This window comes from Myotis daubentonii, chromosome 14 (genome assembly GCF_963259705.1).
Source record: "Myotis daubentonii chromosome 14, mMyoDau2.1, whole genome shotgun sequence".
NCBI lineage: Eukaryota > Metazoa > Chordata > Mammalia > Chiroptera > Vespertilionidae > Myotis > Myotis daubentonii.
Genome location: NC_081853.1, coordinates 35,385,505 through 35,528,818, shown reverse-complemented (window position 1 = coordinate 35,528,818; position 143,314 = coordinate 35,385,505). Strand labels below are relative to the sequence as shown.

Here is a 143,314-nt window from a genome sequence, read left to right as displayed (position 1 = left end):
GGCAGTGGTTCTCAACCTTCTGGCCCTTTAAATACAGCTCCTCATGTTGTGACCCAACCATAAAATTATTTTCATTGCTACTCCATAACTGTAATGTTGCCACTGTTATGAATCGTAATGTAAATATCTGATATGCAGGATGGTCTTAGGCGACCCCTGTGAAAGGGTCGTTCGACCGCCAAAGGGGTTGCGACCCACAGGTTGAGAACCGCTGTCCTAGGGTATCTAGAGCTGCAAGAAAAACATCACAACTAGCAAATGAGAATTCACAGGTAAATACAATCGCTAACAAAATGGTCAGCTCTAACTAGAAACAATTATGAATTAAATGAAGACTCCCTTTTTGGCTTGTCAAATAAGGCTTGAAATGGTAATATTTAAAGCTGATAAAGGAATAGAGAGACTGATATGGAGGAACAAAAAGTATGGTTTCTCTAAAACAGTGCTGTCCTCTAGAACTTTCTGAAATGATGGAGATATTCTGTCTGCATTGTCCAATATGTAGCCACTGGCCCCACATGGCTATTGTGGACTAAGTCTAGTGGTCAGTGCAACAAAAGAGCTGGTTTTTAAATTGCACTTAAATTCAACTATAGATACATGTGGCTAAGTGGCTACTATATTAAATAGCACAGGACCAGAATTCAAGTAGGCATTGTGAAGCAAATTCCATAAATCCATGCATAATCTTTAATCAGTAATCCCATGTTTAGGAATCCAATTTAAGGAAATAACCAGAGGTATTTATACAAAGATTTTATCACAGTGCTATTTAGAACAATGAAAAGGTGGATAAAGCCCTAGCTGGTTTTTCTGAGTGGTTAGAGCATTGGCCCACAGACTGAAGGGTCCTGGGTTTGATTCTGATCAAGGGCACATACCTCGGTTGCAGCCTCAATCCCTGACCCTGGTTGGGACTCCTGCAGGAGGCAGCCAATCACCGTGTCTCTCTCGATGTTTCTCTGTCTCTCCCTATCCCTTCCATTCTAAAAACCAATGGAGCCCTAGCCAGTTTGGCTCAGTGGATAGAGTGTCTGCACTGCAGACTGAAGGGTTCCATTCTGGTCAAGGGCACGTGCCCGGGTTGCGGGCTCGATCCCCAGTGGAGGCAGCTGACCAATGGTTATCACTGATATTTCTATCTCTCCCTCTTCCTTTCCTCTCTGAAGTCAATAAAAAATATATTTTAATAAATAAATAAATTAATTAATTAAATAAAAATCAATGGAAAAATATCCTTGGGTGAGGATTAACTACAACAACAAAAATGCAGAAAAGGTGGCTACAACTCAGATGTCTAAAAACAGGTTGATTATATAAATTATAGTATAAATTAGGATATTTGCACAGTCATTGAAACTTTTGAAAACTTTTAATAAAAAATGCTCTATAAAAGTAAGCAGGAATTTAAAACTATACATAGGAATGGTTTCAATTATGTTTAATAATAAATATTATAAAAGGATAGATAGGCTGATATATTCTTAAAAGTACCCACACAGGAAGGAACCAATCCAGTATTTAGTTCAGGGTTGTTCAATTACAGCTGAGACTTTCTTCTTTAAACTTTTCTGAAAATTCTATTTTCTAAAATGAGCATATATTACTTTTACAAAAAAAATTAAAAGGTATGCTAGTATCTTCAGAACTTCTTTCCAAAAATCCTTGTGACAAATCTACTAAAAATGTCATTTCAACTTTTGAGATTCTAGCACCAGGAGCTAGATGACACCTCCCAGGAGTAAGAGGGTGGTTGTCTTAGATGATTCTTCCGGTTCCAGTGCTCTGGCACTGTGGTGAGGTGCCTTAGATGGGGTACTGTCATCTGAGCTGGGCCCTCCATGGCTGCAATGAGTTTGAAAATGCATATCCTTCAGTTGGAGAAATTGGCTCAAATTATTTAATGATTCCCCACCACAACCATCACACGTATATTTTCTCTCTTTCTGGAACTCTTTTTTTTTTTTTTTTTTTAAGAAAGGAAAGAAGAGAAACATCGATTTGTTCCACTTATTCCTGCATTCTTCGGTTGCTTCTTGTTTGTGCCCTGACTGAGGATCGAATTGCAACCTTGGGGTACAGGATGACAGTCTAACCAACTGAGGTACCCAGCCAGACCCTGGGACTCTTATTATTAAAATGTTGAACTTCCTGAGCTGATGCTCTAATTCTACAATCTGTTCTCTCCTTTTCTGCCATCTTTTCTTAGTATTTGGCTTTCTGGGAGATTTAACTCACAATCCTTTCACCGAGTTTTTAATTTCTGTTTTCAGATTTTTCAATTCCTAGAACTCTTATTTTTTCAGTGCTCATTTTATAAATTGCAATTTACTCTTGTTTTGTGGATGCAGTCGATTATCTCTCTAAAAGGCATGCATTCTCCATGGGAGCAATATTGTCTCCCGAAGGGGCAAAACTGGTTCTTTGGGGTTTAGCAAAAATTATTAAATATTACAGTGCTTTATGGCCCTCCAAAACTCAACCCTTTCTGACAAAAATAATATTCTTTAATATTTAATTTTCTCTCATTAGGTAAAAATAAGATTTAATTTTAATGTTTCTCTTTAGAGGTGTGATTTAGGCTTTCATCTCCCTGCATAGTATCTGTGTATTAGTTTGTGTTCTTCAGGGAAACAGAACTAATAGGAGACACACGCACACATGTGCACACACACATACACACACACACACAGATTTAGTGTAAGGACCTAGCTCACATAGTATGGAGTTAAGGGGATGGGGGTGTTGAAGACGGGGCCTTTAAGGAGGTAATTAAGTTTAAATGACATCATAAAGGTGGGCCTTAATCCAATAGGACCAGTGTCCTTACAGGAAGAAACAGCGGGGATGTGCACGCAGAGAAAAGCCCGTGTTGAGGACACAGCAAGAAGGTGGCTGTCTGCACATCAGGGAGAGAGGCCGCAGGAGAAACCAGACTGCTGGCACCTTGATCTTGGACATCAACTGTGAGAAAATAAAGGTCTGTTGTTTAAGCTGCCCAATCTGTGGTACTTTGTTATGGCAGCCTGAGCAGATGAACACAGCTCCTCACCTGGGAATGGAAGGGAACCACGTTTCTAGGCTGTCTCTGCTTTAACGGAAGACTCAGTGCTCAGAGATCTCCCTTTGGGGGGCTCAGTAACTTTGATCCCCTCCCCGCCCCAGGCCAGGAGGGGAGCATCACCTCTGATTCCTCAGGGCTGCTGATTGTCACTGGGTGAGATGTGTTTGAATTCCAAGACTTGACTTTCAGGTGCGGGTTCTGGCCTCACTGCTTCCTCTTGGCAGCTGTACCTGGATATTGTCTGTGGCTGCTCAGCCTCATTCCTGCCTTTCCCCATTCTCCTCTGCATCTCAGCGGCTGCTGCCTGGAAACGGCCTTTCCCAAACTCCCTTGCCGGTTAGGTTCAGGTAGTGCAAAGCACTGTGTGAGGTTCTTGGAAGGCAGAAGGAAGGAAGAGCTGCTTTTGTTTTTTCTGTTTGTGATACTAGCAGCAGCTGTGGTAGGTTGTGGGCTCTGCCTTGTGGGGTACTGAGGTGGGGGCAGCAGTGTGGCTAGGGTAACAGGGCTCCAGCAGCTCGGATGGCAGGTGTCATAGGATCAGGTGGGCTTTGGCTCTGTTCAGTGAGAGGCAGTGAATTTAATGGTGGTGGAAACAGCCGAAACCCTCCAGTGCATTGGTGGCAAAGAAGTGCATGCTCATGGGCCCTGGGTAAACTGCTCCCCCCATCCTGCCTCCATGTCGGAGTATGTCTGAATTCCCTTCCTTTTTAAGGCTGAATAATATTCCGTTGCATGTGTAGACCTTTTTTGCTCATCCATTCATCTGTTGAAGGACACTTGGGTTGCTTTCATGTGTTAGCTATTGTGAACAACGCTGCTATGAACAGAGGTCTCCAAATATCTCTTTGCAACAGCTTTTAATTTGGGGGTACATACCCAGAAGTGGAATTGCTGGATCATGTGGTAATTCTATTTTAAATTTTTTGAGGAACCATCATACTGTCTTCTATAAAGGCTGTACCAACAGTGTGGATGTAAACACCAAACAAACAAACACAAACACAAGGGTTCCAATCATTGGTTCCTTAATAGCATCACTTTCCTCTTGGGATCATGGGGAAAAGCTGTGAACATCACAAAAGTGGTCTGACTATAAAAGGCCTTGGGTGCCAGATGGAAACTGTGCCTTATGCATCATCCATACTGGGGACTGCTCTTGAACTGTTAAATTATGGGAACTATATTAGGGATATAGAGGTGACATATCTGTCCTGATTGGGTTCCTGGACGTCCCCGGTTCTAATCTTAACCTTTTTACTACCCGTGGGTAAGCCATCCGCCTCTCTGGCCCTCAGCTTACCCATCTGTAAAATAAAGTGATTGAATTACGTGATTGTTAAGCATAGTTCAGCTCTGAAACTGTTTCTGAGATGACCTCATCAGTAATACATCATCACAGAATTTTTTGGAGTCAGTGACAACTCAAAAGCCAGAGAAATTACTGGAGTAATTTGGGGGAGGGACGGGGTTGGGTTGCAAATTGGAAGCCAAGGATCAGTCTGAGCCCACAGATAATTGGTTGATCGGCTTACTATTTTTTACGTTTTTGGATCTGAATTGTTATAGATACAGGAGTGTTTAAAGTAATAGTATGAGACTACTAAATGTCAATAAATTTGAAAACTTAGGAAAAAAGCATAGATTTCTCTCAAAATGCAAAATACCAAAATTGGCATAGGAGAAAATGGAAACTTTAGATAAACCTATTGCTATAGATGAGATTGTTAGAAAGACAGAGATTTGATGTTGAAAAGGCATCAAAGTGAAATGGCTGCATAACTGAATTCTCTCTAACTTTTTAGAGACAGATAATTGCAATGTTATTCAAATCCTTCCTACTCAAAGTGTGATCCATGGACCGGCACAGCATCACTGGGAGTCTGCTGGAAATGCAGAAGCTCAGGTCCCCGCCCAGACCTACTAAATTAGACCCTGGATTTTCACTAGCTCCCTAAGTGATTTGTGTGTGCGTGAACGTTTAAGAAGCACTAGGCTAGGGCAGTGATTCTCAACCATGGCTGGACTTTGGAATTATCTACAGGGCTTAAAAAAATACTGGCATGAGAATCCCACCCTGAGACTCTGAGGATTGATCAGGTGCATGGCATGGGCACTTCAATGAAAAAGACTCTCCAGATGATTGAGAATCAAAGATTTAAACTAGGCATCAAAAAATATGGAAAGCTTTAAGAAATAGAGCTGGCAAAAAATGTACCCTTCAAGAGGATAATAAAAACACACTACAGACTAATCTCATTTATGATTAAAGATAAAATCCAGTGCCCTGGCTGGGTGGCTCAGTTAGTTGGAGCATCATCCCATATATCAAAACGGGTGTGTGTGTACAGGAGGCAACTGGTTAACATTTCTCTCCTACATCAATGTTTCTCCTATTTCTTTCTCTCTAAAAATAAATAAATAAATAAATAAATAAATAAATAAATAAATAAATAAATTCCAGTAATGATAAAAAAAAATAATTTAATAAGACCAAGCACAGTTAATTTCAGGACCACGCAGTAGTGTGCTGCTGGTTTAACAAAAAAGACCTGATCGGTCACATTTGTCAATTCCTGTGGTGTAAATACTCCCACCGTGACTAATTTTAAACATAGTTAATTTAAAGCTAATTTTTCTTCTAGCAAAGGATGGTGCTAATTGTAAGCTCACAACATGAATGATCTCAACCAGCTTGAACATTCTTGAATCCAACCAATTGGCTCTCAGAAGCTGGTAAGAGCTGGTTGCCTCATTCTACTAAAGGTTGATTAAAACTTAGGCATGGCACCAAGGAATCCATTCCCTCAATACATTAAAGAAGAGAAACCACATTATCCTTTTTAAAAATATATTTTATTGATTTCTTACAGAGAGGAAGGGAGAGGGACAGAGAGTTAGAAATATCAATGAGAGAGAAACATTGATCAACTGCCTCCTGAACACCCCCCACTGGGGATGTGCCTGCAACCAAGGTACATGCCCTTGACTGGAATCGAACCTGGGACCCTTCAGTCCGCAGGCTGACGCTCTATCCACTGAGCCAAACCAGTCAGGGCCACCTTATCATTTTTTAAAAAAAATTTGATTTTGAGAGAGAGAGAGAGAGAAGCATTGATTTGTTTTTCCACTTACTTATGCATTCATTGGTTACTTCTTATATGTGTGTGCCCTGACTGGGGATTGAACCCGCAACCTTGGTGTATCGGGATGATGCTCCAACAAACTGAGCTACCCAGCCAGAGCCAAGAAATCATATTATCATATCACAAATACATTAGGGTGGGGCACCTAAGATCTCCACTTTGGCACAGGAAGCTTCCCTCCAGGCCGTCCTGCACCAGCTGGCTTCACACATTTTCCTGCCCTGCTGGTCCCTGAAGGCATCTGTGACACCGGCCTTGCTGCCAGGCCAGCCGGCCCAGACTTGCTGGGGCCACGTTGCCCTTTGGCGTTGGCCTCGGTCTGATCAGGTCCTTTGCAGGCGGATGACAAAGACGTTACCGTCACCTCTTCATTTTTCAACAGGCAGAGCTGGCAGGGGTGCTGCTTCCTTAATCTGTGCATATCCGGCTTCAGACAAGTTTGCCCTTTCTCAGTCCTGAAAGGAACGGAAGAGAGAAGGCAGGGGCCCACCTCAGGTGCCTGGAAACAGGCTGGGTTTCCTGCCCCCGTGACGTTCTTGGCTTGCCTCCGCGTCCCCATCGTTCACCTGCTCTGCCCTGCATTTCCTTACTTCCTTGGCTTAATCATGCCAGTCCCTCCTTCTCGGAACTGTGAGCTCTGATAGCTTTCCAGCCAATTCCCATTTTGTTGAGCCATCCAGAGTCCCTGTTCACTGCGACTGAACTGTTCCTGAACCCCACCATTACTCTTAACAAAGAGGACTGATGAGTACGGGAATCTGGATCGGTGTTCAGGTCAGCTATGATGACGAGTACCACACAAATTCATTTTCTGGGCCTTGGCCTAGGATTCTGGAGCCGTGGGTTCGTCAGCAGCTTCAGGGTTATCGGGTGGCTCCGGAATTCCCAAAGGACGGCTGGGCACAATTGCGTGTGTGAGGTGATGTTCCCGGGAGGACTGTGGCAGCCTGTGGGCGCCTCCTCCCGACACTCTCTCCACCTTGCAGGAACGATCCACCCCCGTCTCCTGGCAAAGGGTGCTGGGAAGCTGGCAGAGCTTCTGCTCCACGAGCTTGCTCGTTCGTAGTGCCACAGACTTGATATGCTTACTCACCTAACCCATAGTCACTGAGCGCCTGTTATGGCTACTTTGTGCTAAGGACAGAGTGGTGAACCATCTCAGAGGGATACAAACCCTTGAGCCCTGTATTCCATCAGGGGAAGGAAAATTTGACAAACAGCCCTAAGTAAACGAATGAATAAGTGATTTTAGGGAGTCCTAAGTGACATGAAGCAGTAAGAGTGGAGAGAAGCAGAGAGGAAGGGAGAGAGCTAGTGCAGCTCAGAAAGTCAGGGAAGGACATTCTGGGGAATGAAAGGATCTGAGAGCTGAGTGAGGAGGAGGAGCCAGACTTGTGAAGGGGAAGCATTGCATTCTTAAAATATATATATTTAAATTTAAAAAGTATATGAGTATATATATATATTGATTTTTAGAGAGAGAGAGAGAGAGAAAGGAGAGAGAGAGAGAGAAACATCAATGTGAGAGCAAAATATCCATTGGCTGTCTCCTGCACACCCCTCACCAGGGATAGAGCCTGCAACCCAGGCATGTTCTGGGACCAGGAATTGAACTGGCAACCTTGTGGCTTAGGAAGTGCACAGTACCATGCCCAACCAACTGAGCCACACGGGCCAGGGTGAGGCATTGATTTTCTCTCCTAATGGAAATAGGAATGGAAAGTGTTAAGTAGCGAGGCTCATACGGTCTGAGTCATGGTTTGGAAAGGTCCCGGTGGCGGTGGCAGTGGCGGTGGTGTGGAGAAGGGACTGTGTTGGAGCAACCAGGGAAGCAGGAGCAGGCTGGGAGGCTGCTGCTGAGGCCAGAGACAGTGACAGGGCAGGCCATCTGGTGGTGCGAAGCCGAGCTTAGTCATCTGGAGTCATTCCTCCGAGACAGTGCCACAGACCTGCTGCTGCAACCCAGAAACAGCAATTACTTGCCAGAAACACACACACACATGTATTTATGCTGAAACAATAGTAATTACCAGGCAACTCCTCGTCACGCCTTCGCCGCTGTCGCCCCATTACCCTAACAACTCTCGCAAGTGAGTGATTTGCTGCGCCCATCTGCTCTTGCATTATGGGATGCCTAACTTCCTCAAGGCCTCGCCACCTTCGGCACGGCCTGCACCACAGGGTGCAGACTTCCATGACCAGCTTGCTACTCGACAGTGTCAGAGGTGTGGGGGTCAGAGATTTGTGAAGATGCTTCACGTATTACAAATTATCTGATTAATTTGACATTACTTATTCTTCTCAAATCCTTTATCATTCTGGAAGAATGTATTCACTTGTTCCTTTGGCTATTTATTCATTCTTTCATTCAACAGACATTTGTGGAATCCCTACTAGAAGCCACACCCCTTTCTGGGTAGGAGCTATTGAGACTGAGGCAAAAGGCCCAGGTCCTACCCCCTGGGGGGAGTGGTCATCTGCAAATTTCGTTGTGACTGGCTCTCCATTAGACACCAACAGCAACCCAGGTATTCAGGCCGCAGAACTAGGTACTCTCTCTCTCTAGTAGGAAGGAGGAAACGGAAATTCACAGAGATTGAGTATCCACCCCGAGCCAGATACTATGCAAAGTCCTTCCACAGACCTATCCTCATTAGTTCTCACAAAATCCTGGAAAATGGATATGTTTGTTCCCATTTTTACTGATGAGTACATTGAGGCTAGGAGAGGTCATACTATTTGCACACGATTGTATAGCATTGAGTAGCCGAGCAATCAGCTCTGCTGGACTCAGAGACCCACGCTCTTTCCACCCACCACAGTAAAAACTTTAAAAAAGGAGATCAGCCCTGGCCGGTGTGGCTCAGTTGGTTGGGTGTGGTCCCATGTACTGCAAGGGTGCCGGTTCAGTTCCCAGTCGGGGAACATGCCTGGGTTGCAGGCTCTATCCCTGGTAAGGGGCACGCAGGAGCCAGCTAATTGATGTTTCACTCTCACATCAATGTTTCTCTTTCTCTCTTCCTCTTCCTTCCTCTCTCTAAAAATCAATTAAAAATATTGTTTTAAAAAGTAGATCAAACTGAAATAGAAGAGAGGACTGGGGCCCAGGCTGAGGGCCCCCCGCCCCTTAGTCAAAGGAGACAAAAGACAAAAGACTGCTGGGACAAGAAGGAAGTCACATGTCAGGGATGATAAAGTGTCAGCAGCAACAAAAGAATCATGGAAACAATAACAAACACAAAAGGACATTATGGAAAAGCCCAACCAGCTGTTTCACTTCACAGAATGAATCATCCCTGAAAAAACTTTGGAGAAAGATTAGAAAATGGATAGGCTGTGGAATAATTACTTATCTGAACTGTTTACTGGGAGGCAGAGTCCTGCCCAGTGCCCTGTATTTAGCATCCAGCTGCCCGGGGGAGGTGGGAGGAGGGTTCTCCTGGGACTTGGAATCAAAGTCAACCAAATGGAGCCCTCAGTGCCTCAGCTGAGCACCTGCACCCACAGATTGTTGTCAGCTCACACAGGCCTTGAATGTCCTCCAGGGCATCCTGGACTTTACTCTGGGGACAACAGAGGGTGGGCACTGAAAGGTTTAGAACTGGTGAGAAATACAATCAAACCTGTGTTTGAGAAAGTTAATGCAGGAAAAGGGTGACTTGGAGGGGAGAGGGCTTGAGTTCAGTTTTCTGAAGCCAACCCCTGGTGTCCCTCCTGAAACCATCCAGCCACGTGGGCAGCTCAGCCCACGCCTGTCACAGTGAAATCGACGCATTAGGAGCCCATTCCAATGTGTAGCTGCCCCCGTAGATGAATGATAAATATATCACAGTTTTTGGGAGCACGTTTATAAATGCATCTCAGTGTGATTATTTCCCTTTGCCTTCCCATGTATTTTCTTTTATGCACTTAGAAACAATATTCTGGGCCTGGCTCCGTTGTTTGAACATCAACCCACGCACCAAGAGGTCACTGGTTCGATTCCTGGTCAGGGTGGGTGCATGCCTGGGTTGCAGGCTCAATCCCCCTAACAGTCGATTTTGATGTTTCTGTCTCTCTCTCCCCTCCCTTACTCTTTCTCTCTCTCTTCCTCTCTCTCTTTCTCTCTAAAAAGCCAATAAAAACATATACTTTTAAAAAACACATTATTCTGGGAAAGAATCCATGGACTTCAGCAGACCCCACAGAGGTTCATGGCTCAAAGTCTTCAAACATTATGCAGACCATCTTTCCTTTCTCTGCATGTAGTAACTGCCAAATCCAGCCAGCATTCATCACAGGCCCCTCACACGCTCAGGGCTGTCAGAGGCTCTGCTCTGAGAATCCAGAACCAGCTGCCTGGGCTGGAATCTGCCTTTTCCAGCTGTCTTGGGCCACATTGCTTTAACCTTCCCGTCTCCTCCTCTGTAAACCGAGGGCAATCAGACTATTCACCTCTTGGGGGTCTTGTGAGGATTGAATCAGTTCGTGTGTGTGAAGTGTTAGCAGAGTCCGGCTTCCTGGCCCACAGTCCAGCCACAGTGTGTTTGCAACATAATTCCTGAGCCACAATAACCCCGGTGAGACCACTTGAGTGCAGATCCACCAGTTGGTATAATTCTCATATTTTTTGTCTCTTTTCTCTAGGCTTTCTTAACAATGACCCAGATCATCTCCCATTTTGGGGGGCGGGGAGGCAACCAAAGTTTTGGTGGCCTTGTTTTGACAAGGCTAAAAAAAAAAAGAATGACCCCGAAATTTCTGCCAAAAAGTAGTAATAAAATCCCTTCAAAGTCTATACTTACCTAAAATTTTGGTAGATGTTGGAGTAAGGAGTATATATTTGGCAAGTGATCCCAGGAAGCAAAGTGGAGAAGTGAGATAGGGAAGAGAGAAAAGCCACCAGGGGTAAGTTAATGAGAGACTCCCTCTGAGGACAACTGGGCCTCAGGCCTGCTGGGGACCCCCCCCCCCCCCCCCCGCAGAGCCTGTGCGGACACACCTCCACTGCCCCTCCTTGGGTGAGGGGGCTGGTGAACTTGTAACCAGTCAATGAAGGGGTTCGGGCTGCCTGTCACTACTTGAGCCAATTCAGCAGAGACAGGGTTGAATCATACATGAGCGTTTATTCCAATACTGCCAGCAGCATGGGAGAGCAGCAGGTCATCCACAGAAATCTGCTCTGCACCCCACATAAGCCAGCTGCTTGTATTGGGTAGGAGGACAGAGATTACACGGGAAGCAGGCAAAAAGGGCAAATGGGCAGTTGGCAGGCATGCAAAGGGCTGGGGTCTTCAAAGGGCTTAGTGATATGCAAGGGCTGAGGTCTTCAAAGGGCTGGTGATTCTGGTTTCTGCAACAAGGTTGTTAATCTTCCCATGATAATAGTCAGCTCCCTGATGGGCAGGGTGGGCTGCATTACCAGGTGAGCTCCCAGGTCCCCTTTAGAATGCGCCTTCTTTAATCAGAATAAAACAATCATGGTTAACAGAGCATGATTAATATTTCCTGCAAGTCTAGCTGGTTCCCAATATTCTACTTCTGCCCCTATCAGACTGTTCCACCAGCTCTTGAGTGACACCCTGGTCTTGTTTGGGGGCTGGTCTTGTTTGTGGACTCAGCTTGCTGCTGTGACAGAAAAAACTCCCAGGCAGCGAGACACAGGTGCCTGAGGGAGAAGGTCAATCAATGTGCACAGGAATTGTCTTCTAAAGCCACAGGTGACCATAGGTGGGGCCCTGGCAGTGTCTGCTTCAGGGAGGATGGGCAAGAACAATACCCCTGTCCATAAAAAGCAAGAGGGACATTAGTTTTGACTTTATTTGATTAAAAATGTGACTAGAAGAGGTCTGACCAGCCTGAATCTTTCAACTTCCCCCTCCACACCCACCCCCTCTGCGATTTTCACGGGTGGTTCCTGTAGCAACTTGGGTGTGATTTAGTCTTTCCAAGTGTGTTTATCAGAAATGCTAACCACCCACTCCTCAAAGTCCACATGTTATTATGGGTAAGCTCAGTGATTTGGGGGAGGGGTGTGTCAGAAGATCTTCATTATTTCAGTATCTACTTATTAGCAAAAAAAAAAAAAAAAAAAAAATGTAGTTGCTGGAGTGTTTTTCTTTTGCTGTTGTCTGTTAATTAAACCAACACCATGACTTGCAATGCAAAATCTTAAGACCGTGGGATGTTAGATTCATCTGGTTAGATTTCAATGTAAGTAGAGCCGTAACAGCTTGCCCTTCGTTGGATAAATGAATGACTGTCAGTGTTAAATTCCATGAAAAGCAGTAATATCTGCTCAGTTTTCAGGTGAGAGAGTATGGATGTCAGAGAGAAATGTATCATCATTATTTTTAAAAGTACTAAATAGTAAAGAAAGGGATATATACATAGCCCATGGACACAGGCAATAGAGTAGTGAAGACCTGGGGGGGTGAGTAGGAGATGGGATGAGGAGGGAAAGAGGGGAGAAGGGGACAGAAGATATTTGTAATACTATCAACAATAAAAAATACATTAAAAATTAAAATAAAGGCCATTGACTACATGAAACAAAAAAAAATACTAAAGGAAGGGAAATATGGAATAGCACATTTTATTTATTAATTTTTAAACAGATTTTTATTGTTTTTAGAGAGGAAGAAACATCAATAATGAGAGAGAATTATCGGTTGGCTGCCTCCTGCACGCCCCATACTAGGGATCAAGCCGGCACTCCGGGGACTGCACCCTTGGCCAGAATTGAACCCGGGACCCGCAGGCTGACGCTTTATCCACTGAGCCAAACCAGCCAGGGCACGGAATAGCACATTTTAATCTACACTGTGAGGACAATAGTGTATCAAGTATGTAAGTTTGTAGACAAGAATAGGAAGGTAAAATGGGAAAATAATACTTTTTTGCCAACATGGTCCATTTTCTTTGTAAAACGGGAGGAAAGAGATCGGCAGCCTCCTAGAAGCATGGCCATGACCTGTCAGTGTGCGTTTAGTTGCCCTTGGCACCTTTTCTGAGCTCATACCGAGTTACTGAGGAATTTCCCAAATTTCCTTCCACCCAGTTTTGTTTCCTCTAAAAGTAGGCGAGCAATTGGGACCAGCAGGCGAAACGCAATGAACATGGATGAGTGCCAAGGGAAAGAAGCCAGGCACAAAGGCCACATGTATGAACCCATTGACATGAAATTCTTTAAAAAAGGGCAAAAACCATAGACCTAGAAAACAGATCAGAGGTTTCCTAGTGGCTGCTGGGAACAGAGAGTGAGTCTGAACAAGCATGAGGGAAATGTTGGGGATGATGACATTGTCCTGGCACTGAATTACGGTGATGGTTGCACAATTATGTAAATGTAGGAAAACTCATTGAACTATGAATCTCATGATATGTAAAGTACACAACAAGGCTGTTTGACGGGGCAACGGAGAGGCACTGGGAGCTGTACGCTCCATACCGTTTCTGAAATGCAAGGAAATGTCAGCCAACAATTTCCAGTTACTGTGGGACAGAAAAACTCACTGAGGCTGGAAGGGTTGTAGCACCTCCCTCCCAAGTTACCCCCAGCAGCCCCCACAAATGAACCTCCCCAAGCACATGCTCTGGCGGGGGGAGGGCGGGGGGGGGGGCGCGGGGAACTGCACTTGCTTTGCTGGAACTGCAAGACAGGCCTCCTGAGCCCCTTTCAACAGCTTGCCCAGACCTCTGCTGAGTGGACCAGCTACGGCCGTGCTGTTCAATAGCAATTCAGTGGGAGCCGCACATCTGTGCTTCGCAGTTTTCTAGCAGACATATTAAAGCATAAAGGAGCCCCGGCTGGTGTGGCTCAGTTGGTTGGAGCCTCGTCCTGTACCCCCAAGGGTGGCAGAATGAATACCCGGTTGGGGCATATATGGGAGGCAACCAACCAACCAATCTCTCTCTCTTTCTCTCTCTCTCTCAAAGAAAGAAAGAAAAGAAACAGGTGACAAAAAAGTTTAGTAATATATTTTTTTTAACCCAATATGTCCAAAGTATTATAATTTCAGCATGCAGTCAATCTAAAAAATTACTAATGAGATGTTTTACATCCTTTGTTTATGCTAAATCCTCAAAACCTGAAGTCGTATGCTTACGGCGCACCCCAAGTCAGACTGGCTACATTTTCAGACTGGCTCAGAAACCACAGGTGGCTATTGTATTGGATAACGCAGGCCTAGCGGTTTCCTGCTCAGTGGTGATAATCCAAAGAGAATGGTTTTCATGCAAACATCTACTGCTGATTGAACCAAACATGGAAAGGTATATGTTGAATTGTTCTATAAAAGCAGTCACCTCTGTGATCCTCACTTTTTTTAATGTTGTTAATCCTCACCTGAGGATATTTTTTCCCTTGATTTTTAGAGAGTGGAAAGGGGGGGGGGGTGGAGAGAGAAACATCGATGTGAGAGAGATATGTCAATTATCCCCCCTCCCCCTCCTCCCCCACGTGTGCCCCTATTGAACCTGCAACCCAGGTACATGCCCTTGACATCGAACCGGTGAGCATTGGGTTGCAGGGGCTGACACCCTAACCACCGAGAACACTGGTCAGGGCTGTGATCCTCACTTTCTAAAAAAATTAAATTTTCACATGGTGCTGAGGAGGTTTTCAATGTACTCGGTGAGTTTCATTCTTTGGTCTTGGCAGTTAAACCCCTAAGGTCAGCACATCTAGCTGTGATTGGAATTAACATTGCAAAGGAGCCACTCTGAGACTAGGAATTACAAGGCTAGGATTTTAGCCAAGATGAAAGGGTATGTCCTTATCAAGAAACTGCATCCTGTCCTGGCAAAAGAACAGCTGTGATGATCAACAGTAATAGGTCCATCTGATCATTACGATTATTGACCTAAAGCTACCAACAGTCATCTAGAAATGACAGTGTCACAGATTAAAACCTACAGTTTGAGAGGCCTCAGGTGGGCTTTCTGGTTTGGTTTCATGGGGAGTAGGATAGAATTTCTCCAGGTTTGGATAGTACAATCATTTGAAGTATTGTCAAGATTATTTTTTTAAGTTTATCTTTATTGTTGAAAGTATTACAGATGTCCCCTTTGTTTGTTCTTTCATTGTTTTTCCATTGACGCTCTCCAGCTTGCACCCACCCCTCCCAAACCCTCAACCGCACTATTGTCTGTGTCCATGGGCTATGCATATAAGTTCCCTGGTTAATCTCTACCCCTGCTCACCCCCACCCTACCCCCACCCTCATCTTCCCTCTGAAATGCATCAGTCTGTTCCGTGGTTCTGTGTCTCTGGATTTATTTTGTTCATCAGTTTATGTTGTTCATTATATTCCACGATGAGTGAGATCATGTGATATTTATCTTTCTCTGACTGGCTTATTTCACTTAGCATAATACTCTCCAGGTCTATCCATGCTGTTGCAAATGGTGAGAGTTCCTTCTTTTTCACTGCCATGTAGTATTCCATTGTGTAGATGTACCACAGCTTTTTTATCCACTCATCTGCTATGGGCACTTGGGCTGTTTCCAGATCTTAGCTATTGTAAATTGTGCTGCTATGAACATAGGGGTGAATATATTCTTTCTGATAGGTTTTTTGGGTTTCTTAGGATATAGTCTTATTTATCAATTCATTGGCGGGTTCTAATCTGCCCTCTCCATTGCAGGAGAATCTGATTTATTCTACAGTATTCACTGTGCAACTTTGGCAACGGTAGCTGGTCACCCGGGTTCCTTGTGGAATTACAATGGTTCTGCTGCTGCAGCACTTGGAGAAGTATTTCTTTCCCCAGAAATACTACACCCGCGTTTTGCCTGTACGCCCACACATCCCAATAAGAACACGCAGCCTCGGAAAATCGGCCGGAAGGAAGGAAGGTGATTGTTGATGTTGGAAATCCCCCTTGGCTGAGGGTGGCCTTTTGTTCTGCTCTTCCTTTCTAGAGGTTAAAACTGTGCCTTGGGATGCAGGTGTCCTTACTGGGCCCCATTGCTGTGTTCCCGTCTCCTTCTCTTCCTTTTCTTTTCCTCCCATCCAAGGAGACCCACAGCCAGGCCAGGTATCGTCAGACCTGCTGGGATGTGGGGCATTGTTCCACGGCAGGGGCAGGCCCCTCACACCAAGCCTGGAGAGCTGGAAGCTTTCGCCTTGGCCGTCACCCGGCTCCTGCAGCAAATGCAGTCCCCCTGTTCGCGTCTGCCTTGCCCACCTGGTTCTCGGGCTCTGTAAGCTCAGTCCGTGTCCCAGGCCGCCGCGATTTGCTTTGAACTTGTGCCTTTGTCTCAACACATCCTTTTCCCATTCACACGTGCCGCCTCCAGCTCACAGCACTGGGTCTGGGAATAAGAAATGCGTCCACACCCAGGGTCGCTCGGCCACTCGGACGCCAGCCGTCTCCACGGTCAGCTTCAGGGCTCAGGTGTGCAATGATCACCAGGACGGAGCTCCCACTGCTCAGCTTCGGGGGCAGCTCTCCTTCCCAACAGGGGCAGGTTCCCTATTTGTTCTTGTTCAGCAGAGGAGCAGCTTTATTTCTGAATGTCCACAACAAAGCAAAACAAAACAAAACACACGAAGCCTCCCATCATGCTCGCTGATGCATGTCTTAGTTTAGGTTTTCCCCAGAACAAAACCTCAGGCAGAGACTTGGGTCTTGGGCACAGATCGCCTTTTTTTAAAATCATTCTTTATTTTTTAAAAAAATGTATTTTTATTGATTTCAGAGAAGAAGGGAGAGGGAGAGAGAGAGAGAGAGAAACATCGATGGTGAGAGAGAATCATTGATCGGCTGCCTCCTGCACTTCCCACACTGGAGATTAAGCCCGCAACCTGGGCATGTGCCCTGACCAGGAACTGAACCTTGACCTCCTGGTTCATAGGTCGACACTCAACCATTGAGCCACACAGGCCAGGCACAGTCGCCTTTTTGGGAGGAGAACCTGGAATGCAGAAGTGGGGGAGTGGGGAGAGGAAGGGGGAGCCAGTGAAAGGTGTGTTAATTCACTGGTTATTGTTATGGGCAATTGGGCTCACTCTTTTTTTGTTTGTTTGTTTTTAAATTTCTTTATTGATTAAGGTATTACATATGTGTCCTCATCCCCCCATTACCCCCAACCCTCCTCACTCATGCCCTCACCCCCCTGTTGTCTGTGGCCTATATGCTTGCATACAAGTCCTTTGGTTGATCTTTCCCCCTTACCCCCACCCTCCCCTACCTTCCCTCTGAGGTTTGACGGTCTGATCGATGCTTCTCTGTCTCTGAATCTGTTTTTGTTCATCAGTCTATGTTGTTCATTATATTCCACAAATGAGTGAGAGCATGTGATATTTATCTTTCTCTGACTGGCTTATTTCACTTAGCATAATGCTCTCCAGTTCCATCCATGTTGTTGCAAATGGTAAGAATTCCTTCTTTTTGACCACAGCATAGTATTCCATTGTGTAGATGTACCACAGTTTTTTAATCCACTCATCTGTTGATGGGCACTTAGGCTGTTTCCAAATCTTAGCTATGGTGAATTGTGCTGCTATGAACATAGGGGTGCATATATCCTTTCTGATTGGTGTTTCTAGTTTCTTGGGATATATGCCTAGAAGTGGGATCACTGGGTCAAATGGCAGTTGCATTTTTAAATTTTTGAGGAAATGCCATACTGTTTTCCATAATGGCTGCACCAGTCTGCATTCCCACCAGCAGTGAAGGAGGGTTCCTTTTTCCCCACATCCTTGCCAGCACTTGTCATTTGTTGATTTGTTGATGATAGCCATTCTGACAGGTGTGAGGTGGTACTGTATTGTTGTTTCGATTTGCATCTCTCGGATAATTAGTGACTTCGAGCATGTTTTCCTATGTCTCTTGGCCTTCCTCTGTCTTCTTTCCAAAAGTATCTATTTAGGTCCATTGCTTATTGGGCTCACTCTTGTTGGAGCCCCTCTGAATTGTACCTGTGAAGACCCAGAGGCTGGGAGTTGTCCTGGGGGTGTTAGCTCCCTAGCCCTCTCCGTGCTCCGTGCTGCCTGTGTGAGGGTTGAGTGAACTACCAAAGCTTCAACAAAACCCTGACGTGGAAAACTTGAGGCACTCCACAGGCTTAAGGTGGGTGCTGCCAGTGTGCATGGAGACTGTTCACCCGGCCTCTGCTAAAATCCCAGACAAGCCGGCCGGGTAGCTCAGGTGGATGGAGCATCATCCTGATACACCAAGGCTGAGGGCTCGATCTCTGGTCAGGGCACAAGCAAGAAGCAATTAACGAATGCATGGGTGAGTGGAATAACAAATTGATGTCTCTCTATCTCTTTCTCTCCCCCTTCCTCTCTCCCTCTCTCTCTAAAAATCAATCAATCAATAAAAAATATTAAAACCCAGACAAGCTGAGGAGACCTGGTGTAGGACACAGAAAGCATTGGTGACTATTCATGTGTGGTAATTAAAAGCTTTCCTCCTTACTCTCCTCAAAAGACACAAACAACATCTGTTTAAACAGAAATATCCCCAAGGCCTGACAAAACTTCTGCAGCTGTCCCTTCGCATCAGGAAGATGGAACACTCAGCCGCTTACACCCCGGCGGTCAGGGCCAACGCCAGGAGCCCCTTCACCGGAGCCTGACCTTCTAGCTCCTGTGTGTTCCTGTCGGAGGTGTGCTCCACTAGCTGGGGGCAGGCCGCAAAGATGGCCGTCCCAGTCCTGTCTCACTACGCATCAGCCTTTCAGGAGGCGGACCCAGAGGCGTGGGGCTTGGGGAGCATTCAAACTGGTCCAAACCAGGACTGCAGTTGCTGCTGTTCCCACGGTGATGATGTCAAAACTAGAGCAGGCAAGGGTAGAAGTTTCTCCTCATTGGCGCAACCAGAGAAGTCTAGATGACTGCTGAGAACTTGGGGACAGGGAGATGAAAGGTTGGGGGCTTAGGAAGGAGCCCTGGGTGCCACTTATGGGAGATACTTCATGTCAACAGATGACCTTCTAAAGCCTCTGACTCATGAAGTTATTTGCTTACAATTACTGCCAATTATAGGATTTCCAAAGCAAAAGATCACTTTTTTTAAAAAAAAAATTTTTCTTTATTGATTTGAGAGAGAGAAAGGAAGGGAGAAAGAGAGAGAGAGGAACATTGATTTGTCGATCTGTTGTTCCACTCATGTATGCATTCTTTGGTTGATTCTCGTATGTGCCCTGACCAAGGATTGAGCCCCCAACCTTGGCATATTGGGATGATGCTCTAACTAACTGAGCTACCCGGCCAGGGCCACTAAGCTACCATTTATTGTACTCAGAATTCATACACAGACCTTTACTTACATTAGCTCATTTAATACATAACAGCAAAGTAGATCTAGTGTCACCAGTTGACAAATGAACAACTGTCCCTCCCAGGGGCTAAGGACTTGCTCAGAGCCACACAGCTTCTGAGCCAGCTCCTGGGCAGACAGAAATCTGGCTCCTGTGATGATTTTCTACACACCATTTTATAGGTCTAGGAAGACAGGCAACCTAACAGGTCAGCCCAAACCTTTCAAATCAGGATTGCAAATGGTTCAAAGCTCAGACTTTGGAGTCTGATCATCTCTTTGAAGATCACCAGGGAATAGAAGTAGATTAAAAAAAAAGAAAGAAAAAAGATCTCCAGGTCTTCCTTACAGTCTGCGATTAAATTTACAAAACAGTCCTAACTTGTTTGGCTCAGTGGATAGAGCGTTGACCTGTGGACTGAAGGGTCCCGGGTTCAATTCTAGTCAAGTGCATGTACCTTGGCTGCAGGTTCTATCCCCTGTAAGGGGTGTACAGGAGGCAGCTGATCGATCATCGATGTTTCTATCTTTCTATCCTCTCCCTTTCTCTCTCTAAAAAATCAGTTAAGCCCTAGCTGGTTTGGCACAGTGGATAGAGTGTCAGCTTGTGGACTGAAGGGTCCTGGGTTCAACTCCAGTCAAGGGCACATGCCTGGGTTGTGGGCTCTATCCCCAATGGAGGGCACGCAGGAGGCAGCCAATCAATGATTCTCTCTCATCATTGATGTTTCCATCTCTCCCTCTCCCTTCCTCTCTGAAATCAATAAAAAAATATATATATATTAAAAATCAATTAAAATATTTTTTAAAATGTATAAAGCAACAATAAGCAATGTATGCATGAGTGTGAATGTTTTGTCCTAGATGTTTTTCAGGAGAAACTAAATGTTTTCTAGAAAAAAATAACAAGTATGTGAAACAGAAATGTTACTTTGTGGCCTTTCTACAAGATGCATTTGTGTCCTGATTACAGAAATCTGCTTAGTCTTTGGGTCGCGCTTTTGTATTTGGCAGCAAATTTCAGAGGTTTGCATGAAGAAGCTTCCTTGGGAAAGCGTGGAAGGAAGAGCTCTGTGCACACCCAGCAGAAACGAAACTGCTGGCCTGGTGGGTTCGCAGGTCTTCCTACGACATGGAGGGAACCCGGTTGGGCATCTACACTGGCCTCCGGGGCTGCGATCGTCCTTTTTCGTTGTGTGTGTGTGTGTGTGTGTGTGTGTGTGTGTGTGTGTGTAAAGTTATTGGTATGGATTTCTGTTGTGCCCCATCCAACCTGCCAATGAAGCATCATGAAGAAATTTCTCATCAGCCTTGCAGACAAGTAATGAGCTGGCACATAGTAGGTGCTTCATGGAGTCAAAGCTTCTCAGGATCGAAAGAGACTTGAAAGGCCTTGAGCCTGCTGTGGACTTCTGTGGCTTTCACCCGTTCACTTTGCAGCAACGCTACTCAAAAGAGGTCTCTCTAGATTTTTCTGTCTCCATTTGCCCACATCCAATGTTTTCCTCAAACCCCTCCGGCCTATGGTGAGTCCCCTACTCACTGAACTTGCTCTGGTCAAGTGTTCGGAGAGATTTTGTAATCGCTGAATTGGATGGTCGCTTACCTGTGTGGCATTAAGCACATGGACCACTCCTTCCAGCTTGAAATGTTCTTTTCAGGTCCTGAAGCCAGCTTCCCAGCTCCCATCTGTCTTACCAGCCACTCTTTAAAGCTCTTCCACTGACTTCCCTGCTTCTATTACTCCTGGCTTTAGCCTAGCCGAGGGCTCTCTCCTCACCATCTCCCTGGAGATACTGCTTCCTGGCCTCTGGCTTCAATGCTGTCTATTTTCTGAAGTTGACAAAAAAGAGGGGGAGGGGACGCTCCATAGTAAATCTCACTGAAGGTGACCCCACAGGGTGGTCTGATCACACTTTTCTAACTGGGCAGGTCCTGGTGGGCAGTCATGCCTCAGGCCTATAACTTCCCCAGTGAAAGGTTATCTCTGCTTTAAGCAAGTCCTGCCCATTTTTTGTGTGTATCTAGGTTAGCACATTTTTGAAATGCCTCTTTTCAGACCCCTGGGAAGCAGCCTCAAGGGAGCACTTAATCTTAATATCCTGTTATCTAGCCTGGCAGGCGCGGCTCAGTGGTTGAGCATCGACCTATGAACCTGGAGGTCACAGTTCCATTCCTGGTCAGGGCACAGGCCCTGGTTGCAGGCTCAGGGCACGTGCAGGAGGCAACAAATCCATGTTTCTCTCTCTATGCCTCTCCTCCCCACTTCCACTCTCTCTAAAAATCAATGGGAAAATATCCTGGGGTGAGGATTAAAAACAAACAAACAAAAAAGAATAAAATTGAAATCCCTCAACAAGACTTATCAGGTACCTCATGACTTAGCCCAGGGGTCAGCACACTTTTCTGTAAAGGACCAGACAGTAAGTATCCTATACTTTGTGAACCCAGACCCGTGCTGTGAGAAAGCAAAAGCCACTCAGAGAAGGAGGAGAGGAGCAATTCTGGTCCTAGTCTCAGAAGAGCCCGGCCTGAGGTGCTGGCTGCGTCTTGTAGCGGCCAGCTGGAGTCGCACGGAGCAGAGGACTGCCTGCTGCAGTCATTGCAGAGAATTGTGAGAGAGAAAATGGTCCTTACCTTAGGCCTCCGGGTCTTAGATAATTGAAACACTGGGCTTCAAACCCCCCTACCTAGCTCCTTCCTCTCTAGTCCCCGCTGCTGTCCTGCCTGAACACACGTCCCCCAGGTCTTCACTTGGCTGGCTCTTTCCAGCATTCAGGTTGGCCTGGAGCCCCTCAGTTTTTTGTTTGTTTGTTTGGTTGTTTTTCTGCTTGTTTGGGGGCGAGGGAGGTTAAGAGGAAAAGCCACCCTTTATTTACTTCAACCCATGTGCCCACTATGGGCAACTAACATAATCATGACACAAAATTCAAATCACTAATAAACTGACCACACACACCTTCCTTTTAAAACCATGTTTCACCCGGCCAGCGTGGCCCACTGGTTGAGCGTTGACCTATGGGCCAGGAGATCACGATTCGATTCCCAGTCAGGGCACATGCCCAGGTTTCAGGCTCCATCCCCAGTGAGGGGCGTGCAGGAGGCAGCCGATCAATGAGTCTCTCTCATCATTGATGTTTCTATCTCTCTCTCCCTCTCTCTTCCTCTCTGACATCAATAAAAATATATTTAAAAAACAAACCAACCAAGTTTCTACCTGTCTTTTGGGCCAACGTCTTTGTTCATTATTCTCTCTAGAGTTGTCAGGCTGCAACAACATAATGCAAGTACAACACAAGTAACAAAAATTGATGGCAAAGTGAAATTGTTGGTCTTGCAAAACAGGCAAGATTTCAAGATTAGGAAAGCAGTTTTGGGGAGCGGCCCTCATTATTGGCAAAGCCATTGACAAATGAGGAAATGGCAGTGTTAGACCTCTGAAAATCTGTGAGGATGAAGACCAGAAAGATACTGCATAGAAGAATGATGTTAACGTCAGAGGGGGAAAAATAAATGCCTCAAATCTTTTTGCCAAAGTTATACTGTTTATGATTTTTGCTGTGAAAGTCAAATCATAACTGAATAACTTCCTATTATATGATCCTATAATTTTATCAGAAAGAATATGCCCCCAGACCCTCCAATATCATAGTGGATTGATCATATTTGTGGTGGTTGTTGCTACTCTTAGAGTGAGCTGGTGGCACTACTCTTACCTGGCTTCTTGTCTAAGGCCCAACCTCTGAATGTTGGTTGCCCAGAGCTTGGTCCTGGTTCTCTTCCCTTCAGCATTTGCCCCTTCCTAAGTGATCCCATCCAGTCCCTTGGCTTGAAACACCATCTACATGCAGTTGACGCTCAACTGTATATCGGTAGACTTGGCCTGCGGGTGTACTTTTTAAAATCCTCACCTGAGGATATGCTTATTGACTTTAGAGAAGAAGGGAAAGAGAGAGAAATATCTATACGAGAGAGAAACATCCATCGGTTGCCTCCCATATGTGCCCTGACTGGGGACTGAACCGGAAACCTAGATTATGTGCCCTGACCAGGAATGGAACCCGCCTTTCAGTGCATGGGATGGTGCTCCAACGGACCGAGCCACCTGGCTAGGCAGGTGTATATTTTTGTACTTGACATGTCCACTTGAGTGTTTCATAGGCTTAAGTGTCCAAAGTCATACCTCTTGATTCCACACCTGTTTCTCAAGTCTTCCCGACGTCACTCAGTAAATGGCGGTATCATTCTCAAGTCAAAATCTATAGTCAGGTTTGATGCCTCTGACTCTACCCACTCCCACCTCTAATGGAATAGCAGGTTTTGTTGGGTCTATCTTCAAAATACATCCCGAATCGACTCCACTCCATCTCCTCCCCACCACTTAGCCCAGGTGGCCGCATGGCTGGCTGGGGCCCTGGGACAGCCTCCTCCCTGGGATTCTTGCTCCCACTCTGCCTTCATGGCCGTCCCATTTCTACAGAGCAGCCATGCTCATCTTGTAAACATTTGGGTCAGATTGTGTCATCCCTCAGCTTCAATCCTTCCATTGTCTTCTCAGCCCGTTCATAGAATCCAAACTCTTTCCCGGGGCACCACAGAATCTGGTCTGTGCCGAAGTCTCGTACCTCATTTCAACACTCTGTCCCCCTTGCTCACTCGCTGGTCGTGTCTTCGGGGTCTCTGCTATCCAGATCACACTTTCCTGTAAAGTGTGGCTGCCTGATTCCTTCTCGTCACCAAATCTCAGCTCCAATGTCACTTTCCTAGAGGCCTTCTCCACCTCCCATCTAAGGCAGGACCCTCCCTGCCTCAGCCTTCTTTGTTTGGTTACCTTACTTTTTTTTCTTCGAAGCAACTATTGGTATCACTAGCTACAACTACTTTGCTTATTTATGTATTTACTTTTTTTTTTCCTGTCCTTCCTTAGACGATAACCCCCAAGGAGGGCAGGGATTTTGTCTCATTTGTTCACTGCTGTCTCTTCCTCGCCAGCGGCTCTCCCATAATAGATGCTCAGTAAATATTTGCCAACTAAACAGTTTTTAAAATACAACAAAAGTCGCTTATTTCCCCAATTTTAAGTTTTGTTTTACAGGGTAAAGTCTCAGGAAAAGCCTTTTTTCACTATTTCATGTGAAATTTTGGTTTCCTTTATAAGTGGATTGATTTATGTGGCCTTTTTCTCTGCCAGTGATCTTTGAACAATGAAGATCTCCTGTGTTGTGTATTTCCTTCCCTGGCTAGACTAATAAATCTGTGGAATAAATAAGCGAGGGCAAGGCTGGCATGATTTGTTCTTGGTTAACCCAGCCTTGGTTACATAATGATGAATCATTTTTCTTCCAGGGACAGAAATGCCCTTTCCCCTTTAAAGTCCATTCTAGAAGCACGTCTGCAGTCTGCTATGCTCACTGGTTTGTGGTGTATGGAACCCTCCTTTCGTGTCGCTAGGGTTCCAGCACCATTTATCCTGCAGGTCCTCTTAAGACCACAGATGAACATCGGAAGTCTCTCTCCTGGGTCCTCTAAGTACTCTGGCCTGTCATTCATCTGAGTCCAGAGAGTTGAGTTTAATTCAATTTAAGAGACAAATAAAGGCTCTCATTAGAGGGGAGCGGCCACAGCGCGCGACAATTGGGCAACACACTGATGTCACTCGATCATAGAATTAAACAGACGCCTCGTTAATGTGGAGGCTCTGATCCCTTTCAAAGAACTGGCTTCTGTGGGTCCTTCAGTTCTGAGAACCGGTCACCTGGGGTCAACAAGTATTGTTAAAGAGTTCGAGGTCTGCTCTACAATTCTCTTCCATCTTGTCACACGCCACGATTCTTTGGAGCCGGTGGGAAGAGAGGGAAAGTGAGAAGAGGGCAGAGGGAACCAGCTTCCCACGGGGTGCCGAGGCAAGGAGGGAATTCGCTGGGTAAGTGGTTTTGACAACAGGGCTCTGAGGCCCGCTTGCGGGAGCATGCACTTCCTCCAGGGGTCAGCTGCTCCCCGCAGCTCCTCTGGACTCTTGCCAAGCGGAGAAGCCTGAATTTTCCTGTTGTAAAGCCCGAGTTTTAACTGCTGGCTCAAATGTCTAACCAGGCAACACGGGCCCCCGGTCTGATCCAGCCAGTAGTTGGTAGGGTGCCGCCTCTGGCCGAAGGCACCATGGAAAGCTGACAGGTGGGCCCCGAGAAGATGCTGATGGTCAATTCCAGTCACTGCTACCAGGATGTGGTGTGAACACAGCTTCATTTCCTTCTTTGTCCACAGGATCAGTTTCTATTCTCACAGGGGTTAACAAACAGATGCAGGTTTGTTTTTTCTCTCTTACCTTGGTGTTGCAGGGAATCCTCACTTAAATGCCATTGATGTTTGACAGAAAGAGCCTTTATTTATGTGGTTGTGGTCTTGGGAAACAATTTTGGTGGAAGTACGTCTCCCCAAGCAGGAAGACACAATGAATTTGTCATCTCCATGTTTTGGGCCCTCAAATTGGCACCTGGGATAGTGCATGTAGTAGGTGCTCAAAAATGTATTAATGTTGCTGGCCACTTTCAGCTTGCAAATTTCACCTTAAGAGACAGTAAAAAACAAAACCAAACCCAAAACTCTTATGTAAAACCAGAGGCCCGATGCACAAAATTTGTGCAAGAGTAGGCCTTCCTTCCCCCGGCTGCTGGCACCGCCTTCCATCTGGCATCCGGGACCTTGGCTTCCCTTGCAGCCCCGCCTTCGTCCGGAAGGTCGTCCAGAAGGACATCTGGAAGGATGGCCGGTCTAATTAGCATATTATGCTTTTATTATTATAGATACCTGAGTCTCTTAGGTTTAAGGCATGGGGCAGAGAAGGGCAAGAACAGGGAACCACCATGAAGTAGACTTTTGTTATGGCCTAGTCGTCCTTTAGATATCACTTTATTTAACCTTCATAATGTCTCTGACAGGGAGATGCTGGTGTTATTGTCCTTATTTTGCAGGTGAGGTTCAGAGAGAATAAATAGTTTGTCCAAAGCCAGCTCATAAATAGTACGGCTGGGATTTGACCCCCGTTCAGGGGTAATCCTTGTCACTGTGACGCTCCGGGGCCCCACCACGAGAAGAGATTGCCACTGGGTCTTGGTTCCCTAGAGGCCACCAAACGTCAAAATAAAAACTAAGTGGTCCTCAGAGATCAGATGAACTGTCACACACTGGCTGAGGCCTGTATTGTGGTCTCCCAAAGAGTTTTGTCTGACCCTTGGATAACCTTGATCACTATTTCCAAATACAACAGACAGTTGAGCTTTCAGGGTTTTCATGTAAAATCAGTGTGTTCTAAAGCCGAATTGATTATCTTTCCAACCAAAACGTCTATAGCATAGACCCCACTTACTGGTATGTCCAGTCACTCAAACTAGGAGCCCCGGGATCGGCTTTGCTCCTCCCCTGCCTCCCTCCAGACCAATCACCAGCACCCACAGAATCTCAGATTCATTCCCCTCTCTCTATCCCTTGATTCAGGGATTCATCCTCGCTTCCGGGAACTATTTCAACAAGCCCTCCCTCCTTACTCCCTCAGGCCCGCACTTCCCACTTGATCCAGTTTAGATTGCGTGGTCCATTGTTCAAATCGTGGCACCGGCAGTCACCCTCAATGCCCTCACCCCTCTCCCTCACCCTGGCGAGACCTTGGCATTTTCCCAACTCTAGTTAAATCTCGCATTTAACCAGCAGCTGAGCTTGGGTAGGAAAAACCACTCGTACTTACTGACTGGTCTCACTGAGGAGCTCAGACCACAAGTAGGTCCCCAGTGCGGCCTGGATAGCTACTGGGCACCATCTCTCTCCTCTGGCCTCCAGTGTTGCTCCAGTGCCCGCTGTGCCTCGTTACTTTCAGCTGATGACTTTGCTCATGGTTTCCCTGAGAAAGAAGAAGCATTCAGACGAGGCATTCCTCATACTCCCCCCACTAGACCACCAGCCTGACTGATCTCCTGTGTCTCCCCTGCCCCAGCTCCTCAGTGTCCCTCTGGTCAAGTTCCCACCCTCTAGCCAGAGTGATTACATGATCACTCATCAGATAAAACCCAAACTCTTTACCATGGCCTGGAGGTCCTCCCTGGCCTACCCACCTGCAGGCCTCTGATTTCATCTCCCTTGCTCTCTCCCTAGCTGACTTTGCCCTACCCACACTGGGCTTGCTTTCTCGCCAACACTTGGCACACATTCCCACCTCAGGACCTTTGCACATGCTGCTTCCTTGGCTGGAGTGCTCTTCTCCCAAAGGTATGTGTGGTTTGCTCTCTCATTTCTTTCCAGTCTTAGCTGAAAGTGCCCTTCCAGACAGGCCTTCGCTGTAGCCACAATAGCGCCTCCACACCTCCTCACTCTGTTCATGTCCTGCTTCGTTTTTGCCCTTAGCACTGATCACCCTGACATATTATACATTTATTCCTTTATTGTCTCCTACTAGAATGTAAGCTCCCTGACAGCAGGGAGTCTGTGTCTTTTGTTCATAATGGCACCCCTGACACCTGGTACAATGCCTAAAACATGCTAAGTGTTGAGTCAATATGTTAGATGAGTGATGAACAGATGAATGAATGACTGGCGCCTCGCTTTCTCTGGTCTATAGTCCAGAGTTTTTAGCCCTGGAGGACCTGCCCCAAACGTCAGGCTTCATCCCTGCTCCTTCCACTTTCCCCAGTCCCTTCCCGTTCCCGGAATCCAAATGATCTCCCTCCTCCTTCCCGACCTGTCTATCCCCTCCATGATTTCCTCATGTTGTTTCCTATCTGGGAAGCCCTTTCTTCCTTTCTTTGGCAAAATCTTCCTTCCTTGTTTGAGAAAATTCTGTTTATTATTCAAGGCTCAGTATCAGCGTCTCTGGCAAACCATCCGGCCCTTGCAGGCGGAAAGTGGGATGACTTCTGTGCTCTTACAGAGGGTCCCTCACCCACGTCTGGCCAGCACTACCCCTCTTCCAGCCCTAAACGCGACCCCAGCGCTCTGAGGTCAGCAGATCCGCTCACTTCCTCTAAGGCTCCCGCGCCCGGGTTTTCACCTCTTTGGTTTCTCTTCTCACAAAAAAGACTGCAGAGCACGTGAGGCCTCTGTTCACCTGAGGACTCGGGCAGAGCAGGATTTTCTGTGTTTATTAAACAAATCCAGGTCCCCCCCCCCCCCCCACACACACACATACAGAAATAGAAACCTCCCCGACACTCACCACGGGGATGGGGGGACCACACAAGGACAGGTGTCTCTTTGCTGGCGGCCTGCTTGCTGTGTAAGTCAGGGAGGAGGAGGCTTGGACTGTAGGTGTGTGACATCCGTGCAAAGGAGAGGCTGATTTTAATCCCGCGAGAGAAACCAGAACATGTCAAGCAAGGGCCGTGACAGAGGACTTATGTAAACCTAGGCCCCTCCTGCAGATGGCCTTGCCTCCTGCTTCCAGCTTGCAGAAGCCGGGAGGCTGTGACTTCCACCTGAGAAGATTCACTTTCAGCTTGAGGAAGTGGTGGGCAGAGAACAAGCACGCAGTCTATTTCCCGCCAGTGTCAGGGCGTAAACAAACTGCAAGGAGGTAGCAAAAATAAACTGAACAGGGCGTGTGGGTTCCAAGCAAAGCAGGCCTCAAGGTTTTTGTGAAGGTGTCAGCCACACCTTGCCCACACCGGGCACCCCGTGGTCAGGCCCCTGCCAAGACATTGCAGCTTTGAAGCAGGTGTGTCCTGAGCCCCTTGGGAGCCACTCAGAGCCTGGCACAGGGGAGGGGGAGCCTGGAAACCACATCACAGACAGAGCCTCATAAAGCCACCCTCTTCTCCAAAGAAGCAACATTATTATTGGGTGGCGCCTTCTTCATAGGAATTGACAAAACAGAGATTCGAGGAAATAGCCAAAGTGATGCCACACGAGCAGCACCTTATTTAGCCATCTCCTCATTCGTTTAAAATTGTTCGTCCCTGGCCAGGTTGCTCGGTTGGTTAGAGTGTCGTCCAGATATGCCAAGGTTGTGGGTTCCATCTCTGGTTAGGGCACAGGCAGGAATCAACCAATGAATGAATAAATGAGTGGAACGACAAATCGAGGTTTCTCTCTCTCCCTTCCTCTCTCTCTAACATCAATACAAACTGTTAAATTATACTTGAAGTCTTTTAAAATGGGCAAAAATGTATGGTGCCTATAATATTCTACCAGTGGCCAGCAGGGGTCTCGGGTCGGGGGATGCATCTTTTGAATGAAGGAGGAAGTGGAACTTTAAACGGAAATAAAAAAGGATAAAAGACCTAGAGAACCATTTCCTCTCAATCGGTGGCTCTCACACTTTTTGGTGCCAGAACCCTTTTATATTTGTTTAAACGATTGGAGCTCTCCAGGAGCTGTTGTTTAGTTTATGTGGTTACATCTACCAGTGGATACTATATAAACATTAAAACAGAATTTTAAAAAATAATTTTTATTAATGTATCTAAAATAACAGCAATACATTTATGTATTGTTTGATGTTAACATAAATGTTATATGTTTATGAAAAATAGCTTTCAAAATGAAAAATGAAATGGTTCCCCAAATAGAAGACAGCTGGATTCTTGTATATATTCTGCATTCAGTTTGTTGTGAATCCAGGTTGTCTGCTTCCGGAAAACTCGAATGTGCATTCATGAGAGAATGACAGTGAAAAGAGCAAATACCCAAGTATTAGTGTGAAAGTCGTTTTGATCTCATGGGCCTCCTGCAAGGTCTCAGGGACATTCAGGGGCCGCCAGCCCATACCTTTGGAGCCACTACTCCAGCTCAGTACACCAGCTAAAATAAATATCAAGCCTTTGCTGGGCGTACAAGCCACTTACATGGCTTCCCTTCTTAGTATGCGCAGTAGGCAGAATTATGAGTGACCCATTTCCTGCTCTCTGGTGTGCATATTCCTGTATAATTTGGGGAACTTGTGGATACGATGGGATAGTCACTCCCATGATTAGGTTATGTATATTGCATAGTTGGCTTTAAGAATGGGAGACTCTTCTGGGGGTATCTGAGCTAATCAAGCGAACCCTTAAAAGGGCTCCTCCTCCTGCCCTAACTGGTTTGACTCAGTGGCTAGTGCCGGCCTGTGGACTGAAGGGTCCCAGGTTTGAATCTGGTAAAGGGCATGTACCTTGGTTGCGGGCACATCCGCACTGGGGGGTGTGCAGGAGGCAGCTGTTTGATGTTTTTCTCTCATCGCTGTTTCTAACTCTCTATCCCTCTCCCTTCCTCTCTGTAAAAAATCAATAATATATATATAACATCTATTCTCCTCCTGAAGAATAGATTGAAGAGTGCAATTTCATTCAATTGAACACAAGTGAGATTCTCTATTGCTGGCTTTAAAGGTGAAGGAAGCCATATGGCAAGGAATGCAGGCAGCCTTCACAGCTGAGATTGACCCCTGGCAAGCAAACGGGGACCTCAGTCCTACAACCACAAGGAACTGAATTCAGCCAATAACCCGAATGAGCTGAAAAGGATTTTTTCCTCTGAGCCTCCAGAAAGGATTGCAGCCTGGACAACACCCTGATTCAACCTGGGATACCCTGAGCAGAGAACCTAGTCACCCCGCGCATGAACTTCAGACCTACAGAACTGTGAGATAATGAATGAATATTGTTTTAATCTGCTAAGTTTGTGGTACTGTTATACAACAGTGGAAAACTAATACAATATGTACTGTTTTACATTTATTTTTAAATCACACAAATAATCATAAATACATCTTCCTTGTAAAAAATGAAAACATTATTGAGAGATTAAAAGTTCCTTTTGACTGCCCCCCATCCTAGCCAATCTTGAGCCCCTCCATATCCTTTTTTTCTAGGGGTATGGTATGAAACTGCCCTTGTTGGAGATGAATCCTTCCTTCCAGACCTTTTTCTATCCATTCATGTGCATATGTATGTACCAACAGAAAATATATAATACTGCTGTGGTTTATTTATTTTTCATATTTTAACTTCAGAACATTATTGGGATGAATGGTTTTCCACCTCTCTTAGGTTATTCACAGCTAGGATGTCCCTGCTCAGTTATAGGCTCGATTCCAAGCCACCAGAGTGACATTGGTGGCTCTTGTTCCAAAGGAACCCGTAATGGTCATCTGGTTCCTACCTTCATCCAGCACTGGAACATCAAGGAACTTCAGAACGTCCTTCACTAACTCTCCACTGATTTAAAGAACAATGAATAGGTGTGGCTTTTTCAGAAACAAACCTATGGCATGCACCTGCCTTACCTCCGGGAGCTAGGACGAATCTTTGCCAGGGGACCACAGTGCCAGCTCTGGAGGGTGGTACCCATGCCCAGGGGATAACCCCCCATCTTAGCTTCTGATAGAACGTCAGAAGCAGGTTTTCCAAGGTGGCGTTAGTGCTGAGCGCTCAGAAAGAAGTCCTTTCTCACGCAAGCTCGGCCTCCAAACTCACAGAGCCGATGGGCCACAAGCCTCTGTGTGAAAGGTGGGCACGTTCTGCATTTCTGTAGCAGAGGAGATATTAGCAGGGGCGAGTTAGCAATGCCCTTCCTGCTTTGCTAAGCTCATCTCATCCTGTGCCCCCCTGACATCACAGAGGTCCTGACATTTTATAACAGCACAGACATGCCCTTTCGATCTTTGGCCTTTTGTGATGTTGAGTTGGCCAGGGAAGCTGTGACTACCTGCTTGCTCTGGGTGGGCAGGAAACCTTGCCAGTTCATAAATCCTTGGCTAGAGTGCGCCCGTTGACAGGGGTTGGTTACACTTACCACCTCCCGGCAAAGGCTGTACCCACCCACCCGCATCCCTGGTCCATGATTTTCCATGCTTCCTGGCTACTCAGGTAGGACCATCCCACACCCGTGAAAGCACAGGTGTCTGGGTGTGGCGCTGCCCGCGGGGGCCACAGCTTGGGGACAGGAAGGCACGCATGGGGCGGGGGGCTGCCCCCTTGTACTTCTGTGTGGATGGGAGCATGTGTTTCTGTTCCCCTTTCTGGTGAAATCTCCAAGCAGATACAATCACCAAGGTCCACCCAAGAGGAGAAACGTGCTTTGGGCGCCTCCAGACAGGGGTTTGAGTGAGTCTTGAAACTAGTCCAGGGTCACTGGGTGCAGGCTTCTAAAGGTGACTGCAGGGAGTGGAAATACCCCAAACTTTCCTCCCACAGTCCATTTCCTTAGACGGCGGGGGAGAAAGCTGGCCCGAAATTAGGCGTCCAACGTGGGGTGGTCTGTGATGCATTCGGGCTGCTAAGTCAAGCGGGGCGAGGGCCCCGTCTCCCACGCTGGAGGCGCCCAGGGAGCTGGGGTTTTTGTGACGGCGACCTGGGTCCCGGGGCTGGAGGGGGAACAGGCAGAGCCGCGCGGAGGGCGGCCGGGCGGGACGGGGGCGGAGCGGGCGCCGCTGCGCTGACCGCCGCTGCCGACAGGGGGCGGCCGCGCCCACTTCCTCCGCTCCGCCTCGGCCGAGGGACCCGCACCGGCGAGCGGCGCCTCCCGGGGTCTGCGGCGGCGGCTCCCGAGCGGGCGGGCGGCAGCGGAGGAGCGGCGGCGGGCGAGCCCGGTGGCGGTGGCAGCCGACGCTCCGAAGCCCCGCGGCCAGGTTCGCGTGCCCGCTGCCCGCATGGACGCGGCGCTGAAGCGGAGCCTCTCGGAGGAGCCGGCTGAGCTCCCGGCGTCCGCCCGGGACTTGGAGGAGGAGGAGGAGGAGGAAGAGGAGGACGAGGGGATGGAGCAAGAGCTGGAGGAGGAAGAAGAGGTGGACCCCCGCATCCAGGTAGGGCGCGCGGGGGGCGCCCCGGATCCACCCCGCGAGGGCCGCCGCGGAGGTCGGCGTCTCCACCTGCAGCTGCCTCGCAGTCCCCGGTGCCTGCGGTCTGCGGGCAGGGAGAGTGGGTCTGAACCCCGGGTTTCACCGGCTCTTGGGGAGCTGCAGTGCCCGCGTGAATGCGGCCTGGCTAGATTGCGGGGATCCCCGCAGACCCCCGGCAGGACCCCGGGGTCGCCGCAGCGTGCTCAGCGGTGCCGCGGAGGTGCAACAAAGGGAAAAGGGGGCGGGGGCGCCATGCGGGTCTCGGGGTCCCCTGCCAAGCTCCGGGCGCCGCGTGCATGGCAGGGCCTCCGGGCCGCGGAGGAGAGGCCGGCCGCCAGGTGGGCGTTGTCCGCCCTGCTGCCCGGGCTGGCTCGGTGCCCCGCGTTCCGCGTCTGCCTTCACCTGGCGCAGGTGCCCGGCCCGAGCCATCTTCCTCCTTGGGCTCATTGTTCCCAAACCGAAGGGTGGATTGTCCCCGCGGACGCAGCCTTGCACTTGGCCTCGAAGGTTTAAAACCCAGCTTTTCCTTGTTGTGAGGTTGAGTGTGAACAGGAATCGGGAACAACTGATGCGCAAAGCAGACGCGGGGAGAAGGCGAGGGGATTGGCCCGGCCCTCCGCACCTCCATTTCTAAGGGGGATGATTAAAAACCCATTTCCAAGCTTCGATCTAGGAGCGACAGCTTAACCTCTTCACCCGCCAGGCAAAACGCACAGCGAATCCCGTTGGCAGGACCGTTTTTCTACCCTTTGCCTAAGTCGTTCTTAAAAATACATTGCTTTTAAGTATATCTTTCAATTCCTGAAGCCCTTACTGGTTTTTCAGTGCGCAGATCAATTAAAAGCTCATTTAACTCAGCTGTCTCTATTTAAATGAATTGTTTTGGCAGATTAGCCAGGTAAAGATCAGGTGGGAAATGTGTACATTAGAAATCTTATTAAAATTGTCAGTGTGAACTACTACTATTCTGTTAGCAGGGGATTCTGTTAACAAGATCCTTTGTTTGCAGAGTAAAATGAGTTAACTTCATGCTGGCTACTTTTTACAGAATTTCATTTTGTAAATGTTTAAAGGTATTTTTTTTAAGCTCGTTAAAAAAATACCTAGGGAGATTGAATAATTGGCAGTTTGAAAAGAAAAGATTTTCATCTTTATAGAAAAATACTCAACCGCCGATGAGTTAATGTTAGAATGGTGTCCTTGATTTTGAAAACATTTCACTGGGTTTATACTTGTGGCTTGGCCTTGTTTATTTTCTTTTATTGTCTTTTCTGCAAAGTTCTTGCTGCAAAGCAAGAAGGTACTGTTTTGATTCGGCTCCAAAACCATTGTAACAGGTGGATTTACCTGCAGGCACAAACCTGGAGTAACTATTTGACCTTCTAAGAAAAGACAAATTTCTGGGACTTTCTGACATTGCAGATCAAGATAAAGTTTTCAGAATTGCTGACATGCATTTGCTCTTCCGGCCAAGGCTCAACTATTTTCCTTGAGAGTTAATACTGACTCGTCCCTCTTCCCACAAATGGTGCTGGAGTAATTTTGCAGGCAATGGGCTGAGTCATACTGGAAACAAAAGACAATCCCTTAAATCTTTTTTTTCTCCCTCTGTCCTTCCTTAGGGAGAATTGGAGAAGTTAAATCAGTCCACGGATGACATCAACCGACGGGAGACTGAACTTGAGGTACAGAAAGCGGGCCCCTGTCCCTTGCTGAAGTGACACCAGAATGGTTAATTTTGTTTTAGTGGCTGGAGGGTGGTTGCTGGCGTGCCCTCCTCGGAGTTGAGCAATAGCCTGCTGTCTGACAGAATCAACTACACCACTGAGCCCAGCTTGTGGGTGGAACACACATGGATCTAATTTCACATGTTGTTTTTCATCATGGAAGCGCCGTGGGGCCCAAACCAAGGGCTTTACCCAGGCATAAGCCCTAAAGTTAATGTGTCCGGGGAAGAGCTACAGACCTGAGGGGAAAATGAGCTGACCCCTTTAGTGGAGCAGCATACAGGAGCTCACCAAGTCTCTGCAGTACCTTCGGGCAGTTCTTACACTGTACTTGGAAACGTGTTTCCTCAGATTTAAACCTTTTTTTTTACTTTCCTGCTCTAAGAATTCACCCCCTTTCGACATTCCTGCTCACCTCTGGATTGTCGGCTTGTGTGTAGAATATAATCATCTTAATGGTGAGGAAAAGCTGTGTAGGCTGGGAAGGGCTTTTCTGCCGGGAAGTAGCTTGAGAGACCAGAACTCATTTGAATTTCATGAACATCTTCCAACCTGAGTGTAAACAGATTAGCACTCTTTTTTGTTGCTGTTGTTAATCCTCACCTGAGGATATTGTTCCATCGATCTTTTAAAGCAGCGGTTCTCAACCTGTGGGTTGCGACCCCTTTGGGGGTCGAACGACCCTTTCGCAGGGGTCGCCTAAGACCATTGGAAAACACATATAATTACATATTGTTTTTGTGATTAATCACTATGCTTTAATTATGTTCAATTTGTAACAATGAAATTAGGGGTCACCACAACATAAGGAACTGTATTAAAGGGTCGCGGCATTAGGAAGGTTGAGAACCACTTTTAAAAGGAGAGTGGAAGAGAGAGGGAAAGACAGAGAAACATCATCTCACCTCGATTGGTTGCCTCCAGCAGGAGCCCTGACCAGGGCCTGGGCAGCGGGGAAGAGCCTGCAACCCAGGTACGTGCCCTTGGCTGGGATTGAACCGAGGGACCCTTGGTCCGCAGGCTGACACTATCCACTGAGCCAGACCAGCTAGGGCCAGGTTAGCATTCTTTACAGTTACCGATTGGCCCCCCTGCCTTTTCAGTAGTGGTTGGTTTTACCATCCATCAGCAGATCGGAACGACCCCGCATGTACCCGGGAGCCTGTGAATGGTGTCAGAGCTGAAGGAGCGCGGAGAGCTGCTGGCTGTTCCTGTAGCAGGAGAAATAGCAGGGAAGGTCAGTGGAGAGGGCAGGAAGCATCTGGTCCCTAAAAGTGAGGGTGCAGGCGGTAGGAAGGTAATCTACCAGCAATACACTGGCAGCCTCGACTTCAGCCTGCCTGCGGCCCTGGGTGTGGGAGGGGATTAAAGCCTGTCTGCTGAGCTGTGTGTGAAGGGTTAACCCCTCTGTGAACACTGGCTGCGCTTCTCCCCCAAGTGGAGTAAAATCTGAGTGTTTATTTAAATTCTTGGCACTTAGGACGAATCGAGTCTCTTCGCTGGGCGATTGAAATCTCTCAGAAACTCAGATTTGTAGTTCATGAAACAACACCCAAAGCCCTACCACTTCTATAGTGTTTTTTTTTTACGAAATGTTTTTACAAGCTTTTTCTCTTTCTGTCCTGTTACAATAGGCTGATGTTGTGCTGTCCTTACCACCACATGTGGCTATTTGAGTTGAAATTAAATGAGTTGACATGAGATTAAGAATGCAGTTCCTCAGGCACGGTAGCCACACTTTAAGAGCTCAGTAGCCCCTGTGTTGGACAGAGCCGAGAGCACCTCCACCATCTTAGAAAGTTCTAGTGGCAGCACGGCGTTGGAAGATAGGGGAGGCGGCGACTGCCTCTTCAGATGGGGACACGAGGCACAGTGCTCTCTCGGTTCAATGACTTTAGGGAGCCAGGCCATTGTCCATAGCCCTCCAGCTCTCATAGCCTCCCGTCCCAGGTGTGAGCAGACGAGTTGGAAATAGCGTTTGTATTTGGATGCCTGCTCGATGCCGGCCACTGTTGTGCTTGCGCACGCTTACCTTCTGGGGGTAAAATGGTTCCATATGTTGAACTCCTTTTAGCCCCGATTTCCGCATCCTTTCTCTGAGCGCACTCAGGTGTGTGTGCCACGGGAAGCCTCGGGGCCGGGGTTTCCTGCCCTGCTCTGGAGGGCACTTGGCAGCAGCGAGGAGAGGTGGCCAGAGCTGGCCTGTGTCGCTGGCTGACCTTTTCATGGTATTATTAGAACCAAGATGGACCCAGAAATATAACGCCGGCTCTGTAAGCAAGGAACACGTCCCTAGGAGCCACATCAAAAAGTAAAAAGAAACAGCTGGAAGGGACTTTATTCCATTTAACCGAGAATGTTCCGGATAGCATACTTTTAACATGGCATCAATAGTAAAAGCCAGCCGTAGCCGGCTTGGCTCAGGGGACAGTGTCGGCCTGCAGACTGAAGGGTCCCGGGTTCAATTCTGGCCAAGAGCACATGCCTGGGTTGTGGGCTCGATCCCCAGTGAGGTATTTTACAGATATTTTGGTATGAACTTCAGCATCTTGTGCATATTTTGCACCTACAGCACATCTCGGCTTGGACCGGCCACTCTAGCTCCGTGTGGCCCGGGCAGCCCATGGCTAACAGGCGTTTCCTGTGAGTCTCCCAAAGGAGCAGAGGGGGTGGGTCCCAGTGCAGCCGTGTGGCTGCTCATCGTGCTCCCAGAGCCCGCGGGGAGCTGGGTGTCGCCCTGTGTCTGCGGTGGGTTGCCCTCCTTCAGTCAAGCCCTGGGCCCCAGCCTCGTGTCGGGCACTTTTTTGGCCACTGCAGACAGGTGGGTGAGCCAGACAAAGGTCTTGTCCTCAGGGAGTTTACATTTCGGTTGGGGGTGTGGCGAGGAGAGGTGGCTGACAATTCCTGATTAAAGGAACTACAATAGAAGAGGGAGGTGACTGGCTGTGAGAGAGGAGGCACCTCTAGATAGCTGAGCAGAAGCGGCAGCAGCCGAGTCCCTGTGCAAAGAGGAGCAGATGGCAGGAGCGCGGGGGTGGCGCAGGGCGGGTGCCAGAGGATGTGGGACAGGAAGCAGAGCGTTTAGATACACAGTTGATTCTTGTTATTCGTGGTAGTTGTTTTCTTTTTTAATGTACCCCAGTTTTTAATTTTTATTTATTTTTTAAATTCTTTTAAAAAAATATATTTTACTAGGGGCCCGGTGCACGAAATTCGTGCACTGGGTGTGTGTGTGGGGGGTGTCCCTCAGCCCAGCCTGCCCCCTCTCACATACTGGGAGCCCTCAGGCATTGACCCCCATCACCCTCCAATCGCAGGATCGGCCCCTTGCCCAGGCCTGACGCCTCCGCCAGAGGCATAGACCCCCATCACCCTCCGATCGTCTGATCGGCCCCTTGCCCAGGCCTGACGCCTCCGCCAGAGGCATAGACCCCCATCACCCTCCAATCGCCTGATCGGCCCCTTGCCCAGGCCTGACGCCTCCGCCAGAGGTGTCAGGCTTGGACAGGGGACCCCCATCTCCCCCTGATCACTGGCTCTGGCCCCCGCCCAGGCCTGAGGCCTCTGGCCCAGGAATCATGCCTGGGCAGGAGACCCCCATCTCCCTCTGATCGCTTGCTCCACCCCCTGCCCAAGCCTGACGCCTCTGACCCAGGCTTCAGGCCTGGGCAAGGGGACCATCATTTCCCCCTAATCCCCGGCTCCGCCCCCCGCCCAGGCCTGATGCCTCGGCCAGAGGAGTTGACCCTCATCACCCTCCGATCACCAATCACCGGATCGGCCCCTTGACCAGGCCTGAGGCCTCCGGCAGAGGTGTCCGGCTCGGGCAGCGGGGACCCACAGCTGCAGCGGCCCCGCGATCGTGGGCTTCGCTTTAGGCCCAGGCAAGGGACCCCTAGCTCCCGGGACTGCCAGCTTCGACTGTGCCCAGCTCCCATCGCTGGCTCCACCCCTACTTCCTGCTATCACTGGCCAGGGCGGCAAAGGCGCCTGATTCTCCGATCATGGCTGGGGGGCAGGGCAAAGGCGGCCCCGGGGCCGCCTTTGCCCTGTCCCCCAGCTCTTAGCTCCCCCCTGGGTTTCCGATCACTGTCAGTGGCAGGGGGCTTCTTCCTGCTTTCCCTTTCGCCTCCCTGCATTGTGCCTACGTATGCAAATTAACCGCCATCTTGTTGGCAGTTAACTGCCAATCTTAGTTGTCAGTTAACTGCCAATCATAGTTGGCAGTTAATTTGCATATAGCCCTGATTAGCCAATGAAAAGGGTATCGTCGTACGCCAATTACCATTTTTCTCTTTTATTAGATAGGATTGATTTTTTTTTACAGAGAGGAAGGGAGAGGGAAAATTCTTTATTGTTTAAAGTGTTACATATAGTATTACATATGTCTCCTTTTTCCCCCATTGGCCTCTCCCAGCCACCCCCACCCCCAGGCGTGGTGGTAGTTTTCTGTGAAGTAGCTGTGGACATTGACTCAGTGAATCCTGAACCATTGCTCCCAGAGGGGAGATGTGACCAGGCGCTCGCAGGACCCTCGCCCCACCTTCGGTTCCTGTGTCTCTGGTCACGTTTTTGTCAACAGATCGACACATAACCTTGTTTTATGTGTGTTTCCATTTAAAGCGCTGTACATCATGTATGTTCTTGATTCATTAATTGAACTCATGGGCAAGACCACAGACCAGGGGTGGGCAAACTTTTTGACTCGAGGGCCACAATGGGTTCTTAAACTGGACCGGAGGGCCGGAACAGAAGCATGGATGGAGTGTTTGTGTGAACTAATATAAATTCAAAGTAAACGTCATTACATAAAAGGGTACGGTCTTTTTTTTTTTTTTTTTTAGTTTTATTCATTTCAAACGGGCCGTAGTTTGCCCACGGCTGCCACAGACTCATGGCTGGGTGAAGCCTGTTTAACACCGAGTTCCCTGTGACCCGTCACAGCCTCCTTGGGCTGCGGGGCACCGGACAGCACGTTAGCGCTAGGCTTGCAGGCCGGTTTAAACGCAGAATCACCAACAGAAAACACAGGAACTGAGGCACTAAATGGACCGCGGGAAGGTTCCTGTTGACGGTGTGAGAGCTGGAAGCAGAGGCGGAGGGTCTTTGCTTGACCTCGGCTGGGAGCACGTGCATTGGGTGTGACTCTGTGCATGTCCGCTCCGTGCACGTCCACGGATGAGTGCAGAAGCACACGAATGCTGACGTGGAATCAGGAGTAAATCGTAATGAGTGTGGAATCTGTCAGAGTGAGGATTGGCCTGAAATGATTCCGAAGCCCCTGGAGGAGGTCTCACGCCGGCCACATTTCCATTGCGTTTACTCTTTTTTTAAAATATATTTTATGAATATTTTACAGAGAGGAAGGGAGAGGGATAGTTAGAAACATTGACGAGAGAAACATCGATCAGCTGCCTCCTGCACACGTCCCACTGGGGATGTGCCCACAACCAAGGTACATGCCCTTGACCGGAATCGAACCCGGGACCTTTCAGTCCGCAGGCTGACACTCTGTCCACTGAGCCAAACCAGTCAGGGCTTGCCTTTACTTGCCTTTACTACTCCTCCTCCTCCTCCTCCTCCTCCTCCTCCTCCTCCTCCTCCTCCTCCTCCTCCTCCTCTTTAAATCGGAGGTTACCAGGAGGCCTCTGGATGCCGGCCACCTGCATGTCGCCAGTTGGATGGCTGCCCCTTCCTGCAACCTCACTTTGCCTCTGACCTTGTTTGAACAGAGCTGTGTCCCCTTTGCACTCTGATTGCTATCGGGAGGGCCAGCCTTTCAAACTGTTGAAGGGAATAACCTTTTAACCAGAGAGGCCCTTGGATATAAGCCTGATGTTTCAAATTAAGAAAGTAAGCGCATTTCCCCACAGATACATCCTTGAGTATTTATTGAGCACCTACTGTGCGCTAAGGGCAGTTTTAGGTGACGGGAGAGAAAGCAGTGAAGAGAATGGACAGAACTGTCTTACGTTGTGGAGGGAGGAGGTGCAGTTAACAGTGAACCCCACAGTAGTCACGTGGTGATAGGTGCTAAGGAGGAAAAGTCAGGAGGGCCTGGGCCGTGTGGGCGTTGGGGGGAGAGGGCAGGGAGGAGGGCTCAGTGTTCTGTGTAGGGGGTGGGAAAGACTTCCCTGAAAGCACGTCTGGAGAGAGTGAGCCTGCGGGCCACGTGGGGAAGAACATTCCAGCCGAGGGATTGGCCAGTGCTAAGCTGAAGGTGTGACCTGGTTGAGGACCAAGCAAGGGGGAAGCTAACTGGTGTGCTGGGGGTGGGGGAGCGATGGACAGAAGAGGAGGAGAGATTCAGAGAGAGAAATGGGTCATTCAGGTGAGGAGGGAGAGGAGGACGAGGAAGAGGAGGAGGAGGAGGAGGAAGAGGAAGAGGAAGGACACAGCCTGGTGACCCACATCCGGCTTCCCTGGCTCCCAGTGATCAAAAGCGGCCTTTCCCAGCCTGCCCTTCCCTGGAGGAGAGTTGTTAGTGGTGAATGTTCGTGCTCTGCCCTCCTCGGACGCTGGACTCCTGTGTTCCCCAAACTTTCCTAAGGCCTGTGCCCAGAATCTGCCTTTCCCCTTCCAGACACCAGCAGACATTTTCTCTTAAATATACAGTTTTGAGCTTGGAAACTCGGGGGTGGGAGAGCAAAGGGAGGGGTGGATTGGGAGGGCCTCTCTCCAATGAATATTAACACAAGTCAGGGGAAGAGAGAAATTCTTTCCTGAAAAGATAATGTTGTCACATCTTAGCACCTTGGCCTTTAAGGCCCGTGAGGTGTGGGGTGCATGTATTGTGTGTATGTGGTACGTGTGGTATGTGTGTGGTATATATTGTTTGCAGTGTGTGTATTGTGTGTGATGTGTGTAGTGTGTGTGTGTAGTGTGTGTGTGTAGTGTGTGGTGTGTGTGTGTAGCGTGAATGACTAGATGTGTGCTGGAGGAAGGCCCTATAAGACTTGTGTTTTGGAGAAAGTACTAGAGCAGTGGTTCTCAACCTCCTGGCCCTTTAAATACAGTTCCTCATGTTGTGACCCAACCATAAAATTATTTTCGTTGCTACTTCATAACTGTCATGTTGCTACTGTTATGAATCGTGATGCAAATATCTGATATGCAGGATGGTCTTCGGCGACCCCTGTGAAAGGGTCGTTCGACCGCCGAAGGGGTCGCGACCCACAGGTTGAGAACCGCTGCAGAGTGTGTGAAGTGATACATGGATGAGGGGAAGTGAGGAATAGCTGTTCCTTGAAACTGCCCAGTCTGGGCTGGGAGGGGCCCTGACCTCTTTGTACCCAGGTGAGATCTGGTTCAAGTGAACGGTGGCCTAGGGGCCTTCCTGTCGCAAACACACAGCCCGTCCTGTGGGCTGAGTCCTGTGTGGGTCCCTCGAGACAACCTCAGACACAACCTGTGCCCTGGCCGAGCTTGCTGACTTCTGGGATGGAGCATGTGGTTAGGAGTGAGAGGGCCGTGCAGGGCCCCTCGGGAAGCCAGGGTGGGGCTTGTGGACTAGGAGGCAGAGTGGAGGCCTGAGGACCCAAGCCTTTGGGAGGTCCTTTAACATCCCAGGTAGCCTCGAAGTGGAGGCAGGAGAGAGCTGACACTGCAGACATCACCTGCAGCTTGACCTGTGTTGCTGTGACTCTGGCCGTTGGCCGGTGGTAGAGACAGACACACCTGAGGTCTTTACTGGGCGCCTCTGTGATCTAGGCTGGGGCTGCTGCCTTCCCCACAGCCCTGACCTGAAGTTTGGCCATCAGCAAGGTCAGGCTTTGGGCTTCCTGCTTCAGGCACAGTCCTGCCCTCACCACTGCTGGGATGTCAAGAAATAGTAACTATTCTCACCCGAGGATATTTTTCCGTTGATTTTTAGAGAGAGTGGGAGTTAGGAGAGAGAGAGAGAGAGAGAGAGAGAGAGAGAGAGAGAGAGAGAGAGACAGACACATCGATTGGTTGCCTCCCACATGTGTCCCAACCAGAGCCAGGACTGAACCTACAATCCAGGCACATGCCCTTGACCAGGGATGGACCCATGACACTTCAGTGTGTCGGCCAACACTCTAACCACTGAGCAACGCCAGCCAGGGCAAGGGACGGTAACTTTTGACCCAGCAATTGCACTTGTAAGAATGTATCCTAAGGGAATAACTGGGCAAGGATATAGGTCTGATAATGTTCATTGCAGCATTGTTTAAAAATGTTGGGAAAGTATAAATCTGAATGACTCTCAGCAGGGGTTTGGTTCAATAAACGAGTACAATGCACACGCAGTGGTTGATAGAATCTAGGCCTTAAAATGATGACACAGGCTGTTATTAACAGAGAAAGACGTCTGAATGGGAAAGAGCAGATTGCAGAGGAGCAGCAGTCTGGTGCTCTTCTCTAAAGTCTGTCTATACGCATAACGGTGCCTGGGAAAGATTACACGCCAGGTATTTCTGGGAGGGGACATGCGTGACATTTATGTTTCTATACTTTCCTCTATTTTCTGAATCATTGCATAGAATTTGTACTCCTTTATAGTCAGAAAGGGAAAAACAAAAAACAAAAGCCAAAACCACGGGGAGGGGGTGGGTGTAGGGTCTTGGCATCAGGTGATATACGGTGGCGTTGGGTTAGAATCCGAGGTCGGGTGACTTTTATGGGCACGTGGCCCCTTGGTGTGAGTCTTGTCATCTATGAAATGGGGGGTCGTGACTCTTGTCCACATCCCTGGGTGGCTGGAGGACAAGAGGAGGGGCTGTGTGAAGGGCGCTGGGCTGGTTGCGCAGCCTGGTGAAGGAGAGGTCTCCTGGGGGTGGGGCTGGCAGGGAGCGCCGAGGCACGCTGGGTGCAGATGCAGAACAGGCTCCGGCGAGATGTCCATTGGAGCCAGGCCGGCCACGGGGGCTGGCGATGGCTCTGTTCTGCTTCCCAGGCCCTGCTGTGATGTTGTTTTTTGTTGTTAGTGACTGGCACTGGGCAAGAGGCCGAGAGGGCTTGTGCAGGCCAGGGTGACGGGGGCATGGACTTTGCATTCAGTGGAGCAACAGGGCTTTGCCCTGTGGCTGGTCTGTTGGGCTCTGCAAATCGGTTTGTCTCCGGTGACCCCTGCTTCGTTAGGGCCTGTCTTCTCCTGGGAGTTGCCTGGCACTTAATAGGTGCTCAGTAGATATTTGAGTGGATGAATAGCAACAGATTGGCCCTTCATGGCTGTGTGACCTTCCTTGGCAGATTGCTTCATGTCTCTGGGCCTGTTTCTTCTTCCCCAAGATGGTGCATAGAAAGCTACCATACATTATTGCTGTTACTGGAGCAGAGCGGTGAGGGCTGCAGTGTGGTGGGTGCTTGCAGGAAGGGTTTTGTGTCCATCCTGGAATGTCATTCCTGCCTGTTTTTGTCTCCTAACTGCCCTTCAACAGTAATGACTGCTAATGGTAATAATGAGTGCCTACTGTGTGCCAGGCCCTTTCCTACACACTTCAGAACACCTTTATGAGATAGATGTTTATCATCCCCGTTTTGCTGATAACAAAACTGAAGCATAGAGTTCAAGTGTCTTGCTCCAGAGCAGTTACTCAACTTGAGCTGTATAGACGTTGTGGGCCGGGTAATTCTTTGTTTTATGGGGCTTGTCTTGTGCATCGTAGCAGCATCTCCCTAAATGCCAATAACAGCACCTCTCCTCCCCAGTTGTGACAATCAAACATGTCCCCAGTCTTGCAAGTGTCCCGGGGTGCAGAATTGCCCCTGGCTGTGAACTACCACTCTAGAGCAGTGCCATCAAAGTGTGTGGTCCTGCACCAGCAGCCTTAGCACGACAGACAGGAACTTGCTAGAATTAGAGCATCCTGGGCCCCACCCAGAATCAGGATCTCTGGGGTGTGGGGCCCCCAGGCTGTCTTACCCAGCACTGCCTGTCTCATGCACTTCCTACCACCCTTACCTCCCTTTGCTGTGTGCTCATCAGGCTGTGGTATGGTCCTTTGTTTACTTGTCTGGCTACCCCGCAGGATCTGGCCTCTGGAGCGAGGGGCTTGGCCTCCCCATCTTTTGTCCACAGCATCTCCTTCAGTGTCTGCACACAGGGGTACGATGAATGTCGGAATGAACGGATGTTAGTGTTTGCTTAGAATCAAGAGCCCTTGTGGACTCTTGGCTTCGTCCTGCAGTGTCCTGGAAAACAGACGGGTCCCTCTTCCCCAGGCCGGCTCTGAAATCGCATTAGTCCCCGGGCTGTTGTGAGGCAGGGCCGCCCCTGGGCACAGCAGTTGTGACATTTGGAAAGTACCACCCGTGTCCTTCCCCTGCCCAAAGTCCCTCACTTACGGAGGTCTAAGCGTCTGCCCTGCTCGGAGATGCTGGCATTGTAATTGTGGCCTTTCTCATTGAAAAAGGATGGCAGGTGTGAAAAGGGACAAATGGTCATGGTCGACTTAGTGGAGGAAAGATTAGGAAATAAAACTGTAAAGTGTATGTAAAACTCTATGTAGTGTGTGTATAAGACCATGTGTCCAGTGAGAGAGTATGTGCATATGAGCCAGAAAAGGTCTAGGACACAGGGATTTATAGTGCGGTCCACAGGCAGTGAACTGCTTGTTACCAAATAAGGTGAAGTCAATACAGAAATTGAGAGTAAGAGTTTAAAAATTCAAAAAAAAGGTGACATTGCCTGGCTTTCCCAGTGACATTTCACTTTTCTAGTTGATTTTTATTGTATCCTACAGAAGCGTTGATTCTCAGTGGGCGGGCGGTGGGTGGGGGGCCGTATTCCCACATAGTTTTGAGAAGCGCAGCTCTGGAAAAATGCACCCTCAGATGTTACAAGTGGTGATTGCTAGTTGCTAGGAATGCTGGTGATTGTAATTTTTCATTTCTTGATGTTTTCTCAATTATTTACAATGACCATATTTTGTCATTTCCATAGGCAGGGAATGGGGGTGGAGAGAATGAAGCATTATTGTAAAAAGATGTCTTTCTGAGCCAAAGAAATAAATTTCTGTGAAAGGAATTTTGGGAACTATGAGGGCTGGTGGGAAACATTTTTCCAATGGGTAGTCCCTGCTTTAATTGAAGATAAATCCTGAGGTTGGTGGGCTTGCGTAGTGAATGACTCCGTTGTTAAGCTCTCCTTCTGGTCATTCATGGAGGGATGAAAAGTGCCATAAAGGCATTTTAGGATTGTCGGCAGCCAAGAAACCCTCATTTATGAAATACGCACACACAAACCGTCACCGAGATGTAACCGTGGAAAGCATTTCAAATATTAAGAATGTGTGAGTTTGAGTACTTGCATCGTTTCTAATGGGTAGACCTGTGGGCACATACAGGCTCCCTTGCACACTCTCATTCACTTGTAGCCACATTAGCAAAACGTTATTAGTATGGGCTGTTGAGTAGACCATAGAAATCGCTATCTGGCGTCTAACATTGACCCTGATGCCTTAAAAAAAATCAGTGTGTCTTCCTTTTAAGCTCTGAAGGCCAATGAGAGAATGCACCGACTTTCCCGGCCCCTCAGCCGGAGCCCATCGTGGGAACATAGGCGCTCGCTGTTGTAGAAAAGCAGGCTTTTGTACAGTGACCTGACTGTGCCCCAGGTTTCCCCAAGATGCCTCCCCTCCTACGGGGTGTCCTCGGGTGTCCTCACCGCGAAAGGAGATTGGCTGTGGGGTCGATGGACTTGTTGCTATCCTGGGGGAGATGGAATCTTCAACCCCCCTGGGCAGTAGGGAGCTGTGGTTCCTGTGGATTGTAGCCTTCAGTATTGAGCTGTGCTTTTTCTTTATTTAAAAATTTTTTTAATAGAATTTATTGGAGTGACACTGGTTAATAAATTATACAGGCTCGGGGGGTACCGTTCTATCATACATCATCTGTATGTTGTATTGTGTGCTCACCCCCCAACTCCAGTCTCCTTCCATCACCATTTACCCCCCTTACCCTTTCTACCTCTCCCCACCCCGATTCCCTCTGGTCGTCACCGTACTGTTGTCTGTGTTTTTTGTTGTTTGTTTGTTTTGCTTAATCCCTTCACCTTTTCCCGCCAGCCCCCTCCCCTCTAACAGCTATCAGTCTGTTTTCTATATCTGTGAGTCTGTGTCTATATTTTGTTTGTTCATTAGATTCCACAAGTAAGTGGAATCATATGGTACTTGTCTTTCTCCGACTGGCGTATTTCACCTAGCATAATGCTCTCCAGGTCCCTCCATGCTGTCGCAGAAGGTAAGATTTCCTTCTTTTCACGGCCAAGTAGCGTTCCACTGGGCAAACGTGCCCCAGCTCTTTTGCCCGCGCCTCGCCTGACGGGCGCTTGGGCAGCTTGAGCTGTTGTTTTGCCTTCTGAGCGTTGATTGTGGAGACCTCTCCCGTAGCAGCGTATGCGTGTGTGTGTGTGTGTGTGTGTGTTCGGCCGGCTCAGGTAAACACCCATTGAACCTCATCCTTTGGCGGGCATCCCAGTTACCTCTGCCCCGCCCTCCTCTCTGGGAGTTGCTTCATCTGCCTGTGGCCACACAGATGTTTCAACAGTAAAGACTGTTGCTTTTGTGCAAAGCATCTTAACCAAGGGTTTCACGATCCCTTGCAGAGTAGCTCTTAGAGAGCTCTTCATTTCCTTAAGGGAAGAGGGGAAACGTTTTGTTCTCTTCTTGCCTGATTTTTCCTTTGCTGTGTTTTGCTGGATTATCTGAGATATTTTGAATGTTTGCTGTGACAGAAAGAAGCTGCTAGCGGGGAGACAATGAGAGAAACATGCGCTGTTATAACCGCAGCCCAGCCCACTCAGGAGACTCTTTCGCCATTTGGCATCAGACTGAACCGCAGCGTGACGAGTGGCGTTTGGATGTCTTCACCCACCCTGCCCTTTTGTCGCCAGCCTTGCAAAAGGGTCTGGCTTCATCCTGAGAGATTTGGAGTCTGCAGATGTGATGTCCTCTTTTCTTCCCCGCTTTTTGGTTTTATTGGAAGAAGAGATGAAATGGGTGCTATCCTTTTTATTGCTCTGGTTACTATTTCTACCTAGCAGGTTACACCAAAACATCACAGCTTCAAACCGCTGCTTTATTTTGTCCGTGATTTGTGGGGCCGGAATTTGGAGAGGGCTCAGCTTGGCGGCTCTTGCTTACGGGGGTCTCTGATGCAGTTGGGTCAGATGTCAGCTGGGGCTGTGGTCATCCGAAGGCTTGACTGGACGTCCGAGGAGGCCCATGTCTGTGTCTGGCTGTGGATGCTGGCTCTTGGCTGGGAGCTCAGCTGGGGTTGTCAACCCGAGTGCTTACATCTGACCTTTCCAGCAGGTGGTCTCAGGCACCCTGACCTCCCCATGGGGTCCAGCTTCCCCCACCGTGAGCATCCCGAGATGACGAGGTGGACACACCTTGGCCTTTTCTGTCTGAGCCTTGGAAGTCCCATAGTAGCACCCCTGTCATAGGCTCTGGGTCCAAGCATCCTGAGCTCACCCAGGTTCAAGAGGAGGGGACAGAGCCTCCATCTCTCGGTGGCAGTCGTGCCAAAGAATGTTGGGCCCCCCGGAAGGCTGCCACACTTGTGGCGGAGATGTGGGCGCGGTGACTCGTTTTGAGGCCCGCGGGACATCTGTTTCATTCACTTAATAAGCAACCACGTTTCACAATGCCTTCTCGTTGCTTTAATGGTTAACCAGCCAGCAAAGCAAGGACTTTGGTTAGAACTCCCAGTGACCCTTAAACAAACCAGCAACAATAAAAAAAGCAAGAGGGAGCCAGTGCTTAGCAGAGCTGAGGGGCGTGTGATAGGGAATTCTTTGCCGCTTTGCCCACTTCTTTAACATTTTGTCTGAGAGAAAAATGATGCCACGGCTTTAATGCCTATTAGAAAAAAGTTAGTGGAACCTAGAGCCCAAGGTGCAGTAGGTAGGCAGGCCCTTTATAAATTCAGGGGAAGGTTCTAGAGCTCTCCGGGCAGCTCTTAACGTGCCGCTGGTTTTGTTAACATCTCCGCTGGGGAAATGGAATCTTGGTATCGCATGCATTGGCTAGAAATTGCATCTACTCCCCAGGTTGGAACTTGTTAAAGCAAACCACACTTTAACTCTATGGAATGTGGAGCTAAAAAATAAAAAAAATAAGTAGGAAAACTTATTTTGGAGCCAATAGAGACTTAAACGCCAAAGCAGGTGATGGTAGCAAGCATGGACTTCGAGTTCAGGAGAGCTGGATTTGAACGCTCTCCTGCTTCTTCACCGCCCTGCAGTCATGGCACGGTGCTGAGCTTTTCTGGGTTGTCATTTCCTTCTCTCTAAAGTAGGGAGAGCAATACCTACCGTGCAGGGCTGTTAAGGGTTAAATAAGGTGATGTTTGTAAAGTGCCTGGCCCGGTACTTGGCATAGAACATTCAACACATGGTGGTCCTTTCCTTTCTGCCCTTTGCTCTTTATTGAATAACTAGAGGCCCGGTGCACGAAATTTGTGCAGGGAGCGGGGGGGGGGGGGTCCCCTCAGCTCAGCCTGCACCCTCTCCAATCCGGGACCCCTTGGGGGATGTCTGACTGCCGGTTTAGGCCCGATCCCGGGTATCAGGCCTAAATCGGCAGTCGGACATCCCTCTCACAATCCTGGACTGCTAGCTCCTATTTGCTCACCTGCCTGCCTGCCTGCCGGCCTGCCTGGTCGCCCCTAACTTCTCCCCCTCTGCCGGCCTGATTGCCCCTCACTGCTTCTACGTGCCAGCCTGATTGTCCCTAATTGCCCGCCTCACCAGCCTAGTCGCCCCTCACTGCCCCCCCTGCCAGCCTAATTGCCCCCAACTGCCCCCCCCTCTGCCAGCCTGGTTGCCTCTAACTGCCCCCCCGCCGGCCTGGTCACCCCTAACTCCCTCTGCCTTGCCAGCCTGGTCACCCCTCACACCCCCCCCCCCCCCACTGCCGGCCTGGCCACCCTGCTGTTCACTTGTTTGGTTGTCCCTCACTAACCCCCCTGCCGGCGTGGTAGTAAGCAGCCATTTTGTGAGGGTGTGAGGGTTAATTTGCATATTATTACTTTATTATATAGGATGGCTCCTACATAAAAGTCCCTTTTTACTGGAAGCTTATTATATGCTAAGCATTGCTCTCAGTTCTCACAACAGCTCTTGAGGACATTAATGAGAAATGGAGGCACTGAAAGATGGAGTCAGTTCTCCCAGGTCACAGGCCCAGTGGGTGGAGAGGCAGGATTTGAATCCAGGATCTGAGGCGGAGCCCATGCCCGTAGGTGGTTTGGGAATGTGTGCACATATTGAGGTCCCCGCTGAGGCTGGTGAGATGGAAGAATGCTGGTCTAGGGCTTAGGGGGCCAGGTTTTCGACCCCTGCCCTGACACTCACCAGGTATACATCCTTGGGAGAGAGACTGACCTCCTGAAGTTTCAGTTACCTACTCTGTGAAATGGGAGGAGCATCTGAGCTCAGCGAGGGGCAAAGCCTTGTCCAGCCCTGATATTGTACGACTGAGATTTTGACTTTAATTTAGCCTCATGCCAAATGAATTACGAGTCACCCCCAGTCCTGATGATATGGAAAATGCAGAAGGTCAGTCTAGGCTGCACTTGCTTAAGATTTTGTTTTTAGTGAAGCAATGCTTGCACATAGTTTTGTGTGTGTTTTTTTTTAAACCCCAGAGAAGTTTTAATGACACAAATGAAAGTCCTCTGTCTGATTTCTTCCCACCCCCAGTTCTACGCCGGAAAGCAACCACTGTTAACATTTTTAGCTGTTTCTTCTGATGGTTCCTTTCATGTCTCTAAAGTTACAGCAGAGGGCTTTGACTTTGGTTCTTCTGCATCCTGTGCCCTCCTTTCTCTCCCCTGATTAGCTGCAGTCAGGAGGAGGGTTATCCAAAAGCCAGCAGGAGCCAGACAGCCAGCTGGCCTGGAATGTGGTGGGTGGATGCGAGCTTCCAGCTAAATCATCTCTGGAGCTTTCCAAGGCTGGGCCCTGAACTCCCCGTCACGCCCTGATTCTAAAGCTCATGTCAGGTTATGAAATGGACCTTGTATTGCGTAACAGCGTGGGTGGTGGTCGAAACATTATCCTGGTAAACGTGCCAATCAATTGTATAATCCATCTAAAACCTAATGTCTAAGAATTGCTGGGAAAAAGTGCGTCTTGGAGTTGAGGAAATAGGCTACGCTTCTTGGTGTAAACATGAAACCATTCCCTGGTGGTTGAACTTAGTATAAAGCCCTGGTTCAGCAGTTCTGCCTCCTCTTACACAAAGAATCCCGTGGGTTGGAAAACATGTGTGGCCATGAATGGAAAAGCATTGGGTCCTGTCAGTCTTTCTAGCTGAAATGTGTGTGTGTGTGTATGTGTGTGTGTGTATGTGTGTATGCGCGCGCGTGTGTGTATATGTGTGTATGTGTATGTGTGTGTGTGTGTGTGTGTGTGTGTGTGTGTAGGGTTATGTAACTTTACCCCCTCCTCTAGGGCCTCTTAGGATTGACCCTTGTGCCTGAAGATTTAAGGGGTTTATGGGTTTGGACCTTTGTCTCTATATATTAAATTCCATTCTGGTGTTCATTCCTATGTAACAGCAACAAAAAGGTTGAATTGAAAATGAGTCTTTTCCAAATTGACAGACATTCTACACAATAACTGGCTCGTATTATTAAAAAATATCAAGGCCATGAAAGACAAAGAAAGACTAAAGAACCGTTCCACAGTAAAGGAGACGAGAGAGAGATGACCACTACATGCAAGGTACGGGTCCTGGGTTGGATCCTGGGCCCCTTAAACCATCCCCCTCCTTCATTAAAAAAAGACATCAGTGGGACAGTTGATAATTTGAATAAAGCCATAGCTCAGATTGATAGCCTTGGATGAACATGATGTTCTGATTTTGGTTCTTGTGCCAGGCCCTGTAAGAGAATGTCCTTATCTTTAGGAAATGTGCACTGAAGTATTTCTTTTTTAGGTTAAAAGGAGCACCATGTCTGCATCTCACCCTCATTTTTTCCCAAGTCTGAAATTATTTTAAATTAAAAACAATTTTTTTAAAGTCTTTTCCCCATTCCCAGATCTGCCAATTGCCTTGCCTTAGCCTCCAACTGGCAGTGGAATCTTGGCCATGGAATCTTGACATTGGCCATCGCTTCAAAGGGAGCCGTGTGGCCCAGCCTGGTGGGCCCGCTGGGGCGGGCTGCGATGTCCTGGGGGATGGGCCTGGGTGCTCACATGCTTATCTGGGAATATTTTTTTAAAATATATTTTACTGATTTTTTTACAGAGAGAAAGGGAGAGGGATAGAGAGAAACATGAGAGAAACATTCATCAGCTGCCTCCTGCACGCCCCCTACTGGGGATGTGCCCGCAACCGAAGTGCATGCCCTTGACTGGAATCGAACCTGGGACCCTTCAGTCTGCAGGCTCACGCTCTATCCACTGAGCCAACCGGTTAGGGCTATCTGGGAATATTTTACAGTCAAGTCAGAGTTCGAAACCAGAGAGGCCTCTGCCCAGGAGGAACTCAGTTCCGCACAGGCCTGAAAAAGAGCTCCAAGACCTTTGTTAACCCCAAAAAAGGGAAACTGACAACAGGAAACGCTCTTGACTGCCTTTTCCCTCTTGGTGGAAGGAGCCCCTTGTTGGGTCACAACCAAGACGGACAGTGAGGTGCTGTGGAAAGAGAAAACAGGATCTGGCCTTGTCACCAAGTCCGCCGAGCTGCACAGGGGCTGCCTGCCCCTGGGCCTACAGCTGGGATTGGGACCCCCAATCCTTTGTCCCACCACCACTTAAGTAAAAGGAGGGTTTTCTGAGAGATTCAAGGAGCCTGTCATGGAACCCAAGGGAGGGAAGCATCATTGGGCCTTAAGCATAGGGAGGGGACTCGGGCGCCTTGTCTCCAACGTGTCCCAGTTGCCTTAACAGTCTTGGTTTAAGCCTGTTGTCCCAATAAAAATATTTTTATTGATTTCAGAGAGGAAGGGAGAGGAAGAGGGAGTAGAAACATCAGTGATGAGAGGGAATCATTGATTGGCTGCCTCCTGCACGTTGGACTGAACCTGCAACCCAGACATGTGCCCTTGACCAGAATTGAACCTGGGACCAAACCTGGAACCCTTCGGTCCGCAGGCCAATGCTCTATCCACTGAGCCAAACCGGCTAGGGCACGGTGTAATTATTAATAGGGCCCCTCCTCAGTCTGGAAAGTGCCCTGATTTGATCGATAGGTTACACCACTATCTGATTTCTGGATCAGTCAGGAACCCAGATAATCTCCCCTCCTCTGCTGCCTCCTGCTGTTCTCTCAGTTGCTCTCTTCTCACTCTCTGCCCTGAGTCTCTGTCACTCCCTCCTCTGGGCTCCTCAGTTCTGTTCCCTGAGTGTCTTGTGTCAGAAACGTGGCTGCAAGGTTCTGCCGGATGCATGGACGGTCCCCACAGAAGGAAGCGGCGGCTTTGGCGAGCACCCCAGGGGGCCTCTGCTGCGGGACTGGGGCTTGAGGTGGGACAAAAGGAGTCAGAAGGGGAAGGGACTTAGGCACCTGGTCTCCAGCAGTGATTCTGAGGTCTCTCAGTTTGAAGGGCCTAGTATTTTCTTCCCCTTTTTTTCTTTTCCATGAAGTTTCTAATCCGGAGCTGTTTTAACCAGGGTCTTCTGGGTGGATGGATGGACATTGCTGATGTGGAATGGGGCTCGCGCAGCGATCGGGAGTGTGGTGGCCCCTGGTGGGACGAGTGTCAGCTCCCGGTGGTCCTCTGCCCTCCCCCCATCCCCCCGCCTCTGCTGCCTCCTGGCTCTCTGCCTCTCAGGTTTGGCTCCCTTGGTGTTGGCTGTACCCTGGTATATTCTTTCCGATCTGCCTCTGCTGCAAAATTCCTGAAGGTGGAATTGCACTGTCCTGGCTCCCCTCTCAGGAAAGCTGCTCCCGAGCTGGGGCTGTGGGAGGAAAACTGGCAGAGGCTGGGAGAGGAGGCGCTGGAGGACCCCAGGAGCCTGTGTGAGCTTTCAGGGGGGCAGCCGCGTGAGACCCAGGGTCCAGGAGCCAGACCTGTGCTGTCCAATATGGCAACCACTAGCCCCATGTGGCTATTTAAATTTCATTTAAAAAATTAAAATTTAATAAAACGTGGTATTTGCACTAGCCACATTTCCAGCTCTCATGGAGCCACATGTGGCCGGAGGCCTCTCCATTGGACCACACAGGTGGAGAACATTCCCATTCCTGCAGGGTTCTATCAGGCTGGGGAGCCTGACTCCCTGTTCACCCAGCTCTGTTCAAGGTGGGTCCTTTGTGTGTTTTAGTAGCTGCCACGGTGCTTCTAAATAGGTTGGAGGGGTGAGAAGAAAACATGATTTGTCGTAAACTTCAGAACATTTCAGGTATCTCAGAACTGGTCAGCAAGTCCAAATGTTTCCAGTGGTGCCTTTTATCGTGTAACTAGAGGCCCGGTGCACGACATTCGTGCACTGAGGGGGCGGGTGGGGGTCCCTCAGCCCGGCCTGTGCCCTTTTGAGTCCGGGACCCCTCGGGGGTCAGACATCCTTAGCGCTGGCAGTTGGATGTCCTTAGCACTGCCGCGGAGGCCAGAGAGGCTCCCGCCATCCGCTGTGTCAGCCTGGCTTCTGGCTGAGCGGCGCTCCCACAGGGAGCGCACTGACCACCAAGAGGCATCTCCTGTGGTGAGCGTCTGCCCCTGGTGGTCAGTGTGTGTCATAGCGACCGGTCATTCTGTCGTTCGGTCGATTTGCATATTGCCTTTTTATTATATAGGATTCTATGATGTCCCCCTGACGGGCTTTATGGTTCTTAACTGGTCATTCTCTGGCTGCTGTTGTAATTTTTGCCTTATCCTAGTTTTCTGTATGTACTATTTATTCCCTCTTTCTCTTTAAATTGATTCACACTCTTACTTCAGTTTGAAAAGGAGAATTTGTAACGGTAAGTGGAAAACCAAGAAAGGGAAATGCATTTTTAAAGCAAGAGTTTTATTGAAGGTATGTACGAATGGAAGTGCCCTACTCATCACAGCACAGCATGGGACTAGGAAAGCAATGCTGGTTGCTGCCAGTGGATTTATTGTTCAGCTTATCACGTTGTAGCAGACTCCCTTCTCGGTGGACAGTTCTGAGCCGGGACGGGCCATTCCCTTCTTAAAGAGGAGATTAGCGAAGCAAATGCCAGGAAGTGCTGAAGGCGCTATGAAGGCAGGGTCGCACCAGCGGTGGCTTTAAAGAAGGATCTGAGAAGTACTAACCGCTTCACGGTTAGTGAAAATATGCAGGTGTTTCTGTATGAGAAGGGTGTCTGCAGGGCAGGCCGGATGGGGCAGGTATGCCTTCCTGCCTCAGGTCCCCTTTTACATTCTTATAATCGTTGAGTACCTCAGAGAGCTTTTGCTTTGTGAGCAATACCTATATTTGCCATGTTAAAAATTAAAAGTAAGAAATCTCAAAAACTTGTATTTATTTAAAAAAACCGTAAACCGGCCCCCCGCCCCAAAAGCCCACAATGGAATAAATAAGTAAATACATAAATAAATATTAATCTCAAAAAAATGTATAAACCGCCCTGGTAGGTGTGGCTCAGTTGGCTGAGCATTGATTGTCCCACATACCAAAAGGTCACCGGTTCGGGTTCGATTCCCGATCAGGGCACGAACCCAGGTTGTAGGTTCCATCCCTGGACAACTGATCCAAGTTTTTCTCTCTTCCCCTCCCCCGTTCTCTTTCTCTAAAATCAATAAAAAAATATTTAAAAAACCACAAAAATCATAAACTAATTACATGTTAACATCAATATATTTTATAAAAAATAACTATTTCCTCACATAAAAAAATTCATGACAAGAATGTAATTGTCGGTGATTTTTGCAAGCCTTCTCATGTCTGGCCCAGTAGAAGAGCTGGATTTTCGTGTCAGCTTCTGCGTCCCATCGCTTTCGATGTCCCCTATCAAGGAGTCTCTGGAAAACTCCATTGAACACTCATGAGAGAATGAAGGTGGAAAAGGCAGATAAGTCTAACTTGATTATGAAAATTGACTCCCAGAAAAGGTCTCAGGGACAGCCCCCACCCCAGGGTCCCCTGGACCACACTTGGAGAACCACTGGAGAAGTGAAAGGCACATCGGACTAAAAGACTGAAGGCCTGCACTTCCGCCTGAGTGTGACATTTGCGTGTGACTTCAGGCCAAGCAGCACTCGGCCCCCAGGGCTCCTGTCCTCCCCTCTGTAGCCTGGGAAGGGTCATTCTGGCCGAGCCAGTCTTGCGGGTTGCTGTGAGGTGCAGATAACGCCTGTGAAACCTGGCTCTCCGCTCTGAACGCGGTGTATTTATAAATGGCATTACTAAGGATCTTTTGAAGCGTGGTGTCATCTTTAATTTGTAGGCCAGTTATTTTTAAAAACTGACATCCCGTCTTAATCTCCCTGGGTTCTGGGGGCACTTTTGAGAAGTGGGAAGGCTGTCATTTTCAGCTCACAGGTGAGATAATGGAGGTTTAGGGGAGCGGGTTGGCCAGGAAACAGGACTCTGACAACCGGCCCCTGTGTCCCAGGCTCTCCGGTGCTGGCTGGCTTGGCTTAGCCCGAGTTCTTATCTGATACGGGCCTGTGCTTGTGACACACTGACACATTCACACCGTCAGCAGCCCTTCGCTTGAATAAATTGCCGTCAGACTGCGTCAGCTAATGGATGACACAGGTTTCAGATTTGAAGATCTGAGGCCTCGTCCGAGCAGAGGGAGCCCTTTTAGAACTCCTTCAAGTGCCGATGTAAGAAAGCAGCCGGTGAACGGCTTGTTTTCCTAGACGGGTGAGGCCTGCTCGTTCCCCCGAGATGCGTTTGGACTTCTGACTGCTTCCTCCATGGGTCATTTACTGTAGAGAAAACGGCTTTCTCGCCTCCCTGGACACTCCGGCAAGCAACCTCCGCTCTGATCCTGGGAGACACACTTACTTGCCTGCAATTGTAGGAGACAAAGGACCACGGTCATGTTTTCTTGGAACTAGGAAATAAGGCAGAAAGCACAGGCTCAATGGAGACAAACTGGCTTTCGGGTGTGGCCAGCTGGCGTTCGGATGGATTTAAGGAAAAGTTTTATGCGAGTTAGGCTGAGTCCCATTCCCTGGGCTCTGCTCCTTGTACACACGCTGTGTGGTCGGGGGCAGCGCCCTCCATCAGCTATCCGTATTTAAGTGCAGACTGTAGATTGATCCTCCCCTCCCGTCTATATGAATATGACCACCTTAAGGCCTATTTTTCAATAATTTTTTATGACTTAATTTGATCGCAAGTGACAGAAATCCAGTTCCAATTCTCTTAAACTTAACATAAATCAGTGGTGACAGTTGGGGGTGTACGTGCTGGTTTGGCTCCAGGGAAGGTGGTTAAACTGGGAAGCATTAGGTCATTGGGACCCCCCCCACAACACTCCCTCCCTTCCTCCTTATCTCCCTCCCCCCTCCATCCCTGCCCCCCCTTCGGTCAGGCTCTCCCCTCATGGTGCCAAGATGGTTGCCATCTGCTGCAGGCGTTCATTCTAATCACTAAGCCTCCTCGGAGGAGAAATTTCCTCTTCCTAACCGTTTCCAAAGTCCCAGAGTGAAGTCTCCTTGGTACTGACGGGTCATTGGTTCTGATGTCCTCCCTCAGCCATCACTGAGGCTGGGAGTATCCACAACCAACTGGCCAGGCCTGGGTCACAGACTACTCCTGGGACCAGGGGGAGGCCCAGGGAATCAGGGCTGTTCGGTGAGACAGGCAGGCAAGGTTTTGGTCTGTGGGTCCCCCAGCCCAGTATTCGTGGAGAATTGTCACTGGAGTCGCTCTGGTCCTCTGTGGAGCGGTGGAAGGACTGGGTCCGCTCCATCTCGTCAGGGAGAAGGCTGGCTTTGTGTTGAGCTTTTAACACATCTCGGATGAACAGGCTTGTTTGTGGTTGGATGTCAGCCAGTCATACATCATTGTCCATGGCAACACAGCCTGTTTACGGAGGGAGATGCTGACCTCACATCAAGTCTCTTGGGTTCAATCCCTTTGATGGTAACACACTTAACCAGGCTGGTGGTCCCTGAATCGCCCACCAGAATCCCCTGAGGAGCCTGGTTCACTCTTTGGTAAAACCCAGATCTGCTTACAAATAAATAATAGAAATAAACAAATAAATAAAAAGACAAACAAAAACCCCACTAGTATTCTTTTCTTTTTAAAAATGTTTTTATTGATTTCAGAGAGAAGAAGGGGGAGGGAGGGAGAGAGAGAAACATCAGTGATGAGAGAGAATCACTGATCGGCTGCCTCCTGCATGCCCCCTGTTGGGGATTGAGCCTGCAGCTGGGAATCAAAACTGTGACCTCCTGGTTCACAGGTCAGTGCTCAACCACTGAACCACACTGGCTGGGCACCCCACTAGAATTCTATTCTCCTACCCCTACCTCCATCTTTTCTCCCTTAGAGGCAATTCAATAGATCAGTTTAACACATTTTAGCTGATTATGTATGTAGTTAGTCACTTCTGTGATTATAAATAGTAGACTTCGTGTGGCTATTTCTTGAGTTTTCATTTTTACTTATTATCTACCAACATCCCACTACGGAAGGTGAGATTTGAGACTCTTTCCGCCCTCTGTCCCCACCACACACCCACTTTTCCCATCCCCTTTCCTCCCAGCAGAATTACTGTGTAGCCAGTATCTGACGCTGACATGATTGCAGCCATGTAAGTGCTGTTGGCAATGGAGCCATCTAGTAAAGGACAATTACTTTTCCTTCTCGTGGTAGAACGCACTCTTCAGTCATTTCTCACAGAGGGTACGTGGAAAGTGAGTTGAGACTGGCTGTAAAAAACCCACCGTCTCCCATTGTGCATGGCATCAAGTTCAGATGCCTAATGTGGCGCACAGGCCCTTCCTGGCTGCGGCCCCCTCAGACCTCCCACCTGCCATCCTGTGCTCAGGCTGGTCCCTCAGCCGCTACCTGGTGAAAGGCCCTTCTTCAAGGCCTGGCTTAGATGACACTTCCTTTGGGTGGCCTTCCCAGTAGGGGGTCTGTTGCACAGGGTGTATACTGGGGCCTCGGTACTTATCTCACCCGATGGTACCTACCTGATAAGGTTGTTGGCGATCACACAGATGGGTGGAACTGAGCCTTTACGATAGTGTCTGCCGCTCAGTAGATGGTCCATCTGTGCCCTGCAGCCTCCTGTCTTGGGAGGACAGGGTTGGTGGGTTATATGCATTAGTGACCAGAATAGCTCTTGGCAAATCAGAAGCCTCCAGGAGTTGGCAGGGAGCCTGAGTGAGTGAAATAGGCCGGTGTGATTCGGGCACAGGGGGTGGGGACGGAAAGGGCAGTCTCTCTCTCAGGGGCCAGGGTTGCCAGGTGGGAGTGGGGGCCCGGTGTTGACAGATGATCTGACTGTGGGCCTGGCCAGCTAGGGGAGAGGTAGGAAAAATCCTGGTGATGCCACAGGGCTGGGGGAAGGGACCAAGGCCGATGCCAGAAGTGTCTGGCACAACATGACAGAGGGGGATGGAGTGAGACGTGACCGGAGTCTCCTTTACCCCCGGAGCCATCCCATTGGCCCTCCAAGCCCCTACCATCTACTGTTTAGAAATAGCTTTCAGGTAGTTACTTGCGAGGCAGGTGCTTTGCAGCCAGTGGAACCTCGTGTTTTACCAGCAGGAGGCTGTTGGTCTTGGGGCAGCCCCATGGCTGGTGGTCATGTGTTGTTCCTTCTTCTCTGAGTATCCACTTCCCCTTTCTCAAAGGCATGTGTGTGCTTGCGTACACATACTCACACCCCCACACCCTCACATGCCCGCCCCCCCCCCACACACATACACACACACACACCTTCCGCACCCCCACACCCAGCGCGTGGCTGCATCAGGCAAATGCCAAAGGGAGAAGGAGGAGAGGGCATGTGGGGTCTGTGAGATATTGACCAGACCTCCAGTATGTCCTAGACATGGGACTAAATTTCTTTTCTTTTTTTAAATTTGCCCTCCTGTGATGTCCATAGGTCTGGTTCCTCAACTTTTACCCTGTGGGTAAGCCTGGCGTGGCCCACCTGCCTGTTGCTTCCAAACTCTTACCGAGGCCCAGCTTTTATTTTTATTTTTTAAATCTTTATTGTTGAGAGTATTACAGATGCCATTGTAATCCTCTCAACATTGCCCCCCTCCGCCCGGTTCCCGCCCCGGCCCGCCCAGGCCTTCACCACCCTGATAGTGGCTGCCTCCGGGATGGGTGGCCATCCTATCTCTTGCCATTCTCCACATTCCAGACTTTCCGCTTCCTTCCCCTTCTTGAAAACACCGTGTTCTCCCTCTCCCCTCTGGCTGAGGGTGCTGCTGCCTGCTTGGGACTCAGTACTCCCTCTCCCCTCCCCAGGGCCCATTCATGCTTTAGGTGCCCTCCGGGAGGGTTCTGCCTTACCGGGCCCAGTGAGGGTCTCCACTGCTGGGTTCCATGGCACCTGTACCCCACCATCCTGGCACCGCCTTCTGGACTGGGCTGTCAGTGCCTGACTTTACCCACCAGATTGGAAGTGCCCTGGAGGCAGGGCCCAGCATAGGGTCTGGCATGTGGGCAGTTTGCTCTCAGTGTTTCATCTTTTTTTTTTTTTAATATGTTTTTATTGATTTCAGAAAGGAAGGGAGAGGGAGAGAGAGATAGAAACATCAATGATGAGAGACAATCACTGATCGGCTGCCTCCTGCAAGTCCCACACTGGGGATCGAGCCTGCAACCTGGGCATGTGCCCTGTGACCTTCTGGTTCATAGGTCGATGCCCAACCACTGAGCCACGCTGGCAGGGCTCGGTGTTTCATCTTGACCACGTCATATGATTGAGGACTCCGTGGTAGGGTAGGAAATGGTGCCATCATTATGGGCTAAGCTGCTGGGGCGGCCGACTGACATCTTCCCTTGAGGATCTGGACAGAGCCTTTTCATCTAGCCTGTGCTGTCTGATATAGTAGTCACTAGCCACAGTGATTTTTAAAATTTAAATATAGCCCTGGCCGGTGTGGCTCACTCTGTTGGCTGGGCATCGTCCCGTGCACCAGGAGGTCACTGGTTAGATTCCTGGTCAGGGCACGTTCCCAGGTTATGGGTTCAGTTGATCAATGTTTCTCACATTGATGTCTCTCTCTCTCTCTCTCCCCCCTTCTCCCCCCCAAAAATTAAATATATTTAAGATTAAATAAAATGTATTTCCTCAATCTCACCAGCCAATTAATTTTTTAAAATATAAACATTTTTTCTTCTTAAATTTCTTAAATTTATTTTTTGATTACTTAGAGAGACATCGATTTGTTGTTCTACTTATTTATGCATTCATTGGTTGATTATTGTCTGTGCCCTGACGGGGATCGAACCCACAACCTTGGTGTATCAGGATGATGCTCTAAACCAACTGAGCTACCCAGCCAGGGCTCACCAGCCAATTTCAAGTGCTCAGTATTCACATGTGGCAGGTGGCTGCCGCGCGGGGCAGTGCCGATGCTAGAACACCTCCAGCAACGCAGAGTTCTTTGGATGGCGCTGCTGTAGACACTGTCCTGTGAAGGTAGTGGGGGCTTATAGGTGGTGTGAGGTCCGTCCTTGGTGTTTGTGGGAGGTCAGGCCGATGTTTTCAGATCCCTCCTTAAGCCTGAACTGTGCTTCCTCCGTATCCCCCGCTGCAGGACGCTCGGCAGAAGTTCCGCTCTGTTCTGGTTGAAGCGACGGTGAAACTGGACGAGCTGTTGAAGAAGATCGGCAAAGCCGTGGAAGACTCGAAGCCCTACTGGGAGGCGCGGAGGGTGGCGAGGCAGGTAAGATAGCCCCGCACGTCCTCTCCCGGCCTCTGCTCATCCCCGCTGGCCTTGGGGTGCGCCTTCTGGCTTCTGTGTCTCCCCTGAAAGTTAGAAGCGTGAGTCAGTCCTGTGTGATGGGGAACAGCCATGACTGTCATCAGCTGCATGTGGAGTCAGTCTCTTATCACCCGCCCTCCATACCCCCCCAGTCTGCCTTCATCCAGCTCTTGGTGCTCTTCATAGAGGGTGGGTGCTGACACTTGGATGACCCTGTGAGTGGGCGCCGCCTTGCCGCCAGAGTTGGCGCCCAGGTCCCCTTGCCAGGCAGCAGGGCCAGCTCAGGCGGAGGAGAGGATGTGTCCAGAACATCAGGCTCCTGCTCTGCCCTCTCCTAGTGACCGCCTGTCGGGCAGCAGGCGAATACTCCGTCCCTCTCCTCCCGGTGTGGGAGCAATTAGCCGTTCGCCTCCCTTGAAATACTGGTTCTTTGTCCTGAGAGCCCAAACAGGCAGCTGAGGCACCAAGACGAGAAAAGGGGCAGCAGAGGGGAGCTGCGGTCAGGCGATTGCTGGGGCCTCAGGGACGTTGGTTCTGCTTTCAGAGTGTGTCTCCCGTGGATGGCTACCGCTGAGATGCGGGGTGTCCCTGTGCCACCGCTCGGCCCCCGATGGCCAGGCATGTGGCCGGGGAAGGAGAAGAGCCCTGACACTGGCCCCTGCCCGCTGCTCCTTCCTCTCAGCCCTTGTCTTGGTTGGTGAGCGTAAGTGATCATGACAGTCACTGAGTCCTGTGGACAAGGCGCTGAGTCATCAGGTCTGATCACATAATAGCCAGCCCCCGGGGGCCTGCGACTGACGCACTGTCCACTGGCAGAGCTCAAGATGAATGCTGAGGGCCTCCTGCCCAGCCCGGTGCCTGCACGCCCGCCCCTTCAAGTCCTGCCTCTTTGCAGGTGGGGCAGGAAGAAGGGCGGAGAGGTCTCAGAGTGACCCCTACCCCTCAGCCCCAAGGGCACTTGTTGGTCTGTAGCCGAGGAACTGGAAGGATGTCAGCGGCCCAGGCTGGGTGCGGATGCCACATCTCATCGCCGTGGATGGGGGCTGTCTGGGCTTGGGCCAGGTGGCCCTCTGTCTGCACCAGCGGGACCTTCCTGATGGTGAAGGGGTGGGGCCCACCGCCCCCGGCTGCCAAGTGGGGCTTCCTGTTTTCTTCCTCTGGTCTTGCTCCGCCCCCTTCCTTTCTATATGGACAGACCCCTCTGGCTGTGGAGCAGGGATGGCCTCTCAGAGGCCTTCAGAGCATCTCCTTCCAGTGCGTTCCCAGAGCCTCCGCATCCTCGTCCGTGGGACTCTGTGGTCACGGACCAGCCTTGGCTCTCATGAGGTCGTCCTTAGAACTTCCTGGGAGAGTGTTTGGCCATGGAATCCCTGCGTGAGCTTAGGTTTTGGCTTCATTTAAAAAAAAAAAGTGGTAGGAAATATCGAAAATAAACAAAAAAGAAAATAAGCCCCCATACCTTCTGTGAACAGTTGATGTATAGCTCTTGTTTTTTTTTTTTTAAATAAAGATTATACTGCAGGGTGGTTTTGTTATATGTCTGGGATGACCATGTCCATCCAGCCAGAGGCTCAGTGGAACGGTGGAGACTTAGCAAAGGGAGAAACTTCTCCTAACAGCTTGGCTTTCCGTAAAGAGTTTACAAAGATTTGTAATTGTCCGGCCTGTAGAAATTCTATCTGCCCATCAAAATGTGCATTGACTTTATTATTCCTGGTGTCAACCCATTTTCCTACTAAGTGAGTCAGGCCCAGCCCTGTGGTTTTGAGAAAAGCCAGTGTACATCCTGCCAGGAGGATGTAGCCGATGTCTGCCTTTTCTTTCCTGGGCTGAGCTGGGGCAGGGAGCTGGCTTTGATTTATCTGAGGGTTTTTTCCTTGAGCCGGAGCTTGTTTTTAAGGTGGCTTTGCCGTATCTGCCGGCCCATCTGGCCTTCAGTGTGTGGCCGGGGACATTGTGACGAGGGGGTGGCGCCGTGGGACTCGGGAAACCTGAACAGTGGAGTGTTTCTTGCTCATTTTGCTTCCTGGGTTCTGTCTGGTCAAACAGTGGCCCTGGGCTTGCATTTTATCCCTGCCAGGCCCAACCCTTGTAATTGTTTTCCTTTACAAAAGATTGTGGTAAACTGTATGTAAGATTTGCCTTTTTTTCAGTGTACAGTGCAGTAGCACGAAGGACGTTCATGTTGCTGTGTAGCCCCCACCGCATCCATCTCCAGAACTTTTTCATTTTCCCAAACTGAACCTCGGTACTCATGAAATACTGACTTACCATTTCTCCTTTCCCTCAGCCCTTGGCCACCACCATTCTGCTTTCCGTCTCTATGAGCCTGACTACTCTAGGCACCCATGTACGTGGGATCCTGCACTATCTGTCTTTCCGTGACTGGCTCATTTCACTTAGCATCATGTCCTCAAGGTTCACCCGTATCGTAGCACATGTTAGGTTTTCATTCCTTTTTCAGGCTGAATAATATTCCGCTGTATATGTGGGCCACATTTTGTGTACTCACTCATCTTTAAACTTTTTATTTATTGATTTTAGAGAGAGAGGAAGGGGCGGGGGGAGAGAGAGGGATTGATTGTTGTTCCACGTATTCATTAGTTCATTGGTTATTTCTTGTATGTGCCCTGACTGGGGATCGAACCTGCAGCCTTGGCATATTGGAACGATGCTCTAACGAACTGAGCTGCCCAGCCAGGGCTTTCCTCACTCATCTTTAAATGGACATTGGGCAGCTCTTGTTATTTTTAACTGGTTGGAGCTGTGAGAAGTGTGTTGCAAATCTGGAGAGCAGCAGAGGGTTATCCGGTGCTGAAAGTTGCCTGTTTGGGGTTTACGGGCCATGCATGTTCATGTCCCATCCTGACTTCTTTGGGGAAGTGAGTGGGGAAACATTGAAAACTGTAGAATGACTTAGCTGTGGGGCAATCAGCAAAACTTAGCCCCTGGAGCCAGACTGCCTGCCTGTCTTTGAATTCTAATTCACCACTTAATAGCGGTGGGACCTCAGCAGGTTGCTTAATCTCTGTGCCTCGGTTTCTTCATCTGTAAAGTGGAGTTGTGTGTCAGTTCTAGCTTTTGCTATGGAACAAACCACTTCAAACTTAGGGGCTTACAGCACTTCGTTAGCTCATGATTTTGCTGGGCAGTTTTCCTGACTGGCTGATCTCATGCATCTACAGTCACTTGGTGGGTTGGCTGGAGGCTGCCTGATCTTGGATGGTTTTATCCATCACGCAGTTGGCTGGTTGTGAGCTGAGGCGTCAGGGGTGACTGGACCACATGTGTCTCATCTCGCAGGCCAGGGGGCCTTCTTCCTGCGGGGATTCCAGGCCGCTGCTTGCATCCCATTTGTCCCTTTGGGAGGAGTAAGGCACACGGCCAGTCCAAAGTCAAGAGGTGGGAAACAGCCCAGCTGGCGTGGCTCAGGGGTTGAGTGTCGACCTATGAACCAAGAAGCCATGGTTTAATTCCCAGTCTGGGCACATGCCCGGGTTGTGGGCTTGATCCCCAGTGGGGGGTGTGCAGGAGGCAGCCAATCAGTGATTCTTATCATTCATGCTTCTATCTCTCTCTCTCCCTCTCCCTTCCTCTCTGAAATCAATTAAAAAAAATAAAATTTAAAAAGGTGGGAAACCATAAGCTCTGCCTGCAAAGTATTATAGCCATTTTTACAACTTACCGTTGTATTAAATTAATACATGTGAAACATTGGGATCAAAGGAAAAGAAAGTCAGTTACTATTATTCCAGATGTGTTTCCTGTCAGGTATTATGTCTCCCTGGTGGATCTGCTGCCTTAAAAACAAATAAACAAACAAATAAACAAACAAAACACACAGTAAAAACCCCTGGGAAGAAGAAGCAAACCTGTGCAGGCTGGGAGAGGATAGGGAAGATAGAGAGACTGGGGACAGAAGGTGGTCCCAGGCAGGTTGCGTCCATACGGAGTTAGTCCTCCTGAGGATAAAACGTGCCAGAGGATCAAAAACTGATGCTGAGGAAATAGCTGACTTGCTTTTTGACGGATCCAAAGCGCTCTAAGCCCAAACAGATAATGTGGCGAGGCCCCCAAATGGAGGCGGAGTCGTGCCCCCCGTGACATGGGTTAGGTCACGTGCACCAGGCAGTCCCCTGAATTCCTGTTAGTCACAGAGGAACGGAGTGCTGCCTCTTCCTGTGCTGGGAAATTCTAGACATCGATTTTGTTTGCAGAAGACCCTCCGTAAGTGGGGACCGAGAGGCCCAGGTTCTTTATAATAAAACATCAGCCGAGAAGGGTTGAACATTTTCCTGGCCCTGGGTGACATGTTCATAAATTTCTCCGGCGTTCAGCCTCACAGACTTGCCTACCATCCATTTTTAATTGGTCATGACCTCTCCGGCGTTGATGTCAAATGGAGTCCACAGATTTAGCCACGTTTCCAAGGTTTCATCATGTGCTGTAGACTTCATTTTTGCCCGTACTGGGGCGGCCTCCAGTGCGGATCTGCAAATTTCCTCTCCCCTTTCCTGGATGTACCCTGTTGTTGCCTCATGATCATCGAATTCATGGCCAGCAGCACCGTGACTCATGCCTGAATGCAGTTTATCTGAAAGGAGTGTTTTCTCTGTAAGGGGCATCACAGCCTTCTCGGGCTGAGGAACACTGGACAGCACTTCAGCACTAGGTTTGGGGGCCAATTTAAATACCTGATCACCAACAAAAATGGGGAAAACATGACCCTAGCTAGCCTGTGAGATGGACAGTTGTTTGCTGAGTGTGAGAGCTGGAGGGAGGAGGCAGGGCCACCTCGGGAGACCTCAGCTGGGAGTGTGCGCGCTGAGTGACTCAAGGTGTTCGCTACTCTGTGTGGGTCCGGAAATGGCCCAGAATGCACCATAAATATTGATTTTGAGTTGACAAACACATGTTAGCAAGTAGACAAAGTCGCAGATATGGAATGCATGAGTAATGAGGACTGATCAATTGTATTCACCAAGTAATGAGCCCAGTGAGCTCATTGGTTAGAGAACTGGGCCACATGGCATGGTTGATGGCATGTGTAAGAAGCCAGTGGAGCGAGATCAGTGTGTGTGTGTGTGTGTGTGTGTGTGTGTGTGTGTGTAAAGCTTGGGGAAGAGCAGCACGCCTGAGCCCCAAAGCACGGAGAGAGTCTGGGTACACAGGACAGGGCTGAGATGGGAGGGAGAAGACAGCATGAAGGTAACCAGGGCTGCGGGAAGGGAGCCGGGCTGGGGGACCAGCTAGGGAAGGAACGGTGTGGCCTGTGGCCAGTTGCGGGAAGCATCTGGCAGCCCCGCCCGGCCTCCATTCTGGGTGGAGAAGCTGCAGAGCAGCCACGGTGGGCTCTGGCACATGGGGCTCATGTTGTGTTTGTCAGGTTGATTGGGCATCGACGACCAGTGCCCTGTCCTTACCTTAATCTGGCCCCATCTTTTGAGACCTGTGTGTTAGGCAGCATGGGTACTGCTCTGTGTAGGGGCTGCCATTTCTTCCCCTTTTGTCCCCACGTTACAGATGAGGAAACTAGTCTTGAGCCCAGAGACTGTTACTTGGGCCCTTCTGGTTGCATCTGCCTCAGCTACTGGGCTAAGCAGTCAGGCCTGTGCACACACCTCTCTGGGGTGCGCCTCATCCGAGAGACTACGAAGACTGGCACACTGAGTGGTTAGCCAGCCGCCGAGAAAGGCTCAGAGGGAACCCCGAGGCTTGGACCTGAAGAGCCTGAGCAGCCAGTAGGAAACGGAGGGGTTGGGGATCTGGCTTTGGGAGACGGTGGTGATTCGGCTGTCCTGAGTGTTGAACGTGTGACGGGTTCCTCAGTGGGAATTTCCGGGCGGCTGCAGGTGGGGAGTTGGGAGTGAAGAGTACGGAGGAGAGTGTGTGGAGGGACAAGAGTCAGAGATTAAGGACGGAGGGAGGAGGAAAAGGAGTCATTTTAACACTCGTTGTAAACCATGCACTTTTCTAAGTGCTTTAGTGCATGAGAGAGGCACTTCTTTTTTTTTTTTTTTTGCAGAAGAGGAAACTGAGGTTTAGAGAAGTTGAGTTATTCAGGGGGCTCCCCACATCCTCATTTATTGAGGACCTACTAGGTGCCCAGGTCAGCAGTAGTTAGGTCCCTGTGTGCATTATCTCATCTACTCCTCACAGCAGCAGGGCAAGGTGGCATTACCGTCGTCATACGGAGGGGGGGATAGTAACTGAGGCTCGGGAGGAAAAGTAACGCATCCACATCACAGACCTCGTGAGGCGAGGAGCAAGGGTTTGAACCTGCATCTACCCGGTTCTGGCTGCTGCCTGGTGCCTGGCACGTAGGAGGCACTTGGTGACTCTTGCAAAGCCTGCCCTACCCTCTGACACATCGTAGGGAACGGGCAGGAGAAACAGTTGACTGGTTGGGCTAAAGGAAGATTTTGAGCTCATCTGTGCACTTAGTTCCCTGCCTTTCCTGCCCTGGGGAACTGGGAGGCTCTTGCTCTAAGTAATTGGGGGCCCTTTCAGGCTTCTCCCCCTCATGGCCCTCTGTCTTGTTCTGGGGCCAGTGCAGCTCCGTCCTGCCTCCCTTCTTCCCGGTCACTTCGACTTCTGCTGAGCCGCTCTCCTGCCTGGGTGGCAGCTCTCGCCGTGGGACTCGGGTCAGGAGGTTGGGTCAGTGACGTCCATCCCAGGGCCCCGATCGTATTCCCGCTGGGTGGCCACCGGCCGGTTCCTGGGAACTGCGTCATCCCGGCTGCCCACGGCAAGGGCAAGCAGCGGAGTGACCGGGCACCTGTCGCAGAGCAGAGATCCTAGTGATTTACAGCAAGAAGGGAGACGGCCATGAACTCTCCCTCGCCTGCAGGGCCGCACGCATCCTGCCTGCAGTCTTGGTTGGAGATTGGGGGGAAGGAGCCGCCGCAGTGTGGAGCCTAGAATCTTGAATCTGCGTGGAGAGGGGAGCTTCTGACCCAGGTTGCTGGCTAGAGTAGGTCTTGAGGCTTCAGTCGGAAGGACACCCTCCCTCACCCCCCCACCCCCTTTGGAGTCACTCAGCTCCTGCTTGTCTGGCTCGTCCTCCGGGTCCTGCTGGAGCGGAGCAGGGAGCCTTGTTAATCTTGAGGTTTCCTCTCCTGGTGGTTCTGTGGGCCCCTTGCATTGGACCCTTACCTGACTGGCAGGTGGCAGAAGGCCAGGCATGGGGCACTGCTCACATGCAGGGCCTCACCCAGGCAGTAGTAAGCATGCTACCCACCATGACCTTGTCGGTTGGGAGCTTTGCCAGGGACGGTCCCCCTCTCCCTGTCCCCTTTGCTTTTCACGGAGGCACCGCTGACTCCCAGGAAGTGCTGTTTGGTAGGCGACATGCTGCCCGAAGCTAACAGATGGGGTTTGTCACTGCAGTTTCGCAGTTAGAGGCCGAGCTGGACGAGGTTGTTTCTTGCTTCCTCCCCTCCCTGCCATCTGCCTTCAGTGAAATTATTGCATTGACATAGATCACCCCTTCCTTCCTCCCCACGTTGTAAACCACGGGCACCCCCTGGAAAGGAGGGGCGGGTGACTGATTTTTCGGATGAGAAAATCAGAGTAGGGGATGTATGTGGCTACCAGTTTTGTCAACATGGGTAGGCGTTTTGTTGCCAGGCAGCAAGGTTTGGGCCCTGGCCCAATGGTAAGATTTCTCCGGAGCACGTTTGGTTTACTTTCCGTTCCCTTTCCTCGCCTTGGGGATCCCCTCTGCGCCCCCTGCTTTCCTTCTTTTCTCTTCCCCTCCCACCTCCCATCCTCCCCTTGTGACTTCCTATTCTGTCCCCCTCCCCTGTCCCTTCTATGAAAATCTACCCTTAAGATCCGATGGACTTGTTTACTCTGAGGAGTAGCTGACTGTTATATCTCAGAGGTTTACTCTGGATGTTTAAGTACGTATGCTTTAAAAACATCCCCATGGCCCTTGGCTCTTCTCCCCAGCACACAATGGGTGCCTGATGGGAGAGCACGTCCCTGCGCCCACGTGGCTTATGGCCGTGTGGGACCTACGCATGGACTGATGGACTTTAATTCGCACGGATGCTCCCAGTAAACTTTGGTTCTGCTAAAAAACAAAACAAAACGACAAAAACCCAAAAAGCAAACATTCCCATGGTTTGCCATCTGCTGTTTCCATCCTGATGCTCATGTCCAGCTCTTTCTTTTTTTTAAAAAAACTATGTTTTTTATTGATTTCAGAGAGGAAGGGAGAAGGAGAAAGAGATAGAAACATCAATGATGAGAGAGAATCATTGATTGGCTGCCTCCTGTATGCCCCCTACTGGGGATCAAACCCGCAACCTGGGCATGTGCCCTTGACTGGAATCGAACCTGGGACCCTTCAGTCCGCAGGCTGACACTCTATCTACTGAGCCAAACTGGCTAGGGCTCATGTCCAGCTCTTGACAGGTGTGTGAAGGAACCACACCCATGGCACCAGGAGGGCAATACCTAGAAGTCCAGGCCAGAGACAGAGTTTCATTTCTGTGCAGTAGAATGTTCTTGTGGAGTTTAAGCCAAAGGTGGGGGCAGCAGACAGAGTGCCGGCCACCCAGTTGAACTTGAATTTCAGATCATGTTTTAAAGTATAACTCTGTTTCATGCAAGATTAGGGACATACTTTAAGTAAAACAAATTTGTTATTTACCTGAAAGTCAGATTTAACTGGGAGTCCTGTATTTTTATGTGCTACAAAGGAGGGAAGTTGGGGTGTTGAGTCATCAGCCAGATGGAGAAGGTAGTTTTGGAGTCAGCTGCCCCTTCTCAGGGATTCCGAATTCATAGCCTGTGGAGCTGTGGAGGGTTCTGGTCCCCGCATTACCATTCTTCAGCTGTAGCCTCGGGCAAGTACAAGTGAGGGCATCCGTGGGGGTGTTCAGTACAACCGAAAAGCACTCAGTATGCTCACACACCTGTTCTAGGTACTCCTAAGCCTGGCTTCCTAGGAAGAAATGGGGTTTCTAAGCTCAGCGGCTGAGTCTGTTCCTCCCTAACCCCCAAGAGCTTGATTGCTGAGAGCAGGTCAGCTCCGGACAGAATTCTGGAGGGTTCCATGAGAGGACACGTCAACTGGGCCTCTTCTCAGGAAACTTCTGGAATGTGGGTTCCTCAGCTGTTTTTCCACTGACTTGTGCAGACATTGCCTGGCGTCTGCCTCCTTGCAGCTTTCTCCTCTAACCCCAGTCTTGAGTGCCTTTCTTAGTTAATGTGATCCTGGGCTGCTTTGTTTATTCATTTTTCCATTTGAAACTTTTGTAGGCACTAGAGCAGCGGTTCTCAACCTGTGGGTCGTGACCCCTTTGGCGGTCGAACGACCCTTTCACAGGGGTCGCCTAAGACCATCCTGCATATCAGATGTTTACATTACGATTCATAACAGTAGCAACATTACAGTTATGAAGTAGCAACAAAAATAATTTTATGGTTGGGTCACAACATGAGGAACTGTATTTAAAGGGCCAGAAGGTTGAGAACCACTGCTCTAGAGATCATAATTCTCCCAGAGGAAAGAGCATTTCTTTGCTTCAGTGTGGGCTCCTGTGGGCTTTGTTTAGGAAGCCTCCCTTTGAAGAGACGGTTTAAATGAAGTAAGGAAGAGATGCCATGTGTTCATCAGTTTGTATCCACCCTCAGGTGCATTCCCCATCCCTTTGGCAAAGCACCATCCTGCAGAGAAGGTGTTGGGCCTTTGCTGTTTCTAACAATTGTGGTGTCCTGAGCTCTTCTAGGAATGTCCTATTCTTTGAATTTAAGTCTCTTAATCTCAGGCTCAGGCCATCTGAGTGAAGATTCTCTTTATACCAGAATACCAGGTCGTCTGTTTCCACCCTGACCTGGGCGCTCCACCTGGGTGGGCGAGGGCATCTGTAGTGGGCTCTTCAGCGAGCAGCTGTTGGAAGGAAATCATCTACATATATAAAAGGCTAAGTGACTGACCGTCGGACCGACCGACCGACTGACCGGCCGACCAGCTGGCACATATGACACGCACTGATAATTTAAAAATAAATGTTGACTGGTGCATGTGCAATACATATAAAGCTCTCAGGGGGCCAATTGCACACGCGTGTTTCGATCTGTCATTGCCAATCATGAATTTGGTTGTTTTTGTTGACATTCTGAAGCTGAAAGAAAGCGTGTTATCGACAGACTATGTCTGAAGACCAACTGTTGGCACAACATACCTCTGAAGTCAAAAGAAGCGGGTGTCATTGACAGAATGTATCTGAAGACCAACTATTGGCACTTCTAGTATAGAGAAAGGGTGAAGAGCACTATTAAAATATTTCTTCTAATTAATTTCCTTTCCATGTGCACGAATTCATGCACCAGACCACTAGTGAGGTATAAGGCAGTACGCTAGTTTATACATGTTCCCCGTCCCAACACCCAAGACCATAAGAAACTATACAGATGAAGTTTAACAGCCTGAAATTCACATTGCCTTGTGCACAAAAGAGTGGTTTCATCTTGTATCCACTAGGAATTGCATCTGGTTGCAAGTAACAGATGACTCAAAAACAGTGGCCTAAACACATAAGGCTCCCTCCTCTCACCTAAAAAAAAGCATTAGGCAGTCTAGGTTGGTGCGGTGACTCCCTGGTCATCCGAGACCCCGTGGCTTATTACTTCTTCATCTTAGTATGTGAGTCCCCTCCTCAAGGTCACCTCATGGTCCGAGAGCCCCAGGAGCTCCTGCCATCACAGCTGTATTTCAGGAAAAGAGGAAGGAAGGGGCAGGGGCATATGCTTCTTCTATGTTAAAGAGTCTGGAAGTCCCTGCTTGTTTCATTGCCAGAATCTAGTCACATAATCATGGATAACTACAGGGAGGCTTGGCTTAAAGATTTTTTTTAGTATTTTTTTTTCATCCTCACCCAAGGATATTTTTTCTATTGACTTTTAGAGAGTGGAAGGAAGGAAAAGGGCAGGGAGAGAGAGAGAGAGGGAAACACCAATGTGAGAGAGACACATCGATTGGTTGCCTCCCCGAATGTGCTCCGAACCTGCAATCCAGGTATGTGCCCTTGACTGGGAATTGAACCCACGGTCCTTTGGTGCATGGGCAATGCTCTAACTACTTAGCAACACCGGCCAGTGCAGCTTGTTGTTGTTGTTTTTTAGCTAGCAGAATTGTTTCTAAGGCTGAAGGGGAGAATGGATATGGGGAGTCAGCTAAACAACTCTGCCACATCTGGAGTGTGGCCTCTCTGTCTTCTAGAAAGGCTCTGGGTTGGAAAGAGAGACGGGCATTTGTGCCCCACAGAGCAGGCATAGGAGGACTTCTTGGAGTAGACAAGCACAGCAAACCCCATATCTGCCTGCTACATTGCCTCCTCCTTTTTTATGGGCTGTGGAAACTTCCTTTCCCTTATATTGTGTTGGAGAACTAAGGAAATGCTAGCTTCCCACAAAGGTGTGTGTGTGTATGTGTTTTGTCACAGAATCCATTCCTACTTTCTTTTTTTTTTTTTTTTTTTTCTTTTTTTTTTTTCCCGAATCTGTAGTTTTTTGTTTTTTTTTTTAAATCTTTATTGTTCAGATTATTACATTTGTTCCTTTTTTTTCCCCTCCCATAACTCCCCTCCTCCCAGTTCCCGCCCCACCCTCCGCCCTCACTCCCCACCCACTGTCCTCATCCATAGGTGCACGATTTTTGTCCAGTCTCTTCCCACATCTCCCACACCCCTTTCCCCCCCAAGAATTGTCAGTCCATTCCCTTTCTATGTCGCTGATTCTATTATAATCAACAGTTCATTCTGTTCATCAGATTATTTATTCACTTGATTCTTAGATTCACTTGTTGATAGATGCATATTTGTTGTTCATAATTTGTATCTTTACCTTTTTCTTCCTCTTCCTCTTCTTAAAGGATACCTTTCAGCATTTCATATAATCCTGGTTTGGTGGTGATGAACTCCTTTAGCTTTTCCTTATCTGTGAAGCTCTTTATCTGACCTTCAATTCTGAATGATAGCTTTGCTGGATAAAGTAATCTTGGTTGTAGGTTCTTGGTATTCATCACTTTGAATATTTCTTGCCACTCCCTTCTGGCCTGCAAAGTTTCTGTTGAGAAATCAGCTGACAGTCGTATGGGTATTCCCTTGTAGGTAACTGAGTTTCTTTCTCTTGCTGTTTTTAAGATTCTCTCTTTATCTTTTGCTCTTGGCATTTTAATTATGATGTGTCTTGGTGTGGTCCTCTTTGGATTCCTTTTGTTTGGGGTTCTCCGCGCTTCTTGGACCTGTAAGTCCATTTCTTTCACCAGGTGGGGGAAGTTTTCTGTCATTATTTCTTCAAATAGGTTTTCAATATCTTGCTCTCTCTCATCTTCTGGCACCCCTATAATTCTGATGTTGGTACGCTTGAAGCTGTCCCAGAGGCTCCTTACACTATCCTCGCATTTTTGGATTCTTTTTTCATTTTGCTTTTCCGGTTGGATGTTTTTTGCTTCCTCGCATTTCAAATCATTGACTTGATTCTTGCGCTCCTCTGGTCTGCTGTCGGGCGTCTGTATAATATTCGTTATTTCAGTCCGTGTGTGCTTACTTTCTAGTTGGTTCCCCAATATAAGATCGAGGGTCTTATTAGTTTTCGTATAGATCTCATTAAGTTTATCGGCAGCTTCTAAACAGTTCTTGAGAGACCTTAAAAGTGTGGTTCTGAACTCTATTTCTTCCATTGACAATTTTGTCCTGTTTCTTTGTCTCCGCATTTTGTTATGCTTCCTTGGTGCACCCCCTAGTGGTCTTTGTTCGCAGTCTTATAGATAAATCTTGATTGTTGTAGCTAATTCCAGGGAGGGTTTGACCTCCAGGCCAAGTGGCTATGAGAATCAGCTGTGTCAGCAGTGAGAGAACTTCTGTCCTCTAGGGAGGTGCTAATCTAGCCTTTGCCTGAGGCTATCTGGCAAATGCCTCTGTGCAGGGCTTGGGCGGGGCGGGTCGCACAGGATCAACAGGGTGGGCCGGAGAGAGCAGTTATGGCGGCTCTCAGTCCTGTCCCAAGGGGCTCTGCCTCTCTGAGTCCCAGCACCCACTGCAAAGCTCGGAGAGAAAGCTGCCCTCGCTCTGACCGAAGCCAGACAGTCCCGCTTCTCCCGTTTGAGTCTGGGTCCCTAGAGACTCGCCCGGATCTGGAGCTCAGAGTCTGCGACTCCCTCCCGATTGAAAACGCCAACCGAGCCCTCCGCCGCCAGCCCGCTCCGCGCACTCCGCACCTCAGAATTTGACTTCAGCACTGCGCCTCCTCTGAGTGTCCGTGTGCGTTTCTCTTTCCTCCTAGTTGTAGGACTTCCACTCAGCCAGCGTTCCTGTGGTTCTGGGTGATGTCCCTTCCGTTTTTTGGTTTCACTTTTGAAGTAGTTGTTCAAAGCAGCAAACTCCGGCGTTAACCTATGCCGCCATCTTGGTTCTCCCATTCCTACTTTCTTTTAATAAATGCTAAGTAAATGACTCATTTCCCATTGCCACTTCTTTGGTGCAAGCCCTCATGTCTTGCCTGGACTATTGAAATAGCCTTTCAATTGGTATTTCTGTTTTCTAGTGCCCCCTCCCTATCCCTCACGCCCCCCCAGCTGAATCTTGCCGAAGTCATTCTACTGATAGTCTTGCTCAAAAACTTTAGTAGATGTGACTAATTTTATGGGTCAACTTGGTTGGGCCACAGGTATGTAGTCAAACATTATTCTGAATGTTTCTTTGAGGATGTTTATTGGATGAGATTCGCATTTAAACTGGTGGTTTCGAGTAAAGCAGATTGCCCTCCATAGTGTGGGTGGGCCTGATCCAATCATTTGAAGGCCTGAATAGATCAAAAGACTGCCCTGCCCTGAGTAAGAGGGAATTCTGCCCTACACAGCCTTTGGACTTGAACTGCAGCCTCGACTCTTCTCTCGGTCTCTAGCCTGCTGACCACTCCCTGTTCAGATTTTGGACTTGCCAACCTCACTAATCACATGAACTGATTTCTTAAATGAAATCTCTGTATATATGTGCATCCCGTTGATTCTGTTTCTCTGAAGAACGCTGACGACTACAGCACTTCTTCTGTCTCTAGTGTCAGGCACAGTCTGGCCAGCCCCTCTCATCCTTTGGCACCTGCACTCCTCCTTGATGCACCCCAGTGTGCACCCTCCCGTCCGCCCCCCCAGCACTCAGATCTGCCGGGTGCATCTTGCTGTTGCACTCACTTCTGAGTACATCACGGAACGTTCTGCATCACTGAATATTCTGTTCTTATCGTGATGTTTTCCTCCCAGACTAATTCTGTGATGTTCAGAACTGTAGCCACCAGCCACATGTGACTGCTTAAATATGAATTAATACAACGAAGTAAAACGAAAAGTTCAGCGCCTCCGTGTCACCAGCCACATTTTAAATGCTCAGTAGCCGCACGGGGCTGATGGCTACTATTTTGGGACAGCGCACATAGAGGATGTTTCCATTACTGCAGGAAGTTCTGTTGGACGGCACTATTAGCTTCGACCTTGGCCTGATTAAAGTGAAGACGCAGGTCAGTGTAACATCTACAGGCTCGGCATGGCCCTTCCCTCGCTAAGCTTGTCTTCAGCTTTGCTTCCTGGAGAATTTGACCGAAGTTGTGGAGATCATCTCTGAAAACACGCGTGTGTGCACACGGGTGCATAAATGATAATCACGAGTTTAGGGTATTCATCAGCTTCCCTTAAAAGTCACCCATGTCCTGTGGCTTAGTAACCATGAGCTAACACTGCATAATGCTTGCTTATGTAACAGCTGACACTTACTCTGTGTACCCTATGCCTGTTTTAGCACTTGGCCTTGTTAACTTCTCAAAGCAACCCCATGAGGTAGCATTTGCTATTCTCTTCATTTCGCAGATGAGGAAACTGAAGCACAGAGACGTAAAATAAGGTGCTTGGGTCATCATACTACTGAGTGGCCTGCCCAGGATTTGACCCAGGCAGCCCCGAGTCTGTTCTAACCTCTACGCTTGGGGCCGCCTGGGGCGAAGGAACCCACCTGTGGAGTCTGAGCTCCTGGCGGGCAGAAATGGCCTCTGATCCTTTGCAAATTTTCACATGCATGGTGTGTGGTAAAAGGGAAACGAATGCTTGGAGCGAATGCTTGGAGAAAGGAGGGATGCTTGGAATTGGGAGGGTTATACATGGGCTTGCGATATTTAGACTCTTCCATGGGGCTGGTCTAATCCTTCCCTTTTCTTAGTTCCTTCCATTGGCTGCAATTTGTTCCTGGTCCCCTAGAGCTGGGAGAGGCCCAAGTCCTCAGACCTACTTTGCGTGGCAATACCTGGTGGGAAGGAGGGGATTTGCCAAAAGCCCGGGCTCACATGAAGAGCCCTTGCCAGGCCAGCTAGCACCAACTTTGCCTCTCTAGGCTGGGAGCCCAGCTGCTGCCCTGGCTCTGTCACATGGCCATTCCTGTCTTTTTCAGAGACCCCTGGGTGGCTTGACATGGCGCCGGCTCCAGTGGACGGAGGGGCCTGGGTGTGTGCGCTCTTGAGCCCTGTCACTCGTAGGCCAGGGTCTGCTGGCTTCAGCCTTGTTTGACATCTTTGCACTTGCATTGTGATGGATCCCTCAGCTTTTTCATCTACTGTGCCGGACAGCGAGGTGTGCTGTGCCAACTCTTATTTATATTGAGCCTTCATTTGCATCTGCGTCCCCCTGACCTTGGAATCCTTTGGAGATCTTCTTGCAGGTGGCAGTTAAAATTAAGTCAGGTTGACCTGGAGGCCAAAGCTGGGTCGGGGGAGGGGGATTGGCATCTCAGTGAATCAGTCGCTCTTTTGGCTGCGCGTCAGTGAGCCAGGCAACGAATGGCCCAGGCAAGCCCGAAACCTGGGGAAGCGGGGGAGGGGCAGCCAGGCCCCTGGCAGATGATGGGCTTGGAATAACGTGTTTCCAGGTGCAGGTTCCTCCCCACCATGGTGGTGGGGGCTCACGGTGTACAAAGCGTGGTCACTGCCTTCGTGGAGTTTGCTCTCTTGTCGAGGAGACCGAGTGAATAGTACAATAATTCAAGAGACATGTCAACATGCTCATATGTTGGGCAGGTGTCAAAGTGTTTTTTCCACATACACTCTCTTATAACATGACAAGCTAGTGCAATAAGTACTTGGTCCCGTGAACTCAGAGAGGGTGGAATTTTACCCAGAAACGAATTTCCCGAAGATCCACTGGGACCTGGGTTATGTATCATTCATCTTGGGGGTGGGGGGGGGGGGGAGGGTGTGTGTGAGGGAGAGTGGAAGGGGGAATTATTCCCATCTGGAAAGAATGGCACTCACACCGCACCATCTAATGTATACAATTAAGGCATCATTCAGGTGAGTTTTCACATTATAAACGGGCATTTCCAAGGATAAATGCTCCCGGAGAGAGATTTATCTGATTCTGTGAGCCACAGAAGAAAAAATTAACAAAGTGCATTAAAATGATCGACCACAGGGAGTTGTTTGTGGCGTATCATTTGCACTCTAGCTGTCTCTTAATTAAACACATATTTCTTCGACCTCTGCAGTGTACAGGCCACCAGGGGAGGTTTTGGGAATTAAAATTTCAGTAGCACGGTCCCTGCTCCTGCAAGGCTCCCAGGGTCGCTAGGATGATGCCGCTTTAAGGAAGCTCCCTGCATTTTGCAGGAAGGAGAGGCTGTGGGCGCTGGGCCTTTTGCTGTAGCACCAACTTAGAGGGCCCTGGGCCGGGGGACTGACCAGCTGTCTCTTGCCATCTAGCACGTGTTTGTGGCCCTGGGGTTGAGTTGTTCCTTCTCCTTCCTGATTTCACGTCTCTTTTGTGGGTCTCTCCCAGGTAGAAAGCCTTGAGAGCCCCCTTCCCAACCAGCCACTCCCAGCTGCAGAGCGAGGTAGTGTCAGCTAAAGTCACTCTGTCTAGACTGGGTGTGCGCTCTGCCTGTGTTAATGGCAGCGCATTGGGAGTGGAGCCAAGCAGGTGTGCGAGGCGCTGGCTGGCCGGAGACCCGTCCTGGCCGATCGAAGGAAGCTCTCCGAGTGACAAGCGCCTCTTGTGGGTCCCAGCCTGGGAGGGAAGGGGCCACGGGTGGAGACTCCCATCATTTCTCCTGAGATTTTCTTGTCTCAGGGGCATGAGGAACGTCAGTGACTTTGAACCCATTTTAAAAATCATGTTCGACAGCAGTTTCCAAATGGAGACCAGCGGAGCACGGGGTTAGCCCGTGAAAGTTTGGCACGCGGTGTGTCCCGCTAGCGGGCAGGTGGCGAGGACGGATGGATGCTCCGGCTGCCCCCTTTCTCTGAATCCAGAGCTAGCCTCCCCGTGACATGCTGAATGCTGTCTCCCTCTGACACCGGTTAGATTAGGTTCTTACTGCTCTGCATGGGACTTGAAGGAGTGGAGGCCGTTATTGTTTGGGGAATGGTGGCTGGCTCATGGCCCAGCCACCCACAGACCCTTAATGAGTCCTCCTGTGTCAGGAGAGCATGAGCAGGGCCTTCCCTAGCAAAGTGGCCCGTAGAGCCGGGGACGGAGAGGGTAACAGTTCCCGGGAGAGTGGCTTGGGGAAGGGACATGTGCTCATCAGTGCGGGGCGTGTGGGTGCTCAAGGATAGACCACAGTTCCTGTCCTCAAGAAGCTTTCGTTCTGCAAACTCTCCTGTGCTCAACCACGGCTGGGCAGTGTGACGCGGTCTCTGAAGGAGGTCTCTGTCAGGTGCTGGGAGACGGACCGATGGAAGTTCAGAAAAGGGGAAAACCTGTAAGTTCCAGAGGAACAGGACTGTTCACACCAAGGAAGAGGCTGAGGGATGGCCAGAGCTTTTTTTTGTTTTTTGGCCATTGACGTGTCAGAAGGAAGGAGATATGATTGTTCAGCAAATGAGTCCAGCATGCTGTTGTGGAAAAGGAATCCACCAAAGATGGGGTGTTTGAGATGGGTTGGCAAGGATGAGGAGGAGTTCGCTAGGTGGGGAGGAGGAAGGGTGTGTGTTGCTGGGAGAGGGAATGACACTCACAAGAGGGAGGAATGCCGAAGGAATGGTGAGTGGTTGGGTCTCACTGGGTGGATGGTGCTCGTGAGTGCGAACCCCGGCTGTGCTGTGGGTTTGATGGGCGTAGGGGAAGTGTTAGGCACCGGAGTGACATCATCAGAGACGCACTTTAGAAAGATGACCAGGTGTCCCAAAGGCAATCGTGTGAAGCGGAATGGGTGCCAGTGGAGTTGAAGTTGGGCCTGTGGGATTGGAAGCTGAGAGACAGTTAGAAAGCATTTAAAACAGTCCAGGAAAGAACGGATGCTGGGAAAGCCGGTCACAGTTTCCTTGGAGCCCATTTGCTCCTTGGTCCAGCGCTGCGGGGTGCGGAGAGGCTGGGCAGGACTTGTCAAGCCTCTGGATGCTTTTCAGGGAGAACATCTCGGCCAGAGGTCCGGCAGAGGGGGCGTGCAGATGGCGCTGTGGGTGCCCAGTGGTCCTGTGGTTCTCGCCGGGATTGGAGACTTACTCTTTACGTGTCACCTTGGAGAAGTGGAATCATGAGGGTCCTGGTTGGTGCTTTTCCTCTCCAGGAGTCATGGGGTCTGGCTTTGAGCCTCGGTCTCCTTTCCTTCTGGCCTTGGGACCTTGTACTAGTTTCTTAACTTCAGTTTCTTTGGGTGTTAAAGGGGCCCAGCAGTACTTGCCAGCAGGGCTCTCAGCTAGATTTCATAGGTGAATACCTGGTGCTCAGTAGGGATTTAATGAGCACCCCTGCCCCAGGGCCCCTCATCCTCCCTCCCTCCCTCCCTCCCTTCTTCCTTCCTTCCCTCCCTCCCTTCCTCCTTTCCTCCTTTCCTCCCTCCCTCCCTCCATAGAAGTTAAGTGCAGGGGAGGGGCAGGGCCTGCAGTTTGGTTTCTGCCCTCCTTTGAAAGTGCTCTGTGGTGAGGGGTGGAGAAGGAAGGCAGGGGAGGGTGGGTGGGATGTGATCAAAGACCTTGTATGCATGTACGCATAACCCAAGGACACAGACCATAGGGTGGTGAAGGCCTGGGCGGGGGGGGGGGGGGTAGTGGGGGGAGATGGGGGCAGGCAGGAGTGGGCTAGAAGGGGTCAGTGGGGGAAAGGGGGACATATATAATACTTTCAACAATAAAGATTGCTTAAAAGAAAAGAAAAAAAGAGGGCTCCATGGTGATAATGTGCTTGGTCATTGTGAGTGGGTGTATTTTTTTCTTGTCTCTGCTAGAGACAGAGGAAGATCTGAGGGCTGTAAATCTTAGCAGAAGAGATGAGAACTTGTGGATAGCCGGAGGGGTTTGGCCACAAGCAGGATGTTGGGGGGCCAATGTTGCCCGCTCCTCCCCCCCCCCCCCCCCCCCAGTTTGGATGGGTCCTGTTTAAAGATCGCATGTGGGCAAGATGGCTTTGAGGGATGGCGGCCCTGCCAGTCTTGTAAAGGCGACTCTCGCTTGGCTAGTATTTGACTGTTTAGTTCCCTTTGTGGGCAGTCTTGCAGGTATTTGTTCGTTTGTATGTTGTTTATTTATTTACTTAGACGGTATGATTGTTCAACAAATATCTTTGGATTCCCTAATATTTTAGTGAGTAGCATTTTCTTGAGCGTTTTGTGACTCTGGCAGGTAAATAGCAAAAGTGATAGCATAAACCGTAGGCTGAAAAAAACCATTTCCTTAGCACTTTTTGTTATGGAATGTTTCAAGGACACACAAAAGTAGAATAATCAGTGAGCATATCACCAGCCCAGCAATTGCTAATATCTTGCCAATCATGTTTTATCTACCCACTCACCCTATTTTTTCATTTTTCTTATTTTTTCTTTTCTTAATCCTTGATATCGTATTACTTCACCCATCAACACTTTAGCATTTATCTCTAACAGAGAAGAGCCTTTTAAAAGGTCACATTTTCACAACTGACAAAATTAATAGTCTGTCTAATATCTAGTAACCAGTCTTTTTTCACATTTCTCCAGCTGTTTAAAAAATGTGTTTTCTTATGATTGCATTTGATTAGAAACGGCTGGCCTATTTTGAGTTGACAAGTAGTGCAGACCTCCCTTTTCCCTCACATTACGCTATTGCTCAACCCGGTGCATAGTTTCGCGTTTAAGGAAGCAGCTATGCCAGAGAAACAGCAGCGTGATAGCTGACCAAGACGTCCATGAACTGGCCGGGTAGCTCAGTTGGCTAGAGCAGCGGCCGCCAACCAGTGGTCCTCGGACCTGGTCCGTGAGGTCCGAAAGGTTGGCGACCGCTGGGTTAGAGCGTCATCCTGCCACAAGGTTGTGGGTTCGATCCCTGGTCAGGATGCATACAAGCATCAACCCATGGGTGTGTGAATAAGTGGAACAACAACAACAGCAAAAAAATCAGTGTTTTTCTCTCTCTCTCAAATCCATAAACTTTTTAAAAAGTACATCAAGAAGGAATTTTGGAAGGTTTAATGAGGGAAAATTTGCAGACAGATACAGCAATAGAGACGACAGCAGAGCAGACTAGCCCGGTGGTTAACTCACCTGCTGGTGGGCCGTTTGCACAGGTGGAAGCCGGACGCTGCATTGTAGGCTGTGGCCTGGTAGGACCTGCTGTAATGATGTGTCTTCCAGCTGGAACGCAGGCTCCCCGGGAGGTCACAGAGGCCTTGGCATTCCGACCTGCGCAGTCCAGTGACTTGTTCAAGGTTATAGACCCAAGACAACGGCCATTGTGGGTGCCAGGAATATGCCCGGTTCTTCGGATGCAGGGTGCTGCCTCACCGTGGCCTGTTGTCCTGCTCAGTCAATGCCCATCTGTCCAGAGCACTGGAGGTCTCTCTCTTTTTTTTTAAATTTTTTTAAATATGTTTTATTGATTTTTTACAGAGAGGAAGGGAGAGAGACAGAGAACCAGAAACATCGATCAGCTGCCCCCTGCACATCCCCCACTGGGGGTGTGCCCACAACCAAGGTACATGCCCCCCGACCGGAATCGAACCTGGCGCCCCTCAGTCCGCAGGCCAACGCTCTATCCACTGAGCCAAACCGGTTTCGGCTGGAGGTCTCTCTCGTTGGCACTGTGGTGTGTGAAGAGCTGGGGTCCTTGAAAGGGGGCCTGTTTGTCACATGGTCCTGGTGGGGCCATCTCTGTGGAAATGTTGGCAGCTCTGCTCACAATCCCCAGGTGCCTTCAGAGGCAGGACCAGGGCGAGGGCCGGCCGGGCAGCTGGCTCCTCCCCTGGAGGGAAGGAGAGACTAGGAGGTGAGAGCACCTTTCCCGAATCAGGCCTTCAGGTCCTCGCCTCCGTGGCTGTGGCTGGGAGGAGGGAGATGCTATTTCCAGCTCTGGCACCCAATTAAAAACAATTTATATGTATATATTTAAGTATAAATATAAATATATATATATATATATACATATATATATATTTCAGAGAGGAAGGGAGAGGGAGAGGGAGAGAGATAGAAACATCAATGATGAGAGAGAATCACTGATTGGCTGCCTCCTGCACACCCCACACTGGGGATCGAGCCCCAAACCCAGGCATGTGCCCTGACCGGGAATCAAACTGTGACCTCTGGGTTCATAGGTTGACAGCTCAACCACTGAGCCACGCCAGCGGGACTAATTTTTGTTTTTAAGCAGCTCATCTTCAACCCCAGGACAAAATAGAAGTATTTGACCGTGACCTTGACTACCCACCCCCCCTTAATCCCTTGAGGCTCTTTGGACATTACAGTGCATTAAGGAACTTTGTGGCCTGTCCACTAGAACACCTTCAGGCCCTGTGTTACATCTGTTAAAACCACTCGGAGTTTTGTCATATTTCTCTAAGGAGAAATACACGGGTCTTCTATTTAATATTTTACATTGCTTAGTATGTTGTATAGTGTACAGTTTAACGTTAACTGGTAATGGCTCAAACTGTACATGGTAACATTTGAGACTGAGTAAAAATCGATGACCCATCCGTTCAACAAATTCTTTGATCTGCAAATGATTGGTCCAGGAAAGTTGAGTTTAATAGAAGTAATGAAAAACGCAATGGCACAAGCTCTAATTAGAAAGTTGATGTGGACAAAACTGTTCAATGGCTCAAATGGATTTGAAACAGAAAACAACTGATACTAATGGAAATAATTTTGACTGATTAAAAATGAAAAAAGTGAGGAGCCCTGGAGATGAAAAGTGATCATGGAACTAAATGGGCTCAGGGGAATTCTCTCTAGAAAATGCTTCTGGTTAAGATGTCTGTGTCCTAAACATCCACAGGGCAAATAGCTGGTACCTGCCTCTGGCCGCCCTTCAGTGAACCTCACAGCGCGGTTTGAAAGGGGCGTGGAAGGATGAGACGTTTTTAGAATTGAACGTCTCAGACTCTGGCAAGTGCCGATCCCTAGGATTGTTCTGAACACAGAAAACGAGCTCGAGTAACAGTGAGAACAGATGCATCTGTCTGTCCACTTTGATGTTCATGTCACACACCCTCCCTCCCTGAGACCAGCAGGGTTTGGATCGCGCTTTCCAGGGTTTGATCTTCGATGCTTGGAAAGGAATCTGGGACTTTTCTTCATGAGCTTCTAGCTGGGGGATGGGTTCTTTACAGCAGCAACATAAAGAGGCAAGGACAGAGTGTGTGTGTGTGTGTGTGAGTGTGTGTGTGTGTGTGTGAGTGTGTGTATATGTGTGTGAGTGTGTGTATATGTGTGTGTATGTATGTGTGTGTATGTGTGTGTGTGTGAGTGTGTGTGAGTGTGAGTGTGAGTGTATGTGTGAGTGTGAGTGTGTGTGTGTATGTGTGAGTGTGTGTGTGAGTGTGTGTGAGTGTGTGTGTGAGTGTGTGTATATGTGTGAGTGTGTGTACGTGTGAGTGTGTGTATATGTGTGTGTGTGTGTGTGAGTGTGTGTGTGTGTGTGAGTGTGAGTGTGTATATTTTAAAACAAGGACGGGGCTTCCCACCAGTGGTTGCCCAGTGCAGCAGGGACCTTGTCCTGTCCCCTGGGTGGGGGGGCAGCACTTCCCCTGCAGGAGGAGCCAGGCCTGCCTGTGCTTCCTCAGTGCTGCGCTGCCCCACGTGGACGTGGATGTGGACGTGGACGTGGAAGGGCCACTGCTGACCTCACTCGGGCAGCTTCCGCTTCACCCCAGGCTGGTGACTTTCTGGTTCTCTTTACAAGGGAGGCGGGTAGTCCCATCTTCCATTTCATGCCCTAGTGTCCAGGGGTTTCTGGAAGCCTCTGTTGCTCCATAATTGTTCCCATCAAGCACTGGGAGTGCTTGCAAATTGAGCTCACTCCTTCCTGAGTAAGCCAGAGAATGCCTCTGGGCTTCAGGTGCCAGCAAGTGGGGAAGCTCTCCCTGGGCCTGTGCCCTGAATGGGATGGAGGAATGTGGCCCCTGCCTCCCTGTGTCTCATTCAGCCTCCTCACGCCCCTGTGAGTGGGGGCCATTGATCCACAAGCAGATGAGGAAACAGTGCTGGGTGGAGGGGAGGGTGGGCTCAGAGAGCACGCAGGACCAGCGTCTAGACCAGGGGTAGGCAAACTTTTTGACTCGAGGGCCACAATGGGTTCTTAAACTGGACCGGAGGGCCGGAACAAAAGCATGGATGGAGTGTTTGTGTGAACTAATATAAATTCAAAGTAAACATCATTACATAAAAGGGCACGGTCTTTTTTTTCAATAGTTTTATTCATTTCAAACGGGCCGGATCCAGCCCGCAGGCCATAGTTTGCCCACGGTTGGTCTAGACCCCACTCCGCTCCCTGGCTCCTGACTGAGCTCAGCTCTTACAGGAGCCCCCTCCGTCCACCCTCTCTGTGGAGAGAACCCCATGCTCTCCTTGGTAGTAGCATCTTTTCTTTTCTCCCTGCGAACCCCCACCCCCCGCCCCCCCCACACACACATTTAACAGTGGCCAGTGTGGCCTTCGTTAGGTGAAGAGGTGAGAGCGAACATAGCTTGACCAGTGCCTCTTTGCCAGGAGTTTGTGGCCCCAGCAGGTGGTAATTGATAGAAGTTTAGCAGGAAGCTCTGGGTCAGGGTTTGGATCTTGGCTCCACCTTTGGTAGCTGGGTGATCTTGGGCAATGCATGTAACCTTTCAGAAAGTAGGGATGATAATTGGACTGACCTCAGAGGGTAACTTTGAGATTTAAACAAGGCACTGTACTCAGAACACCAGAATCTGACTCAGAATAAATACTCCAGCAGTAGCTGCTGTGATTTTCTTTGTGATCATCTGTGTCCTCATTTACGTCGGTTAGTAGTCAGGCATTACTGTGTCTCGTCTTGTGGGTGCTCTCTGGGACCTGGAGCCCCCAGCTCGGGTGGGGCTTTGGGCAGCCAAGTGACAAGACCCCATCTCCTTTTCCGTTTCCGCAGCTAACTGGCTGGTGCTAGTGACACCCTAGGCGGCTCGGTGCCACCTGAGTCACAGGTGGGGGGCAGCAGTCCACTTGTCCTCTGGTTATGCCATTGCCAGAGTGACCCAGGCCGGCAGGCACCGCACCACGGTAGAGCGGAAATAGCCCAACTGGGGGTCAGGGGCTCTGGTTCCCTGGCTTTGGCCATTCCCCAAGTAGCTGTGTGGCATTCAGCACGTTGCCTTCCCTCTCTGGGCCCTTCTTTAACAAACAAAGGGATTAAACTTCCTTCTATGTTGAACCTTTGTTGCAAATGTCCAGATGCTCTTGTTCCTTTCTGACACCGATTGTGGGTTGGAGTGGAAGTTGAGTCAGACGGCCATGACCGCAGTCTTTCCCATCTGGCAGCTGGGACAAAGGCAGACCTCTCTTACCCCCACCCCCCACCCCCTTGACGACACTGGATGGAACACCCACGTGTTTCCGAGTGCCTCACAGTCACAGCTGGCCTGGGCCAGTGGCTAAAGAAGGTCGCTTATCAAATTCATTCATGGGCAGCCTCTTAACATTCTCTCCGTAGAGCTGTTTCCATGAAGGCCATTAGTGTCCATGAGTCATGAGGATATTTAGGATTTTTCCTGGGTTGCGTCTTACAGCTCAACCTCTTTGGTACTGTTCTCAGCGGAGCCCCAGCCCTTCACGTTGCTAACTGGGCTTCTCTGCTGTGAGTGGGCTAATCACCAGGGAGCCTGTGCATGTGCGTGGAGGCCCTTATTCAAATAATGTGTTCCTACGAGGGCTGGGTCCTTTGCTAGAGTCGGAAGGTAACACCTGGTTGGTTGTGCCGACGATTTCTGGGCACCATCTTTCACAGGATGGGGAGAACCAAGCAGCCAGATCTTCGGGGGATTGCTCAGTTGGCCTCTGGTTGTCAAGGCTGTGTGTCCACGATGACCCTGGGATGCAGTCTCGGAGCCGAGTCCTCCTCGGTCAGACTCTTGGATGCCGCCTGAGTTTCTATGGCCAGGATTTGACCCGTCTGCACTGGCTGCTGCAGTCACTTCTGTCAGGTTTGCAGAACAGCCCAGCTGTGTGGAGGGAAGAAGTGTTAGCATTTAGGTTTAGGTTTGGCGGAATAGAACAGAAAACCCCCAAACCATACTGGCTTAAGCATGAGACTTATTTTGTTCTGTCATGTGAAAAGTCAGGAGGTAGGCAGTCCAGGGCAGAGGCCTAACTTACTGTTTTCCATCCTTAAGAGAGTTACCTCATGGTCCAAAATAGCTGTTGAAGCACCGGCCATTGTATTCACATCCCACATGGAGAGACAAGGGGCCCTCCCGGAAGTCCCGCTCAGCGTTCATTTCTATCTCATTAGCCAAAAGCGACAGGGACACCAGCTGAGTGACAGCTGGGAAATGGGTCTTCAGCAGGGACGTTGCCTCACCCGGAGACATTCCTGTTACCAAGGGTGTGGAGAGAATGGACAGTGGTGCAGAACACATGCCCAACACTTACTTGAATGAATAAATAGGTAAGTGATGGAGAGTGTCTGTGGGTTCAGCGCAGACCGAACCTTCGTATTAGTAGTATTCACGCTATGACAAGATCAGCATAATTCTGACACCAGCATGCAGGAAGGAAGGAACCTTTGGAAACTTCGAAAATTCAGTAGGAACTTGAAGAGCATGTTCTGCAAGGCCCCTGTAGCTGGGCTTCCTCCCTCCCCTCTTTGTAGAGACTTGGTTCCCTCACTGGAGCTCATCAGATGCGTGGCAGTGGGCGAGGAGGTGCTGGCCCGGGCACGGCAGCCACACCTCTTTATTCTTTTTCACCGAGCAACCTACAGGGCTGCTTCTTCAAGCCACGCTTCTGCAGGTCCCCACGAGGGCATCTCTCTTTTTATTTGAGGAAAGAAGAGCTTCGTAATTCAGGCAGGGAGACCTGGGGATGAACTGAATGTCGATGAACGGAAATACTAAAATTTCCTTAAGAACACATTCAAATTTCTTCTTAGAAAATGCTAGAATCCTGTGGGATGCATCATTGTGGCTGGTGTTGGTTTGAGCCTGTAGGCAGTTGGTGGTGCAGGGTGGGGGCAGCTCTTAAGTGATGGGTCCCCATGCTCCCCCCTTTCCCCCATCACATCCGGGTGAATGGAGGGCCCCAGGAGGGCTGCCCTCATGGGGGAGAACCATGGATGGGCCCGGAGGCACGGGGTCTGGAGCAGTGAGTTGTGTTGCAGAACGTCGCCCTGTCTTGTCACTCCTCAGTGGGTTGGTCAGTTCTATGGAGAGCAGGCCCCTTGTCTCCACCGTGTGGCTGAGGCCACCTGAGTGGATGTGTGATCCAGGGCACACAGGTGTCCACAGCAGGCAGGTCTCCGGGCCGATGGTGGAAGCTATAGCTTGGCATTCATTCAAGGCCTTTCCTCCTGGTTCCTTTCTGAAATTGCTTTGTCAAGTCTCCTACAGACACTCTGTTTCCTCTTCGGTCCCCCACCCCCCTTTTCAAATCATCCTCATCTCCAGTCCTCAGTTCAGGACCATCCTCCTTGAGGGAAGTCCCCTCCATTCCTCTACTAGAAAGTTTCCCCTTCGCATCTCCTCACTACACATTTCCCTCCGTCCCACGGCGCCTCGTTACAGGGGGCGTCAGCTCCCTGACCACATTGCCAATGCCGGGAAGGGCAGGTGTGGTGCCCAGTCTGTGTTCAGTGAGTGATGGAGTGTGGCACCCAGGGGGTCACAGAGCTGTTCCTTGCCTGGGGCTGATGGGCTCCACGGAACCGTCTCGAAAAGTGTCCTCAGCCTGTGGTCTCTGAAGACTTCCCTCTAAGTCATGTGAGGCTTTGACGATTTGTGGGAGCCCCGTTGTTCCCCGTCGCAGTCCCAGGGACTGCCCTGTGGGTATCTCCTAACGTGACGTAACTGGCATGCAGACCTGGTTGACTGAGCGGGGCAGCATTTGGCAACGTCTTGCCCATGCCCTGCCTGCGAGAGTGGGGATCCGAGGGTGTGCTGTTGATTTCCGATGCGATCACATGGTCCTCTCTTGAAGGAGGCATAGCGAGTCTACAAGAAAACAGGATGAGAGTCAACTATGTCATTTCACACTTTCTGGTATCCCCGGCTTAAAAAAAAAAAGTAAATAGAAACAGTATACTTTATTTTGTTTAACCCAGTGTATCCCAAACATTGTCATTTCATCATGGCATCCACATGGTTATGAAGGCGATGGTTATTCTTTTTTTGTAGCAACAAGTCTTCACCATTGGGGTGTTCTATGCTCCGTTTGGATTGAAGACATTTCTAATGCTTGAAGCCACATGTGGCTGGTGGCAGCCCAGCGTGGTCGGCTGCCTTGTCTGTAGATTCTTCCACTTGACATTCCCGGCAAGTGGGTGTGAATTGGGTGGGGGCCTGTCTGGCTGAGTGGCAGCACTGGGTGGGACTCACGGGGTCCGGTCACAGCTCTGCTTCTCACCAGCTTTGTGAGCCTGGAAGGTCTGCGTCTCTCACCACGGTTCCCACCCTCTGGGGAACTTTCTGCTCTGACGTGCTGTGAATTGAGCCCCAGATCTGGGCGGGGATGGGGTTGGGGACCACGGCATCTCCCTTGGCATCATTAGCAAACGAGAACTCGATGACAGGCCACGCACGGGTGGCCATGCCTGTCATCCGAGGGGCGGGCTTGCCATCTCTCACTCTGACCGGAACTTGGCATGCTTATCTGGTCTGCTGGGTTCTGGGCTGTGAAAATTGTCCATTCACCGGCCCATCCGGCATTGACAAGGACCTGCGGGGGCCAGGCCTGTTCCCAGCCTCCTCTTTGGGAGGCTGTGACGGGCCAGCAGGAGCCCTGCCATTTCCCGAGGGCTCACGAGGGTCCTTCCTCACCAGGCTCAGCTGGAAGCGCAGAAGGCCACGCAGGACTTCCAGAGGGCCACGGAGGTGCTGCGCGCCGCCAAGGAGACCATCTCCCTGGCCGAGCAGCGGCTGCTTGAGGACGACAAGCGGCAGTTCGACTCGGCCTGGCAGGAGATGCTGAATCACGCCACCCAGAGGGTGAGTCACAGCCGTGTGCCGGGGGAGGGCGACCCGGGTGTCCCTGTCTGTCAGCGTCTGTGTGCCCGTGGGTGTGTGTGGGGGCGTCTCTCACATTATTTCTTGTCTGTCCGATGCCGACTGGCCCCTGGTTCTGGTGAGTTCTGTGTGTGCTGTTTCCCCAAGCAGAGGAAACAGACTCCCAGGCATGTGGCCCCAAATCGCGCTCTGAGCGTCACAGGGCAAGAATAGAAAAAGCCAGGAGTTAATGCCAGCAGCCTCTCCCTTTTCAATGTCACTTGTCACAGCGGTTCAAGCCCAGGGGGACCTGATAATTAAAGATGGCCTTGTGTTTCCTTAAATAAAAGCTGGCTGGGCCTGTGTAGCCTGGGCCTCCTGCCCCCTAGTGGACATGATGCTCAGAGAGCCAAACACAGGCTGGAACTTTCCTGGGTCAGCTGATGAAAACCCAAAGGGGAGGTTGGAAATCTTGGAAATTTACAAGCCACAGCCTGAAAGATGTGAAAAGGACTGCCCCCCCCCCGCCCCACCTCTCTTTCTCTCTTTCTCACTTTCTCACTAGCTCCTTCCAAGATACTTGCTGGAGGTCACCTTTCCTTCTTTTTCTTTTTTAAAAAAAAAATTTTTTTATTGATTTCAGAGAGGAATGGAGAGGGAGAGAGATAGAAACATCAATGAGAGAGAATCATTGATTGGCTGCCTCCTGCACACCCCACACTGGGGGTTGAGCCCACAACCCAGGCCTGTGCCCTTGACTGGAATCGAACCTGGGACCCATCAGTCCGCAGGCCGACACTCTATCCACTGAACCAAATGGGCCAGGGCTCGCCTTTCCTTCTTGCCCTTTCTCTACCCCCACCGAAGATTCAAACTAGCCAGGAGAAACCGTTTCAGAAATCACTTGATCTGCTCTTTTAAAAAAAGAACAAAACATGTTTCTGTCTTTTTTTTCCTTAGTAAGTCCCGGGGCCCCAGTGGATGGTGAGTGGCTGGTACCACAAGGAGGCGTCTCCAGGACAACCATATCACACAACTCCATCCCCGGTGGGAATGGTGCTTCTTGGGATGGTGCCGTGAGCGACTTGTGGGGCTGGACCAGACTTCTCTGGCCGCCCCTGTGACGTACGCTCCTGATGTGTGTCCTCCTGCGGCCACTGAAGGTTCCTTGGTTGTGGGGGTCACCACTGCAGGTGGACAGGTGCCTGGGTCCCAGGCCAGGGTTCCCCCTGGGCTGCTGGTCCTCTTCCCAGACTCCTTCCCAGGGGCACAGGCCTGAAGTGCTGCTCCTTGAACTGCTGAGGGAGAGGGAGAGTTTGCAACGGACTCCAGCAAGAGACAGAGCTGGTGGCAAAGCTTTGCCCGGCCACACTCCTGGGTCACGGAGAAACTCAGCCTACAGGGGCTGTGCTCCCTGAATCTGATGGACAGGCAGCTGCTGTGTGTGTGGCTTGGCTGCAAGCCTCCCTCTGGGTTTAGCATCTTCCCACGTGGAGCTCCTGCCGCCTCCTCCCAGAGCTTGGGGGGCCTGGCACGCTCGGCATGGAGACCACGAAGGGTCTGGAATATGCCTCCTGCCTTGTCTGACCTGTGGATACTCTGGGAAGCCTGTTTCTTTAGGAGAAGGGTGCGTCGTGCCATCCTCTTCTACAGAAAGTACTAATCAAGGGTCTAGAGCAGTGATGGCGAACCTATGACACGTGTGTCAGAAGTGACACGTGAACTCATTTTTTTGGTTGATTTTTCTTTGTTAAATGGTATTTAAATATGTAAAATATCAAAAATATACATCTTTGTTTTACTGTGGTTGCAAAGATCAAAAAATTTCTATATGTGACACGGCACCAGAGTTAAGTTAGGGTTTTTCAAAATGCTGACACGCCGAGCTCAAAAGGTTCGCCATCACTGGTCTAGAGAAAGATCCAGACTTAGGTCCAGGGCTGCCTTGAGGGAGTGGCAGTGGTTTGGGCTACCTGATCCCCACCCCAGGCACGGTGGGAGAACACGGGGGTCCCACGTTCCTTGCCCGAGGCCGTCAGTGTGTCCCCTTTGTACCCCTCAGACGTATGGTAATATTGAGCAGCCACACTTGGAGCCATGGCTGAAGCCAGCATGCTGGGAGACTGTGAGTGAGCCAGGAGCCCTCGTGTTCTCTGGGAGGCCACATGCAATGTCACAGACCGACAAGGAAAGGTTCTCTGCTCAGTGCTGGGCTAGGAGGGCCTGGGCAGCTGCAGGCAGCAGTGGCCACTGGAGTGGCTACTACTGCTGCTCACTACCTGGGGCCTTGGGCAGCAGCAGCCCCTCCAGCTTGGTCTCTTTGGGCCTTGAAGCATCTTTATGGGAAGGTGATAGCCTTTCACCCTCTGGGAGAGGAGGCCTGGCATCTGGGAGGGAGGATTGGCTTTTCTCATGTCTGCCAGAAGAGACCAGATAGAAATACACTGAGTGGCCAGATTATTATGACCACCCCATCAGTACAATGAAGTGAATTAGTTATGCAAATAATAACAATACAACCTTGAGAGTATTTGCTTAAGAAGTTTTCAGTATTCAGTAATTTTGGAAGTGTCAATGAAGTACTGATGGGGTGGTCATCATAATCTGGCCACTTGGTGTAGAGGAGGAAAGTGTGGCTTGGAAATGGGGAGGCAGGACGTGTTTATGAACTGGCAGCTGCAGCAGAGGGAAGGCCGCAGTCAGCCTCCCCTCCCGGTCCTGGCGGGCAGGTGGCCTGGGCGCGTGGAACTGAGGCCTGGATGGCACATGGGGAGCTGTCCAGGCCAGCTTTCCTGACGCTGGTGGGTACGTACCGCCCCCTCCCATATGGTGGCGAGAAGCCACCTTCTGGGCCCCCCCCTCACCCAGGGGGATGAGCCAAGGTTCTGAGGAAACAAGAAAGCTGCCTTCCCCGGGGAGAGGATGCTGGTCTTTGAGACAGGATGTTGGGGGAGATTACACCTGGGATATTGGGGATGTAAGCAAGGTGGAATGTCTTGGGGTTTGGAGAGGGGAAGGCTGGAACATGAGGAGCCATGCTAGGTGGATGTCTACTGGTCAGTTCAGGCTATCCTGCTGGCATGGAACCCGGCGAGGAGGCTGTGCCCAGCCCGGCTGGCACACTGCTCAGTGTCTGTGGGAATTCAGGCAGGAAGGCCCCAGCTGTTTGAGTATCTCCTTTGGGCGACTGTGACAGGGTCTCTGGGGCTTTGGGGTCCCAGGTGCCTGTCTGCCCTGGTCCTCCTAGGAGGGAGCCAGCCTAGCAGGCCTTTTTCTCCAGTGCCCGCTGCCCTCTTGCCTGCCCAGGGCTTCAGGCTACAAGTGTCCTAGAGGCTTGTCCAGTACCAGTTCTGACTGCTCAGGTCCACTGGGCACTGGCGGTGGTCAGTGCTGGGGCAGGCCCAGAGGGTGTGTAGGTTTGGGGAACCCCAGGAGTGCCTGACCTCTTAGCCCAGCAGGCTGAGGCAGATGCAACCAGAAGGGAAGAGAGAACCTGTGGGTCCTCCCCAGGACAGGGTCCCCCTCTGGGTTGAGAAAGTACTAAACCATCGGGAAGGAGGCCAGGACTCTGCATGTTGGATAGTTACTTCCTTCGGGAGCCTTCGGGCTCTGAGAAAGGAGGTGGGACACCGAGCGTGCCCCGCCCCTCCTCCCACCTGAATGCTCCTCTGGTGGAGATGGTAAAGGGGGCAGTGGGCTGTGGCTGGATGCAAGGACGGACGGCAGGGCAGCCTGCGCAAAGCCCACTTCAGCCCGAATGCTTCCTCCCTTCGCCTCCGTCATCCCGAATGTCACACCCTGAAGGCCCCTCTCAAGTGCAGCCCTGCTGGCAAGCCCCCCTGAGCCGCCAGGGCCATCCTGCAGTCCGACCCACTCTGCCTGGAATGATGGCCACGGCTGCTGGTGTGTGCACACCCGGAGAGGTTGGCTGCCCAGGGGGTGGTCTCTGCGTAGTCGGTGTGGGCAGCTCTGAACTGAATGTGATGGTGGTAAAACTGGAGTGTGGTAGAGATGGAGGCGGGTTCCCTGTCAGCCTGGGATTCAAGGGGGCAAGGGTGGCCCTGGGAGACCTGGCCATGGTGAGTTGCACGTGCCCGGCTCAGCGCAGCCTGCTGGTGCCTGAGGCCTGAAGGAACTGCTTTGTTATCCGATTCCTTGTGTCTCTTCCCCATGGCTGCAATTTTCATAGTGGAGCCTTCCCGTGCCACCACCCTCCCTTATCTTTCTCTCTTCCCCCACCCTTTGCAGCACACAGCTCATGCCCTACTCCATGCCCGAGGGAGGGCTTCCTTGGTTACCTAGGAGAGTCACCAAGGTGTCATGCTTGGTGACTTTCTCCCTGGAGGCTGAGCTGGGGGCTGGAGGGGTCTCTTCTGAGCGCTGAGGCTGTGCGCGCGGGGCGGGGGAGATTGGGACAGGACGTGGGTGATGTGGTCTGATGGGGGTGAAGCAGGGGCCAGCGACATGCTGCTGCCACCTCAGTCTTCACTGGTAATGTTTCCAAGGGCTTGGAACGCTCTGAGTGATTAATTTTAGAAAAAGCCTTTAGATTAAGGGCTGAAATGGACAAGGGCACTGTGTGCAGCTGGTGAGAACCCTGCTTCTCTGTACAGGAAACCCTGTGCAGTAGCTCCCAATCATAGCTTTTCTATGTCAATTTAAAATACTTAGTTCCTTAAAGGTGAACCCTGCATTGAAATCTTTTGTAATGGAACAGCTCGCCCCAGTATGTTGTGTTCTGTCTGATAAGCTTGGGTTTTGAGTTCTCATTAAGGTTACACCAGTAAATCCTGAGCGCCTAAGATGTAAGACAAGAGTGTGTCCGAGTACGGGATGTTTTTAGTGCATCTTATTTCTTTGTGAAATCGCTGGTGTTAGAAGCAAAGAGAAAGGGTTCTCCTAGTCCTTTGGTCTTGGTTGAGAAGTCGTTTTAGCAGGGATGTCACTGCATGTTAGCTTAGTTAGCTCAGCTCCCTTCTCTGGCTTTGTTTTAATTCTACTGTTTTAAAAAGTATCTCAAGCATCAAAACCTTTGTTAAAAGACATTTTAAAGAAAGTAACAGCATAACTCTAATATAAATGTTCCTGTGTCAAAGGTTTTAATTCATCAACTAAGGAGGGAACTAGTAAAATGTAAGATGTTACAACTATTTCAAAGAAGAATTCAACAAACACATTCATGTAGAAAACCAGGGATGCAGAAACAAATTTATAAACTGATACAAAATTGGTAAATATTTACAGGGTAATTAATATTATCAGAGGCACCTCCACTAGGACAGAATTCATCTTCATTTCTAGGAATAAGAATAATCTGTATTACTATCCATTTTCTCTAACTTAACAGGGTCATAAAACAGCTTCAGGACAGTGAAAGCCAGAGATGACCTGGGAGGGTGTGCTAGACAGGACACCCAGTGACTTTTTATGCTCACTTCAGTCTTTCATAACTTTTCCTGACACTTCATAATTATCCTGGACAACAAGGGTAATTGCCTTGTCCTGATGCTGTCATGCCTGCTTTGCTAGGTATCCCAGTTCTTTGATGTCTAAAATCCCACTGGTGCTATTTGCCCATTTGCCTGCCCCAAGGTGGAAGCAGGAACTCAAGCTATTTAGACCCAGGAGGCCTGAGCAGAAGGAAGTGGATGTTGATTGAATCAGAGAATGCTTCATTTTTATTGTATTTTTGTTTTTCCTTGTTTTCTTTCTTGGTCATTGCCACAGCCAATTTGGCTATTTAGTCCTGACAAAGACTTTTCCAAAATAGAAAAATAGGATGAAGTAATCCTATTTGCGTTGGAAGTTAAATTCAGCCTGCCCATTAATTTACTCAAAGGATATTTTAGAAAAATTATATACCCCAACAAGGGGCTGTTCTGGGCTTGGCTGGGTTGACCTCTTCTGTTGTCTGAAGGTCATGGAGGCAGAGCACACCAAGACAAGGAGCGAGCTGGTGCACAAGGAGACGGCAGCCAGGTACAACGCGGCCATGGGCCGCATGCGGCAGCTGGAGAAGAAACTCAAGAGAGCCATCAACAAATCCAAGTGAGTCTGGGTATAAGGGTCCGAGGCCATATGGTGTTCTCTTCTTCCGCATCTTCTCAACCTTTTATGTGCCTTGCACTCAGGGACCTGCCTCACCAGAACCTCTTGCCCAGGCTTCCTATCCCAGAGGGACAAATGCTGAGTTGGGGGCCGCTCCTGGGGAACACAGAAAAAGGAATTTCAAAAGCAAACCATTCCATGGCCCATTGGCTGGGCCTGTTTATCTGTCAGAGTGGAGATGAGCTGTCATGCGGCTTTTTGGCCCCTTGAGCGGCTCTTCCTAAGCCTTAGGAGTACCCTAATTAAGTTAATAACAATGTACCTACCTATGTAGTTTAAGTTTAAAAAATTTGGCTCTCAAAGGAAATTTTAATCATTGTACTGTTATTTGGCTCTGTTGACTAATGAGTTTGCCAACCACTGGCCTAGACCCAACAGCCAAAGACAGACCCAGGGCTTCATGGCAGGTGAACAAATCAAGAGTAAAGCATTGGTCTACCCCTCATGCTCAGGCGCCAGAGTCACTGAAAAGAGCCAGGGTCTTCTGGCTGACCAAGAGCCCAGGGGACTAGTATAATGTTTGCATTTCTTGTTCTTGCCCATGACCTGGTTGGGTCTGTAGACCATTTCATACTTCTATCCTGGACAAAGCCCAAGGGGAGCAACCTGAGCCCGTCCTTCCAGTGGCTCTGCTGTGTTGTCGGGGGAGGACTGGTGCTTCCCCCTTACCCAGCTTTTTGAAGAGGGTGTTTGAGGCAGCCCCTTCTCCAGCCTTATCTGCTGGTCATCCCTGGGGAGCCCACCTCCTTAGAAGAGATCCGGGCCACATTAGCTGCAGGGCACAACCTGTGACCTTAAACAGCCTCCCCAGAGAGGAAAGTGAACCAGGATGCAGGGGCTCCAGGACCTGTGTACATGTGTGGATTCCCCAAATCTTGAGTGAGCCCAGTGCCTCTGACTGGCATCTGTATCCATCAGGCCCCAGAGCTGGGAGCACCACCTTCAGCTCGTGGACGACCTAGCCTCACACACCTCATGGAGTTTCACTGTGTTATGTTACTCTTGTTTTTTCTGTCTTTCACAGGCCTTATTTTGAACTCAAGGCAAAGTACTACATGCAGCTTGAGGTATGTGTGGCGTTTGGTTTTGTTGGTGATGGGATTTTTATGCAAAGCCCCACTTTTTGTGATACTTTCAAATACCTCATTTGCTACAAGAGGAGAGTGGAGAGACACTCTTTACTGAGTTTTCAGGCCTCTAAATGGTCTTGCGTGGTCTCTGACGTTCTCTGCATCTGCTGATTAGTCACTTTCTATAGTACTGGGCAGTGGTTCTCAGTATGCTCCTAGGACCAGTAACATCAGCATCGCTTGGGAACTTGTTAGCAGTACAAATTGCTAAGTCTTCCCCACCGCCCACTGTGAATGGAGCCCAGCCGTGTGAACTCTAACAAGGTATTCTGATACAAGAGCCCTCCAGGGCATTCTGGTACAAGTTCGAGAACCACAGTGCTGGGGACCAAATGGCTAGAATGTGGGACTTGTGTGTGAATTTGACACCCACTGTTGTTTCCCTGATTGGGTTTGTTCTGCCAGTGGTAGTTTCTGGATATGGAGCTTGTTTGTTACCCAGATGGGAGTTGGAAGTGGTAGTGGCTCCTTTTATATCTGGTACATGGACAGCTTTGATAAGAATAATCAGATCCTCAGTCATGTCTTGGAGTGATGGGCAGAAAACATGCTTGGACCTGCCATTCAAAAGCATCCCAAGGCCAACAGTAAGCCTTCACTTACTGAGCCTCCTGTTCTCCTGACCAGCAACTAAAGAAGACCGTGGACGACCTGCAGGCCAAACTGGCCCTGGCAAAAGGCGAGTACAAGACGGCCCTGAAGAACCTGGAGATGATCTCGGACGAGATACACGAGCGGCGGCGCTCCAGCGCCATGGGGCCTCGGGGCTGCGGCGTGGGCGCTGAGGGCAGCAGCACATCTGCAGAGGACCTGTCCGAGAGCAAACCCGAGCCAGATGCTGTTTCTGGTGAGTCGGGGGCTCGTATACAAGTTGTGTGGTCGGCTTCGGGCTGTCTTCCCCATCACAGAAGGGCCTCACTTGGGAGGGACCGAGGGCTCTTTCTGGTGACTTACCACATTTTGTGGAACGCTGTGTTCATCAAGTTGCTACTGAGTGTTCCTCAAAATCAGGATTCTATGGTCAAGTAAGTTTGGGAAAATGTCCTATGTTCACTCCTCTCTGAGATTCAAAGTGCATACTACAACATACAAGGGTCTGAGAAGCACTGCAGGAAAGAGCTAAGAACAGGGCTCTGGAATTAGGTTTGATTCAAATCCTCACCTTCCCATCATTACTAGCACATGATGCAGGCAAGGATTTATCTTTATATCTGTTTCTTCAGCTGCAGAATGGGGAGTATGGTAGGACCTACTCTCTACTGTAGAGTGGTGGTAAGGATTAAATGAAATTAACATCCCACAGTGGTGGCTGTCACTGGTGTCTGACCATACAGAGCCCTTTTCCAGGAAAACTGGTATTAGAGGTTTGATGTGGCTCCCTTTATGTTAACCATGAAAACTCTCCAACACCGTCTTCGTACAATTCCTCTTCCTTTTCTGTGCCGTGGTCCCCAGTGGCTCTTTCCCAACAAATGTTCAAGTGCCGGGCCCAAGTAAAGGAAGAGGAAACTATGATCTGAGAATCAACAATATGAGGACTTTGATACGCATCATCTCATTTACCCTCTATGGAGAGGAATGTGAAGCTCAGAGGTTAAGTAACTTGACCAAGGCTATACAACAAATAGTGGAAATAGGATTTGGAATCAGATTTGAGTCCATTTTGCCCCCAACATTTCAGTATTTCTCATTTATGGTAATCATCTATGGGATGCCACAAGGCTGTTTTTAAAGATGAGGGAGGAAGAAAGGGGAGTAGAAGAGGAAAAATCTAATAAGCAGGATTATGTGCAGGCAGAGGGAACTAGCTAAAGGCTGAAGTGGCTTTCGAACCATGACAATGACATGTCTCTGGGCCTTGGTTATTCTGGTCTAAAAGTAAGTCAAATTACAGCGCACTGGGAAGGAATTTTCTTCTGCAGCAAACTGTGACCTAGGTAGGCTCTGAGTGCGTCTTTTGAGATAAGTCACCTGGAAGACAGCAAAGGTCCCAGCAGGTATTCCAAGCAGGGCTGTTTCTCCCAGCAGCTCCTGCTTCTGTTGTGGAGGAAAGCCTTGCTGTCTGACTGGCTTTGTTGGGGATCCTTTACAAAGGGCCAGCCCTCTTCCTGTACAAGTGTGGATCTTTTGGGGGGGGGGGGGAGGGGGGACAGGAGTGGAGAAAAGTCCCTGATCTGTGGCTGAATTCATCTTCTACCTTTAGGCAGTGTCTACTGACACTAACTTGTAGGGCACACAGGCTATGACATTACTGCAGGACACTGACCATGCATGGGACCCAGCTGCCAGCCACTTCCCTTTAGCTGCATTAGTCTGGTCGTGCATGCTGGGGAGGGTCACGTTCCTTTTGTTAGGCACCCACAGTGGCAGGGATTCTGCAGTCCCCGTGCTGTGTCTAGCTGTCTGCAGCAGCAAACGCTTCTGGAGGTGTTTAAGGAATTAGGCTGCTATCAGAACCTGTGTGACTGGTGTTCTCTCTCATCCTAGTGGCCTCCGAGGCCTTTGAAGATGACAACTGCAGCACCTTTGTGTCTGAAGATGACTCGGAGACCCAGTCTGTGTCCAGCTTTAGTTCAGGACCCATGAGCCCATCTGGGATGGCCGACCAGTTTTCTGCAGTTGTGAGGCCCGGCAGCCTGGATCTTCCCAGCCCTGTGTCCCTGTCAGAGTTTGGAGTGATGTTTCCAGTATTAGGCCCTCGCAGTGAATGCAGTGGGGCCTCCTCCCCGGAGTGTGAGGTGGAACGAGGTGAGTTGCAGCCCTCTCACCAGTAGTGCTGTCCCGGGTGACTCTGCCTTTGCAGCCAGATCTCTGCACTGTCCTAGACCTTGTTCTAGACCGTGACCAGGTCTTGGAGCCCCCAGGGCTGTGTGAATGTGCTGTCGGTGTTTATCACTGAGATAGTTTCCAAGTCCTGTTCTGGGGGCTTCCGGCTCCATAGCGTGGGTTCTGTCTCTCATCACAACAGTCCTCTTGACAAGCACATGCTAGAGATTTCTGTTTCCCAGCTATTAAACGAATATGACAATTTTCATCTCTAAAAATAAGGAAAATAGAAAACGCTCTGAGGAATAAAAGCAGCTTATATGATGGAGAACCCTCTGTTATATATATGTGTTGGGCAACACTGGGAAATTCTAGAGGGTTAAGTTGGCTGATTAGTTTGGGCCTAAGTGACTCTTGGAATTGTCGACACTCACTTAATCTTTACATTTCTATAGGAGACAGAGCAGAAGGGGCAGAGAATAAAACAAGTGACAAAGCCAACAACAATCGGAGTCTTAGCAACAGCAGCAGTGATGGTGGCAAGAGCCAGAGCAGCACCTCCCCTGAGGGCCAGGCCTTGGCAAACAAGATGAAGCAGCTCTCCCTCCAGTGCGCAAAGGGACGAGATGGGATTATTGCTGACATAAAAATGGTGCAGATAGGCTGATCCCACCAAGATCCTGGCCCCAGTGCACACCACTATTTATATGAGAAACTGATTGGAGAACATTGTGCCAATAACCCTTTAATATATGCCAAATCGTAAGTGTTTACTCTGAACTGCACCAGGGAGGTTTCAGAGACCTTAAGGCTGAGGATTTTTCCTCTGGTAAGAGCTCTTGGGCTGGTTTGTTTCTAGAGCAGAGTTGTTGCTGCAGGTGGGCTGTGACCAGGGCAGTCTTTGTGGAACATTAACTGTAACAGTGTTATGGAAGCAATAACTAGTTCTCACAAAAGAACCCGAGCAAGAAAGGGCCTGGGAAGCTGAGCCCAACAGCTTGCTTCTCTCACCCCCAGCTGGGAAAAGAGATGTTCCCTCCTTTTATATCTTAGGGCATCTAAATGAAAACAGAACGCAAGACAAAATTCAGATATTCAGAACATACCTTTTTGACCCAGTGAAGGCTTAAAAAAAATCCAAGAACGTAATTCATTTTTTATCATCTCTGATGTTCGAAAGGGGCTTTAAAAAAAGTATGTATGTTAAAACACCCATTAACACCATCTTCTATAAAGGTTACCATGAACTGCACTTTTTGGGGTGGGAAAGGTGAATGCCAATGTTGGGATCGGGGTCGGGGAGGTGAGGGTAGCAAGGACATATCATAGAAAGAGATTTGTGGTTGGGGAAGAAAAGGTTCTATAGCATAAACCTTAGCCTACCAGCCAAGGGGACTTATTCTAAGAGAAGTGCATGTGACGAATGGATGCCACTGTTATTCTAGATTGACAAGGTGTTACTTTCTCTGTAGGTTGTAACTTTAAAAATTACTTAAGGGTTATGCTACACTAGTATTTCTTAGAGGAAACTGTCTCTTAAAGCTAGGAAAGGGAGTAGGCATGTGTTGGCAAAGGCTGTTAAATAGATGCAATGGAGTCTGTTATTCTAATAGTAAGACTGCTTTTCTTTAATGTTTTCAAGGCTATACATATTTAAGAGCACTGTATTTTATTTGTTTTAAAAGGAAAAAAGCAACCCCATTTCAAGTTGTTCGTTAATTCTGTCACAACTTGTATGTTTTAGTCATTTGTAAATCTCTTCATACTGTAGTGTTTTCTCCTTTTTTAATGACTAATACAGTATCTTAATTACAAGGTTATTTTGTACTTGTCTTAATACCTTGAGTGTAATAAAAACCACTTAAGAAAATGACAACTTTCTATGATTTCGAATGAGAAATCCTTATCTTGTCTAAACCTTCTATTCTAGGCAAATTTCTTGCCCTAGGAAGAGCATGGAATGCTGTGGTCATCTGTTCTTATTTTCAATTAAAGTTATGGATCTTAATAATTTAAGCCCCCATTTACCAAGGTTTGAATTCGAATTCTACTTTTGCTGCTACAAATCTGAGCAATTAGGGACAAGGTGGTTATATTGGAAAAGTGGTTCTCAACTTCTGCTGCACATTAGGATCTCTTACAAAGCTTAAATACTTCTCTGGTCTGAGCCCTAGAGATTCATTTAATTGTTGGGGTATGCTTGGGTTTTTAAAAGCTCCTCAGATCATTCTATTCTATTTGGTCTAGCCAAAATGAATAATTTCCCTTCCGTAGCACTGTGTTTGGAGCTCTCTTATAGAATTCAACATTATAATACATTAACTTGCTCATAAACAGGTCTCCTCCATTAGATTTTTGAGGGCAGAGATTAGAACCTAAAAAATCTTACAGGATGCAAACTGAATTAACACAAGAAGTTCAAATCATATATATGTTTATATTAAAGGCCATAGAAAATTACTTATATTTACCAAAGAGAATTCTCACTAGTATAATAATCTACCCCTGTCCTGAATGATAAAGAACAGATTTTTTTGAAGTATGAATTTTCAAGCAAGTAATGAGTTCTTTAATCTTTTACATGGAACATACTTGATGAAGTCCTTTAATAATCAATTTCTCTAGGTTAAACTACAGTTTCCATAAGTATAAACATTTTATTTCAATTAAAGGTATCAAATACAAAATAACTTTGATAATTGTAAGAGATGATGTAAAATACCACCTTATTTTCAGATCTTTAAAATCTTGAGCATCATTCTGCTCTGATGGATTTTTATGTAAACAACTGGGAATTTACACACAAGACATTAGTATCTTGGCAATTTCTCCGAATGCAATCCCAATTAAAATATATTAAATTCTCAAGTGTATTTTCTCCACAGTGCTGTTACCATTAAAAACACTCAAAAAGTACCAACTAAACAGTGATGTCTTCAGTGTCTCAGACTACTACTTTCATTAACCTGATAAAAAATGACTGCAACAGCGAATATATATACTTCAGTTCTCTTTACATGATTCAATGGGAGACAGGTACTAACTTTAACAACCTTCACTCGTAAGCATGAGCATCTTCATGCTAAGCTAATTAGTATTTCTTAAAGCTTTATTCTCTCATAACATCTGGGCAACAAACATTTAAAGTCATAAGTAATGCAGAATTAAAATCTGTAATAGTGACTATAATTCATTTGGTAATTAGTTGCCCAAGATGCACAGTAGAGTCACAATACAAGCAGGTTTTACCTTACAACATGCTCTGCCAGAAAGACAATGTAAATAGTTCAGATTATACCAGCCTACCATTCCATTCAATGAGTCTATGTCCCTCTCATCTGGTCTCAGTTCCCTCTTAGCAAAATCATATCACAGTGTGATTGAGTATAAACTTAAATCATCTGCACTTTTTAAATACACTGTGGCCCCTTTTAAATGCAAGCCAATTCACAGACACACAAAACCATGTAAGTGGTACTTCTAAAGTAATTTATGGCAATTCTGTCTATATACAATTCTCCCTAAGCACTCCGACTTGAGCACCGGATTCCATTGTAACATTTTTAGAGAATTAATTCTGTTCTTACTGTTTAGTGTCCTGCAGATTTGTGTCTTCATTTGAAGAGTTGATTGTTTCGTAAGTATAAAATCCAGTAAGTGCAGCCATTTCCCCATCACTGAAGCTGTGTTGTCTTGATGGGAATAATACTATTAAAGTCCAAGAAAAAAGGTCCGTCTTGTTTAGGCAAAAATGTACTGGGAATGATATTGTAAATCCCAGCAGGTATATTTTCTAATTCCAGGTAGCAAAACCCACACCTGTATTTAGGGAAAATAAAAACAAGGCTTACAGATGATGATGCCACAATAAGCAAAGTAGAAATCAAATATAATCAAAATGCCAACCTTACCTGTAGTCACCACTAGATTTCCTCTGAAAGCCATGGGGACCAGGGTCTCCCACCACAGACACCGTTACAACTTCAAATCCAACACTATACTGCCTAGCAGTAAAAAGAAACAGAATTACTGCTAAGTAGTCTCAAATACAGACCTAAAAGTAAGCATACCTAAAGTGCAGATGTACTATTGAAGTCAAGTACAGGCTTTCCAAAGCTTCAGGAGGAAGCTTCCTACACTGAAACACATGCGTACTATTTTTACACTAATTATAGAAAACACCATTTCTATTTTAAAATTGCAGCCATAAAGATTAATACATTAAACTTACTTTAGAAGAGACTACATTTTACTATAGGCTCCCAGATAATAATGTTAAATTGAAATGATAAAAATACTGTCATTGTATTAGGCAGAACAAGTGGGACAAGAGAGAAGACCCTGAAAAAAATCTCAATTTAAGAAAGTAATTAGCATATGGTAGACATGGCATTCCAAATCAGTATGGAAAGGAAGTATTATTTAGGTAATTAGTTGCCCAAGATGCACAGTAATGATGAAGTGATAAAAAATTGAATTGCATCTCACACCAAATATAAAAATATATTCCACATGGATTAAAAGTATAATGTAAAAAATAAAAATCATAAAAAGAACCAGAAGAAAATACGGTGAAAATTAACTTACTATTTGGGTGAGATTTCCTGCCCACAGCAAAATAAACCAGAAAAGACTGATTACTTTAAAATGTTTTTTTTTTTCTTTCTATTTATCTGGGAAAAATACTTGCAAATATATGAAGGAGTTAATGTTCTTACAGATATACCCTATGAAAAACATGACAACTCCAACAGAAAAATGGGCAAGACATGAATTAGCAAAATAGGAAAAAAATACACATTGTCAAGTATTTTTACATGTTCAATCTATCTAGAAATTAAATACATAAAGGTAATTAGATAGATACCTTATATCACCTAGAAGACTGGTAAAGGTTTTTAAAATGATTGTGAAAAGTAGCTTAGTCCTATTAGAATCAGTTTCTTTTGAATTTGTAAAGCAGGCACAATTAAGCCTAGTTTTATTTAGTACTATTTTTTAATTTGTATTCTCTAGTTTTTAAACCTTTTAAAATTGTAAAATATATTACAATGACATAGTTTGTACAGTGAACAAACACCTGGGTTACCACCACCTGAATCAACAGACCCTCTCAGCACCACAGAAGTCCCTTGTATCCACCTTTCTCATCACAATGCCTGTGCCCACAAAACTTTCACTTTCTTGCTTTGTATATAGTGTGACTATCAAAGTATGCATCCTTAAACAAGTTTAATTTTGTCTGTTCTTGACTTCATGTAAGTGGAATCATGTAATATATATATATTGTTATGTTTGGCTTCTGTTTTTCAGCATTATTTTTAAAACTTATCCATCATGTAGTGGGTAGCTATAATTTATTTTCATTGTTATGTAGGACTATTTTATAATCTTAAGTGCCACTGATATACATCTGGGTTGTTTCAAACTTTTGGCTTACAATTGTTTACTGGCCATTTGGATTATCGTTTTTATGACATGCCTGTTCAAGTTTTTATTTTAAAACTGTAGACTTTTTTTCCACTAATGTAGCACATGTAAAAACATTTTTATTAAGGTATCTCCTATAGTAATCCACCTGGAACTGATTTTGCAATCTGATATTAGACAGGGGTCTTAATTACCAATTTTGGTACATGGATACTCAAATTATTTCAGCACCATTTATTGAACAGAGTATCCTTTTCCCACCCTTACGCAATAGCATCTTTAACATAAATCAAACATTCATATATGCATAGGTCTGTTTCAAAACCCTATTCTGTTCTAAGCTCATTTTTAATATAACATTAAGAAAGTTACTCATCACAAACCTTGGTCCTCTTAGTTCAATTAGTAATGGCCCAGTCTTTTCTATATGGAATTGGTAAATGGGATTATTTTTATGAGTCTCTTGGAAATTTGCACATCCTCCAGCACTCTGACCACTCCACTTTCCATGAATCTAACAAAACAAAGTCTGTGCATTAACAAAACTTCACATTCTCCAATTCTATGTTAAAGAGAAAACTCCTTCACAAACCGGACCCCCCCACCCCCCATCTCCTCAAAGATGGCAACTCCCCACTCTGGCCCCACCCTCTCCCCCCAGGCTTTGTCACCTACAGTGACAGTCAACGTCATTCTTCATTCCAGCCAGGCTACTTTGCTATACTAAGCACTACCTCCATCTTTCAGCTTTAAATCAAGTTGTTCTCCCTGCCAATAATTCTCCCTCACATCCTCTATACATCTAGCCCACCCTGTAAAGTCAACCCTCAATTTAAGAGGTTCATCCACATGGCTTTCCCTAATGACAAAGGTTTATAGTAATCTTTCAATTTCTTATTTCTGCTCACAGAATCAATGTTGCTTATACTGAAGATCTTGTATTCCAACTCAGATCGGATAGAGGCTATTTACATTTCCCTTATTCCTTTCAAGCTCTGGACTACTTTATTTTGTAAGAAATTATTAAATGTGATGAAAACAGAAAAAGAGAAAAAGGGAATTATAAGATTTCTCTGAGATCATGACCCAGAGACATTTCTCTTACCTGCTTTGATAAGGTGTACGGTGAAGGAATCTTTGAAAAAGTAAAGCTGCATGCTGAATATACCTAGATTAAAAAAAGATTATTGTACTGATAAAATTTATACTTATAAAAATACCAAAGTGAGAAAAGAATATATTGGAAGTCCAATAAATTAGTTGACACATATAAAAGTCATATTCTGTAGGCAGCCTGGAATCAAGACTGGTTTAATGAAGCTAGGGGATCTGGTATTCACTTTCTCTGGCACTGTGTGTTACTCAGGCCAAATCACAATTTCTGTAGGGCTTGTCTTCTGCATCTGAAGAGTGAAGGCAGCTCCCCAATGCCCCTTTCATCACAAAAAAATCTATTCTAAGTGAATTTCTTTACTGATCTTTGGCATACAAATCTATGCAGAACAAAATTACAATGATCTTCCCAACTTGTAAGAGCAATGTTTATAGGCAATCAATTCCCTTCCACTAAATTCAGCATCTTCTTTTTCAAGTCAGCAAAGGTATTATGTAGGCTAAAGGAGTTTCTATTGCTTGCTCTGTAAATTTATTAGTCCAATGTACCACATTACCTCAGGACTAAACAAACTATTACTCTGGAAAAAAAATGCTCATTGAAAATGTTATGCAAAATTAAAAGATTACTTTTCAAAAGCATTATTTTATACAGGAAACATAATTTAATATTGAATTGATACACATATAAACCCACATAAAAATAAAAATACACATATACATAAGAATACATAAATTTTCATAAACTTTTTCTGTAGATAATCCCACTTACAAAGCAGAGCACATAATATACTTTATATTATTGTTTTGTCACTGTATGTTGGTTTACTTACCCGGACTGTGTAATGGATTGTATTCTGTTTTTCATACTGAGAAACCACTAATGTAAAGGTATGGGTCCCAGGTGTGGTCAGCTTTATCTTAGTCAAATAATGAGGGCTGTTAATTCGAATCCCATCAATGTATGGGGGCGGGTCAGCTGCAATAAACCAGTGGGTTTACAGTAAGGAGACTTAAATTTAAGTTTTATGGTTGATGGTAGGAAAAATACTTAAATGAATGGACATCCCCTTAATTGATTCTATCTCTAAATATAATGTTACTAAAGAATTACAATTTCAATTAAAAACTTTATAAATAAATTTGAAACTTTAAAATTAATGTTTCTAATAAAGCAAAAGCAATCTTTTAGAATACATTCAATGATATATAGGATAATCCCTGCTCTCTGCCCTATGCTGCTTTCCTTCAGGATTTGCTTATTTTCTTTAGAGAAAATTTTTAAAAAGATATAAAGAAGTAATGAAAAATGTGTCTATATTCCCCACTACTCGGAATTAAAATTTTTTTCTATATTAGCTTTCTTATAAAACAAAGTCCCTTTAAACCACCACCCTTAGTCTTATTCCATTCCACTCTGAGGGAGTTGATGATGGGACATCTTTTCAAACTTTAACACCCATTTCCCCCTGCCCCCCCCGCAAAGGAATGAATGGGTAATTGTTATCTGTGAGCATATATTTAAAAAAGGATTGTATGTCTTGTTTTATATCTTTATTTTTCACTCAACATGTTTTTGAAATCCATGCTGTTCTAGATATGGTTTATTTCTTTTAAAACTGCCCCTGTAATATTCTATTGTATGAATATAACACATTTTATCTATACCCACATCTAGTTATCCAATCTGAATATTCAGATTATTTCCAATAGTTTGCTATTACAATGCTGCCTGATACATACTTTTATTAATTTCATCAATCAAAGCTGACATAAAATCATTTCATATATGTGCATTACCATAGGTCATTTTAGATCAGTGCTATATCACTTGGCTTACTTGGGAACACTGACTATTTATAATGTGATCTATTAGAAAAACATTTTATTTTAAATCCTCATCTGAGGATATTTTTTCATTGACTTTTTAGAGTGGAAGAGAGAGAGGGAGAGGGAGAAAGAGGGAGGGAGGTGGGGGAGGATAGGGAGGGAGGGGGAGGGAGGGAGGGAGAGAGAGAGAGAGAGAGAGAGAGAGAGAGGAGAGAGAGAGAGAGAGAGAGAGAGAGAGAGAGAGAGAGAGAGAGAGAGAGAAACACCGATGTGAGGCACAATGATTGGCTGCCTCCCGCAAACATCCTAACCAGGGCCAGGAACCTGCAACCCCTGCAACTGAGGTATGTGCCCTTGACCAGAATCGAACCCGGGACCCTTCAGTCCACAGGCCAATGCTCTATCCACTGAGCAAAACCGCCTATGGCAGAAAAACATTTTAGAATCTCAGACAGGTAATAGGTTTTTAATGCTTAGAGGTGTGTAATCTAGTGTGAAGAGGAAAACAATGGGCATTATCTCTGATCGTGGACAAGGTTTTAAACCTTTCTATATCTGTTTACTCTTCTGTCAAAAGGGGAACAGTAAGGCCTGTTCTATTGATCTGAGTGCTATGATAAAAATAAAATTACAAACTAGGAATACCTTGCAAAGGCAAAAATCACTATATGTGGAAGAGAGGGAGCATTGTTAACCCTTTTCGGTCCAACCTCGAGGCTGACTCAACAGACCAGGTGCTAGGAGCAGGTCCAACGTTGAGCAATAAGAACATTAAAAAGTTCAACATTCAATCCCGTCAATTAATTTGGACCAGATTGTTTGAATTCCAAAAATAACATTGGACCACAAAGGGTTAAAACACATCCAAGTAAAAAGGGTAACATATATTTGTAATTCAAAAGCAGTGTAACATATTCACAACACTTTTTGGGCTGTATAATGACCAACATGTGAAAATGGAAAATTTGGCTGGTTTAACCACACATTTATCATTGGAGTACTAAATTCCATGCCCATTCAAGAATATCTAGGGATACTGACTGCTAAGATCAATGCCATGACACACACAGTATGATGGGGCAGAATGCCATGTTCTTCTATGATTAAGCAAAACAAACCTCAACTTCTGATCCCATCTCCCCCAACACTGCCCGTTTCTTTGCACAGCCTTCTTGAAAGAACGGTCAACAACTGCCCCTTACTTCAAAGTCTTTTCTCAAACCACACTATTTCTCTTCCAAGTCTGTTCCTGTCAAGATCAACAATGAGTGCCATGATACTAATTCCAATGTCTCTTCTCAATAATGGATGTAGTGGCCACTCTTTCCCTCATGAAATATTTTCTTCTCTTGTATTATTTGAAACCTTACTATTTCATCAGGTACTCTGTTCAAAATCTTTTGTGGTAGCTTTGCCTTTGCTTAATCTTAGGATGACAGAATTCAAGGGTGATCATCTCTGTACCTACAACCCTCTCCATAGATGATTTTATACAGTGCTCTCTTCAAATGCCTGTGCAACAAGGGCACAATGTGTGCAAGAGGAGTACCTCAATGAGGGTACTGTGAAAGGAGGGTGCATGAGATAAAGGGTGACAGGAAAGTTAAGGCCAGAATTATACAACAGGATAAAGAGCTCGGATTTTATCCAAGAGTCCATGGAAAACCATAGAATTTTTGATCAGACAAAGAAGATATGACTTAAGATTTAGAAATAAAACTCTTACAGCAATGTGAACTCCCAAATTTCTGAGGACTCTATTAAAAACAAATGAAAACAAAACACATGTAGCATAAATAACCATCTATTTGAGTGGTTTCTATTAATCTATCAGCATAATTTTTCCTGTACATTACCTCCATAAAATGTAATTTTATACTTAATCATATCAATAAAAATTTAAGGTTTGTTTGAATGTTTGCCTACTAAACATACCTGGATAATACACCTTTTTTCCATCAGTCTTGTATACAACCATTGTGATAAATTCTCGATTATTTGCAAAATCATCCTAAAAGCACAAAGAATCCAATATAGTTAAGGAAATGGGCTCAAAGGCTCTTAATGGGGGGGGGGGGGGGGACTCTAATTTTAAAAGAATTTATTTCAGCTACTTTGTGCGATTAAAATAATTATTTTTCTGGATTAACTTGTCATTCCAATAGACTGACCATATTGTATGGCAAAAATATATTAAAAAAGACTCTAAAGCTACTAAAATATGGTTACCCTTTACAGAATCAGGCCTAATGATTCAAATTTCCAACTCCCCCTATAACACATTTTAATTTAATATTTTAAAGACCCAAAGCATATATAATCAACATGAAAATCCTCACTAACAGCATAAACTCCCTCATGTTTTTCTTCAGAGATGATTTTTTTAAAAGATACATTTTTATTGATTTCAGAGAGAGAGAGAGAGAGAGAGAGAGAGAGAGACATCAATGATGAGAGAGAACCACTGATCAGCTGACTCCTGCACACCTCCTACAGGGGATCGAGCTGCAACCCGGACATGTGCCCTTGACCAGAATCAAACCTGGGACCTTTCAGTCAGCAGGCTGACACTCTATCCACTGAGCCAAACCAGCTAGGGCTCTTGGCTAGGGCTCTTCAGAGATGATCTTTGAATAAAACTTCTAAGAGTATGATTACAAACGATAAATTTCCTTAGAGGAAAATATTCATTTATCTAAGAAAATACCATTTTCAAGCCACCCATATAAATAAAACAGGCTGATGATTAAATTACATATTTTGTTCACAATAGTCTATTTTTAAAGGAGTTTCTATATGGAATATCATAAGAAGGGTATCAGTACCTTGTCTGTTATGTGTCTACTAAGCAAAACCCAAACTGCAGCGCCCCCTTGTGGACACTGCACCTCCAACTTGTACTGGGGATTGTTGGCCAGGCTATAGGCATCTTTCACAGGTCCTTGCTTAGCATCCCAAGTACTAAAAGATCAAGTCAACAAAGAAGGAAATAATGAAGTGTTGTGTTTCAGATATAATTAAGTTACCAGGTTTAGTTTTTACAGTTTCTGGCATGACTAAGAAGCATATATAAAGAAAGTAACTATTACATGATAGTCATTTTGGGGAATGACAAAAAGAGAGAATACTAGTCTTCCTAAATTAATCATTTTATTTTAAATAAAAAATGTGAAGACTACTTTAAAGCATATTCTGAAATATGCAAAGAAGTTACCTGTGAATACATGTTGATTCTTTAAAAAGACCTGGATTCCAACTCAAATAAATCACATCATAATATTGGCAGAGATCATCCCACGAGATCCAAAATATTCCTAAAAATTAGATATCTTTATTAATCTAAAAATATCTTAATGATAAATGACTTGTCAGTTAAACACATTTCACATTATTAAAGCATGTTATTTAGAGATCAAATAGTATTAAAATTACAAAAAGATGTATTTACCATTGTCTATTTTTTGAGCTGTTCTAGGATCAAAGTTTAAATATTTTTGCAACTCTGGGGTCCAGTTTTTTACATCATTTTCACTATATCGTCCTTTCCAACGTAAATGACTCCAGGGATTTTTCAACTGGATAAACCGCAGCCCCTATTAAAACGAAAACAAAAAAACAAAACAAAACCAGGAGATAACATAAAGTTGCAAAACAGTTTTCACCATATTTTCATAAATTGTATCATTCTCTAAGGGAGGATGCATTTTGAATACATATCAATTTTCTTCAAATAAATTTGAAATTAATATTCTTTAACACTTTCACATGTCACACATCTGATCAAGAACTGCAACTGGCTCCCTATCCCTAGAGCTATGCAGTTCATATGGTAGTGACTACTTAAAATGAAATTAAATAGAATTTAAAAATCAGTTCCTAGTCACACTAGCCACATTTTAAGTATTCAAGAACCACATGTAGCTAGTAGCTAAAGAATGGCACAGCACAGAGAACATTTTCATTGCAGGCAGTGCTGCCTTAGAGAATCAAGTATTTCCTATTCTTTCAGAGCCTACTCTACACTGGCCCCACCATTTTCATACCCCACATATCTTTGTCTAGTCTAGTCTTTCCTCTCAGAATCCCATAAATAATTCTTATTCAATTTCACCTCTAAAGGCATTTGTTCATGTCGTTTCCATTTCCTGGAAGGCCCTCTCTGATCCCTTTGAACTCTTTCCTTTCAGATCCTCTTTAGCTTCTTCCTCTACTGATTATCTCTGTGAAGACTGAAGCAGCGAAGAAAAGAGTGAAGAAACCTGTCACCAGGCCACAGCTTACTCCATCTACACATGTTCTAAAGAGCCTCAATCTTTACAGAATAACTGCCATGAAGAATTGATGCTGTGTGATTTTTAACTTAAAAGGCTGTTATTTAAAATTCTTATTTTACTGGCAATCAGGGATTTTGAAATGCTTTATTTTCAAGTCAGACCAGAGGTGCCTATTATTCTCATAAACATGTTATTTGTTTAGTTTCCTTTGATCATTCAGAACAAATAGTTTTATTATTCAAAGTAAATTACATCTGAGAAATTTTCCTCAAACTCAAACTTACTTTCATATTGCCTGTTTCATTATCTAAAATTTAAATCTTGTGCCACTACCTCAATATTGGTCACCTATTATACCTACCTCAAAAAATGTTCTTATAAAAATAAAAAAAAAATGTTCTAACAATATATATACACATATTAATAGCGACTTTTATTCCCAATATTTTGCTTGTGTTTGTTTTAGAATGTAATTTGCCATAAACAAACCTCTCAGTTTATTCAATTCATATAAATTCTTATTTTTTTTCTTTAAGTAGTCAATTTTTATGTCATGTTTAAAGGAAGACAATTCTACAAAAACTGGCTGATTTAGAAAGCCTTGAAACTATAAATTTTTAAATGTTGTAGCCTTCATAATTCATGTAATTCTCAGGCCACTAAGAAAATCAGTCTTATTGATACACAGCGGTTATTGTTGATTGATCACTGATTCTTTCTATAAATTTAAGCAGGGGAAATTGAAAGACACTGTTAGTTAAACTTTCCAGTGACTAGACAGCTTAGGTACCAAGTCATTAGGAAAAAAAAATCCTTCCTTAAAAATCTTTGTATTTTCTAATCTATAGGACAGATCCATTTTTCAGTTAAAAATAATCAATAATCTGAAAAATAATGAAGTCAACCATTTCAACACCTGAGCACAGAGAAAGGGTCTGAGAGGTCTGAAAGCATACAACAGCTACCAGGAAGAGAAAGAAACACTTACAAACCCACTGGCATGGTTCTTCATCACAGGTATCTTATTTTTGGTATCCTTTCTCAAGTATGTACCGAATGTCTACTATGCTCTAGAGCAGTGGTCGCCAACCTTTCGGACCTCACGGACCACCGGTTGGCGACTGCTGCTCTAGAGTCTAACACTGACTGACGCCAACACCAATGTGCTGCCCAAAACCTTGGGGGCGTGTATTCACCTCAACTCTTCTACTTGCATGGAAAAGAGAAAGAGGTATATAGTATTTCTGCTGTCACCAATATCTATGTTGTCACTGTCATTACATTTCCCATCTTTTTATAATTCCCAATGACAGATCAAGTTGTTTAATGTAATAGGTGATACGCTTTTAAAACTTTGCCTAAACCTTGATTTGTCAGTATTCTAAAGTCCAATATATTATTTGGGATCCTTGTAATGTCTTATTAACAAACAAGAAATAGAAAAGTATTTAAGGTAAAACCTTGAACTCTCTAATATCCAAAACAGCATATGCATGTGTGGGAACCAGACCCCACTTTTCTCCTTCAGCTTCAGTCATCATTCCAGTTGATGCAGTGATGAGGACATCCCCTTTGTGAAACCTGGAATCACCCCAATAGACAAAGATTAAAGGAAAAACATTTATAATCTCAGATCACATCATCGTTCCTTTTGTCTAATGGTTCCCATGAAAATTTCCACAAATTTAAAATCTTTTAAAAAATAAGCTAATCCCAACACCCTTTGAAGGACTTTAACAAGAATTACATTTCCATTTCACAGCCTAATTTATGAGATAAATTATCACATCCCCCACCCCACCCAGTTTTAGACAACTTAATTCTCAGATAGAAAGCTATCAATGAAGGAAAGAAACAAATGCTAAATTTTCAAATAAAGATGAAGACATAAAATGCCAAATGCACTTCTTCCAAAGTAATATTCATTATCAAATCATTGAGTTTTTTAGTTTCACTAATGAATGTGTATTATTAATGTGTATAGTTTTCCAGTCCCTATATGTTACCAATGCGTTTTGAAGTAAAGGGGGCTGTATCTATCCGCTGCTCCAGATTCTATGAAATGAACTGAAGAGCAACAGCCACTCCCTACCCTACATATCATTTAAGGCTTCAGTTAACTTCCTCTTTATGTTCTTAGACTTCTCTTTTCCCACCTTCCCTCAAATTGGTAAGTATTAAGGAAGTAAAAAATTTTCCCATATTAAGATATTCCAGATTCAAATGTTTTAGACTATCTCTAACCCGGGTTAACTGTATATCTATCAGTGAGGATAATTGAGGGCTGGTTGTAGCAAGTACATAAGTGAAGCCGACTAAAAACACAATTTCCCTAATAATGGAAAAGGGCAGTCTCTGTAATATCTATTCTAAATAAGGTATGAAGTTTCAAAACAACCTTTTACTATGAAGAGAGAGGGAGAGAGAGAGGGAGAGAGAGAAAGAGAAATGTTTACCTTTGATAAAGCATTCGGAAAGAATTATCCTTACTGAAAGTCTGGCTATCTGAATGCATAGCAATCCTTTCTGGTATCCACCCAGTCAGTGCATGAAGATCAATATTCTGCAACATTAAACACATTTCAGGACTGTCAACCTTTTTTTCAAGCTCTAAATACATCCCCAGGGTAGTTGTTAAATCTTACTGATTTGATATAATGATTTTGACAGGAATAAACCAGAAGTTAATGTTTTGTTTTTTTTTCTATCAGTAATAAACTTCTTAGAACTCATATTCCTACCTGGATTTAAGCACAAGCTTACAATCTTTTTCCTAAAATCTTTACTGCTTTCTCTGAATAAATATGAAAACCCCAAACACATAGCAGGAAAAAAACTGCTTTAATGATGATAGTCAATTACCATTTAATGAGTTCTTACAATAGCATAGTTACTTTTCTAATGTTTTACATATATTCTCATTCTCTAAGTTGCATTGGGTAGATTACCAGGCAATGAATTAGACAGATAAACTAAGAATATTTGAAGGATAGGGCAATTGAGCATGTAGGTGGGGAAGAAAATTTTAATGTACTATTGCATTTACCTATGACCTATACATTCTTTGACTAGCATTATAAGCACCCGAAGAATGAAGGAGGCTGGGTAGGAAGGCAACAAAATTATCCAGGTAGCATGATGAGTGATATGCACATATTTTATCATTTAATCTTTACAACTCTGAGAGTTGGGCATTATTCTAGAGGGAAAGAGGCTAAGAAAGGTTAAATACATTTTCTAAACCTATGATTAGTGTTATAGCTGAAAGTCATGCTAATCTAATTTCTGGTGTAAGCCCAGTAATTTACCTCATAGAATTAAAGGACATTGGCAGATACCTCGATTTTACAGGTTGTGTTAAGGTTGGGAAAAACTAACAAACAAAAATTCCTTGAATCTGAGTTTACAAGTCACAAAAATATATAGAACCATGACAATATGACACACTCCTTTGATCTGAAGAGGCTTTTTGGAAATGTACACTGTATTAAATTGCTTCTAGATCCCAACATAATAGCAGACACCTACATTTTAGGCTTTCCTGAATAGTCAATCTATTCAGCAGTCCCTTGAATACCATTTTATTTTACTATTGATGAGATGCTGTAGGAACTTAATTCTCATTTCTATAAATTAGACTATAGTAAAATTGGTATTGTTATATGTCATTTTGCTTAAAGTTGCAGAACCTATGGAAGACATTAAGTGAGGACTTACTGTACAATGTGTTAACCTTATAAAAGAAAATAAATATTCCCATAGTAAAGTGACTGATCAACATGATTCAGGTTATCTGTTTTCACTTCCTTTAAACAGAATAGCACCTATAATCATTCAAATTTGAAATAGTTATATAAGATAATGTAAGTCTGTATTTGGATCATCATATTACTTACTGAATTGGATCCTGGGAAATCATATCCTCCCATGACTTTCATATATGCTTTTTCAATGAGAGAAACCCATAATTCACTTTTGTTGTTAGAATAAGAACAAAGCAATTCTCCCTTATGATCAACAGGTAACTGGTCATCAATTATCACCTGGGGAAAGATAACAGTACTTTCCTTAGTTGGTATAAAATATCTTAAAATCTTTTCTATTAAAAAAAAAGCAGTTTTCATACTGATAAAGTAAAAAGCATGGTATACCTATTATTAAAGGTAATGACAGTTTCCTATTTCTAGAATCTGATCAATTTAAAAATGTTATATGGCCCTGCCCGGCTTGGCTCAGTGGATAGAGCATCAGCCTGCGGATTGAAGGGTCCCAGGTTCGATTCCCGCCAAGGGCACATGCCTGGGTTGCAGGCTTGATCCCCAGTGGGGGGCGTGCAGGAGGCAGCCAATCAATGATTCTCTCTTATCATTGATGATTCTATCTCTCTCCTCCCTTCCTCTCTGAAATCAATAAAGAAATATATTTAAAAAAAAATAAAAATGTTATATGATGTTTTAATTCAAGTTCACACTAATCTCCCTGTGAAATAATAACCTTTAGCTAATTAGATGCTAAATACTATGAATCTACCATCAAAATTATTAGGGATTCTAGAAATGTACACTGTATCGAAAATAATTACTTTTTGGAACTTTCTATAAATTTCCCAAAACCATTAAAAAAAAAACTTTATTGTTGTCATGATTTTTTTAAAATTATTAACATTTGTTACTGATAGCAGTATGCATATCAGATTCAAAGTCAATGAAATGTTAAAATGCTTACATGTTTTTAAAATGTTTATAAAAGTAACATTTCTTAATGATCCTATTCAATATTTAAATGTAGGGAAGGGGGAGGGAGAGACAGAGAGAGAAGAGATAGGAGTGGACAGACACATTATTCACCTTTCTTGGGACACCATTGAGGTGAAGTTTTACCATATACTTTCCACATGGATTATACTCTGGCTCACCATCCTTATTCTGAGGGTAAATTATGCTTTTGTAAAGAAAATAAATATTGAAATACCAACGTTAATATTCAACGTAACTACTATGCAGAATATTATAGACATGTGCTACTGTCTTGGCAATTTGATAAAAATAAATATGAGAATATTTTTCTATAGTAGGCCTAGAAAAAAAGTTCACCCTAATCAAAGTGCTTTTTTTAATGTAAATAAATGAATAAAGTATATTATGAGATCATACAGCAGGACATAAACTTCAAAATATTCATGAAAATGCTCAGTGTTAAATTATATACTCTAATAAACTTTCTATTAAGAGGACATATTTTAAGCCAAATAAAATAATCTACTATTGACCCCAAGAAGTAAAGAGCATTTCAATTAACCACAACTAAGGCAACAAACTACAACTCTGGTAGAGATAAAATTAAAACAACACTGATAAAAGTTATACAAAATTATCCAATAAGATACTTGTAAAAACAATCAGTATCAATTTTCTTTCACACATTATTTATATGTATGATGTTTAGCCAAGATGGCAAATAGCTTGAAACTAAGGTCTGTATCTAATTCACCTTTATACTTTCAGGATTTCACACACAAAAACCACTCAGGAAAAGTTGTATTGAAAAAATTCTGAAGCTTAATTTTTATAATAAATAATTTTAAGCATATAAAAATTAAAAAAATACCCCCCCCACAATTTCAGTAACATTTCTGTACATTCTAAAGCAGTTTCAGTCAAAAGAAATGTTATTTCATACTACATATATTTTATATTAAATGTTAAAGAGTAATTTTAATATATTTCACTTAACTCAACATCTCCAAAATATTATAATTTTACAATATAAAAATTTAAAATATTTTGCCTATTTTATATATTTTTGTGTGCTAAGTTTTCAAAATCTGACTCATTTTACTGTACATTCACAGCCCATCTCAATTCAGACTAGCTATTTTAAGTATTCAATATCCACGTGGCCAGTGGCTATCATACAGTACAATCCTATATAATAAAAGCCTAACATACTAAGTGTCCGGTCATCCATTCAACTAATCAAAGTGTAATATACTAATGATATGCTAAGGCTGCTCAACTGCTTACTATGACGTGCACTGACCACTAGGGGGCAGAAAGTTGACTGGTTGACCAGTCGTTATGATGTACATTGACCACCAGGGGGGCAGATGCTCTGACCGGTAGGTTAGCTTGCTGCTGGGGTCCAGCTGATCGGGACTGAGCGAGACGAGATGGGCCGGACACGCCCTGGAGCCCTCCTGATGTCCCTCCCCAGCTGGCCAACCTCCCGCATCCCTCTCTGGCCCTGATTATGCACCAGTGGAGTCCCTCAGCCTGGCCTGTGCCCTCATGCAATCCGGGCTGAGGGACCTGGACTGCGAGTGAAATTATAAACATGACTTAATTTTACTTTGACCAATTTCATTTATTTCAAGATATATTTATTCTTCATATATTAACTACATGCACATACACTGTATGCACTTACACTGTTTTAGCAAACTTGTTCACATTCACAAATCATCTGCTTAACACATAAGGGCCATAATATTCTGAGTGATACACTCTCGTTACTTTCTAAGCCAAAAAGGTCTACATTTTAAATTTCTATTTAAGACAATTACATGAAAAGGGCTAAAGAAACAAATATAAATTTTTACCTGGTAATCAACTTCTTATTAAATCGTCTTTCATAAGCTGCACTAATAGCCAGTGATGCGACAAAGGAACAATCTGATACTATTGTCTGTTAATAAGAATTCATTAGTATATTTCATTCATTCATGTATCAACATTTCCACAATATTTAAGCATTGCACCTAGCACCTGACTTTTTATACTAAATATCTTTACTGCTTGAGTAGGAAATAAATAGAAATGCCATACTGCCAACTCAAATTTTGTTCAAATAAATCCTTGAAAAACCAAATAAACTATTTCAATGAATTTAGAATAATTAAATATGGATGATGCATTCCTTGCATAAATAAAGGCATGCCCACTGTTTTTCTTTCTACGATGTTACTTTATTTTTAAATTGTATTGGGGTGACACCGGTTAATAGAATTATATAGATTTCGGGGGTACAATTCTGTAATACATCACCTGTATATTGTATTGTGTGTTCAATACCCCAAGCTAAGTCTCCTTCCATCACTATCTATATCCCCTTTACTCTCTCCAACTTTCCCCACTCCCCTTCCCCTCTTGTAATCACCAACTGTTGTCTATGTCTGTTGTGTTGTGTATGTGTGTGTGTGTTTTCTTAATCCCTTTACCATTTTTACCAAGTGAATCATACTTTTAATGTGGACAAAAAATTAAAGGCATTTAAAAAGTTGGTTTATGACCTCTAAAGATGAATTCTATATAATAAAAGGCTAATGTGCAAATTGTCCCCTCGGGAGTTCGATTGTTTGCTATGACAGGCAGTGACCACCAGGGGGCAGCGCAGAACAAAGGAAGGCCCTGATTGGTCCTGATTACCAGTCAGGCCCACGGACCCTACCCATGCATGAATTTCGTGCACCGGACCTCTAGTATGTATATAAAAGATTCTTGAATCATAGTATTTCAGGATCATTATTTTATACTAATGTGGAAGATGCCTGTGATTTCATTACAAAACTTAAAGTTTGCAATAAAGCCATATTGTTGTTTCAACATTGAAGTGTTTTAAGTAAGCCCAATTTCTATCTTTTCTATTATCTTATCAACGGTAAAATTCATATTCTCAACTTTCTCATCTGCAAGCATGTGTCCATAAATAGGGTCTATATAAAACTCTGTGACTGCTCAAAATAGTTATTCACACTTTTATTATCTCAGTATGTCTAAATCAAAGTGTGCAGAATAATTTTTCCAAATATACTCATGCATCTGAATATGTAATAAAAACGTGCAAGAAAAAAGTCAAATCTATATCCAAATTACTTTAAAATGCTAGCTTTCATATAAAATTATACAAAACATATACCTGTTTTATGCTGAAACTGGACACAGTATAAATCATTGTAGGATTGTTGCTGAGGTCTTCTGGGCGTACCCATTTGGAAAACATAGCTTTTTGTTTAGGTGATAATGGTAGCTTGCCCAATCTATCACTGAGGTAATAATAAAAATTAAAAAACAACAATAATAAAATTAATCTTAAACAATGATTCAAAACCAAAATTAAAATTTCCTATTTTTTTTTGTATAGTGCTCCTAGCTATATTTAGGTCATCCTAAAATAATTCTCTGGTTAAATTGGGCTCTTTACACTTAACAATGAATCCAGTCAATCTGATCATCCACCCCTATTAAACAAAACAAAACACAGATACCTGCAAACAAAAGTGCAATTTAAATGCATTTATGCTTATTTTATTTTAAAGATATGGTTATATTCAATAAATTCAGTTTTGATAAAATGAAGCCACTAACAACAATATAATCTGATTCATTAAAAACGACCTAGGAAACTACAGATCTTTTGGGTCTTGACAAACTCTTTTCTGCAAGGCTAACAATGAGAGTATCTAATTACTGAATAATAACCATATGCCAGGCATTATGCTAAAGTACTTTACATACATTACTTATTGAATCCTCAAAAACAATTCTATTACAGCAAGTATTTTTGGAAAAGGCTTAAAGTGATTAAACAACTTGCCCTGGCCAAACAGCTAACAAATAGCAGAACTGGCTTTTTCTATTTTTAAAATATGTTTTTATTTATTTCAGAGAGAGGAAGGGAGGGGAGGAGAGAGGGATGGGGGGAGGGGAGAGAGGGAGAGAGAGAGAGAATCATCGATGGGCTGCCTCCTGAACTGTGACCTCCTGGTTCATAGGTTGACACTCAACAACTGAGCCATACCGGCCAGGCCAGAACTGGTGCTTGAATTCAGGTCTATGGTGCAAATCCACCATTCTCCTCCATTACCCTCTATTCACCATGTGTTGGCAAAATATAGTGCATTATTTATCTAAAATTGATATAGAGTACTAAATAAAAATTATCTTTCCTCAAACTTCTTCTAGAGCAAGGGCAACAAATCTTTGGGTTTCAAAAGATTTCTTGGGCCCTAGCTGGTTTGGCTCAGTGAAGAGCGTCAGCCTGCAGACTGAAGGGTCCGGGTTCCATTCTAGTCAAGGGCACATGCCAGGGTTGTGGGCTTGATCCCCAGTGGGGGGTGTGCTGGAGGCAGCCGATCAATGATTCTCTCTCACCACTGATGTTTCTTTCTCTCTTCCTCTTTGAAATCAATACAAATATATTTAAAAAAAAAAAAGAGTTCCAGCTGGCCTGCCAGTGAATGAGGCCAATAGTTAAGAGTACTGGCTGCAGCCCTAACAGGTTTGGCTAAGTGGATAGAGCATCAGCCTGCAGACTGACTGAAAGATCCCAGGTTCAATTCTGGTCAAGGACATGTCCCTTGGTTGTGGGCATATCCCCAGTAGGAGGTGTGCAGGAGGCAGCTGATGGATGTTTCTCTCTCATGGATGTTTCTAACTCTCCCTTCCTCTCTGTAAAAAAACAATAAAATATGTTTTTACAAAAAAGAGTACTGGCTGCAGAATTAAGCCAATTCTTATGCAACTGACTCAGTCCTTAATGGCCTTTCCTCCTAAACAATAGTTGTGTGTGTGTGTGTGTGTGTGTGTGTGTGTGGAGGTGAATTTGAAGTTTAAAGTCTAAAGTAGAAATAAGATGATGTGGTCTGCTTGCTTTCTGTTTAGATAGGCTTTAACAGCATTTGAAATTACATGGAGGCCAGGCCAGAGAGTGTGTGATAGTTGATGACTTATGAGCAGAGAAGCATTTATCTGACTGCATTATCCAAACTGGTTTATTAAAATGCCAGGTTGTGTTCTTACACTAAGAAAAACATTCAGTAAACATGAGACAAGTTTAGGAAAAATGAATAAAAGAAACCTTAGCCCTAGCCAGGTTTCTCAGTGGTTAGAGCATCGGCCAGGAGCCTGAAGGGTCGTGGGTTCAATTCCAGTGAAGGGCACGAACCTCGGTTGCAGGCTCTATCCTGGCTCAGGTTGGGGCACGTGCGGGAAGCAACCAACTGATGTTTCTCTCTCACATCAATGTTTCTCTCTGTCTCTACCCTCCCTTCCACTCTCTCTTAGAAAAAGAAAATCATTGGAAAAAATATCCTCAGTAAGTATTAAAAAAAAGAAACCTCACACTAAAAAACACACAAATATACTAGAATAACTGACTCACATTTTCACAATTAGAGTAATTCATGCAAGAGTAGGCCTTCCTTCCCCCGGCTGCCAGCACTGGCTTCCCTCTGGCACCTGGGACCCGGGCTTCCCTCCAGCCTCTGGCAGGCACCAGGGACCTGGGTTTCCCTCGCAGCCCTGGCTTCGTCAGGAAGGACATCTGGTCTAATTAGCATATTATGCTTTTATTATTATAGACGGTGAATAATCTTTTATACAAATCTTTGACATTTGTAAATCCTTTTTAGAATTAGTTTTCTAGAGTGAAATTACTGGTCAAACGGGTATAAACATTTGTAAAGTATTTGAAATGAACAGCCAAACTGCGTAATATAATTTAGTACTTAATGCAATAATTCTTTTTCTAAGAGTTAATCCTTATTATATAGCACTTACTATATAATAAGGACTACACTATATAATAAGGACTATAGGACTATATTATACTAGAGGCCTGGTGCACACAAATTTGTGCACGGGGGGGGGGGGGGGGCGGGCGGAATCGGGCCCAAGCTGGCAGTCAGACATCCCTCTGGCAGCCCGGGAGTCCTCGGGGGATGTCCACTTGCCAGTGGGGAGCAGGCCTAAGCTGCAGTCAGACATCCTTAGTGCTGCTGAGGAGGCGGAAGAGGCTTCCGCCATCACCACTGTGCTGGCAGCCATCAGCCTGGCTTGTGGCTGAGCAGAGCTCCCCCTGTGGGAGCGCACTGACCACCAGGGGGCAGCTCCTGCATTGAGCATCTGCCCCCTGGTGGTCAGTGTCTGTCATGGAGACCAGTCATTCCCAGTTGTTCTGCTGTTAGGGTCAATTTGCATATTACCCTTTTATATAGGATACTAGAGGCCCAGTGCACAAAATTTGTGCACGGGGGGGTGGTGGTCAGGGAGGTCTCACAGCCTGACCTGCACCCTCTCCAATTCGGGAGCCCTCAGGGGATGTGCTACGGACGGCTTGGGCCCTCCCCATGGTTCTCTGCTCTCTGCCGGGCCTGCCTGCTCCACATCACGGGGATGGGCAAGCAGGCCCTGCCGGGTGCTGCCTGCGGGTCCCCCTTGCCTGCTTGCGGGTCGCCGTGGCGACTGCCCAGCAGGCCCTGCTGGGTGCTGCCTGCGGCCCGCTTGCCTGCTGGGCTCACATTGCTGGGGTGATGCCGCCAGGGTCCTGCCCAGCCGCTATGGGCACCACCATCTTTGTCGCAGAGTGATGGTTAATTTGCATATCACTTTTATTAGATAGGATTCCTGAGTACTTACTTTGTGCCAGGAACTGTGCTTGGCACTGTGTGTAATGCTATACGAAAGGAGACAAAAGAGTAACAGAGGTATTGCTGTGCTGCCCTACCTCCTTCCCATAGCCACACTTCTCTTCCAATCCAATTTTTAAACTGCAAATTTAAATTCAAGCACCATTATTAAGTGGTTTATATTTTATTAACTCATTTAATCATTACTGTAATGGTATGAGGTGGATTCGAATATTGTTTTAAAATCTAAGGCAGCTTAAAAAATTGTGAAGCATCACATAGGGCATGAAACTGAACTTGGCTCTGGAATCTGTGCCCTCAAATTCAATGCTATAAAACCTCTCAGATATAAGATTTTCTTATATTCCAATCAAGTATTAGCATCAGCTGCCTGAGTGAGGAAATTAGGTTGATAACTTACTGGCTTTGAGATATCTAACTTCTGCCCATCCAAGAACAGCAAAACACCAAAAATGAGAAAGCAGTTCTTTTGTTCTTATTAAGACCTTTTATATTTTCTGTATATAATAAGCATTCAATTCTGTTTTCTGATATGTGCATTGCAGAAATTTTTTTAAAAATAAAAATATTTTAAAAAGTTAACTCACACAATTTTGCTACCTATAAATAAAAACTAAACATTCTGATGTATAATCTTTATATCATTTTCTATATATGCATAAATATATGAAAATTTAAAAAATTGAATGTTATGTATATTTCTCTAGTTTTCTTTTTACTAGATTGCAAGCATTTTTCCTACATTTTTCAAGGACTTTTTTTTTTATGGGAACCATAATCCTATCTAATAAAAGAGAAACATGGTAATTGGCATACGACCGCTACCCTTCCCATTGGCTAATCAGGGCAATATGCAAATTAACTGTCAGCCAAGATGGCGGCCGGCAGCCAGGCAGCTTGAAACTAACATGAGGCTTGCTTGCTTCAGTGACGGAGGACTCCAACGTTCCCCGCCTGCCACTGCAGGCCTCTGAGCTGCAAGCAACTATGTAACAAACAGAAGCTAAACAAAACCCCAGAAACCTGCTGGGCTTCAGCCAGCAGGATCGCAACATTATTGTAAGCAAAGGCCAGAAACCTACTTTCAGCAGCGGAGGCCTAAGAGCTGGAGCCAAGCCTCAAAGCTAAAGCTGGCCCAGAATAAAAAAAAAAAAAAGAGAAAAAAAGGGGCGGTTGGGAGCTTCAGTCACCCCCAGCCTGAAAACAGCCCTCAGTCCCTCACCCAGACTGGCCAGGCACCCCAGTGGGGACCCCCACCCTGAAGGGTGTGTGACCAGCTGCAAACAGCCATCATCCCCTCACCCAGGCTGGCCAGGCCCCCCAGTGGAGACCCCCACCCTGAAGGATGTGTGACCAGCTGCAAACAGCCATCATCTCCTCACCCAGGCTGGCCAGGCACCCCAGTGGGGACCCCCACCCTGATCCAGGACACCCTCCAGGGCAAACCAGCCGGCCGCCACACGTGCACCAGGCCTCTATCCTATATAGTAAAAGGGTAATATGCCTCCCAGCACCGGGTTCAGCGGAGCTGCGAGGCCTCCCAGCACCGGGATCAGCGTGACAGGGGGCAGTGCTCAAACCCCCTGATCACCCTGCGGCTCTGTGTGTGACAGGGTGCGGCGCCCCAACACCCCCCCATGGGCCCTGCTGTGTGTGTGACAGGGTAGAGCCATAACCTCCCCATCGGCCCTGCCCTGAGTGTGAGAGTGGCGGCACCCCAACCCCCTGATCGGCCCTGCTCTGTGGGTGATAGAGGGTGGCGCCCCAACCCCCTGATGGGCCCTGCTCTGTGCGTGACAGGGTACAGAGCCCCAACCCCCCTGATGGGCCCTGCTCTGTGAGTGACAGGGGGAAATGCCCCAACCCCCTGATTGGCCCTGCTCTGTGCATGACAGGGGGTGGTGCCGCAACCTCCCCATCGACCCTGTCTTGAGTGTGACAGGGGATGGTGCCCCAACCCCCCAATCAGCCCTATCCTGAGCGTGACTGAGGGTGGAATCACAACCTCCCGATCGCCCTGCTCTGTGTATGACAGGGGGCGGCGCCCCAACTCCCCAATCGGCCCTGCTCTGAGCCCAACCAGGGGCTGCACCTAGGGATTGGGCCTGCCCTCTGCCACCTGGGAGCAGGCCTAAGCCAGCAGGGCGTTATCTCCTGAGGGGTCCTAGACTGCGAGAGGGCACAGGCCGGGCTGAGGGCCCCCCCCCCCCACTCTGAGTGCACAAATTTTTGTGCACCGGGCCTCTAGTCTACACTAATAAAAGAGAAACATGCAAATTGGTGTCACTCCGCTATGCCCACCAGCCAATCAGGATGAGCATGCAAATTAACCCAACAAAGATGGCGGTTAATTTGCATATTCAGGCTCAGAGCAAAGACTGAAGGCTCCACCCGAGCGAATACTGCAGATTACTGAAGACTGAAGACGACTGAAGAGGCTTGGCTTCTCCGCTGCAGTCGGAGCGGAGAAGCCTCGAGACTTGGCTTCTCTGCTGTGGTTGGAGCAAAGGCCTGGGTCCTAGGTGGGGCGGAAAACTGGTGCCGGCAGCCAGGGGAAGGAAGGCCCATCGCACGAATCTCTTCATGCTACGGGCCTCTAGTACTTAATATAAAATGAATGTACCATTATTCAATCACTCCCATATTGTTAAATATTTGTTTCAATAACTTTTTGCTACGAAATGTTTTGATGAATGCTCTTATATACATAAACATCTTTAACGAAATTATTTCCTTAGGATGACCAGAAGCTGGGATTGAACCAAACAATATTTTTAAGGCTCTTGACATAAGCTGCCACTATCCTAGAAGGCTGTGCTAACACTTCCATAATTAACTCTTTTTGAATTGTATCTTCTTAGTAAACAATATTGTCATTCTATTCCACTTTTCCATTCAGTTCTTTTAGACTTGCATTTTTGTTGTGATCAAACACCAATTCAACAAATATTTCCTGAGTACTTTGTGCTAGGAACTGTGCTTGGCACTGAGTATAATGTTACGCAAAAGGAGACAAAAGAGTAATAGAGGTATTGCTGTGCTGCCCCTATCGCCTTCCCATAACCACACTTCTCTTCTAATCAAATTTTTAAATCACAAATTTAAATTCAAAACTATAAATTTACACTTCAGAATATGGAAAAAGTACCGAAAAAGTAAAATATTGGAAGTAAAAATTGCTATAGTGCTTACTTACCAGAAAGGCATTGGAAAGGCAAAACGTTCTCTCAGGTCGATAGCCATGAAAGGAACATATTCTACACCATTTATTTTTGATGTTGTCCTAAAAAATACCAGAAAATAAAATCTAAAGTAAATGTTCAAATTAGCATATTAAACTCCTTAAATTTAAATGACAAGGTATGGCACTGTAATAAAATTAAACCTACAATCTCACGTTGGACAAAACCAGTATCTTTATTTGGACAAATTTTTCACAAAATTGTTGAACACCAGAAAATAACTGATTTAATTCAATTCAGTAGAGTTACAACAAAACAATAGTCTCAAGACAGGACCAACCAGAAGTATTGAAAGTGTCTGTGACACCAGGGACAAAGTGAATTCTATCCTAAGTCCAAAGGGAGAAAACAATTGCTTGGTTATTTTGGGATTTTAAAAACATGACATTTATAACTATGAAACTATATTCTTCATATTTTCTGGGTATGAAAATATGGAGTGGTTAAGTGTCATAGATAACAGCTATGGCCTCTTGATAAGTTAAAGAAATGTGTTTGGTAGTAGCTTTGCATATTTTCTTGTTTTGTGTATATTTATTTGTATATTAGTACATTTACTATTTCCTTCTTCTGTTTCTTTCCCTCATTTTATTTAGAAGTAATTGCAGGGTAACTTCACCACTTAGTCCCCAATATTCAGGGAGACTGTGACTGAATTTGAAGAAAGTTAATACAGTAAGCGATGGATACTATGACTGTGTATATTCTTTTTCTGAGAGGATGAGAACTTTTCACTTGTATGAAGGATAGCTGCATTTATTAGAAATATAGAGTTGTTTTGTTGTAGTATGGAATGTCAAATGTGTACAGAAGAGAACCTTTGGATGCTGAGTAGCCCGAGTGTCGGACTGTTACTAATTTACCGTCTCTCAATTCCAAAACCACCCTTATTCATCCTGCTCTGTGTTGTTTCGTTTCACATGCAATTTGCCAGGCAAAGAGAGCCAGACTTGTAGGAGAATTAAAATCCATAGCAAGAAAAGAAAGAAAAATACCCTCAGGTGGCTGCTACGTGAGAAGCCCTTTAGGCTCAATTTTAGGAAATTAAAAATGAGCAACTACATGATTCGCACTACTCTGTTAGATCTCTTCCAGAGCCCAACTGAAGAACAGCCACACTGGCTCAGAGATTTATCCCATCTGGGATGGCTCAGAATGCAACCAAGGAGTTCCACATCACTGTTGTTTGCATTTTTAACACCCTTGAGGCTCTTCCACACACTGACATGGCTTCCTAGACCAGGGGTTGGTAAACATTTTCTTTAAAGGGCCAAATAGAATATAGTTTTGGCTTTGCAATGAGGTCTGTCATATGTTGTTCTGTGTTTTGTTGTTGTTGTTTTTTTAGAACCCTTAAAAAAAATCCAAAAACTATTCATAGCTCAAGGCTTCCCTTTGCTGACTCCTGGCTTAGACTGCTATTTCAAGTTAACAATTTATTTTTCCCATTAGGAATCTGGTTACAAAGTTGCACAGATGACTGATTGGTCTGCCACAGATCTATTTTGCTCCCTAAATTCTAGTTCTCAATTTTGAAGAATGCTAGGATTTTCAGGAAAACATACCTAGTAGAAATGCTAATACTAAAATATATTAGAAAAATTTTAAGTATTTAAAGTTGTGACCACATGACAATATATAATTAATAGCATTATACACTATAAGATGTGAATATGACCCAACAAACCTAATGAGAATAAAATTGTTCATTACAATGAATGAGAAACTAATTTACCTGAGAACTTCTATTTCTTCTGCCGTGTATCTCTGTCCTTGTGCATCGCATGCCTGTGGACTTATAAATTGCTGAGGTCTTTCAAGAAAGGGATTAGTTCCTAGTGGAAAATGTGCTCTTGCTGGAGGTGGCTTTGGTTTAATATTGGTTGACTTGACTTTGCATAATGGCTTTGTTAAAGGCTCACTCAATGCTTCTGCTCTATAATAGAGGTACAGAAACACTGTTTAGCTTTTTTCACATTTAAGCTTTCCAGAAAATAAAATTTACTTCAAGAACCAGTCAAGCATTCCTAATGTAAACCTAGTATATAAAATTCTTACAAACTAGTCAACTGTTCACTACTTAAGCTACTCCCAAAGGTATTTTTGCAAACAATATTCTATTAAGTGAGCATTTATATCAGATACTATACAATGGGGATACAAGAATGTATAAAACACAATCCCTACTTTTAAGGTGTTCATAGTTTTGTGGGGAAAGAAAGACAACTACATCAAGTGACAGATGCTAACATGAAATAGTACTTTTGAGTAAATGCATGACAGAAGATATTAACTTAATGAAGTGGGAAGAGAGGGTGAATCAGGGAATGTTTTTTTCTGAATTGATGTGTGGGCTGCAGAGAAGTCCACTAGGGGAGTGAGGAAGTATTTGGAGTAGAGAGAATAGCATATGCAAATGTATGAAACAGCAATGAGTTACGGTAATTTCAAAAGAATGGATGCAGCCCCTGTAAACAGTGCAAATGAGAAGCAGTGGAAGATAAAACCACTAGCAGAGATTGGATTATAGGCCTCCAGGAAATTTTGACTTTGTCAAAGAGCTAACAAGCTAAAAAACAGAAGTTCTTAATCTGAGGTCCATATATAGTTTCAGGAGTCTTGTGAAAATTCTGAAATTCATGCCAAAAATTTTATGTACATTTTTCTTAGAGAATGGATCCATAATTTTGAACAGATCCTCAAAGGAGCCCATGACTGACCCACTCCAGTGCACTTAGGGATACACTTAGAGAATACTGGATGGGTTAGCTGCATAGGTAATAAAAGGCATCGACGATTCAGACTGGTGAAAGAAGTCAAAATGGAGAAAATAACTATGTGTTAAGTGTCCATATCTTCAAGAATTTGAAAAAAAAAAACTAAAGGCTAGATGATGGTAATAAAATGGAGGGATGACTATTATACTTTGATAAAAAAAGGATTGGAGTGGTACAGCTAGCTAGTCAGAGCCTCAAAAGGAAGCAATTTTATGAAATATAACTATAAAAGCAATTTCCACCCTTTTCCTTTGTCTATAGTACTCTTCAAGGGTAGAATTCTATTGTGCAAATCCATTTATTCTTTCAACAAATGCCTACTGAGCACATACTGTAAGTCCAACCTTCTGCTATATGCTCAGTTAGATCATTAAACAAAACAGACAAAATTCTCTGTGCTCAAGAGCTTGCATTGAAGTGATGACTGTTGGAAGGAACACAAACATTAACATGACAAACTGGTAAATTTCATGTCTTAGAAAGTGTTAAGAATTATGGAAAAGAATATTAGAATAGAGTATGCAGGGTAAAAGTATTGAAGGAGATTCAGTTTTATATTGGTTAGGGCAGGCCTTATTGAAAAGTTGACATTTGAGCAGAGTTAAAGGAATTACTACATTATATAATTTAGGGTATGTGTATGGCTGCAAACTGGCTCATTCTCAATTTCTTCTTTTTATTATTAGCTCTAGAAGGCTCTCTGGAAGTTCTCTTCATTGGAAGTCTGATATTACACAACAGAAGGGAAGTCTTCCATTTCAAATACCATGATCATTTTTGTTTCATATATAGAAAAAGCTACAGAAAACATTTCTTGATTAATGTTATATTTTAAATTTAAAGCAGGAAACTAGAGAAGTAAATGCACTCAGAGAAAAAAAATAGACTTCCTCTACATCTCAGGTAAAAGATGGAGATTTGTTTTTATAAACTCTAACACATTTTGATAAATCTGTCACATTTAAGTGACACAATGCACTGCCACCCATGGAAAAGAACTTAAGTGACCAAAACTCACCTATCTAGTGCCTGTCGAGCCAACTGTTTCAGTTTATTTTGCAGAGTTTTATCAGCAGTTTCATAGGACTTAAGAGAAAGAGAGATACACATTCTGAAGCATAATTATTTTTAAATTTTCTTGATTCATGATATTTCTAAGTAAAAAAATTAACCATGCACATTACACTTCTTGAAATTATGAGAGAATAAACCAAGACATTTTATTTTCATTCTTAAAGGTATTGTTTAAAATAGTGCTGAAACTTGTCATCGAGGTAAGCTTTAAGGCCACTTAAAGTGGACAGGTGGTAACTGGAACACAACTGTGTGACCTGGTGCCATGGAAGGCAGGAACCTCAGAAGACCAGCACTTACCTCCAGTCTCCGGTACCCATAGTGATAAGGCGGTTCTCCCGAGCAAAACACCCTAGACAAAAAGCCAGTGCTCTGAATAATACTGAGGCCACACTCTACCACTTCACCTCATCTTCCTGTCAAATACACTGCTCTTACGCACTAGATGCCCTTTAAAGCTCACATCCCACCTAGGGCTCCTCAGAGAGAAGTAAAAGCAACTCATCATATAGATTTTACATTGCAAATTAATAAAGCACTACCAAACCACTACCTTTGTTTTTAGTGTATGAAATTGAAAAAAAAGGGGGAGGGGAGTTTATTCTAAATTTGTGATGGTGAATTCTTCCTATAATAAGTTAATTTAGTTATATGTAAAGAGGTTAAAAAGCTACCTGTAATTTAGAAAAAAATTGCTTGATGATTCAATCTTAATGCTGTTAAAAACTTTAAACGAGATACTAAAATCCACTATTCATTTTTTACTCTCCATCTTTTAATGAGTAATTTAGTTACATTCATGACACATTTTTTTAAGAAATTGTTAAATAAAATTAACTAGTAAAGGGAGAAATTTCTTAGCATAATTCCACCAAATTTAACTTGTAGCTATACATACAGTTTTTAGACAGAGATCTACGGCTTCAGTATACAATTCTATAGCATCTTCAACATTCCCCTTTTCATCTTCGTCAAAAGCTTGTGTAACAAGGAAATGGGCACGCTCCAAGTCCAACTGATGTTTTGATTTCAAAGGATCAGCACTCTTTGACTGAACTAGGATAGGGAAAAAGCCATATAGAAGTAGTATTACCTATATATCTATCTGGGAAACAACATACCATTTTAATACATTTAAGACATTCTTTACCAAACCTCTATAATCCTTCATTTAAAAAAAAAGTTTAGCAAGGTAGAGTTGTGCTAAAACCCACTGAATTATAGATAATAAGAAGGTGAATTTTGTGGTATGTGAATTATATCTCAATAAAGCTGTTATCTTTCTTAAAAAGCTTTACCTTTTGTCTCTTAAAGGTATATGGTGATTTTTTTCTTATCCTTGAGGATAATTTTTCCAGTGAATTTTAGGGAGAGTGGGAGAGACAGAGAAAAACATTAATATGAGACACATCGATTGGTTGCCTCCCACACGAGCCTGACCAGGGCAGGGGATCAAGCCTGGAACTGAGGTATGTGCCCTTGACTGGAATCCAACCCAGGACTGATGCTTTATCCACTGAGCCAAACTGGCTAGCATTGGTGATCTTTTTTTTTACAACTTTAACCCTCAGTAACACCTCTCTGAATAATGTACGAATCCCATTTATAAAATGAAGATACCAAACCTCAAAAATGTTAAAATACCTAGTTCAGGGTTTCTCAGCCTTGGCACTACTGACATTCTCGATGGGTAATTCTTTGTTGTGGACTGTCCTATGCATTGTAGGATTTTTCACAAGATCTCTGGCCTCTACTGAACTAGATGACAGAAGTATACTCCCCCTACCTCCCCTAGTGTAAAAACTAAATTTCTCTCCAGACATTGCCAAATGTCTCATGAAGGGCAAAATCCCTCCCAGCTGAGAATGAGTGATGTAACCTAAGGTTTCATAGCTACAAATGAAGGGTAAGGACTCAACTTAGATCTTTTGTTTGTTTATTTATTAATGATCACTGAACTTTTTGTTGGTCTCCTGCCTCCCAAGGGGTGCCCACTTCTGCTGCCTTAACATCTCAGAACTTTGGTGTCACAGACCTTAGACACCACTTTGCCATCCATAATCCTGGGGTGGTGGTCTTTTGATCGGATTGCACGGTGTTGCTGTTGTCTAGGGCATCACCAAGATGGACGTCCTCCCCTTCTCCCAGCAGGTGGCAATCTCAGCCTCTAGCCTGACCTTGATGTTTAGTAGGGCCTTGTACTCTTATACCTAGTGCTGCTGCTCTGCCCCAGGCCTGAGCCAGCTCTGACTCCAGGTGCAGCAGTATCCTGTCAAGCTGTTCCATTCGCATGGCATAATGCGTCTCCACCTCCCTCAAGATGATCTCCAAACTGGCCCCCAGATTTCTCGAGTCCAGGTTGATGTCCAAGACCTGGACCATATGTCTCATCTCTGAGAATGTCATCTCAGTCATTCCTGCCCCAGTGGTCTGCAAGGTGACCCCTGTGGTACTCTCCTCAATCTGCTGGGACCAGTACTTGTCCAGCTCCTCTTGGTTTTTCCAAGCCAGCTCATCATACTGGACCCAGATGCCCACTTGCCATGATCTTGCTGCGTCTTGAGATTTGGAGGCATCCAACTCCATAGTCAACCCAAAGTTAGCAGTCTGGTTTTAACCATTTACTTCCTCCTCGTGGTTCTTCATGAAGAGCAGCTCCTCCTCGAGAGCCTCGATCCCTGTGTGCAGCCGAGTGATTCTGGTGTCATCAGTGATCTTTCAAAGCCCATCGATGTTACTCTCCATAGATTGATGCATGGCCAACTCCATCTCAAACTTGACTCTGAAGTCATCAGCACCAAGACTGGCATTATCAATCTGCAGAACAATGTGGGCATTGTCCACAGAACTTGCAAAGATCTGAGCCTTCGGGTCCTTTCTTCTCCAGTCTCTGATGATCAACCTCGACTCCTTACCCTCTCCAGGCAGTCATTTAGGAATTGCATAGTCTCCTTGCTCTGGACACCCCCTATACCTACTAGGCCCCCAGACCACCAGCAGCCACACATTGCTGGTCGAGCAGGGGACATGGAGATGAGCAAGCCCAAACCCCCAGTGCCTGCATAGACACTGGCCACACTGATGGCTGGCTGGGTGACTGCACAGAGCCCAGGGTCTGGTAGTTGGTGGAGATGATGGAGTGGGTGCTAAAGCTCATGTTGTTCAGGGAGGAAGGTGAGAGACCAAGACTTGGGTTCAAACTGCCTCAACTGAGATCTTTTAATTCCAAGTCTTGAGTTTTTATTCTACACTGGTGAATTTCAAACTGTGTTACCTCTCCCCACCCAAAGCACAACTCCTCTCTCAAAGATCTCTTCACTGCCAGCAGATTTTATGTTTTAAAAATTGGGTTTCTGAACAAGACTTTTATTTGATAAATGCCTCTCTGTTTAAAATAATAATTAAGGAAACCATTTAATGCTTTACAGATTTCATTTCATTTGTTGAATAAAATGGGCCCAAAAGTTAGCAAAACAATTAAGGTATGTTATACTTTAAAAATCCTTTTGAACTTTACTTCTGTTTCACTGGAAAGCTTTATTCTTTCAAGAGATAAGGGCTATCTCATTCTGTGCCTCAGTATCACATTTATAAATTTAAGAACTTCATTTACTTGGTTGGGAAAATACAAGTTTCTTGGAATTTACAGGTATTTTGAATACATGAATCAATGTAACTTTTTATCAAGTAGGGCCCTGATGCACAGGCAGTCCACATTTTAATACATACAATTTTTGGGACCTTAATTTATACAATTTCTGGGACTTGTCTTAAACTAAACCACCTTGTCTTTTTTTTGATGTTGTTAATCCTCACCTAAAGATAGTTCTTCCATTGACTTAAAAAAATATATATTTTTTTATTGAGTTCAGAGAGGAAAGGAGAGGGAGAGAGAGAGAGAAACATCGATGATGAGAGAGAATCATTGATGGCTGCCTCCTGCAGGCCCCCTACTGGGGATGAAGACTGCAACCAGGACATGTGCCTTGACCCAGAACAGAACCATGATCTCTTGGTTCCTAGATTGATGCTCAACCATTGCGCCATACTGACCGGGCTTTCTACTGATTTTTTTAAGAGAGTGGAAGGAACAGTGGAAAGTAGGAAGGGGGTGAGAGAGGGAGACATTGATTGGTTGCCTCTCACAATCACTACAACCAGGGCCCGGTATCGAACCTGCAACTGAGCTACGTGCCCTTGATCAGGAATTGAACCAGAGACCCTTCAATGTGTGGGCTGATGTTCTACCAGTGAGCCACACCGACCAGGCTAAACCACCTTGTCTTTAAAGGGACTGTCATAGCAAGGAATCCAATCATCAAATCTACTTTATCCTAACTATGTGCTTATAACTTCTGCTTCTATCTATTCAGAATGAGTAGTGGAATGTAGCATGAAGTTTATCAGGAAAGGCTGAATAAGTAAAGATTTCTCTAAACTAGTGATATTAACCTGTTCAACTGGTGTGCTGCAAGAATTTTTAAAACATGCAATACCTGACTATTTAGATACCTCGTTTTCATTAGGTTGTCAAATTTAGCTATCCGGTGTGAATGAAACAAAATTATACTTTTTTCTTTGTCAGATTGGCAAAAATAATATGTTTTTTGGTGTGCCACTGGATTTTAATAATAGTTTATGTGTGCTATGAGATAAAAAGATTGAAAATAAATTGCTGCTCTAAGCTGCTTGTCACTTTATCATAGGGCCACAGGAAAAAGGGTTAAACTTAAAGAGTCCTTAGTAAGATGAATGCATTTCTAAAACAAAATGTCAACAGGTGATTATTTCTTTTCTACCCTATAAACAGCAAATTTTGACAGAAAACCTGACCTCTAACACAACTGTGATCATTAAGCCTGTGTGTACTTGCTTTAAAGAATTTTCCATGTTGTTTATGAACATAAATACAGGCTGTTCCAGGTTTCTGCCTACATGTCGCTTATCTAAGATATGGTTTAAAAGAATTTAGCTAAGGTCTTGAGGTTGAGGATACTGATATAGAAGAGACTGTGAACCCACTACTGAAGTCTTTAAACACTGACGAGGAGCCCTATCTGGTTTGGCTCAGTGGAAAGAGCATTGGCCTGTGGACTGAAGTGTCCTGGGTTCAATTCCTAGTCAAGGGCACATGCCCGGGTTGTGGGCTCGATCCCCAGTAGGGGGAGGTGCAGGAGGCAGCCAATCAATAATTCTCTCTTATCATTGATGTTTCTATCCCTCCCTTTCTGAAATCAATAAAAAAATATTTTTAAACACTTAAGAGTAGTCATTTAAATTTAATACCAGGAGAGGGCATGTGACAGATATTTAAAAAGGAGACTTTAACAGGGTCCTAATCCTGATTTTGCTACTGATACAGTTAGAATATAAATAACTCACCATTTCTAAACCTCTAGGAAATTAGGAGATTGAACTGTATTATCTCTAAGGTTCTCCTTCACAGATCAATAATTCATTTACATATTACGACTTTTAAATATGTGATTACCAAAAGAGGAATTAACAACAAGAGACTTAGGATCAAGATTCAAAGATAAAAATGAAAGAGAAACATAGAGGGAAAAGTAAGATGTGATGGACGAGAAGAAAAAAAAATACAGCGATAAGTTTAGTAGTCTTTTACTAACCTGCTGAATGTAAAGCCTGAACTCTTTCCAGATATTCATTTATTTTTTCTTGAATGTGTTCTAGGCTCGATCCTGCCATCTCAGCATAAATTAAGGCTTGTGCAGCTTCCTAAAAATAAGAATTCAAAGGAGTCTAATATATAAATTACAATTTGAATTTTCTTTATTACTTTTTAACTATTGGTTTCTATGAATGACAAAACTAGAATGTCCTTAAGATATTAATAACTTCACTTATAAAGCAAATGAATTATAAAATACTCCAATACCCTTTCTTCAGTTCTTAATGCTCTTAATTTTCTCATACTGTTGACAACTTATCAACTCAACTAGGAGGGATTGATTATAAACATTTTCTTAGAATAGCTGTGATTTATATGTTTTCTTTATGCAACAGGTCAGACTTAAGATTATATACCTTAAAATGGTGAACTGTGCCTTATAAGTATTAGAACAGATAACAATCTATACTAATAAAGGGGTAATATGCTAATTACACTGGGAGACCTTTTGGACAAAGCCATGGTGGCGGGGCCGAGGCAGTTAGGGATGTCAGGCCAGGAGGGGAGGGCAGTTGGGGGCGAGCAGGCCGGTGCGGGGTGGGGCAGTTGGGGGCAAGCAGGCCGGTGGGGGAGCAGTTGGGGGCGATCAGGCCGGCAGGCAGAGTGGTTAGGGGCGATCAGGCAGGCAGGCAGGTGAGCGGTTAGGAGCCAGCGGTCCCAGATTGCAAGAGGGATGTCCAACTGCTGGTGTGGGATTGGGTCTAAACTGGCAGTCGGACATCCCCTGAGGAGTCCCAGATTGGAGAGGGTGCAGGCTGGGCTGAGGGACACCCCATCTCCCCATGCACGAATTTTGTGCACTGGGCCACTAATAACCAATAAAATAAGATAAACCTAAGTGTCAAGAAAAGATTACTGCCAAAACCGGTTTGGCTCAGTGGATAGAGCGTCAGCCTGCGGACTGAAGGGTCCTGGGTTCGATTCCGGTCAAGGGCATGTACCTGGGTTGCAGGCACATCCCCAGTGGGAGATGTGCAGGAGGCAGCTGATCGATGTTTCTCTCTCATCGATGTTTCTGGCTCTCTATCTCTCTCCCGTCCTCTCTATAAAAAATCAATAAAATATATTTTAAAAAAAAGATTACAAGAAATTATACAGCTTAAATAACTCAGTGGGAAGAAAATCTTTCTCCACAGAAAATATATTCTGCCAAATGGTGTCACAGTTTAAAGCAGGTTTCAGCTGCATGAAATCAACTTATTTTAATTAAGAAACTCTGGATTCACCTTTCAGCTATTCATTCCCTAACTTCCACAGCCAATTATACTGCGGCTAATGAGGAAGAGCTGCCATTCTTCCCATCACCACGTCAGGATGGTTACCAATGCTACCACTGAGAAGGACCAGAGATTTCTCCAAATTGCAACACTTTCTCTGCAGTAACCCAAACATGTACACTTCGTGAAGCCGCATGGCTAATTGTCTGGATCCAATAAAGCCTTCCACTGAACATCACTTTTTGAATCCAGCTATTGGAGCAGGAGTTGTTTCATTAAACCTAACAAAATCAGTAACAAACAAGAGTTATTGATTTTGACCAAATGGAAATTCAGTCTAAAAGCTGTGGGGGTACAAAAGCTATGATTTCCTCAGATTCTGTAACTCACTTATTTCAGGGGAGAAAAAAATAACTTCACATGTAACATCATTATCTGAATACATTATAGCTACACGTAACTTCAATAAATTAATGTAATATATATTTTACCCCTTTAATTATCTTGCATGTAAATACCGATTTTCAACTTATTTTGCTTAACAAATAAAGCAAATTTTTAAAACTGCTGGTATCAATTTTATTTTACTCATTTCATTTCTACTTGAAAGTGATTAACACTAAGGAATCCCATATAGAACAGTATTAAGAAAGTAAGCACTAAATATCCCATAAAGTTTATGTATATAGTTCCTAGGAGCACAACCACACTGACTTTCTCAGAGATAAAAAATTCTTCCTAATGACATGCATATAAATCCTACAGCGAAACAAGAGGCACTGCATAGTATATTCTTTCACTTTAGAAAAAACTATTTTATATGGTACTATTTTAATCTATGAACATTTACCAGTTATTTCACAAAAAACTAAAAGACACAGAATTTCTACTTTTAAAGAAATATCACCTTCATGAAATTGTCCAAAAAAAAGTCCGAACGAAATGATTATGAACAAAACAAGTCTCCAAATACGGATTATAAAATATTAATCCGAGAAAAGCAAACCACACATTAATGATATAGCATATCCGTTCATGGAAAAAAACTATTACTTCTCTGACATTTCTTAAAAAAAAAAAAAGGTGACAATATGATAAAGACACAGCTACAAGGAAGAAGAGGGCTCAGCTAGGGCTGGAGGGGTGTGTCTGCAAATCCTCAAGATTGGAAAGCAGACGGTGGACTGTAGAAGCTCACACCCTGACTTAATCATTCTGCCCCGAGTAATTTACACAAAAGAAATAGAAAAGACATGTATAGAGAATGAATGACAAGGATATTAACCGAACCATTACTTATGATGCTAAAATACCCGAACGATGCTAAAAAACACAATGGAATGCTGTGCCTCTGGTAAGCTATCACAGAAGTAAATTTAACGATTTGAAAAAGTTCAAATGAACAGGTTATAATAGTATCAACAGTAGGACCCAAGTTTGTTTAAGAAAAAAAAGAGTACACACACACACACACGTGCGCGTCGAAACGCAAGCACAAAAAATATACCATCAAGTGCTAGAATAAAAGACGTTTTCTTCTTTAAAAACTTATTTTGTTTTCTTCCACGAATATGCATGATTTTAGTGTGTATGAGAGACCACTGCCCAGGAGCCGTGAACGAGAACCAAGTGACAGAATCAGCCGGCCACTAACCGCCCGCACCTACTACTGCGGCCACGGCAGCCCCAGGTGGGCACTGCCAGTCCGGACTGCAACCGGAGAGGTGGTCGCTCCAAAGCTGTGCGCAAACCTGCCCCTCGTGGCAGAGCCCCGGTGGGCGTGGGGGTGCCTGGTGCCCGAGAAGGAAAGCGCAGGAAGAGGAGAGGGTGAAGAGCAGAGGCTACAGGGCCCGGGCGCCTCGGTACCGGGACCCGCCCCTCGGCCCCTCCGACGACTCCGCGGTCCCCCGCTCACCTTGTAGTAAAACACCGCCTCCGAATAGCGCCCTTCGTGGTCGCGCTGCACCGCCAGCCGCGCGAACTGCACGGCGTCCCGCTCCAGCGCCGACGAGTCCATGGCGCCGAGGCCCCGCACCTGGCGGGGGAGCGAGGCCCTGACGCAGAGGCGCTTCGCCGACCGTGGCGCACCGGGGAGCCGGGGCCAGGACTCCGGAGCACCGAGGGAGGACGGACCAAGTTTCCTTACGGCAGCCGCGCAAAGAGAATGGTTCTTTCCGGCTCGGGCCGCCGCGACGCCGCGCCCCTACGGCGTAGCTCCGGCACCCAGCCCGTGGGGCGGCCCCACTCCGCGGCCTCCGCATCTCCCGCCCCGCCCACCGGCCGCACTGAGCAAGCGCAGCCTGGCCTTCGGGAGATTCTCTGGGGCTGGGGCCGCGCGGGCCGGACTCCTCGCGGGAGTTCAAGGAGGTGGGCGGGGCCATTCCGGCGTGCAGGCGCGCACGTGACCGCCACGGCTCCCGGGATTGGCGGGCAGTACCGAGTCGGGGACCAGTACGCTTTCGCCGTCTACGTGGAGGTGGCTGGGCCGCTGACGCTGTTGCTGGGGGCGCGCCCGGACAGGGGCGCATGCGCCGTACAAACTTCTTATTTTTCCTACCAGCTCAAGGGAAGGCTCAAAGAGCCAACAAAAAGCACTTCGAAACATCATCTGGACTGAAATTTTAAAAATAAGGGACTTAAAGACATTCATAGGATATATAGGAGTCTTTTAAGGTACCCATTAGTAACGTTTATTTTCCACAAACTCAATCATGACCCAGTACACAGCACCTCTAGTGTTTATATACCCCTAAGTACTGATTGAATTGTCAACAATGTATTTCACTTGTAGATATCCTTATATTAATGCTGTTGTGATAAAATAATTAGGTGATGATTTGATGAATGTCTTCTCTCCCTGAAAGTCTGAATTCAGCAATAATAAAAATGAACTAGGGGTAGTCACCACAATATAGAGCAGTGGTTCCCAACCGTGGCTGCACATTAGAATCACCCGGGAATCTTTTTAAAATCCTGATTTCTGGGCCTCATCCTCCAGAAATTCTTTCTTTGTTATGGGGTGGGGCCACAACATTAGTAACAAAGAAACAGAATTTCCGGAGGATGAGGCCCAGAAATCAGGATTTTAAAAAGATTCCCAGGTGATTCTCATGTACAGCCAAGGTTGAGAACCACTGATATGGATGAAACACAAAATCCATGCTGAGTCAAAGAAGCAAGACGCCAGAGTACACATGGCATGATGCCGTTGATAAGACAAGTGTAATCAATAACGCTGCAAGTCAGATCAATGACTGGGAAGGGAATGTTCCGGGTGATGGGAATGTCTTGGTGGTGGTGGTGCCAAATGTATACATTTGTCAAAACCCACCAGCCTACATTTTAAATGTGTGCTTTTAATTCATTCTTCATTACACCTCAATGGATTTTTAGTCAGTTGGGCTGTGTTTAAGTGAAACTACTTTCTTAATTTCTTCACTCTCTCTTCCTATTTAGAGAGGTTAATAATGATCACCATTCCATCAGCCTGTTGTAAAGAACACAGGTGAAAAGAATTTGCCTGTCCCTGCTACAAAGATGGTTCTCATCCTACAGTTTCACAACTAAAGCAGGGATGTTTTCTGACCTTAACAGTTTTACCCCAGTATTAAGCACAAGCCTTGGAAGAGGGCAGATGCTCAGTAAGTATTTTAAAGTGTTGAATGAGTGAGCTCCCCACTAAGAATATCCAATGTGCCGTCGTTCCCCATCTTGGTTCTGAAGAATGAAATATAAATTCCCCAGCACAGAGTAGAGGTCTTTTAAGTTAGAACATGTGTTCAGGCCACATTGTCAAAGTGTTTGCAGTCACTAGAGCAGCTGAATGCAGTTTTATTCACTCAAAACTGGACTTCTATGTCTAACGCTCTCTCTCTGATCACAGCTTGTAGAATTCCTAGTCCATCTTGAAGGAAGCCTTTCCTAATATTCCAGGTAATTGTGATCTCTCCTTGAGCTTATATACTCCCTATGCATGTAATCTTTATTCCTTATTTATTTATTCAATGAACACTGATGTCTACTTTGTACCAGGCACAGAGCTACACATTGAAGACACAAACACTTGTAGTATATTATGAATATACCACAGTTTATTGATATATTTCCTTCCTCCCTCCCCCCCTCCCTCCCTCCCTCCCTTCCTTCCTTCCTTCCTTCCTTCCTTCCTTCCTTCCTTCCTTCCTTCATTCCTTCCTTCCTTCCTTCCTTCCTGCTTTCCTTCCTTATTATGTCTTCTATGACCCTTCAGGATACTTTGCTTTTGACCCTGCAGTGTGTCTGCACACTGCTTTTTCAGGTTAGGCTCCACCATCTCACACGTCTTGTAAAGACACAAAGCTGATCCTGAGGTGCACCCACACCCCCTCCAGATGCCATCCCTGATGCCTCAGTCCCTGACTTCTTACAAAAATCACTGACCTCCTTTCCTTCCCATGTAATGGGAAAATGGAATCATTTCCCTCCCACAAACACCAGCTGTGACTTCCCACATGGGAAGAGCAAAAATAATCGTTGGTCCTTGCTTTCTTGATTACATTGGCTCACTTACTCTGATAAGAGACTGCTGTTTATGTCATTGACAGATTGGGGATGGGTTATCCGCTTAGATAAAAATGTCATCTATAGTCCTGCCTGGTGACAGAGGTAGAAATGGGAGGACAACATGTGTCAGGGCCCATATCTTCAGGAATTTGAGGACACAAAGTAAGTTTGGTATATGTTTGTGATGAAAAGGAGGGTGTTATATCTCAATAAAAAAGCCAAAAAAGACAAGGGCCTTGTGGTGCAGCTACCTTCTCAGTACTTCAAAAGGAGACAATTGAATTAATTCATGCTGTAAATGCAAATGCAATTCCCATCCTTTCCCTTTGTCTACAACACTCCTTAATTTCTATATATTTAGGAGACCTCCCTCTCCTCGTTGGAAGCACTCGAAATGTGGCTAGTCCAAATTAAGATGTACTATTAAGTATAACATTTATACCAGATCCCAAACACTTAGAACAGAAGAAAATATAAAATATGTAATTATTTTTATGTTGATTACATGTTGAAATGA

General features: G+C 46.3%; 2 protein-coding genes and 1 pseudogene across 12 annotated transcripts; 1 reads left to right on the top strand and 2 right to left on the bottom strand.

The window, feature by feature from the left end:
• The first annotated feature begins 32,872 nt into the window (after positions 1-32,872).
• SH3BP5 (SH3 domain binding protein 5) lies at positions 32,873-102,057 on the top strand. Of its 2 annotated transcripts, XM_059663996.1 has the most exons (9): positions 32,885-33,219; positions 34,878-34,940; positions 61,617-61,745; positions 90,016-90,180; positions 96,095-96,225; positions 97,310-97,352; positions 98,043-98,262; positions 99,903-100,163; positions 100,637-102,057. In XM_059663996.1, exons 1-9 carry the CDS (start codon positions 33,067-33,069, stop codon positions 100,846-100,848), a joined length of 1,377 nt encoding a protein of 458 aa, XP_059519979.1. In that variant the 5' UTR covers positions 32,885-33,066; the 3' UTR covers positions 100,849-102,057. The 2 variants fall into 2 exon arrangements, with proteins under 2 accessions (XP_059519980.1, XP_059519979.1); XM_059663997.1 differs by lacking the exon at positions 61,617-61,745 and having other exon boundaries at positions 32,873-33,219.
• On the bottom strand, positions 87,263-140,537 carry CAPN7 (calpain 7). 10 transcript variants are annotated; one of them, XR_009448551.1, is made up of 24 exons: positions 140,171-140,389; positions 136,977-137,085; positions 132,245-132,402; positions 131,291-131,358; positions 129,231-129,431; positions 127,450-127,536; positions 120,743-120,869; positions 119,427-119,512; positions 117,676-117,769; positions 116,725-116,871; positions 115,285-115,391; positions 114,289-114,409; positions 112,003-112,147; positions 111,769-111,868; positions 111,380-111,515; positions 110,490-110,565; positions 107,558-107,703; positions 106,717-106,779; positions 105,995-106,125; positions 104,093-104,185; positions 103,769-104,000; positions 98,019-98,430; positions 96,040-96,381; positions 95,255-95,474 (listed from the first exon to the last, which is right to left on the bottom strand). XR_009448551.1 is itself a non-coding variant. In XM_059663993.1 (21 exons), exons 1-21 carry the CDS (start codon positions 140,270-140,272, stop codon positions 103,856-103,858), a joined length of 2,442 nt encoding a protein of 813 aa, XP_059519976.1. In that variant the 5' UTR covers positions 140,273-140,497; the 3' UTR covers positions 102,819-103,855. The 10 variants fall into 10 exon arrangements, 3 of the variants coding, with proteins under 3 accessions (XP_059519976.1, XP_059519977.1, XP_059519978.1); XR_009448553.1 differs by lacking the exon at positions 96,040-96,381; XR_009448554.1 differs by lacking the exons at positions 95,255-95,474; positions 96,040-96,381; positions 98,019-98,430 and adding an exon at positions 87,263-89,187.
• LOC132215580 (keratin, type I cytoskeletal 18-like) lies at positions 132,900-134,735 on the bottom strand (annotated as a pseudogene).
• Positions 140,538-143,314: the final 2,777 nt, after the last annotated feature.

Bases quoted from the DNA above. Each gene is read 5' to 3' on its own strand.
- CAPN7 (XM_059663993.1), bottom strand. From the start codon at position 140,272: ATGGACTCGTCGGCGCTGGAGCGGGACGCCGTGCAGTTCGCGCGGCTG. The intron at 129,432-131,290 runs GTGAGTTTTGGT...CCTCTATTATAG, and splicing joins GCTCGACAGGCACTAGATAG to AGCAGAAGCATTGAGTGAGC. The intron at 117,770-119,426 runs GTAAAAATTTAT...TCTTTACAAAAG, and splicing joins AATAAGAAGTTGATTACCAG to CATAATTTACCCTCAGAATA.
- SH3BP5 (XM_059663996.1), top strand. From the start codon at position 33,067: ATGGACGCGGCGCTGAAGCGGAGCCTCTCGGAGGAGCCGGCTGAGCTC. The intron at 34,941-61,616 runs GTACAGAAAGCG...CCCCCGCTGCAG, and splicing joins GACGGGAGACTGAACTTGAG to GACGCTCGGCAGAAGTTCCG. The intron at 61,746-90,015 runs GTAAGATAGCCC...CTTCCTCACCAG, and splicing joins CGCGGAGGGTGGCGAGGCAG to GCTCAGCTGGAAGCGCAGAA.